General features: G+C 42.5%; 3 protein-coding genes across 7 annotated transcripts in view; all 3 read left to right on the top strand.

Moving 5' to 3' along the window:
- Positions 1-8,712, top strand: part of LRRC8C (leucine rich repeat containing 8 VRAC subunit C) — a 22,428-nt gene extending 13,716 nt beyond the window's left edge. Inside the window, exons 2-3 of the mRNA XM_032117939.1 lie at positions 3-144; positions 2,632-8,712. Of these exons, the coding sequence (XP_031973830.1) occupies positions 7-144; positions 2,632-4,902 (2,409 nt within the window). The 5' untranslated portion in view covers positions 3-6 and the 3' untranslated portion in view covers positions 4,903-8,712. The remainder of the gene's footprint in view (positions 1-2; positions 145-2,631) is intronic.
- A 34,620-nt stretch (positions 8,713-43,332) lies between these two features.
- Positions 43,333-96,785, top strand: LRRC8D (leucine rich repeat containing 8 VRAC subunit D). Of its 4 annotated transcripts, none has more exons than XM_032117620.1 (3): positions 43,334-43,520; positions 55,020-55,159; positions 91,112-96,785. In XM_032117620.1, exon 3 carries the CDS (start codon positions 91,114-91,116, stop codon positions 93,679-93,681), a length of 2,568 nt encoding a protein of 855 aa, XP_031973511.1. In that variant the 5' UTR covers positions 43,334-43,520; positions 55,020-55,159; positions 91,112-91,113; the 3' UTR covers positions 93,682-96,785. The 4 variants fall into 4 exon arrangements, with proteins under 4 accessions (XP_031973514.1, XP_031973511.1, XP_031973512.1 ...); XM_032117621.1 differs by lacking the exon at positions 43,334-43,520 and adding an exon at positions 52,980-53,193; XM_032117623.1 differs by lacking the exon at positions 55,020-55,159 and having other exon boundaries at positions 43,333-43,520.
- A 19,624-nt stretch (positions 96,786-116,409) lies between these two features.
- On the top strand, positions 116,410-140,511 carry ZNF326 (zinc finger protein 326). Of its 2 annotated transcripts, XM_032117997.1 has the most exons (13): positions 116,410-116,529; positions 117,026-117,100; positions 122,867-122,993; positions 125,045-125,450; positions 128,150-128,348; positions 130,092-130,126; positions 131,012-131,099; positions 133,349-133,463; positions 134,496-134,643; positions 134,964-135,063; positions 136,271-136,401; positions 137,328-137,423; positions 139,795-140,511. In XM_032117997.1, exons 1-13 carry the CDS (start codon positions 116,514-116,516, stop codon positions 139,954-139,956), a joined length of 1,698 nt encoding a protein of 565 aa, XP_031973888.1. In that variant the 5' UTR covers positions 116,410-116,513; the 3' UTR covers positions 139,957-140,511. The 2 variants fall into 2 exon arrangements, with proteins under 2 accessions (XP_031973888.1, XP_031973889.1); XM_032117998.1 differs by lacking the exon at positions 117,026-117,100.
- The last annotated feature ends 2,853 nt before the right edge of the window (positions 140,512-143,364 follow it).

Genomic DNA, 143,364 nt, shown 5'->3' with positions numbered 1-143,364 from the left:
AGGACGATGATTCCTGTGACCGAGTTCCGGCAGTTCTCAGAGCAGCAGCCGGCGTTCCGGGTGCTGAAGCCCTGGTGGGATGTGTTCACGGACTATCTCTCGGTGGCCATGCTGATGATCGGAGTGTTTGGGTGCACGTTACAGGTAAATCAAAGGGACAGAGGTGTGGCGGGTGCTCTCGGGGCTGCTGAAAGAAACACCACAAATGAGGAAGGGCCTTGGAAAGACGGTGTCCCAATTTGATTTATCTCTTGGGCTCACCATGAACAAAGCAAAAATGTGCTGGTCCCAGGATTAAAGCTGTTTAAGTAGCAACATCAAATAACACAGACCAGACTTTTAGCAGCTGTGAATCAGCAGAGTTGCACTAGAGTCAATGGAGCTGTGCCAGCTAAGATAAGAGCTGTTGGTTTGGCCGGTGTCTGGATCGCTGTTTTCACCTCACTTTGGTGTAACAGAACAGATTGTCAGCTTCAGTTCTTATTTGTTACCATTTTGCTGTTTGAAAGTTTAAAAAATGTAATTTTGTAATTCCTGTTTTTCTTTATTTTGCAAATGTTAATATTTCTGTCATTATGCTTTAAAGGGATTTGAAATTATTGTGCTGATTTTATTAACACCACCCACAGCTAATATTATATCTCTTCCATTCCAAAACATCTCTGAGGATGCTTACACATAAACAATTGACATTACTGTCAGTCACTGTTAGTTACATTTTGCTAAAGAGCCGAAAGCAGAAAAGAAATGAAAAATACTGTTTGGGATGACTCCACAAAAATATAGTACTGGCTCAAACATGAATCTCACGTTTCTTGGCATGACTTTGAAATGGACTTAAAGGGACACATTGACAGAGCTCTTATTTCAGAGGAATTTGCTTACTTACATGGCCTAGGATTTAGATGTACTGTCTCTCAAATTTCACATGAAATCAACTGTAGTTTTGCCTGTATTCTCCATTCTCAAGTATTTTCAGTTGATACAACATTCATGTTTAAAAATCTCTTTATATAGAGCTGAATTTTGCATTAGTAGATAAGTATTTGCTTAACCACACAAAGTAAATCATCTGTTATATCTGTTAGCTGTTTTAAGTTTGCCCACTTGATTGGAGGAAGCACAGTGGAAAATGATGTGTGGAAAGACTGAAATAATAGACAAATTTTTTTTTTCCAACTTACTGTGAGATACATAAATCCAGGATATAAGTAAGGGTGTATATCACAGTAGCATTTACAGACATAGATTAACTACAGAAGTTTTTGATGTGCCAACAGTTATGGCACTGATGTTGTTCAAAACACATGTGGTCTTATCTCAGCCTCTCCCTACACCAGGGTGGATCATCAAGGATCATCTGATTTTGGTAGCTCTTGTTGCATACCTTATATTTATTGCTTGCAATAGCCATGATATCAAAGAGTATATCTACACTACACCCACGTTCTTAGTTTGGGCTAATCCCAGTTAGTCATTCAGGGCAAGTAAGAGAGTTCCTTGGTTTATCATGCAGATTAGCATTTTAAATTCTGACTTATAGGGAGCCTTGCATTGAACTCAGAACTGTTATCCCAAATTAAACCAAAGGTGATTGGTCTCTAAGGCACTCTGAACTCCATCTGTCAACATGGATGACCACCCCAAATTAAGAAAATTGCTTTTTTTTTTTAATTGTAGACAGCCTCAGGAACAGAGCTACGTTTTTTCCCTGAGGTATATATTCCATCCTACAGAAGCTCCCCATAGAGAGGGACTTTTGACAAGGGCGTGTAATGATAGAACAAGGGGAAAGGGCTTTTAGCTGAAAGAGGGTAGGTTTAGATTAGATATAGGAAGAAATTCTTCACTGTGAGGATGATGAGGCACTGAAACAGGTTGAAGTTGTGGATGCCCCATCCCTGGGAGTGTCTGAGGCCAGGCTGGATGAGGCTCTGAGCAACCTGGTCTAGTGGAAGGTGTCCCTGCCCATGGCAGGATGTTTGAAGTTGATGATCTTTAAGGTCCCTTCCAACCCAGATCATTCTATGATTTTATAACGACTCTATGTACATGTGTGAGAAACTAAATAAAATTTGTCTATGCACACACAAATGCCTTTAAAGGACTGTCCTTATCTGTCTTTATGAAGACTGAAGATTATTAATGTCCCAGGCCAGATATGCTCACATTAGCCCTTTGTCAGCCATTTTTGGTGTGATAAGACATCACAGTGTGAGAGTACAGCCACATGAATGCAGTTGTGCTGCTTTCAAGCCTAAGCTATCTCTGAACATTTTGTAGCCAGGGTCCATACACCTGGCAGTAACAGTCTGTCTCTGGGGAGAGCAGTGCAGAAGATCCCTGGTCTTTTCTGGAAGCATTCCCTACATTTCTCCTTTTTCTGGATTGTCTCAGTGCCCTCTTATTCAAATTATGGAAGGCTAACCATAGATAGAAAGGGGGGGCCTAGTTCTTGGCATATAGAACAAGTGTCTTGTTGAGAATAATACTAGCACAGCCTGTGGGGCCAAGTAGCAGGCTGTGGGGAGGAATGCCTGGCAGCTGGAGGAACTCCAAGGACAGGTACCCATTGATGCTGCTACCATTGTTTGTACATCAGTTCAAAAGATACCTTTTTGTGTGTTCCAGGTCATGCAAGACAAGATAATATGCCTTCCAAAGCGCGTCCAGCCTTGCCAGAACCAATCTAATAGTTCAAATGCGTTTAACACAATCCCTGATACCACTCCCCTTCCACCACCGAAGCCATCCACCCCTCCAGCTACAGTTGAAATGAAAGGACTCAAGACTGATTTGGACCTTCAGCAATACAGCTTTATAAATCAGGTGTGCTATGAACGGGCCCTGCACTGGTATGCCAAGTACTTCCCTTACCTTGTCCTTATACACACACTGGTCTTCATGCTGTGTAGTAACTTTTGGTTCAAATTCCCTGGATCAAGCTCCAAAATTGAACACTTCATTTCAATACTTGGCAAATGTTTTGATTCTCCCTGGACAACAAGAGCTTTATCTGAAGTATCAGGGGAAGACTCTGAAGAGAAGGATAACAGGAAGAACAACATCAGCAAGTCTAATACTAGTCAGCCAAGCACTGAAGGCACTTTGGTCAAGACGCAGTCTTTAAAATCAATCCCTGAGAAGTTAGTTGTGGATAAGGGAACACCTGGGGCATTAGATAAAAAAGAAGGTGAACAGGCCAAAGCACTGTTTGAAAAGGTGAAGAAATTTCGACTGCATGTTGAGGAGGGTGATATACTCTATGTCATGTATGTTCGCCAGACTGTGCTTAAGGTAATTAAATTCCTTATTATTATTGCTTACAACACAGCACTTGTCTCAGAAGTTAATTTTACAGTAGTCTGTAACGTTGATATTGAAGACATGACAGGATACAAGAATTTTTGCTGTAATCACACAATGGCACATCTGTTCTCTAAGCTTTCTTACTGCTACCTGTGCTTTGTAAGCATCTATGGCCTGACTTGCCTTTATACACTGTACTGGTTGTTCTACCGTTCACTGAAAGAATATTCTTTTGAGTATGTTCGGCAAGAGACAGGAATTGATGATATCCCAGATGTCAAGAATGACTTTGCTTTTATGCTTCATATGATTGATCAGTATGATCCTCTCTACTCCAAGCGCTTTGCTGTTTTTCTGTCTGAAGTCAGTGAAAATAAGCTGAAACAGCTGAACCTAAACAATGAGTGGACTGCAGATAAACTGCGACAGAGGCTACAGACAAACTCCCACAGCCATTTGGAGCTACAGCTTTTCATGCTTTCTGGACTACCAGATACAGTATTTGAAATTACTGAGCTGCAGTCTTTAAAACTTGAAATAATTAATAATGTAATGATACCAGCAACCATTGCACAGTTGGATAATCTCCAGGAGCTCTCATTGCACCAGTGCTCTGTGAAGATCCACGGTGCCGCCTTGGCTTTTCTGAAGGAGAATCTCAAGATCTTGAGCGTCAAGTTTGATGACATCAGAGAACTTCCACACTGGATGTATGGCCTCAGAAATTTGGAAGAGCTTTATTTAATTGGCTCCCTAAGTCACGATATTTCTAAAAACATTACACTGGAGTCTTTTAGGGAGCTTAAAAGCCTGAAAGTTCTTCACATAAAAAGTAATTTGTCCAAAATCCCACAATCTGCAGTCGATGTTTCAAGTCACCTGCAAAAACTGTGTATCCATAATGATGGCACTAAGTTAGTGATGCTCAACAACCTGAAGAAGATGGTCAACCTGACACAGCTGGAATTGGTTCATTGTGATTTAGAGCGCATACCTCATGCAGTCTTCAGCCTTCTCAGTCTTCAGGAATTGGATCTAAAGGAAAATAACCTCAAATCCATTGAAGAAATAGTAAGTTTTCAACATCTGCGAAAATTGACAATTCTAAAGCTGTGGTACAACAGTATAACCTACATCCCAGAGCATATAAAGAAACTCACCAGTCTAGAGCGGCTTTCCTTCAGCCATAACAAAATAGAGGTTCTTCCGTCCCACCTATTCCTATGCAACAAAATCAGATACTTGGATTTGTCTTACAATGACATTCGCTTTATCCCGCCTGAAATCGGAGTTCTGCAGAGTTTACAATACTTTTCCATTACTTGCAACAAAGTCGAGAGCGTGCCAGATGAACTATACTTTTGCAAAAAACTTAAGACTCTGAAAATTGGGAAAAATAACTTGTCAGTCCTTTCACCTAAAATTGGTAATTTGACATTGCTCTCCTACTTGGATATTAAAGGCAATCATTTTGAAATCCTTCCACCTGAGCTCGGTGAGTGTAGAGCTCTGAAGAGGACTGGTTTTACTGTAGAGGACAACTTGTTTGAAACTTTGCCTTCTGATGTCAGGGAGCAAATGAAAGCTGAATAACTTCTTGCTCAGTTTTACAGAAATAACACTTCTACCAAAAACACTCTAGAGAATGCATACTCTGAATATGCATTTAATTTGTCATTATTTTTTTCTTTTTCAAATCCTTTCTGTACAAACAAATTTGGAGTAAGGACTACATATATTTTTAAATAAAATTTTCTCATATTTTTTCACTGTTTTAAGATATTTTTAAGTTTGTTTTGCCCTGAGAACAAGGGCATCTCTAACTTAATTTTTACTGGTAAAAGTAAATGATTTTGTCTGCTGGTTTTTCTTTCAATTTCCTAATCCCACCAGGGAAACTGTGTTTAAGATGTATGCTTTGGGTTGCATAGTTTGTAACAGATGATTATATTGTCTTCCTGGTTATTGTTAATCCCTTAGGACATGGTTTTCAACAGGTGGTGCTGCAGTTGTTGAATGCCTTGTTTCCTCTTTTCTTCAGTGGCAGTAGAAGGTGTTCAACATCTAACAAGAACAAATATAGGCTGACAATCCCTTTTTACTTTCAACAGGGTTTTCTCAGATGGTCAAAGCAAGTAGAAAAGGTTCTTCATATGTTTTAACAGGTGAGAGGGGGCATGCAGAACTCCTTCAGGGCCTTTTGGCAATTCAGTCTGGCTGCCCATTCACACACTGCACTGAGCAGGAGGCACTCACTGCAATTTCCTCTCGGGTCCAGGAAGAGTAAAGTCACAGTTCACAGTGGAATCGGGACCAAAGTGACTCACATTGAAGGTTTTCCAAGCAGTGCAACGGGATGTGACTGCCCATTTCCTACTAACTTGAGTGGAAGGGGAGCAATGAACTCACCCTATTGGAAATGTCAACTCAGCAAGATGAAATGCTGTCTTGAAAAACCCCATCCTCCCCTAAACACCCTGTGCTGCAAGAGAGAAAGTGCCCTCTGCCCCCTCAGCCCACTTCCCCACCAAATTGTTTGGCACCTTCTAGGAATGGGATCCAGAAACAGCGCAATTGTGCTTAGTTTGTAAAGCTTCTGGCAAGGAAATAGCCTCTGATGTGCTCCTTAATTGATCTTGGGTAGCATAAAACCAAGCTTAGCACAGGAATATTTGCAGATTTGCAAAAATGAGATTAAATGAATACATTAATTTCTCACAAGTCTCAGCCTACCCAGCCTACCCAAGGACAGTGATGAAGGCTATGTTTTCATCTCCCAGAGAGTAATTAAATTGGAAATCATGCAGTTGGAAGTCTGCTCTTTAAAATAATGTAATCTCCAATGATTGTGCATCAGGTAGGGATCTTGACTCTCTGAAGCCATGTTCAGCACATTTATTTAATCCAGCCATTTGATTTCTTTTAGTCAGGTTTGAAAGGGATGTGCTGCTCACAAGCTAATTTAAGATAATCAAAGTAGTAAAATATTTTGCTGACACATATTTGAGTCAGATGCAGGCACTGGATAAATGTTTCACAAGAATATCTAGGAATAAGTATTTCTGTAGGAGGCAATGCTGTTCATAAATTGCAGAGGTTGAGTTGCTGATTGTTTAAATTTATGTAAAATATTTGACAGTTGTCAGATTGGTTGCTCTTAAATGTTTTCTAACTGCCATTGTGTGTCTTGAGCTACAGTTAATCTGAGTTCTTGAGCTTGATGCAAAAGCATACAGCTGGTTTAAGAGTATGACTTATAAAGGTGGGGAGACAAACTACAATGAGAACTTCCTCATTAATCTGGGGTGTGCTATTCAGTCTGGTGTGTGGGCTTGCCACAGTACCAGTTCAGACTTCTTTTTTGTGTTTGGCTGTGTTCTGGAGAAGATCCATGTGATTAATGGGTCAGGCACGAAGGAATCAAATCAATTTTTGAAGAGGTTTGATTCAGTTCTATTGAAGACCTATAACTGATGTCGCTGTTGCAAAAGCTACCCTTACTCATGTGTGGAATGCACTTACTGGAACAGCTTGGCAGTATATATATTCTAAATGTATTTCACTTTGATGTTACGTGAGGAAGAGAAACATTTCATTGCTCATATTAACCTAATTATATAAACCAAAGTGCTGTTGTCCCTGATGAATGTAAACTGTTTGAAATGTCCAAGTAATTGGTGGAGCTGTATAGTTCTCTTATTTAGATTTTAAATATGGGATTACAGTTAAAGTTTTTTAAAAGGTCTTTATATTCCTAGATGTAGCATTTTAAATCCCTAATTTATTTTGTGTCTAATGTTGTTTCATGTGTAGTTTGTGGTCTGGTTTCTGAATGGAAGTTGTGCACACCTCATAACTGAAGGTTGGAGGCTTGTTCTATGCCATATTTGTAAATACATCACTTAGGGGATGTGGAGGTTTTGTTTGTTACTGATTATATTTATACCAGTGCAACCCCTCATGTGGACACAGTTACATGAGTATAAAGTGCCTTGTGCTGGCATATCTTTATTCACTTTGCTAGGAATAAACTATACCGGTCTAAGCACTTTCACACTAATAACTGTATCTTCTCCAAGGGTTTGGTTAGCTGAGACAGCTTCATCAGTCTGACAGCTCACTGTCACCAAAAAGGGGCAGCTCCTTCTTCCTCCCATGCTCCCTATTCCTGCCACCATGTTCCAGCTGCTTCTCATGTACCTTTACAGGTCTGGTGCTGGTCTGATCCCTCCACAGGACAAATCAACTTTTTAAGCCAGCAGAAAACTATGCCAGTCTAAAAAAGGTACTAATTTTCTGCTGGATCAGCTCTCTAAAGGATTGGATGGATGCTAGGATGGGAGTAACAAGGGGACAGGACTCTGCAGTGAGGGTCTGTACAAGGAGAAGGTGGGTCAAGTCCCTTTGGAGGTGCTAGGTCAGTTCCTCGTCTTGCCGAGCCACGTGCTTGGAGAACTGTGCTGTTTTGTGTAGAGCAGGGTTAGGCAGCTTGGCTTTTGTGAGCAGACAACCCTCAGGCTCACAGTGGATGATAAAATATCACATTACTGTTAATTTCTTAATGAAACAAACTCAGGTAGCTGCACTGTTGACTTTTCTAAACTTCTTACTATCTAGTCTGGGGTGTATTTTCCAAACCCATATTACAATAACTTAGAAATGAGTCAGCTGAGGGAAGATTGTTTCCTAATTCTCTATGACATCCAGGAAAATATGTAAAAGTGCCATATTTGCTCAGTGAATCATGTACTGCTCATATGTATATTCACATGCAATTCATACTAGACTTTTCTGTGACCAATAGTATTTGACTTAGAATGGATGGACATTTTGTGGACAATACTTTAGCGTGGTTTGTATATATACAAAGAGTTTGTATAACTACTTATATTAATCAGGTGCCTAAAAAGTATGACAGCTCCAGAATTTAAGCAAGGCATTTTTTCATTATTGCTCAAAAATAGTAAAAATCTTACTTGGTAATGGAATTAGAGATGACAAAGATTGTATCAAAAGTAAGAAGACAACCTTCCTAGTACATTGACCCTGACAAGCAAATCTACTTGTGATCAGAATCTGGAGATGTGCATCTTCCCCTTGGTCAAAATTAGAATGGATGTTTGTGCTGACCTCGTGCATCCAGCCAGCCCAACAACTTTTGCAAATTCTGATTGAAGAGCTCCAAGTCTTATAACCCTTTTCTGGCACTTCAGTAATTCATGTGCTTAAGTGGTGACAAGTCCTGTAGGAATGCCAAGAAAAAACTCTGAAATTTGACCAAATGGACAAACTTAATTCTGTAGCAAGAATCTTAATATGATAATAGACCTGCATAGTGTTACATTGCAATATAGTACACCCAGAAAAAACCAGAAATAAAACGCTCTTTTGTAATAATGACCATTATCAGACTGCAATGTGATTATTTGTTTGGGAAACACTTTGTTTCTGGGTTACCTAAAAATCAAATAGAACCATCTTTTGGGTTTGGTCCCTTGGGAGGGTAATCAAGAAAATATGCTTAAAAAAACATCGTTACACTTGACAGGCTTTACAGCTGCATGGTCTCGCTTCCTGTGCACCTCCTTCCATTCCCTGACTCCAACAGCCAGCAAAATGGCCAGGAAAAAAGCCATTCCTGCTGGAGCAGCTCCCCCGCTCTGGTTCCTGTGCTCTGCCAAGGCTTGGGGGGATTCTGGGAGCCCTGCCAGCCTGCAGCAAGGGGTGTGAGGGTTCCTTCCTCCCCCCTGTCATGTGCCTGCACTGCCAGGGAAATGGTGCTGTTAGTCCTCGCATCTGACATACCCCCCTATAAATCTCCTGAAGAGATTTGGAGAGTGTTCCAAAGGCAGTTGGGCTGCCTGCATTTGGTGTGGGATGTTTTCCTCATATCTGTTTCTTTTAAGTTGTAAGGGATAATGTGTTTCAGTTTTGGTGTTTCATACCAAGAAGCACTGTCCTGCCAAGATGGAGCAGGAATTACTTCTCTCTGGTGCTTGTGGTCCCAGTGGAGGGAGGAGAGTGGTAAGCACAGCAGCCTGAGTCAGCTTTGCCTTTGGATAAGGCCTGGCAGGGAGCTGGTACGGGGACATGCTGCCTCTGGGGCATGGTGGGCCTCACAGAAGAATTGAAGAAGCTTTGCAGACAGTGCAGGCTTTTACCTCCATGCTGTTCTTCTTGAAAATGTGGAGGGCTGGGAAAGCTGGTCCATTCCTCACAGCGCTGCTCCTTCCCACAGCCCACCAGATACCATCTCAGGGCCACATCCAGTGGGATGGGAACCATGACACAGGTGTAACCACCACAAGGATCCCTGTGGCAGTGTCAGCTGCTGGAGCAGATGTCACACTGCTTATTGAAAGTGCTGGTAGTAGGAGAACTTCATGACCTGAGGTAGCTGAGCCCTGAAAACCTCTTCTTTCAGTTTCCTGAACATGTATGCATGGGAGTGGGATTTAACTGGAGCAGGTACTGTGCTCAGGAGACTGCCAGGGCACAACCCCACCAGCAGCTAGGTCCTCTCTGTGCCACCAGGCAGCAGTGCTAGGGCCAGTGTGTCCTTCACTTCATGCCAAATAGCTACTGGAGAGTCCCTGTAGCCATGACTGTTTGTTTGTATGTCTTCATAAATTGCATTTGAGAAATGCATCATATGCTTTGGTAAAAGAATTGTATGTCTGTCCTCTTTTCTCCTTTGGGGCGTACATGAAGCCCTGAAGAATCAGATGAAAAAACAGTTTCTGGTTTTATTTTTCCTCTGTGATTGCCTCAGAGGTACCCCTCATACCAACGGTGTAGGTCTCCCCCCTGCTGCCTCCTTCTCCATGAGGAGCAGGGAGCAATGGCCCACAGGCAAAGGCTGGGAACACTGCAGGAGCATGGAGGCAGGAAGGGGTCTGACAAGAGGATGAGGATGAGCCCTTCAGCCTTTTCCCTACTGCCTTAGTGGCAGGGCAGGGGCATGCAGGCAGTGTCCCACTGGCAGGGCAGCTCAGCACAGCAGCTCTCTGCAGGTCCACCTCCACCCACAGGTGCCTGGCGCAGCAGGCTCAGCTCCCGATTTCCATCACATGGGCTGCCCATCATCATGCTCATCTGTAACACTGGGTGCAGAGGACGCGAGGGACAAATCTGGGCTGGACCTGCCCTGTTCCCACTAGGATTGAGAAGGCTGGTGTGTCATGGGGGAACATGAGGTTGGCAGACATGCAGTGGATGGCAGTGGCCCCAGAGCTTCCGCATAAGGAAGCCCAGACCAGCATGAGGACCTCGCTCCAGTCCTCTGGCTCCAGGCACACGTTTGAAGGAGCTTGTGCTGGCAGAGAAGTTGTTTTCAAAAATACAATACCCTCAAGGAGTGAATTAATCATGGGCAGTGGGCTTTGGTGGCTTTTGTGAGGGCCAGATTCCCAGGTACCACCATGGGCAGCACTGGCAAGGTGTATGATCCCAGGGGTGTGGAGTAAAACACCTACATTGCAGGCAAGCTTGAACCATTCTACTGTCAAGAATGATTTTATCAGTCCATCCTCTCCCCTGCTGCCAAGCTTATGAAGATGCACCTAAAGCAGTGGGTATGGGGACCACATCCAGCAATGTCCTTCTTGTGACAAGGTGGCAGTGGCATGGACATCGAGAATGGTAGTGACAAGATGGTGCTTCCTTCCACACCTCTCTCAAAGGGCCAAATGGGACATGTGTGACCATGTCCCTTTACAGTGCCACAATTACACAAAAGGCAGACCTGAGCTACTTCAGACAACTGTAAGGTCCCCCAGGAACCAGACAGAGGTGGCAAGGGAATTTAGGACTTACAGATGCACCAAGAGCCCCAGAGTACACAGAGATTTCAGCAAGGAGTCGCTTACTAGGGCATGTGTTGCTGCCAGCCTGGTATGATACTCTGGAGCATAGGCTGACTTGATTTATTGTGCTTTTACATTGCTGGAGTTAGAGGGCTACTAAACTGTCTGTCAGAGGAATTTTGTCACATGAATTTTATGAACTGTGGTAAATAAGTGTTGATGTTTTTCTGAATTAAAATTGAATTTAAGTGTAACCCTTGTCTCTTGCCAGCTGGGGTCATGTGGCACTGTTGGACTGGCTTGTGGAGACTGCCTGCAGTTCTATTTATTTAGTAAAATATTTTAGCAAAGCTCTGGCATCCTGTTTCCTTGCTGTGAGCAGAGAGAAGAAAGTAGTTTAAGTAGCACAAAACTTGAGTACAGTCACAAGGTTACCCTGAGGATCAAGTTGTTGGCTACAGCTAGGAGCTAGATGAGATTTTTACAAGTTCAGAACAAGTTGCAAACAAAACCACAGAGCAATACTCTCAGCAAAGAGTAACTTTGGGAAGCTGGAGTGGAGGAGCAAATACAGGCAGGATTAGTGCTTGGGAGACTTGTGATCTCATTTACCAATTTGTCCCTCTCCCAAGGCACGTGATCCTCTGCAATGCAGGGGTGCAGAGTGAGAGGAGCAGCCTTACTGTGGTTGGATGCAAGTCAGCTGGAAGTAGCAGAGCACTTCTCGCCTGTGTTTTGAAGGTGATGCTACCCATAAGGCAGTTTATTAGCCCACTTGACTGCAGCATCTCTGTGCTAGATGTGCTGAGGAGGACTGACAGCCTCAAAAGGATAGAATTTATTATTTTCTTTAAATATAAGAAATCTATTGCTACATCCTCACTGCAAGGTCTCAGTGTGCCACCTGTGTCATTTTGGAAACACTGACCCTTCTCACTGTTGCCAGCAGCACGTCACAACCCACACGTGGACTCTGGGTGGGGTAAGACATGGTAAGTGAATCCCATCACAGTTGTGCCCCTAGATGGTGGCTACAATGCTCCTCGGAAACACAGCCTAACCTTTGGGGGGGATTTTACCCCTATGGCTTCAATGAGCTGAAAGCTTCTACAAAGCCAAGGGCCTGGACAGTTTTTTCAAACTGGAGAGCTTATCAGGGGCATGAATCAGTAGAATAGACAAGAAAACTATCTGAGCTGATGGAAATGGCTTTGCAAGGCCTGGCACTTGCACAGTGGAAGAGCAACCAAGTGGTCCTGCCAGTTCAGGGCTGGATTGGCCAAGCAGGTAGTGCTGGTTCCTCCTGCCCAAGCGGCCCCTCCCAGGAGCTCGGCATGGATACCCTGATGAACTGCCAGAGGAACTGCTGAGCACCTGCTTTGCCTTTTCCAGCAAGTATTTCTGCAGAGGTTGTGAAAGTGGGAAGGTGCTGCTTCCAAACTGCTGATAGCATCCATTATCAGAAACCAACAGCACAAGGGGCTCATCCCTGCTAGCACCAGCATCCAGGCACCTTGAGCGTCAATGATCCAGCTCTTCCACAGTACCTGTGCTGTTCACAGCTCCTCCAGAGCTCTGGGACTCTTTCCTTAGCGCCATAACCTACACTCTCCTGTGAGCACCCAATTACTTATAGTTGTTTTCTTCAGAGAAGTGAGGCTGGGACTTGGTGAGTGACCAACTTGTGCATTAACAGGAGCTTGAGCTTGTACCTGCTGCAAGTGGAGCTTTGGCATAAATCTCGCAAAGCAAAAGATTTTTTGGTGGGAAACCTGTGAAAAGGACCTGAAAAGATAATTCGGTGCTTATCAACCCTCTAAGGGGGGCAAATAAAATCTTGCAGGCCTGGAAAAAAGTGAGATGATGAGGCAGGGGGGTGCTGCATCCTGTGATACCCAGGGTGGGGAGGGGTGCTGGAGTTCTGCTGGCCCTGATGCTCCGATGGCTATGGGGTTACAGTGCTTTTTCAAAAAGAGGGCTGCAGCAGCAAGGCAAACTCTTTGTAAGAGAATGTTCTGTCCATGACAGAGTAAAGGCTTTTACAGTCATTGAAGAGAGGGCTCTGGCCTGGGCAGCGAGGGACCGGTGAAAGGGTGTTTTGTTGGGACTTGGATTTCTCTTGGGCTTGTGTTGACGCCAGAAGGGCTGGGGCTTTCCCTTGGCAGGAATGGGGAAATGGAGGAAACAGATGTGTTGCCATGGCAATGCAGGGAGCAGCTGCCATGGGCACAAGCCTCCTGTTCTGCCACCTTCCAGCCCACATTGAGAGCCCACATCAGAGAGTCAGCCCCGCAGGCCCACAGCCACCCTCTGACCCCACTGACCCCAAACAACGGGGTGGGATGGGGTGACTGCAGCACCCACACCACCAGCTAGGCTCCCCTTGCCCTCCACCAGCACCAGGTTTGCCAGTGGGACAGTTGGGGCTTTCATTAAAAATGAAAAAGCCTTTGTTTACTTAAATGTCTTTTTTCCCCTCAGCTTCATCGCTCCAATTCCCATTAGGTAGGCTTCAAGAGTCCTCATTCACAAGGGGGCAAGAGGTAAGTCAGACTCTTTGGGGGAAGTTACACCTAAATATGAAAAACATATCTGCTCAAAACTTGCAGATTCCAAACTTTATTGTCTCTGTGTCCCAGGTCTTGCAAAATATTTATTGATTTTTTTTCCAGAAAAAAAAATTAGTGGGTCAGTAGATGACTGAAGTGGTGACTTTCCCAAAAGTGGTCTTCCCCTTGTTCTCCTTGGACACCAAGGCTGGAGCACAGAGCACCAAGGGCCCTATGCATCATCTCACCAGAGAGGGCAACAAGCTCTAAAACACCAGGAATGAGGACGTGTGGCAGAGGGCACGTGAGGCCAACTGAGGTGCTCCCTGTGTCACTGACAGCTCTCCTCTCCATGCTGCAGGTGTGCTCAGTCCTGACAGGAACAGGTCCCATCTGTCTTAGTATTTGGCCCAGGATATTTTAAACAGGGATTAGAGGAAAAGGAATAATCAGTGGTTGAACTAATCAGTAGGCTCCAGGGGTAGGATGTTCAGTGGTACAATTAGGTCACTCTGCCTCAGATTCCTCATGTGGCACAGGCTGCTTCCTCCTTCTTCAGCTCCTTGCTGCATCCTTTGGCTGGAGTTGGAAGGTGAACAGTTACAACTCTGTGATGCTCAACCCCAAGGGGCTAAAAGTAGGTGAGAAGTTCCCTACCCAAATGACTTACAGCAGATACCACCATCCCTGGGTGTTCAGGAGTGCTTGATCCCAGCAGCTGAGTGTAACCCTAAGTGTAACAGCACAGGCCAGCTGAAAAATTTTTGCCAGGATTTTGGTATGTGCTGAGACACAATCCAAACAAAAGTGAGCAATGTCTCCCCAAGTCAATCATTTATAATGTGTGTGTGGATGTTTTCCCTTGACAGCAACACATTTCAGCCTTAGCCTTATCTAAATCTCATTTAACCAGCTATCCAAGAAAGGTTTAAGAAGTGGCTGGAAACTGCATCTAAATCCATCCATTTGAGCTGTAGTTTCATCCAGTACTTGTTTAGAAGAAGGCATGCCTGAGAGATCTGCCTAATGTATGAGGGTGTTTTCCTTACACATTGCCTGCATTGACATTTTTCCATTGGAAATCACTCAGCTGTTGGGGGATCTGTGATAATGATGATTTAGAAACAAGGCCAGCAAGGAATTCAGACAGAGTACAAACAAATGGCCCAAAGCTGCCTCCACACCAAACGTATTTCCATTTTTCACACCCTTTTTCTCTACAGCATGGAAGGCCCATAACACTCTGTAAGTACACATTTACAGTCACTTCAGGCCTCCAAGGGCATCCCACATGAAAACAGCTCTCATTATATAAGAAATGTTTCCAGTTTAGGAGCCTTTAAAGTGAATTCCATTAATGTCATGCCTCTACAATTCCTTCAGCTCTCTCAGTAGCTTTTGATCCCATCTTTACATGTGCCTTGGATGCTTCGGTTGCCTTCCAAGATATCAAAACTGATTCCCTGTTTTTTAGTTACATGGTGTCCCCAAACACTTTGGTTTCAGATCTTTAATGTATTATTTGCCATGGATGCACAGATAGTGCAATAGATGCCAGATTTATTATGTCTTACGGAGATTCTGTGAATTTTTTTCCCCTTGCAATCTTCGTGAAGAAGTTTGTTTATTCTGCAAAACTTCAAAGCATTCAAATTTAAACATTTTGATTTCCCTTTTATGGCTGTGAAAAATGAGGTGAGACCTCAGAATGTGAGCCTCTTCCACAGTGTCACTGACAGGCAGCAGATACTACAGAGTCATGGGGAAACTGGGAACACACCAAACAACATCTTACAAGGGTGAAGGGCAGGGTCTGAGGTGAGTAGCTCACTGAGCAGTGCTGCTGGTGGAGGTAGCAGGAGCTGAGTGGTCTCAGGCCTCACAGTGTTGGCTTGTGCAACAGGGGACAGGTGATGTTCCCTCTCTGGATTATGCCCCTTTTTGTGGTGAAAAAAGTGGAATTCACTAGAGTTGCTGCTGGGGACAGGCTTGGGGAAGTTTCTCTCTTTCCTTTGCTAATTAACTTGCTAAGCACACACTGATCATGATGCCAGCTATTGCTCCAGGAGAGGGGCTGTGTCTGGCCCCAAGCAGGGGCACGCATGCCAGGAGGGTTACCCCAGAATGTTCCTGCCAGGGCTCAAGCTATGTATGGAAGTTAGAGCCTGGCACCCAGCATCTCACTTGCTGCCCTAAAACAGCCACTCTGTGTCTCTCTGGCATCTCCATCCCCACCTTTGGCATGGGGAGAGCATTTAAAGGAGTTTGTCAAGCTGACAAGAGGTGATATAAAATACTCTGAGATCCTCAGGTGAAATCCACTGATAAAATAACCTGTTATTGTTGTGCATCTCATCAGACTTCCCTGAAAATCATTCTGACAGTTCTATGTGAGTAATGCAGGGGTGTATGCAGACAGCAGTGTTGGTAAGGGGGTTTTCCACTTTCCAGGTGAAATAGATGCTGATTTGATCCTGGTGACAGTTACACATACATCAAACAGTAATTATTCTGTGTCTCTCCTGGGGGTTTACAGCTGAGTGAAGCTCCTGATCACTAAAGTAAGTAAAGCCAGGAGGTGACACCACACTGCAGGAGCTCTTGGCAGTGTAGATGCACCCTTTGTCAGCATTACACCAGTTTGATTTGCTTTCCTTTGTACTTGCTTCCTCTCCCCTCAGCCTCTGCTGTTGAAATCCTGCCTGTGTCCGGCTCTTCACTGCTCCATGGAGCTGAGGGGCTGTGGCTGGATCCTAAGGGGTAGGATGGCAGCAGCTGGTGGGGTCAGGGAAAGCAGAGCACAGCACTGAATGGGTTCCAAGGCAACAGGGCTATGTGGTTTTCTGGGAGCAGGGAGCCCAGGTCCTACCACTTAGGGTGTCACAGCAACCCCAGCCCTGGGGTGTGCACCAGGAAGGGCTACAGGGACCCAGCTGCAAATGGCAGTGCTGAAAGCCTGGGTAGAAGAGGAAGGAAGTTTTCCAGCTGTCTTGGTTTCTGTTCTTTCTTCAGAATTAAATCTGATGAGTATCTAGGGGAAGGTTTTATCCTTGGTATTGGTCCTCTTAAATCCTTCTCTTTTCCCCCTGCATTTGCTCTGAAAGATTTTTTGTTCCCTTGCCTGTTTCCCAAAGTTTTCCTTTTCCCTGTTTCCCTATCACTTAGGGGGGGGAGGGAAGTTCCTAAACCCAAACCACCAACAACAAATTAAATAAATAACTCAGACTTACAGGAAAAGCTTGTCTATTTTTGAACTTCCTCTGCCTAACTTTATTTCTGACTCCTTCAGTGCCCAATGTCTCCTGCCACCCACCTCTGGGCTTGGGCACGTTCACAGGCAAAGCCGGAGGGGTGCGGAGTGGGAGCCCGCTGGGACCCTCCTGGGGCACACTGACCTTGCTGCCTCCTTGAGAGGTCAAGGTTCTTCCCCGAGGGAGTGGGGAAAAGGAGGGTTTTTAAAAGCAAAGGAATTACCTTAGCTAGCCAGGAAATTCTTATACAAGGAGGGTACATAAGCAGTAGCTCAAATTCTCACCAAATCAGAGTACCCAAAAAACTATGCCATAAAAGCAGCCTGATACCACTTACCCTAATGGGAGTGCTGTATTCCCAGGCTGATAACACAAAAATGAGCAACCAACATGTAAAATAAGGAAATACTGTATTTCTCTGACTGTTTCTAACTGCTTACCTACACAGTTCTTTTTGCTGCTTTTGGCTTCTATTTTCTACAAAACCAGTTTTTTAGGCAGGATTATCATGGCTCATTCAGTGAATGCCTCACTCCAGTTTGCTTTCTGCAGCTTTTTTGCACTTGGATCCTCTGTTAATAAACAGCCTCTACTGTTTACCTCCCTGGGGGACTATGAGAGAGCCTGCAGTCAAAGGGGATTGAAAACATCATCTTTCCTCTGCCATTGAGCTGGAAAGAAAAGCCTCCTGAAAAGCCTGCAGGACATAGTGTTTATAGGAATCTCAGCTCAGATGAGGCCAGGAATAGCACAGGGATGAAATGATACGTAGGGGGACCAGGGACATAGGTGGCTGCTGGAGGAGGGGTTGCCCAGGGGGGTGGCTTCTCCTCCAAAAGCTGCTGAAGACATATCATGCAACTCCTCCTTCATGCACAGAGAGGGAGAAATCTCTCTCAGCTGCCGCAAGTGACTCATGTAGAAGGAAGAAGGTGGATCTAAAGACCAAAGTACAAATCAGGACTAAAGGGTTGTACCTACCTCCTCCATTACTATGCAGAAGAACATCAGAATTGAAAGGCAGATTACTTTTTGTGAAACAAATTGCAAACAACTGGAGGGCTTCAAGTGCCTGATCTATTTATAATAAAACCAGTGGGAGGTTTGATTTGCTTATTTTCCTAACACTTAATAAAATATCTGGCAAACAGAAGTGATAAAACCACTTATGTTAAAAATTTTGTGTTTTCACTTCTTCAACAAGCCTTTAACTGTAGGCTCTGCTCACCCTGGGAGACCGTCAAGGGAGACTGGAAATTTGGAGAGTTGAAAAATAAACACACAAGCTAAAACTCTGTGAACAAATATTTCATTACTTATTTCTTGGTATTAAAAGCCAATACCCCCAGTTCTTCTAAGATAACTTCACATTACTTTGACAAAGATTCAAAGAAATAAAGAAAGGGAGAGGTCTTTAAAAGTGTAAATCCTCTTCCACTGCAGTCAATTAAGCTGCTGCCAGTGGAGCCATTCACTGTGGAAATTTCTATGAGGAAGCCCTGAAACAAGCTGAAACTGCTTGGTGAAGGTGACATTTTTGATGAATATCTACACTCACAGAAGCCTAAAAATCATTTCACAGGGCTTTTGAACAAGGCTGGGAAGAGGAGGATGCAGAGAAGGTGTGGGTGGTATGTTCCTCTTTACATTTATTCTCCAAGTCCTTCCCTAATAAAATAAAAATGCAGTTGGGGGTATCTGAGAGGTGCAGGAAGGCTGGTGGCCCAGCAGTGCAGGACAGGGGTTTGGTTTGGAGGCAGCAGTTGGGCAGTGGGATGGCTGCCATGACTTGCCTGGCTTTGGCAGCCCCGGATTCCCCTCCAGGCAGCACAAGGGCAACACTAAAGGCAGCTGTGCCCACCCGAGTGCTTGCTGCAGTTCTCAGCTCAGGGAAAGTGACACCTGGGAGAAAAATACATTCATTTATTTATTTGTGTATATTTTAAATGTATGCAGGACCTTAAGCCCTAGAAGCAAGAAAGAGGGTGAGAAGAATTTAAAGAGCTGTGTTTCTATCATGCTTGTGAGTTGTGCACATATTTTCCTTCCCATATACTTTACAATAAGGCTATAAAGAGTAAGTGACTTTGCACTAAAGGTGCTGAGGGTCATGGTGTTGCTTACTGGAGGGGGCTGTAGGACCAGCTGTGTTGGTGCGGGTTAAACCAGAAAGCCAAACTGGCAGGTGTAGGACATTGGGCTAGGATCAGTGCTGTGCTTCCCTGGAGCTGGGTACAGCTCTCTGCCCTGCGTGGCATACACAGCCCATGCAAGTAGGACCCTTCGTGCCTGGTGAGTGCTTTTGTGGAGGATGTATATGTGCTCTCAGGATAGGCTCTGGGTCCCCATCCTGTTCTAGAGTCATGTGTTCTATATTCCTGCTGCTGGGCACTCTCCTCCCCCACCTGTGGATCCCACCTCCCACTCACAGGCTCCTTCCTTGCAGTACTCCCTGCAGCTCCTGAGTCTGGGCTGCTGGCTACCTTCAATGTCAGGGCTTTGGCTTTCTTTAGGAAGCTAGAGCAGAAAATGGAGGATGTAGTAATAAGCTTGTGGTGCTGCTGATGGGGAGAGTTGATGTGTCCTGGGCAATGAGTGCTCTGTGTGTGAATGCTGCAGTGCTGGTGGGCACTGACTAAAATAAAGGTGCATGTAACTGGGAATGAGCAGTCTCAAGGATGGGCAGGGTATCCTACTGAGGAGGTGAAAGGAGACTGACTGTGTGTCTGGGTTTTTGGTTATTTTTTTCTGTTGTTGTTCATGTGCTGTGCTCCCTTAGGATGGTCTTTTCTGCTGAACTCTTTCAACCATTGGTTCCCACAGTATTCAACATCTTTCTAATGTAAATTAGCTCCTTCTCAATGTGTCCCTTGAATTGCACAATACTTGGGAAATTCAGAGAAACACCGATGCCCTGAGGGCAGGGAATTTTCGAAATCTCTATGTAAGTAGCTGATGATCAAATCCGTGCAAGTTATTTGTCTATATCCTCGTTTTTCTCATTTACCTGACATTTACCCACACTCTCTATTGGTGTGGCAGCTGCTGGAAGAGGCATCTGGTCTGTGTCAGCTTTTATCTTCTTTTTTTATTCCTACTGTGCCTCATTATGTATGCTCACTAATTCAATTCATATCTGAAGGAAATACATGAGAAATTAACTGGCAAGACATCAGCAGCTGCAGGAACTCCATGGGAGAAGAAATCTATGAGCTAATGGACTTAGTGGCAATGTAAAACCTAGACATGACTGCAAATTACTTCAGCACATGTGAGTCTGAAAACAGAGAGAGGATCCAAGAAAATGGAAAGCAGTCAGAAGTAAAATATCTGTGAAGTGGAATTTTTCTTGCTCCTCTGAAGGCTGTAGATGTACTCAGAACACAGTAAGGCACTTGCAGATCAGGCACAGGCAGGACAACACAGCAGGTAAAATCCTCAGCAGTGCAGTGGCAGAGTACATCGCATTTGCTCGCGGTGCCGTGGGAGCTGCCACCAGCACTCAGGGCATGGGGCCAGCAGTGTCCCACATCCCTGGGAGCACCTGAGGCTGCATTCTGGGTGCCTGCATTCCCCAAGTGCCTGTCCTGTGGGGCAGGAATATGGCTGTGAGGAGTTTGCCATGGCTGTCCTTTGCTTGGCACCTGTGGGATGGTTGGGTCTGAGTAATTACACATTTTCAGCAGCCTTACTACAGATATAGAGACAGCTCCAAAAAAGCACTCTGCCTAATTACACATTTCAGTGGCTGATGTCAGGATTGAAACAGAGACACCTCCCCAAGAAGATCTATGATGGCCCCAGTTTCTAAAAGTCCACCCCAGCCCTGGGGCACTGTGGGGCTGGGGACACTGCACATGCTGTGTTGCAGCTGAGGGGTCCCACTGCCTTTCTTCTTTTTTGTTTTTGGTGGGGTTTTTTTTTGCTTTGTTTTTGAGTCAAGTGACATAAATATTCCCTAGCACTGGGGAGCCACATTTATTTTTATAAGACTGAACTTCTCTCACCTCAATGTTTAGGGCAGTTTCCTAAGAGAACTGTGCTCACACAGACTTCCTGCCTCTTGCTGGTAGCTGGTTCTACCAGCTGGGACTCCCAGCCTGCCCTCAAGACAGAAGATGGACTGAGAAAATGCCACAGAGGGATAGTAGGCACAGCCCAAGTGACAACAGCCAGCACATAGAAAGCCAGTTTAAGGTCACAGGTTCTGTGCTGCAGCTCTGCCCAAAATGAGAAGAATGTTTTCAGCTGTGAGAAATGCTGCTCTCTTCAACCAGAGTTTGCATTTGGACAGAATGGAAAAAACAGGTACCCACAGGCTATAGCGATGTGGTTCCACTGCCCAGAACCACCATACAAAGTGCTATCAGGATGAGGTAAAGCCACTCCTTAAATAACTTGGCTGAAATTAGCCCTAGATCAGCAATTCTTACAGTAGCCCTGTGCTGTAAGGCCACTATGAATTGTTCTTTTTATCTTGCTGATTATAATAGCAACAGCAAAGTTTTTCTTGGTGTGTTGTGTTTTTCTTTCTTAGGAAATAAAAAAAAAAGATGGGCCAATGTTCTGCAGGCACCGTGGAGATAACTGTGTGTTCTTGTCCACAAAATGAAATCTCTTCTGGTTTTTTTTCTAGTCTCTTTTCCTGGGGTGCTTGCCCAGCTCAGCTGGTGAAGTCCAGCATGATGAATTCCAATCCTATGTGATAGATTTGCCAGGAGGTGAGGCAGTGGGGGCTAAGGATAGGGAAAGTTCTTTCCTGAGCAAGTCTTCCTGACTGATGTACTGAAACAGGAGTCCTGACATGGAAGCCATGGTGGCATGAGGATTGCAGCTCCTGGAAACCAGCTGGCTTCCAGAGCTGGGGTGTAGAGCCACCATCCCCACAGCCCACAGGGCATTCCCGTGGTGTCAGCATGGTCCAGGACAGCCCTGCTATTCCCTCCTCTCCCTGCAGGTTTGGGACAAGTGCCAGGGGGCAATGGTAAGCACAGAGGTAGCTGGGGCTCAGCCACAGGCTGTTTAATTGACCCAAGTGTCCCAGGCAGACCCAGAACACACCAGTTGCTCTGTCTTGCACTGGGAACCAGAATGCAGAAAGCTACAGAGGTTTTTAGACATCTACCACCATCCTCACCTTTCCAGTCACCCCTTGTACTGGGTTTGCTCATGGTACAGCAAAGGGGTTGCCAGCACTGCCAGCACTGTGCAGTTACCTACAGCTATAAAAATAGGTCAAATGCTTTGAATGTGATTACAGAACAGAGGTCAGGCCCATCTTACAGTGACTTTGGACTAGCCAGAGAGAGGGATACTTGGATTCCAGTCATCGATATGGGGATACAGATAGCACAGCAGGAGCAGAAGAGATGTCTGTGAGTCTTTAAAGACTAGAAAAAGGAATTTGAAACAGACTCCTTGGAATGTAACTTGAAAAATAGGCAAGTAGAAAAAAACCAGATGCAAATAATTTCAGGTTTCCAGTTCTTTAAAAATGATAATGGTTCAGGTATGTGATGAGCAGCTACTTTCTCTGAAAGCAGGCTAAATATTAAAGAAAAAGGAGAATGTGTGTACATATGTATGCACCTTGAAAGCTTCCTGTTGAATTATGAATACCTTCAAATCATAAAATATAGAGCCTGTCAGTGGTTTCCACAGAAGTTTGAACATGCAGTTCCACTTGTTCACAGTGCAGTCTGTGTGTGTTATCATGTTAAAACCAGAGAGAAGCAAGAAACACACTGAAACATCTTGTAGGTAAAAAAAAAAAACCAAAACCCCCCCCAACCTGATTGAAAGACTGAGTAATTATTAATGGGAAATTCACAGTGGAGAGGCATGAGGAACAGACTTCTCTAGGAATTGGCTTTTATCACACAACAGTCAATAGATGAATTGCAAGAGGTGAGGTTCTTCCTTCCCCTGGAAAAGTGGGGAGATTAAAAATGCGAAGGTTCACCTGGAGCTGCCCCGGTGCAGCAGAGATGCTGCAGTGGGACACTGCTCTTGTGCTGACAGCAGCAGGAGCTTGCACAGCCCTCCCTGGGCACTGCCAGTGTGAGGACTACTGGGAATACTCAAAGCTGTCATGGTGTGGAGGGCATGACCCTGAGGAACAGTGTATTAGGGACTGACAAATCACCCATAAGATGTGGGTTTGGCAGTAGGCAGCCCTTCCAGTGCTTCCTCCACGTCATGTACCCAGGATACTCTTGTAGCTGGAGAAAGGATGTGCCGGGATGGGCTGTCACAGCTGTGGAACTAGGGAGATGTATGGAATGAAAGATACAGGCCTTGCAAGCAGCTATGGAGCCAAAGGCAGGAGGGCAAGCAGGGCTGAAGATGTCATGATACTGGCAGAGTACAGCCAGGCTGGCAACAGGCACGGGGCTCTTGGCAGCAGCAGGCTCTGCCCATCCTGGGCAGTCAGTCCTTGCCCCAGGCCAGCAAGATGGGACCAGCAGGGGACAAGCCTGGATGTGGCACCTGCAGTGGCAGGTGTTACTTTAGGGGTGCAGGAAGGGTGTTGAGGTTGCCGAAGACTTCCTCCCATGGTGGAGGATGCAGGATGGGGGGTGGTCCCACTGGTCTACAAAGCCTCCACTTAACAGTCACAGTGCCCAGCTGTGGGCTGATGTCCTGGCCCAGTCCCATTCCCAAGAAGGTGCCTGATGACCGGGACTAGGGCTGTCCCTGGTGCTTTCTGGCCTGCACTGCTCCCTGGCTGGGATGATGGGACAGGTCCTGCTTGCTGGGTCCTGCTCTGCTGCTTCAGGGAGCCTACATGGCTCCCACCTCCCAGACAGCCCAGGATCCCAATTACCTAGAGGGCCATGGAAAATACAGTCTTATGAACTGCAGGCAGCAAAGAAAAATTTCCAGCAAGAGTTGTATGACTGAACCTCAGGTCAAGTCTGTTGTTGTTAATTCAGGGAGGAAAACCATGACAGGAGCTGGAGACAGGGTGCCCAGAGCAGGAGGGAGGTACTGCATCTGCAGACACAGCCTGAGGAGCACAGGGGTCTGCCCAAGAAGGAAGAGCTGTGAGCAGCTCAGTGAAGAAGGAGGAAGCAGTTCTGATGGAAACAGTGACCTGGATTCTCAGATCACTGAATTGCAGGAAGGCTTGGAGTCTAATTGAGCAGCCAGAAAAAAAACAAACCCAAAACAACAACAACAACAACAAAACCCCTGAGTAGAAACTCAAATTAGAGGCTGAGGAGAAATTGGAATCCTTCATACAACACCAGAGCTTTCTGGAAGGAGAAAAAGGATGGCCACTGTCTGAGAAAGCAACTTTGAGGTCAAGATGGGCAACAGCTGAGGCTTTCCAAAGCACTGGGAAAATAATTCAGTTGAACAAGCAGAAAGTTTCTCAGCTGGACAATACACAGAAACAGACCCAGAAGGCAAACCTCAACATGTGGCCAAGGCAGGTGGAGACACTTACATTGCTCTGGAAATCATAGAATGATTTGGATTGTAGGGGACCTTAAGATCAGCTGTGCCCTAACTCTATGGACAGCTGTGTGCAGCCTCAGTAAGTGGGAACTGGGTCATTCAGTAATTATATGTCATTTTTACATGTAATCATATCATATGGGCATCTTTTATTGATTTTTCTTTGCTGCTAGAAAGGAAGTAGTTTGAAATGAAACCATTAATATAGGGAGATATATGGATTTCTAGCAACAATGTGTGGAGATTTGAATAGAGTTCTACAAAGGAAAAACCTTGCTCCTTTGGAGAGTGTGTGTTCATGATGCCCAGAAAGGCCTTAAGGCATCTGAATGTCTGGAAGGCACAGGCTGCAGCACACCAGCAGAACTCTACTGATGCAAACCCTCCTGTGGATGCCCTTGCACTAGAGTGACTAGAGAGATTTCTGTCTAGTTTGTGTTTATGGGTATAAAGAGCAAGTTAAACTTGGTTATTATTATCTGGATTCAATACACATCAGAGTCAGCTGGTTTAAAGCAGAACCCTGAGGCCAGATCTCTTGTGATGTTCAGAACAAAGCCCTTTCATGTAGCCATGCTGCCACCAGTCCCTCTGCCGCTTAACCTGCAAGCTGCCTTCTTTCCACCACCCTCATTTCTGGCAGGGAGGTAATTCCTGTTACCCATCCTGCTGAGGGCAGAGTGTGCTTGCAAATTGTAGCCTGCCCAGCACCACCTGTGTGTGATGGGCACCTTCCTGGCCCATCCTTGCTCAGCATGGTCCCTTTCACACCAGCCTATGCACAGCTGACAAGCTGATGGGAACTGGCGGTGGAGAGCTCATTTCCCCAGGCTGGGTGCCAGAGAAGCAGGCAGCAGTGCTGGGGAAGGGTGAAGAGGGCTTTTGGTTATGTGTGTCCAGAGGAGGCTGCTCTTGCTGTTCCCTTGGCAGAAAGCATTAGGAGATAGTGAAGCTGGAGCCTTGTGTGACCCCCAAGGAAGATGCCAGAAGTACTGAGCAATCCACCAGCTGTCATCAGGAGAAAGACAGACATAGCTGAGGTTGGTGACAGCATAGGCAGAATAATGCGCTCACAGAGACCTGACCAGCAGCAGAGAGTCCTGTTGGCAAGACAGTACTGGCTATCACTAAAAAGACATAGGTAGGCATCACTTCATGATGAAATGCTCTGGCTAAGCAGGTAAGTGCTGTCTGAGATCCCTCACACAGCACTAGAGGGGGTAATGCTGCTCTGTTCAGTCACAGCAAATCTGCCTTTGATAGAACAGAGTAGAACCCAGATTACATCTGTCACTTTGCAAGTACGAAGAGGTTCTAAAGAGAGAAAACAGAGAATCCAGAGAATCACAGCACTAGCTCATGCTTTTTTCTTTTCCTTCCTGGTGGACCTCTGAATTTACCCTCTCTTGTTCTCTATTCCCATCTCTAAGACTGAAGGTTTCTGGTACATCCTTACATGCCCCTCTGCACTCTGGCTGCTGCTTCTGCATGGACTGGTCTCGTGAGGCTCCATGCTGTGTCTGGAAGCTCTGTCCAGTCTAGGTACCTTGGGGTGCTGGGTGGGCAACTGCTTATCTACCCTACTGACAGTACCTCCTCCATTTCCTGTGGGCCCTTCCTGTCTTCCTCTTTGGCTTCCATCCTGGCCTCAGAGACATACCAAGAAGTTGAAAATAATCTCCAAAATTTGAAGCATTTTGCTAGAGTTGTGACTGCTGAGAGTTCATGTTAAAGCCCCAGCTACTGTAACAGTGAAGCAAGCAGAGAGGGCTGATGGTGCTGGATCTGAGAACTGCAAAGCTCACTAGGACACTGAGAGAGCATTTTCTTCCTCTCCTTGAAAGGAAAGAGCTGGAAGGAAAATGATCAACTAGAAAAGTATGTTTGTGAGAGAAGGAATTTAATGTGTTTGTGGGTTCAGATGCCTGGCACAAGCAATTTTCATTAGCCTTGGCAGGTAGGGGCACAGCATAGTGTCACTTCTTTGATTCCACTGATTATCCAGCCCCATCAGGTGAGTGAGGCCAAGGGTCTAAACAGGGTAGGTCCAGTAGAGGACCTCCCACGAGGGAAGGACTTCTATGAGCTGAGAAGTCCTTGCAACTTCTTTAATCTCTAATTTTGTTCTTTGTTTTTTGTTGGGTTTGGTTTTGTTTTGGTGGGGTTTTTCCCCCCTGTGCTTTTGCTTTTCCTTCTCTTTCTGCTAGTCTCTTTAAATATTCCAGTGTGTAATGCTTTCCTGACCAAAAATGTCAGTCAGAAAGGAAACAGAAGTTAAAAGCCTGCCACCATTCCGAAGTTCATTCACGGCGTGGGTGTAACCAGACCCAGCTTTAACAACATGGCACACTTTCTCCCGTGGCTGCCTCTCTTACTGGTCATGGAAACAGGAGAATATTGGCTTTTTCCAGAGCGTCATCATGAATCCTTTTGAGTAGCAATGACGGTCCCGGAGTGCAGTGCCAAGGTGATCTTTAAAGGTGTAAAGCCTTGCGTGCCCGCGGAGAAAGGAGCTGCATTCCGACCTGCGAGGACAGCAGGGACCAAGGCGGTGCCCGGGGTGTGCACGGCCCGGCCGGGCCCTGTGCGGGCTCTCCGTCCCCCGCCCTGGGGGCGGCCCTGGCGCAGCACGGCCGTGCCCGCGGGCTGTGAGCGGGGCGGGATGGCCGGGGGCTGCCGGGGGGGGCCGAGAGGCAGCACTGCCCTGTCCCCGTATCGCTGCCCTCGCACGGCACCCGGGTGCCTCCTGCCGACGGGCCGCTCCCGGGCCCGACCGCGGGCTGCAGCCCCGCGCCCAAGCTGCTGGCGCGGCCTCCCGGCGCCCGCACGGGTCATTCCCCGCAGTCCGGCCCGGGGTGTGCGGGGCCCGGGGTGTGCGGGGCCCGGGGTGTGCGGGGCTGAGGTGCGGGCCCGCAGTGGCACCTGCTGTCGGGGCCGGGCAGCGCCGGGGTCTGAGCGCCGTTTGCCCAGGATACGGCACCGTTTAGCGCGCTCTACCCATCCCACCCGACGGGATTTCGGCTGGATTGCGAACCCTTCCAGCGGGAGTTCTGCCTGCCTGAGCACCTTGGCCCATTAACCAAAAGGACAAATTTCTGCAGAGACACCTTCCCAGAGGCTCAGCAGACGGCTGTGCAGCACTCACTGGGGTGGTCTCCTTGGAGCCCTCATTCAGGTCCGAGAACAGCTGTAGCTTGAGGAGAGTTTACTTCCCAAGCCTGACCATCTTCAAAGTATCTTTGCAGTAATAGAAAGGAAACGTTTCTCCTTTGCAGTTTTTTACTTATTCTACTCATGTTGCAAGAGTGACCTTGTGAAAAAAAGAGTGTTTCTCAGTGCTAGATATAGCACTCATTTTATAACAAGTACTGGAAGATACCAGTAAACAGGCTGCAGTCATCTCTGATGGATTTTGGAGCATGACCGAAAGTCTGTTACTGGTTCCCTTTGTTCTTCCAGATAAGTTATTCATAAGCAGGGCTCCCACAGCAGGTCCTGAGCCCACTTAGGCCAGACTGCTCCCTGTGGCAGGGGCCAGCCCCAGTTGTTGTGTTACTTTGAGGCTATGACTGCACTGTTTAATAATTTTGCTTTTGTCTTCCTTTGCAGAACTGTTAAAACCAGCAGACATTCAAAGTAGACCAAGACTGGGAATGCTAAATGTTGCACACTCAAAACCATATGAGCAAAGCGTTTGTTTGCCCTCAAACCTAGGGAACAGCCTACTAACACAGGTGATGGATGATGAAGGATGGGGTGCAGGAACTGGAGCTTGCTGGGAGTCTGGGAAGGACCAAGGGTCTCTGTGTGATGAGTTCTTTGCCTCTTGGGTGCTGCAGGGGGTGGCCTCCCTTCTTCCCCATTTCATGCAAGGGAGGGTGGGATGCTGGGTAAGGATGTAAGAGGGGATAAGGAACATGTTAATGGGCATCTTCCAAAGACAGATTTCATTTGCTTTGAAGATCTGTGCTTTCTTTTCTGTTAAGACATATGGAAATTGAGTGCATTGTGGCCTACAATCATGTGGATGTTGGTTTTTCTGTTATGACTAAGGATTCAATACTGTGTAGCACCCTGTAATGTGTAATAGGGAATCTTCAGTTTGCCACTGTAGACAAGTTTCTTTGATTACTTTGTGACTAGTGCAATTGGAAACATATTCCAAACACAATGATGGGAAGAAAGGGAGGCCTGTATTTCCCTTAAGTGCTCTCCATGTGATCTGTCTGGATCATGTACCCATGCAGTTTTCTGTGGTTCTTTTGCATACAGCTGCCCCAAGTGAAGTAAAAGACTCTCAGCTTTCTTGACCTAAAAAGAGTTATTCTTTCAAAGCATGGGGTTTTCCAGGTTTGTAATAAAAGTATTGTTGTGTTCCTTAAAGGTAGAGCTTCTGCAAGTGCAGTTCATAAACAACAGTGTCATGGGATGTTTTCAGAGCAGCTCAAGGTCTGCTCTACCTCCACAGAGATCATGAAAGTCTTGCTATTGACGATATCCTACTTCACCTCCAGAAGAGAGGTCTCTCAGGGTTCTATGTCACATCTGCAAGCCCTTCTGGCTGCTAACCCATGTCCTTTGTGAAGCTGTGCCAGGCACTGATTTACCAGAGGTGCAGTAAAATGCTGCAATCTACCTTCAAATTCCTAGAGACAGAAAATTAATTCATAAGCTTTGGTCTGCAGGTGTCAATGCACAGTCCTGTCTGTCCAGGTGGGAGAGTTCAGTCCTCTCCTTCGGTTGCATTCAGGGGTTCAAAGACCTGAATCAGCATTTTTCAAGCCTGTACACACTTGAATTGGAACAGTAAGAAAACAACCACAAAACTCGAGTGAATGTACTGGGGAAAAATCTTGAAAGAGCAAAGTGGAGATCCAGCAACTCTGTGTGTCTGATCAATTTTTGCTTTTCCATGTTCTACTGATACCATGTTCTAAAAATTTTTGTAGCACATTGAGCAAAGACACAGCTGCAGTGTCCAAACCAGGTGAGATCTGGCAGGTTGGCTTCCCAGAGGTGCACATACCACTCCACTGTAATGCCTACTGCACGTCAAAGGCAGATTTTGTATTAGCTTTGAGACAAACTGCAAACTCTAATCCAGCCATGGATTTGCTACAGAGAACACAACAAGCTTGTCAATGGGTATAGTGACTTGCCTCTTTTCCAGCTCTGGGAAAGGAAAATATAACAGTCTAGCACTAATGTGAGCTCAATGATTTAGGAATTTTGCTGTACTTAGTGGCTCTGCTAATTGAGTGGAAAGACCATCTCCTCTCTGCTTCTGCTCCTCCTGTTCTTTCCAAGCCCAAAAGGAGGGTGTAAGAACACAGCCTACCTCCTGTGTGCAGACAAGCAAAAGGGGAGGACAGCATCCTCCTTTGCTTGTCTCCAACAGCCTGCATACCAGCAGTATGGAGCTTACCTTGTCCTTCCCCCTGGCAAACCAAGCAAACCAGCCACTATTTCTGAGACACATTCTGCTCACCTAGATTTAGGGAATCCAGACAGGACTAAGTAACACAAAAGGAGTGAAATGGGTCTTAATTTAAGGGATCTTCAGCTACACTCAGCCCCAGTTTATCAAGCTGGGACTTCATCCCCATCTTCATGACATGCTGTCATAGGTTAGCAAGCATAGTCCCGGAAGGGATGTCCTTGCTAAGGGGTGCTTACAGTTTCCTCTGGGAACTGATAGAACCTATCAGCAGCCAGTTTGAATATGGACAATTCTCTAAGCCACTTAAAGTTGTGACCACCTCTGCGATCCACATTTAAGAATAGGCAAACTCCCCCTCCAAGCTCTCTCTCGTTTCCGGCGCTGGGACAGGTGGCTGCGGGGCCCGTGTGGGGGCCAGCGGGCCCGGCCAGACCCTGCTTGGGCCAGGCCGGGCCGGGCCACGGCCATCCTGGAGCCGATGGACCTGTTCCAGCCATGGAACCCCCCCCCTGCCTTGCCGTGGGCAGCCGGAGCGGCTCGGCTCTCCCCCCTCTCCACTGTGATAAGAAAAATTCAACATTCCAGCTGCAAAGCTGCAAGGCCGAGGTGAGATTAACCCTTTTACTGCTGTGAAGAGCTGAAAACCCTAGGGAAGAGAGAGAGGAGATGCTTAAAGCTGAAATTCTGTTGTGAAGCTATGATACATCAGAGTATCCCGTTGTAATTCCATGAAGATATGGGGGGTGGAGTGTTCAGCTCGTAAGCAAAAGCACCTGCGCTGAGATAGGCAGATGCTGACGCAGCTGTAATTTCATGAGAAGTTTGGACAGGGAGAGATGAACCAGATGAGGACTTTTGCTCCAAATGGGAAAGGAGAAAACCTCAGTCCCTAGAGATGCTCCCAGAGGTAGTCCTAACGATGAAGATGATGAAGACCCTTTGCTCCCAGGGAAGGAGAAGGGCCTCTGTTTTTGTTTCTGAACGGCTCAACCTTAAAATTGTACCCCAAAAAACTTCAAGAGTGGACCCTTGAACGTGGGAAAACCAATTGCTATCTGTGTGTGACCTTGAACAAGCTGCAAGTCGGGGGAAGGGACTCACATGCAGGCAGAGAGACTCCTCTTCCTAAATGGACTGAACAATATTTGGAAGTGGGCGGCTGTCTCGTTGTGATACTGTTTTCATAGCATGAGCAAGAAGAGAATTCTCTTTCTAAATGGACTAAACAAGGTTATTATGGTAGTGGTAAACAGACTGAACATCTTATGGGTTGTCTTTTCACATTGTCAGTGGGAGAAGGGAGGAAGGTGGGGGGAGGAGGAGAGTTCTGAAGGTGGTATAAATTTTTTTCCCTTCTTTTACGTCTGTTAATAAACTTCTTTATATTCTTTCAAGTTTGGTGCCTGCTTTGCATTTCTCCTAATTCTTATCTCACAGCAGATAAACAGTAATGAGTATTTTGGACCAAACCACTACACATGCTTAAAGCAGAGATCAGCTCTTCCTTCCTGTTAATGCAGCTCTGGGAAAACTGGTTGTACTTTGTTCAGAAAAGAATAAACAGCAACACAGTCAGCTAATTTCTGCCATCATCACTGGTCTTGATCTGTCAACTGCTTTTGCTGCTTATTTGCTGGCAGAGAAACTCAAACCAAAGGTCCTTTGGGAGATACAAAGACAATAGAAGAAAACATTTGCCTGATGTCTGATGTTACCACAGAGAGCTGGCCAGTACACATAGAAATATTGGACTTAGGATGGAAAATTTATGGGGAAATTGCAGGAATAGAACCTGTGCTTCGAAGGGCTTATCTGTTCCCTAACATAAGCTACCAATTCATCAGCCTTTTCCGGCACACTCCTCCCCCTGGAGGAGGGTACCAGTCACAGCATCTCCCCTAGTCATTCCCTGTTTTCTATTCCCAATCCCAATTTCCAAACTTCCAAAATTAGACAGCGTTTAAAGTCTGAGTAGTCTTGATGTGGACTACAATTTAAACACAAGAAACTGACTGTCCGATCCTTCCTGGAGTTCTTCCTTAGGTGCATTTTGGCTCTTCCCTCTTCCACCAGAAACGTCCTAGTTCACTCACAAGCTGTCACTGCTCTGTGCAGCTGCTGCTTGTTATCAAGAGGTCCTGATTATGTGTGAAACAAAATATAGTTATAAAAGAAGGGAAAAAAATGTGGGTTCCCTGGGGTTGGGCATGAGGCTGTGGGACTGTCTTAAACCCCTGGAGATTAATTTCTGGTTCTGCAAACAAGCTCTGAGTGAAAAACATTGCCTGCTGAGCCAGCTACTCCCACCACAATTAATGTGTAGGAACTCGATGTATGTGAAGGTTGTGTCTCTGGAGGTATTGTGATGGACCACTGTCACTGCAGGAAACCTAGAAAAAGTGGCATAGGAAGTGGGCTTAAATTGGAAAAGTTAGGCTGTTTTCTGTGGATTTAGTAACATTTAATTGTTATTTTATAAATACTCAGATTTACTGATTAGCCGTCCAAGCAAAGTGGTTTGCAATGGAAGCAACTGCAGATCAGGAGGACAATGTATGTGAGTACCAGCAGAGCTCATCCCACAGCACCATCAAGCATAGGGTTGTGTAATTTGAAAGTCTGGGTACTCATCCCTCACCCTCTGTTACACTAACCTGAACTTGTTTTGCAGTGGAACTCATACAGGAAAGATATGAATGGCTGGTTTTGAAGTGGAAAGACAAAAGAACTTATTGATAGCAAAAGGCACAAACAGGAGGTGCAAGAAGTGTTTAAAGACACGTTCAGCAACTGATATTCAGATGTGAAGAAGAAATTCTGCAGTAAGCACAGGTAAGACAAGCTGTTCTATGCAGGGGAAAAAAAAAAAAGGTAGTTGAGGGCTAACATCACAGTCAGTCTCTTTTTTCCCAGAGGTTTGGAACTAAAGTATAGAAATTTCATATAGGGAAAACCAGGAACATAGAGCTGCCAGTCTCCTCCAGGCCGGAATTGCCACAAAATGGTATTTAGAAACTAGATAGAGATTAGAAGCTTTCTCAAATACTGGGAAGCAGGAAAGAGATGGTCACAAAGCTAACTTCAAGTGTATCCAGGATGCTGTTCAAATGGACAGGGGGTGTACAGAGCTGGAAATTTGGAGTCCAAATATATAGATAACAGGACAACACAGTGTGCAAAAAGCACCTAAAAGAACACTGCAAACAGGCCTAAAAAAGACTTGGTAATGTACTGATCTCGGGTTCCAGAGGTGTCATTACAAAATAATGAACTGTCACCTCACTTTTCCTGACTTGAGAACACATATGCAAATTACTCCAGGCTGCATGAACAAGCACATGTGGACCTGAGACTACAGAAATATGTAACACATGCCAAGCCAGCAGCCAAATGTGGGTTCAAGAGTCATCGAGGGTGGGGAAGACTCTGGGTCACATTAAACTATGAGACCTTCTTGTTGTTAAAAGATGAGCAAAATTGGGAAGCGCAAGAAAACTGTTCACGTTTTGCTGAGCTTTTAGATCTGAGTCTGCTAAATTAATGTTTTAAGTAAAATAGCACAATTTCATGTTTCCAACTAGTCATTTAACAGCTTTCCACAGACGGTCTGAAGTATGTATGAAAATATAATACAAGTGGAAAATTCCTTGCCTTTAGAGCATCCTTATGTGCTTTCTCATATGCACACCTCCTGGATGTCCTGCAGCAACAGTTTAAATATTACGATTTTGTGATCACTGGTGGTTTTGTGGTGGTGAAATGAGGCTGGAGAAGTGGAAGCAAGAGAAACAGAGCAAGAAAGAGTGATGTTCTTAGTAGGAAAACAGAGTGCAAATACAAGGGACTTGCAAGGAAAAGTAAAGGAATCAGAGAAGGTGGTATTAGCAGCACTCAGTTTAACTGGGAAAGGATAGGGGTTGGCTGAGATGCAAGGGGGAGAGACACCCATCAGGAGTGGGCACCACTAGAGCTGTAGGTGTTAGCTGAAGCCCTGCAGGCAGATGAGGTGGTCTCCAGAAGGTCCCCCAGGAGACATTTGTGTCCTTCACATGAGAGAAAGGAGTAGACAGGGTTGCTGGAGACTCCCATGTGGAGAGGGCAGGGAACAGATGGTAGCAAGGAAGGATGAATAATGTGCCTGGGGTGGGAATAGAAGGCGGACACTGGGGTCCTGGTCCAAGGGTCTGTGTGGAAAGAAAGAAGGCATCAGAGAAGAAAAGCAATTCCATAAGACAGGAAGGAATACAGCTTCAAAGGGAATTTGCAATTAATGGTGTCAGAAGCAGCAACACAGCCAGAGGGATGGGGATAGAGATGGAGGAGTGAGAGGCTGTGAAACTTAATGGTGCAAGCACTGGCATAAAGGTATAGATCAGGGTTTTTAGGCTGAGGGTAGAGTTGTCTGTGGTGCTGGCTGGATTCTCCCATTCAGAGGACGAGGAAGAAGAAAAAGTGTGTAAGGGTGGGGTTTAGGGACAAGGGGAAATTATAAGGTGCTTGCCTTGGAGAGCTTGATAAAGGAGCCTGGAGGAAAGTGAGGATCTGGAGCAGTGAAGGATTGAGTAAGGCTACAGAAGGTGGTAGAAGATACAGTTTCTGGGGTATCTTGATAAACAGGAGCAGCGAATGGGAAATGCTGTTGACTGTATAAGAGCCAGGGAGAGTACAGGAGAGGAACAAGCCTGGCTCAGACCTGGGAGAAGCTGGTAGTACTGTGCACAGGGTAGAAGAAAGAGAAGACTTGTGTGAAGCAGTAGCCTGAGGTGGTGGGCAGGGGGTCTAAAGTGAAGGAAACTGTAGGAGGACTGGGAGAGAGGATGGAGGAAGAGGTGCTAGGAGAGAGCACAGAAGATGTGAGTAGTAGGGAGGTAAAAAGGAAGGAAAGGGTACAGCAGTATAGCAAAGCTGTGTGTGGCTGAGGAGTGCAAGAGAAATGGGGATGGGAGTCAGCAGAGATAGTGTGAAGGTGGAAAGGATGGAGAGATGGAATTATTCCAAGGTGGGAGGGAAGGGGAGAGACAAATGAATAGGCAAATTATAACTAATGCAATAATTAACTGCTACAGCAGTAATCTGATTGTCACCCAAAAAAAGGGGATGAGGCAGGGAGTTCGTGAGTGAGGGGGAGGCATGCTGGGGCTGGCAGAGGAGCAGAGGTGTGCTGAGCCCAGTGGGATGCAGAGGCAGCATGGCAGGGAGCAGCAGGAGCAGATGCTGGTGCTACAGTTCCTATGGCAACACACAAAGGAAAATGCAACAAGTGTGCCAACGTGGCAGCGTTAGCAGGGGACAGCTCTGTGCATTTCTGTGTCACACTCCTCAGAGTGGGAGTGGAGCCATGCACCATCCCTGGGCACCAGGGCAGCAGGGCTCTGCCCCTGCAGAAACCAGCACAAATTACTGGCAGGTTTTGAGGCCCGGCCCCCTCACTGCTGCTAAATGCATGTCTTGTGCTCTCTTTCTCCAGTCCTAGGCATCCCAAAGCCCAGCAGAGCAAGAGCTGTTGAGCATCTTGCCAGCAGTGAGGTGTCTGTGTACCACATGGCGAGCGGACAGCTCTGCAGAGAGCAATGGGACAGTGAGCATTCCCCTTCCTGTCCCTCATGCCCATGTGCCATGGGGCTGGGGGCTTAAATCTCCCATGTCTTGGCTCAGCATGGCCTGCTGCAGCTGGCACATACCTCCAGGTACCTGCAGTGTGTAGGTGCCCTCCAACAGGGCTGTCAGTGTGAGGCCTGTCTGCCTACAGTAGGCAGAAAAAGCACATGTTTGTCACAAGCTGAGGCCTTATTTTTCACTCATTAATTTTTGGCAGTTTCCCCTTCCTTTCTTGTAGTATCTCTTGTAATTAATCAGTAGTTTGGGTCTGCAGCTACTCCACACCATTGTGCTCATGCCTTACGCTAAACAGCTGGAGACAAAACACAAAGGCCAATTTTCTTAATGCTCTGACACTTGGACAGAAGGAACATCTCTGCAGAGTGTCCAGCAAGGATGCTGCTCCTTTTGCCTTTACGAGGAGGTAGCTGGCAGGAGGAGGCTGACCCTGACAGGCCATGCTATCCGTTCTGCTCTCATCCCGGGAGCTGCCTGCCCCCGCCGGAGATCCATCCTGCCCCCGCCGGAGATCCATCCTGCCCCGCCGGAGATCCATCCTGCCCCCGCCGGAGATCCATCCTGCCCCGCCGGAGATCCATCCTGCCCCCGCCGGAGATCCATCCTGCCCCCGCCGGAGATCCATCCTGCCCCCGCCGGAGATCCATCCTGCCTCGCCGGAGATCCATCCTGCCCCGCCGGAGATCCATCCTGCCCCCGCCGGAGATCCATCCTGCCCCGCAGCAGCGCTCGGGCTTTCCGCGCGCTCGCAGCTGCATCCAACAGCAGAGGGAGCTCCGGGAGAGGAAAATGAGCAGGCGAAGCCCGGCAGGAGCAGCCCCAGGAAGGAGGGAGGCGGGCAGGGGTTCGACAGAGGTAACTGCAGGCTGCTCTGCCGCACCAGGTAGGGAGCTTTTAAAAGCATAAAGGGATGAGGGGAAGAGGGGCCTGAGAACGGGAGTAATTGAAAAGCAGCCACCATGGAAACAAAATGCCAGGAGAACTTTAGGTATAAAAAGACAAGAACGAGACAAGCAAAAGATGTGTCTGGGTGCACTTTCTAAGATTTAAGACTTAGGCTAACTTCAGGATATCCTGTGCTAAATAGCTGTGAGGAGGAGGGGGGTATCTTAGTTACTTGGAGAGTGTTCTCTGTGTATTTCAGTGCTAAAAGGTCTGGCTGCAATTTTTTTCCGAGGAGAATGCCCCGTGTTGAACACTGTTCTCATGTCAAATTAATTTCAGACAGTCTCAGTGACATTTTGGGAAACTCTAGTGCCATGGGTTCACACCAGGATCAAAGGAAAGCAGTGAATATGCCTTTGTGGCAGTGGAAATGCACCCACTGGAAGTTGATGGCCATTTTCTGCCACACTTGGGATGACAGCAATACCAGCCAGCCACATCACAGCCCCTACAAAGCCAGGTCGTGGCTATGGCTCTTGAGCCACAGAGATCTGAGCAAGGAAATAAGTATGTTGGTCTTTCCATCCCTTGTTCTCTGTGGTCCCGGGTGCAGCACAAGAGCAGGCATGATTCATTCTACAGTCTCTGGGCAACCCAAGGGAAAATCGCCTGCTAATTTCAGTTTCTGATGTCAGAACATATAATTAACCTGACAAAGCGAAACGTTATTTTGGGTTAAGGCGTGATCAGACCTTCCTTCTCCCTCTACCTATTTCCAAATGGTAATAAGTTGAAGGTGTTTGGGGCTGGGGGAGGTGTATGTTTTGTGGTGGCTATACAGCATTGGCAGTGAATTTGCTGCTCTGCATGCCCTTTAATATATAAAAATATTACCAGTGCTTTCTCCAGTTAATTTATATTCAAGTTAAATGCAGAGAAAACAAATTATTTGGACATTACAGTAACCTTCTTCGCTGTCATTGCATGTGTGTGCAACACTCCTGCTTTGTATCAGTGCTTGGAATAGGAGATGAAGCAGGTTTTAAAATTAGCATGCCATGGTGGCTGTGCATAGGAATCACAGGAATATTTGGAATCTTTAAGGTGTGTAATGTTAGAGTGGATAGTGTGATGCTAGACTGACAGTGGATATTTAATTGTAGAATTTTTAGTGACTAGAATACTTCAGTTTACTGTCATTGTATTTGAAAAAGTATTGGGAAGAGGATTTCAGAGGTGAATTTATATCATGTTTTTGCTATGTTTTCCCTTGGGTAGAATTGCTAGAATGGAGAATTGATTTTGTTTGACCTATAATATGTACACATAACTAGCAGAATGTGCTGCATTTAAAGTAAAAAGATTAATATAGCCCATTTCAAGCAAAATCAACTTCTTTTAGTGCTGTGTTGGCAAGTCTGGGTTCCCAGGCTCCCAGGCACAAAAAAAGAGCAGCCCTTTTGCAGTTCTTGATGTGGAAAACAAGCTCCAAGTACCTCTGGGCCCCTGATTAAGGAGCTCCATTTTAAAATACGAGTTCCATACTCTCCTTCTACAGAATGACTGGTGGTTTCTTTGCTCTGTGGTAAAATAGGAAGGCAGAAGAGAAAATGCAGCATGTAAGAAAGAAATGATATATTATTCCTTTATCCCTTTTTTCCCCTCCTGTTTTTGCCTGATATTCCTCAAATTTTGGTGGTTTTTTGGTGGTTGGGGTTTTTTGTTGTTTTTTTGGTGGTGGTGGGCGGGGGTTTCAGTTTTGGGTTTGTTTTGGGATTTTTTTTTTTTGGGGGGGGGGGGTTGTTTGTCTGAGGTTTTTTTTTCCTGATCTAGCTGGGTGAGTCCTTAATCTTCAGCCATGTGAATGACTGGAGATCAGTCATCTGCAGGCTCAGAGCATTTTGGTCCCACATATGTTCTTTCTTTTTCCTCCCGCTGCTCAGAAAGCTTTGCCCAGCTGTGCACCTCATTATGCCCTTGTGGCTAGGCTATTTTAAGGAAACTTCTTCTAAAGAAGTAACAAAATCAGCAAGCTCTAACTATTGTACCTGTGTGATTGGGGAAGTAAAGGTTAAGTGCTACCACAGGTATAGCTCAGCACTCTGAAGATAACTGGCTTGCCATTTCTTTAAAGGCCACCATTGTCCTAGATCCAGGTAGGGCACTTATGTTTTGTATCACTCCATCTGCACATGGAGCCACAGCCATTTCACTGAGAAAGCCAATCGAGATCTGAATGGGAAAGAGGGGCTCTCAGGCATGATTTGAAGGAAGAAATGACAGACTGAAATGTCCCAGGAAAAGCAGGGAGATTGTTCCAGAGAGCAGGGCTGGACAAAGTGTGACAGCTGAAAACTTCTTTTAGTCTTATCCTGCTAATTCTGATTATGACAGGTTTTTAATTTTTATTTCCGAGTCAGTCTCCATGCTTAGCATTTCATGCTTGTGGAAATGGTGGTGAGCAGAAGAGGCAGAGATCATAGAAGCAGTAAAGCGCAAAATTAAGAAAATAGGAAGAGCTAAAAAGATTAAGTGGACTAGCAAAGACTAACCCCTGCTCCCAGCCCGCCGGCTTTAAAGATCTGAAGGTACTCAACATCTCAGCAGTGATTCCTACCTGGTGCTCTGCTGAGCTGGGCTCTGAGTATACAGATCCACATTACCAGCCATTTCATTTGACTGACACAAGGCTCTACCTTCAGCTGGCCAAGTAATGCACAACCTTATTCTTGTTTCTGCTAAAATAAAGCCCTGCCCAGGAAAGCTGCCAGGTGAAGGGCAGGTTTGCCTGCAGTTCAGTTTATGGCCTTCCTACCATCTCATATGATGCTCTGTATTTTGACTTTATAGTCCTTTATTGATAAGTAGAGAGTGAACCAGATTGGCCATCTGTTTGTATATCCACTGGATGATATTTGAGTACTCATGAAAACTAGGTCTTCTGTGTAATCAGAAGACGCCAGCATGTGTTGTTCCTGCCATTACTTGAAAAACTTTGCTGAGCTGCAGTGTGATAACACACGCTGCTTACAATGCACACCATCATGGCTGCTGCTCTTGTTTCAAAATACAAAGGTACTTGCTAAGAATGAGGCTTCATCCCCCAAATTTTTAGAAATGGAACTGCACATTGGGTGACTGACGTATTATCATAAATGAAATAAAAGAACTGGTGAGCACATCGTGGAGTTCTGGATGTAATTAGAAACTGCTGGTTATCTAGAACAGTCATTCCCTCCTTTTTTCAGCACAAAGACAAGGTAAGGAGTGACTTTTCTCCAGCCAAGAAGTTCAGAAGTTGGGAGAATCCCAGCCAGAATAGGCTGGCTTGCAAGGCCTCCAGGAGTCACTGTGCTTTTAATACAGAGGCTGCTGTGCCAGGTGTTTGAAGACAAGCATAATAGTGAAGTGTCTTCAGAAAAAGTGGTAGTATGTGTCTGGATAATTGTTTATAATAGAGTTATATAGTGGCAAAGGAATTTTTTAAAAAGCAGGAATTTTTTAAAAAATAGATGGAATTACAAATGAACCTAGTAGGGACAGAGTTTTGCAATGCTTTTTATATTGGAAAAACATGCTTTTTTTCTTCAATATCTTTGGGATTGTCAGTAGAAATGTATCTAAAGGAGGATTGTCTGATAATTTGGTTAGATTTTCTGAAAGCTTTGACAATTTGTCCTGGTGATGGGGCTGCAGACTGAACTGCAGCAGTCTGGTAGTGCAGGATCACAGCCCTCGGGTGACAGGCTTCCCTCTCCTCTCTGCAAGTGCAGAGCCTCTGAGTCCCACAGCCCATGGCTGGCTCTCCACAGCCAGCTGTGGGCATATGCAGAGCAGGCCCTTGCCAACATCTGCCTGCAGGACAATAAACCAGCTGCCAACACATAGCCCAGTTTTGCCTGGAAAGTCAGCCTCACCGCTGCTCCGGTGGGCACACGGCACAGGGGTGGCACTAAGGGGCATGGGGGGTGGCAATGGCAGATCGGGGCTGACAAGCCTGACTGCATCCCCAGCTCCATCTTCCTGCCCATGTGTCCTGGGTGAACACCACAGGCTGAACTGTTCAGCACTTAAAAACACTCTTGAAAACCAGTGGCTAGTAGCCAAGAGAAGTGACTCATATGCACCCTTCTCTGTATTTAAACTGGAGTTTTCCCCTTCATGCTTTGCCCATTTCATGAAGCCAAATGGCCCTGTTTCTGGACAAGGGAAAGCCAATTCCCTGCCTGTCTCTCTCTTTTATGTAGCCATCCACACTTCTTCCCAAGTAACTACCTCATCTGCTTCTTAATCATAGAATCATAGCATAGTTTGGGTTGGAAGGCACCTCTAAAGGTTATCTTGTCCAATCCACAAGATCAAAATTCCCCTTCATCTTAAATTTGCTTAGGAGAAAAATTTGTCAGCCCGCTCAAGGGACGGAAGTATTTCCTAGTGTGGAATCTTCTCACTGTTTTCTGACGAACCACTGGCGCACTCTATTTTTGACACCATCTCTTTCTTATGTTCACCTTCTGCTGGTGTTCCTTTTGCACCTGGCTCCCTTGGACTGAACTTGGACACCTGCTGGACAATGTCACACAGGCATATATGAGATGCACAATACGGCTGTTTGAGTGAAAGAGGGAAAGTACTGGAAATCATCTCAGAATAAATGGTCATCTTTCAACCTGGCCAAAACCATGACTGTATTGGAGGGCTGATATTTTCTAAAAATTTTTAATGATATGAGAATAAGGATAACAATAAGGTTGAAAAATATTACATATTTGGCTACGCCAGGTTATGGAATTTGAAAAATTGAAACTAAAATGCAGTTGTAAAACCAAACAGGATTGGTTTATCCTGTGAGGCATATGGCTGCATTGCTATTGCTTGTTAATGTAATCACTAATTCAGTTCTCTGAGCCACAAATCAAAATAACAATATTAGTTTATTTAATTGTAAAGGGCCAACGTCAAAACTCTGCAAGTGGAAAAAAACCATTTTCCCCCCACAGCCTCTGTTTTCTGGCATCTCTTTTATCACATGGAGTAACTTGGAATTGGTTGACTTGTGCTTCTGCCTATCGGTTATAGTAGGATAACAGAACAACTGGGATTTGTATTTGCCCCAAACTGAGCTCTTTTACACTTATAATTCCCCTCCTCTCTTTTCTGTCCCGCCTCAGCATATCCTAGGCGGTCAGAGCCAGAAACACCAATCTAGAAAGAGCTGCCCAAAACACTCAGACTTGAGCCTGGGGAAGACCAAACCTGAAACAGTGGGAGAGGTCTCTACTAGAGAAGCTTGAAAGAGAAGGTGTAGAGAGGTTTAAATTAAAACCCATTTGCGTTACCTTTAAACACATATCAAAACAAGTGAAGAAAAAGAACAAAACAAAAACCAAACAAGCAACCCAGCATATGTTCTGTAGGAGGTAAGTCCTTCATACTTGTGTTTGCCCTGTCAAAAAGGGAATCTTAATCGCATCTGGATCTGCCCAGTTCCAGGTGTCTTCTCTCTCAGGTCCCCAGAGCCATTTGTTTGTTTTGCTGGTGTGCCTCAGCTTGGCAAAGTATCTTGATTGCTAAGTGAATGTGGATTCAGCCAGCTCTGACCAGCTCTGGCATTTGAAAATATCCTTTTTTCTTCTGCCTGAATTTCTCTGCCAGCTGCCTTCGGGTCAGGATTTCCCAGACAGCAGCTCCTGTTATTATCTGTTTTCACTTACCTTTATGTTTACCAGATTGGGCTGCTTTTATCTCTATTAACTCTCCCACACCGTGGAGCCCCAGTATTACACCCCCTATGTGCCTTGGCCAGTGGGTCAGAGCAGAAGTAAGTAAAGAGATAATAAAATCACCTTATTAAGGAAACAGTGAGGTCTAAAATGCTGGCCAAAAATAACACAAGTGATGATCTCAGGGAAGAAAATAACTAAAAGGCCAAATGAAGGTATTAAAAATCAAAGCTTAAAATAATTGACAGCTCATTAGACTAAATCTGAGCTCTGCTAAAATTCCCCACCAAATGAAAACTCTGGTATGAAAATAGTGCTGAACAGGTGAGAGCAGGACAAGCTGGCCTGATTTTTTCTGGTTTCAGAAGTGACTTGTTGCTAAGAAGTGCTTTCATTTGTAACCTGAGATACATTGTACAGTCATTTAGACCAGAAGGTCTGATTAAAAATGCATTTAAAAATATAAAGGGGAAATTCTCAATCTTTAAAGGGCCATAAAGCTATTCTGAACAAGCACCAAAAGATCACTTCCCATCTCCTCCAGTTCTTGAAGACATGGGGAGGAAATAAAATACGGGAAAGATGAGCTCGTATATCTCTCTCTCTTTTTTTTTTAAATTCCATTCTTGATTAAGACCAATATACTTTCAAAGGTAAGAGATTACATCTAGTTCTAGTTAAAAAAACCCGCAGGTCTAGTCACTTGTCGGCTCAGTGTTCAAGAATTATTTAAGGATATCGGTGGCTTTTCAGTTAAAGGAGAAAAAAAAATTCTAATGGATTTCGGAGTGAGGATCAGGGTCAGTTCGCCTTCTTCCTCAGTGTGCTGCGTTCAGCCTCTAGAGCCGCCGTGGAGGAATCCGTCCCTGCGATCCCAGCGGTGTTGCCCAAGCTAAAGCTGCTTTCGACTTCTTGGTTCCCTCAAGGGCTCAAGATAGACAAATAATGTAACTTTCCTCCTTCCCCAATATGGTGCTTTAATAATTAAGCCACGCAATTTGAACTTGTCGCTGTTTTACTTGGCTCTCGCACTACGTTCCTTTTACCTGCGCACCGAGAACGCCGCACGGGCTTTACCGCCCGGCGCTTCGCTCCCGCCGCGCCGCTCGGCCCCGTCCCAGCGCTACCGCGCAGCCCCGGCGGCTCCGGCCCGCGGGCACCTGAGCGCGGCGGCTGCGCGGGGGGCGAGCGGGCGGAGCCGGCCCAGCCCGGCCCTCACATGCGCGGCGCCGCGGGAGCTATTGGCCGCCGCCCCGCCGGCCCCGCCGCCGCCGGCAGCCGGTGCTGTCCGCACGCCGAGCCATGCGGGTGCGCGCTGCAGGGCGCTGCTAGGAGCCGAGCCCGCCCCGCCTCTGCCCGCCCGCATGGCAGCGCCGCGGGACTGACCGCCGCGGAGAAGCTCTGCGCCCCCGCCGCACGCACGGCTCGGCTCGGCCGGGCGGCTCTCGGGGTCCGCAGCCCGCAGAGCCGTCCCTGAGGTGAGGCGAGCGCGGGGCCGGCGGGAGGCGGTCGGGCAGGCGGCGGAGGGGCCGCGGGGAGGGGGCGGCATCTTCACCGGCACTTCTGCCGCTCCCTCCCCGCGCTTTCCGTCGCGCTTCTCTTTATCTTTTTCTCCGTGCAGACCGGCCTGGGCCGGTTCGCTGGTGCTGCCGCCAGCGCCGGTGTGCCTCGGGGACGCAGCTGCCGGCGGGACCCGGGGGCGTCTGCGCTCGTCGCGGTGTTCTCCCGCGGGATGCGCATCCACGCAGGACGTGCCCGCATGGGCGGGGGGCCAGCGGCCAGAGCGGGGCCGGCCCCGCGGCGGGTCTGGGAGTACAGCGTGGTGCTGGGGAATGCGGCTGGAACTGCGAGCCCCTTTCGAGGCCAGTGGGGTTAGATCCGGCCCCTGTGGGGGCCGCCAGCTGTGTGGCTTTTGTGTGGGGTCAGCTGTGCTTCGTGTTGCAGCACACGCAGATTAAAGGGGGCCCAGCCAGTCAATAAAGCACATCTTCAGGGCAGAACTAGCCCTTGTCAGATAATAATCTGTTTTTTCGAGGCGCGTCTCCTCCCTTCCCCCTGCTCCCCAGTACGTGGCAATACCGATTCCTGCTCCTTTAGGATCCCTGAGCTTGGCACAGCAGCTCTTGTCTTGTAACCTCCATTTCCCCCCGTCACAAGTGCTGCCACTGCTCTTAAACAAACACGAATTCAGACGCAGAAGGCTTGTGACTTGCTCAGCATCCTTTAGGGGAGCTGGTCTGCGGTCACTGGGGGGGATTCAGGCTCTGCGTTTACAGCACGCCTGCAGCCCATGACACTTTCTCCTGTGGACGCTCCCAGTGTGTAAAAGCCATGAGGTAGGTTACTCAGACTTGAAAATGGAGGACGGTAGTGGTGGTGGTGTTGTTTGGTGGCGAAGTCTTAGCAGTACTTCCTGTAATGGTGGTGCTGAAAGTGATGTTTTACTTGACTCAGCTGCTGGTGCAGGGAGCACTTTGGGGTACCTGCCACTCGTAAGCATTGGCCAATTACAGCTTTAAAAAAACCCCAAACACTATAGGGAAGTATTTTGGTTTTTTTCAGCACTATGTCTGTCACCATGAAAGGAAAGGGTAATATTTTCTGCCTCTAAAACTGAAGTGGGGGAATGGCTATGCCCCCTTGTTTGGAAGAGAGGGTTTTAGGATGTGAGAAATTTGCATGAACAGGGCTGAGATTTTAAACCCATAGCTCTGAGCTATCAAAAAAGCACTCTCATGCCAGATGGGGTAGCTAAGTCCCTTTCTCTGTGTTGTTTTTATTTCTTTTATTTCTGTTTTGTTTGTTGGTTTTGGTGGTGGTGTTTTGTTTTGTTTTTTCCCCTCACTTCTTCCTGGAGGCAAAGGAAACCCCTTTTCTTCAAACTTAGGGTAGGGTTAGTGTTATGTTATTTGCTCTTGATTGCCATCTTAAATTAATTTACCAAGCCTTACTTGGGGCCAGGATCCTATTCGTTCTTTGTGCCTTACAAATGCCCTATAAACCTTTTATTGTTAGTTGAAACTGATTTATGAGGTCCTGACCTAGGAATATGCTTCTGTGGCTGTATCTTCTTTACACAATTTTTTCCTGTGTCTCTAGGCAGGCATTGCCTTTATAGTAAACTCATTTGGTGCTTTGCCTGTATATTGCTTAGTGTCAAAACCACTTGTCTGTTTGCTGTGTCTGTTTTCTTGCACATAATAGCAGGGAATATTAAATAGATGCTGTTATTTGTGATTACTTCAGCACAAAAGATTGAAAGTTTACAATGGCTATGTGAGGTTGTGCGGGGAAGGGAGCAGCATTAAGCTGTCATTTGTTTTGTAAGATCCAGGTATGAGCAACAGATATCTCTACCAGTCCTGACATCCTTGAGGGGATGGTAATCTGTCTGGTGTGTTGAGATCTGGAAAAGCATTTCTAAGCAGCAGTACCAGCAATGGAGAAAGTCTGTGTGCTGCAGTCAGTGGAAGGTAATTATTAATAGGAACCAACCCCTATAATAACAACGCAGAGGGAGTGAAAGCACTTGGGTGCTTGCCCTGGAAAGATTAACTAGTGAACATTGTACTAACACATAGCTGTACACCTGAAATACAGTTCTTGTATTCCAGTTCTTTCTTAGCCCTTTGTGCCTGTTGCCTCCTCTTGTGTAGCAGTACATAGGTGGTGGTACAGAGATACCACAGCTCTGCCTCCTGTTTATGGACAGTTTTCTTGACTGCGTGCCTGGACAGGGAGGAAAAAAGCTAATGGTGTTTGTGCTGGGATTGCAGTAAGTCCTGCCAGTGACAGGAGGATAAGAGAATAAAAGGCAGTGGAGAAAAGGGTATGTCCATCCCTGTGGTCAAAGGCACTTGCAGCTACGTGTGTTGTGGCTTGGCGCAGTTTTATAAGAAGGGACTGTACTGAAGTTTGCTGCATTGAAGTTGATTCTTTTAAATTCTCTAGGTCTTCCCATTCCTTCTGTGTATTGAGGTCCCATTCAAAGTCTGTTAAAGCTGGTGGGAGTAAGTGGAATTTGAATCAGGCCCTGTGCTTCTGGCTGAGTTTGTTACCTGCTGTGTGTTCTCTGATGGCACCAGCGGCTGTCTCAGGTCCTGCTTCTGCAGCATACTTGAGGGTTGGCCGGGGATGCCGTGCAGGCAGAGTGCTGACTCGGCACCGCAGCCCAGGGTCTCCCTTTGCTTTCTCCCGCACACCGAAGAGCCAGAGGGGAGTTTTGATACAGGTACATGGACACTCTGATCACTGAATTAGTGTCCTGAGGCTTAAAGCACCTAGTCTGTGTCGGGCTGCTGACAGCTGTTTTGCTGAGAAGTAGCTTGAGTCACAAATGGGGGAACATGAGGGAACTCAGTAAACAAGTTTCTCAACTGGGTGCCAAAAAAAAAAAAAAAAAAAAGGGGAGTTCCAGAGTTAGTATTTCACAAAATAATGAACTCAGAAGGTCTTCATTTCCTTTCAAAAAGCAATGTTTATCTTCAAATTAATTCATGAAGTTGCTGTAGATCCCTAAGTATCATAAAACACAATTAGCAATATTTGTTATGCTCAGATATTACATATAATAGCACAGTAACATTAAGTGGAAAGAACAAAACCTGTTATTTCAGTTTCTATTTGCTATTTAAATTTTTCCATTTCTTGCTAGTATTGAAATAGGGCTGCACAGTTCTCCTTTTGTGGTGTTTTGTTTTTTTTTTTTTCTTTCCTGCTTTTATTTATTTATTGTCTCTTGGTGGTGGGATGATTATATCCTAACCAACATAAAAAGAAAAAGCTATTGCTCTGTTAAGAAAAGTGGAAACATTTTTCCGCAGAAACCTTACATTTAGATAAAGACTTGTCTGTGCTTTTTCATAACTGACATTTTAAGCATGTTTTTTTTAACAAACAATGAAAAGTCGGTGGACTTCACCATGCAAAGACTTGTGTCCATGACTGATTTTCCATGTATGTATAGTTCCATGAGTCCACATGCATGCATGAGGCTCTCTGGGGTCACGCTAGTGGTGCTTGATCTTGGAAGTGTTTATTCTTGGCTGTGATGATGAGGTGCTGTGGGTCTACACAGGGCTGAAATACGAAGAAATATGTTTGTGAAATGCAGTTTTCTAGCAGCTACTAGCATTATAGTTTGTGAAAGCAATTGTAATCACTGTTTCAAGGCTATCCTGTGCCTCTCACCTTGAGAGCACTTTGAGCTATGTTTTTTAAAAGTGTGACTTGCTTGCATTGGGGATGGGTTTGGCTCAAGATCTTTTGGTCTGAGCAAATTGAGTGCAATTTTCTTTTAAGCATATAACAAAGAATAGGTACCAATTGCTTGCCAGACAATTTCTCTCCTCAGAGATTACAAACAAATTTAGGAAAGAACAAAGCCAGGATTTCTAGTGTTTAACTTCTTGAGCATCGTCTTAGGTTTGGCACGTTAAAAAGAAAAAGTGCGTCACAAGTCAAGTTGGCACCTAGTACTGTCAGTAGTACTAATTTCCACATCATTAATTTTAACTGACAGTGCTTCAATCTTTCTCTCACCACAAATTTATTTAATTAAAAGAATTGAAGCTCTTTTCATTTATTCCTATATTCTCTTCAGCCGTAGCAAGAACAGGTTCTTGTCCCCCTTCAGGAAATGGAGAGGAAGAGAAGTGAAAAGACATTCACGTAGCAGCTGCCAGAATGTTCAGGGAGATATCCTTGGAAGGAGAAAACTTGTTTTCTTGAAATCAAGCCAGCAAAATGCCACTTTTGCCCAACACTTGGAGGCAAGCAGTAGTATGGGAAGAAAATATGGCTGCGCCAAGGACTTGTGTGTTAGAACTGTTTTAAAAGAAAAACCTTCGTTTTCCTTCTTCCTTTTCAAGTATAAATCAGGATACAAAACCACATTGTTCATGTAGCCTCAAAACTAATTTTCCTTCTTTCCACTTGAGTTCTTTCCTCAGAAGTGATTTGTTCCGAGACTGAAGTAGTTGCGACATTCAAGACTTGAGCAGCAATCGTGGTGTAAAATACAGCCACCCTTAGGGGAGGAGGAAGGATAGTTGTTGCTCAGATATTTTTTCTTTTCCGAGGCCCTTTTTTTTGAAGGTAACTATGATTAAGCAGCAGAAAGAAATATGCAGGCTGAAAGCATGTGACATCCAGCAGTGGGTGAGGCTAGCATTTGTGTTTATTCATCGTGGTCTTGCATTTTGTATTGTGTGATCAATAGAAGAAGGAATAGTCTGGTTCTTGAGATCTGCCTTGCTCCTTGTTAGTGTTAAAAAAAAAAGAACCCTTTGTATGTGGTCTTTTTGTCAGTTAGGCATCTCTCCTTTGAAGACCAGAAAATTGCAGTGGAACATTTCTCAGAGCTAAGGGGTGGGTGCTACAAATAGTTAAATGCTGTTGTTACCTTTTCCTGTCAAATACCTCTCCAAACTGTTTGCTGTTCATATAAATTTGAAAAAAAAAAAATTGCACAATTCTCAAACTGGAGTTTCAAAATCTCTCTGTTAATTTGCTCAGGATTTTTCTGTCTGAATCATAACTCCTGTTGATTTCCCCTGCATGGGATTTCCCCTGCATGGGATGGACCATGGATGAGGCAGACCGAAGTGTCTGTTGCTGTTTTAGATGTCTCACCTGTGACACTCGCATGGAGCTGGTAAATATGATGAGACCATCTGCTGGAGACCAGTGATGCTCAGGATGAACCTCCTCCCTGCATTCCGTATGTAAAGATACACAGAGAAAGGAAAAAAAAACCCAACATGAAGGCCCTTCGTAGTCCTTCTGATGAAGCAGTGAGTCAGGCTCCTCCCTGTCCTCATGCAACCTCATGGCTACAAAGTCACAGCCAAGGTATAGATAGGTTTGTCTTTTTTTCCTCTCTTGAACTTTATTCTTTAGGAGTCAGCATTGAGATAAGTTTCTTTATAAAAGGTATTCATTATTGCTCTTGGGTCCTACAGAAGCCAGGGTTGCCACACCTCTAGTGTTTTCAAGTCTGGCCAGTGGCACAGATACCAGCATGCCTGTTAAAAATGAGGATTTTTTGTGTGGAAAAAATTTTGAAGAACTTTACTTTCACTGCAGTGATTGTCCAACCTGGGATTATTGCACTAAGGAGAAAACAAGTGCATGGGATGAGTATATGAATATGATGTCTGAATATCTACCTGTTCTTCATCTGTTGGAAGGAAAGGAAGCTTACATGGTTTCAGCTGGTATGAGAACTTGTATAAAAAATGCTGATGCCTGCAATTACCTCAGTGTGCAGTCTTGCTGAATCTTTATGTGCTAGGAACAGATGTATTTTGATGTGTGCACATAGAAAGTTCATTTTTTTTTCATGTTGTGCCAATAAAAGGTATGGTTTGTTGTCTGTCTCATATACACTGATTAAATAACTAAGCTTATACAACACTGATTTGTTAATCATTGAAAATAACCTTTCGGTTCAAGAGCTTCCTCTGTGAAAATTAATATTTTATACAGAAGTGTTATGTAATAGACATTTTGTTGCCTTTGCAGTCCTGGATGGAGGAACACAGTGTTAAGTTGATGTTGTTTGGATTGTTTGGTATAAATTTGTCCCCTAAGCCGATGCAAATATCAGTGAATAATGGCAAAAAAAAGTCTGCATTGCATATTTGTAAATGGTGGTTTGTGTACAGATCATGGAAAGGCAGGATAGCAGTGGCAGTCTCTGCATTAAACTTGAGTGAGCAGTGTTAGAGGTAGTGCACTGGCTTGCTTTGTTTCCAAGCACCACTGTGGTTACACACACTTTCCGCATGCATTAGCAATTGCCTTCATCAAAGATGCACGGAGGAACCAGCCTTCACAGTTAATCTGACTGGTGTTTAAAAATACAAACTGAGAAGTCCACATACAGGGTTCGTCTCAGTGGCTGCCATCCAGAAACTTATGTACTTTCTGACTAATTAAATTAAGAAACAAAGCCTAACCTACCTAGCTTAGCAGAGGAACTGACACAAGGGAAATAAAACTTTTCATGTGCTTGAGTTTTTTAGAATAATGTTTGCTGGTTTATAACCCATACTAGATTTCTTCATAGTTTTCCCTTATTGGCACTGTTAGCAGAGAGAAAGGGAAAACTGGCTTGATAGATTTGCTCCTCTCCTTTTCAGATCTGTTGGTTCTGGAAACAAGGAACTGAAGAAATGCAGATACATAAATGCTTGTTGGTGCTGCAGAAATTGTGAGTTTAACCAGTGCTGGTGTCCCAATGAAAAGTGGGTAGGAAAGTGTCTTAACAGAAGAATAATAGAAGAAAAGTGTTCTTGAAAAAAGGAGTAGACTGAAACAAAATCGTGCTAATAATAAATCAGGAAATGAAAAATGCACAGGTTTGGACAAGATTCTATTTCTAGTGTTTGAAACTTGTATTTATGCTATGTTTATTTTTAGTGAAAGTTAATTAGGGATGTACCTAGATTGAGAAGTGAATTTAAGAATGTCTTTATAAGCATTGATCAGTTTAGTCCAAACAAATTTTAAAGAAAGAAACCACTGAGGCCAGAGTTACAGGAGAGCAAAGACAGTAACTCCTGAAAATAAAAACATGAGAAACATGCAAAAATACAAAAGAAAATAGTAAAAGTGAGGCAAAGAAAAGAAGATAACAAAGCTGTGGAGAGAAGTGTGAGTAAATATAAAATCATAAAGCATGAGGTTATATATTCTGTTCTACAAGTGGAAAGTGTATGAATTCTGTTTGTTTGAGTCTGCCTCATTCCAGAAACAAGATTTTCAAGCTCACAGTGGAATGGCCAAGTTTTTCCTGTTTGGAGTCAGCTTTGAAAGCAAATTATTTGAAAAAATTCACTGCAGGAAGTGTAATGGGTACCTGAACCTTACAGGTTGAATTGGTACAAGCCTGGTTTTGACTAATGGTTTTGCACGTGCCTCGTTTGTATTTTAAGGCTGTAGTCTGTCCATGTGCACAGTGGCCTGGAGCAGCCTGGAAACAACCAGTGTGCAGCTGGTCAGTATGAGGAGCAGAGTGCCCCTTCTCTGCTGTTTCTTTTATATATGAAGAGGATGATGGCCCTCCACACTCTGACAGCTGCTGCTTTCTGTCACCTCATCCATGTTAAGACTTCTTCAGTGTCTGATTATTTACCTGTTTGCTGTCTGAACTTGTAAAATCTTAGATCTGGCTTGCTTATCTGCTAGAGAGTGTAATACCAGAGCTACCAGCAGCAGCCCCCTCTCTTACTGCCTGTGGGTCGAACAATGAGTTAGCTGTAGCAGTGAGAAGTTTTGCCTGCTTGACCAGCAAGGTTTGATTTGTTGATGTCTTGGTTATATTCCTGCTTTCTGCAGCAGAGGAGAGGAAGTGGGGAGAAGTTTGCACACAGCCTCTGGCTCATGGATGGGGGAAGAGGAGGTGGCCACCAAGAGAAGGGAGGAATTACAGTGAGCTTGCCAATTAAGGGGGGTGTTGGGTGTTGGGTGTTATGTGAAAATCTGCAGCAAGGCCCTGGAATGGACAATGAACTCTGCAGGGAGCAGCAGTGGGATCCTGTAGGCTCCCATGTAGCAGGAGCAATGCCTAAGGTGCTTTCCGAGGGCAGTGTGGTTTCAAGACCAGCTGGAGCAAATTTGAGCTTGCACTGCTGTTGAAAGGGGAAGTCCTGCCTCCCAGCCCACCCTGTACTTCGGGCAAGATGCCTCTCCCAGGCACACACCATGGAGAGAGCAGGAATGTTAAGTAGCAGGGTAGCCACAAATCGGCTTCAGCTGATTGCAAAACTTGACTCAGAGATAGCAGCAACATCAGGTATTTATCCAGTTAGATTACATCCTACTTTTGACAGTATTTCTACAGTAGGTATCTGTGCTGGGGTTTTTCTTCTCTCTTGATGGCATGACACTTTTCCTGTCTGGTGGTTTGTTGTTTTTCTTATGCAGCAGTAAGGGAGGAAGATGGCATTTTAACTGAAGAGATTGTCAAATGTCTGCTGTTGTCTGGGTACTTGGAGATATATGTAGAACTGAGAATTATTCAGTTCTGCTGAAATTAAACCCCTAATGATGGGAACTTCTTCACTTATTTAATTAGCTGAAGTTGTTGGTGGGGTTTTTTCCAAAATCTCTACTTCTTCCCATTTCTTCCCCAAAATACTTTGACTTCCTTCCTTTTCCTTTCTTTACAGAGTTCATTATGATTTGTTCTGAGTGCATTGTTGGGTTTTCTTTCACTCTGTCAACAATGATTATTTCCCTGTTAAAAGCATCAGAAGTATTGTTCTCCTTAATGGAAAAGATGTTTGATCAAGTGACTGTACAAATGGAGGCAGCCACATGTAGGCTACTGTATATAGGACGTGGCATTTGGAGGTTGCACGTGTTATGCCTGAAGTGCCAAGTGCCTGGCTGTGATTCAGATTAAATTGGCACTGGTTGATGCCAACACGCCAGTGTAAATTTGGTGTCTTTCCCTATGCTGTAGGGCCCTGAAAGAAAAGTACTGAAGTGAGTGAGTGCCAGAGGTGACTAGGTTAAAAGAGAGGTGGTGCCTGTGCTCCTTATTTAATCTCCTTCATAGCCACAGTCCCACATACTGACTACATCAGTGGGTGTGTATTCTTGTATCAAAGCAGATGTTTCTGTAAGAAAGATGCTGCTTTGTTTTAATAAATTGAGGTTGTCACTTCAAAAGTGGGAGAGGGAGGTGAAGGAAGTAGCATAAATCAAATGGGATTTGGAACAAAATGCATGAGAGTTTTTGTGGTAAGAACTGCAGGGAAGAACCCTTCACTGGTCTTGCCACTGCCCAAACATCTACTTATGCACTGCTGTGATTGCTTTTTCTGCTTTTAGATTGATTTTTGGTTTGGTTTTTGTTTTCTTTTGTTTGTTTTAAATGAAAATTTTTTAAGTGTTTTGTTATTTGTTTCCCTTTACATCTCCTCCAGGTATGATCCAATCCATGTGCTCAGCCTGTTGTGGGAAGGGGAGGGTGGTGGTGATGGACCTCAGCAGTCTTTCAGATTGTGATTCAGCGCTTGAAGACAAGCTCTCCTGTTCTTCATGCCTTACCAAGTGTGGTGGTGGTGCTGTTCAGCTCTCCTGGCCCCTTTCCTTAAATGCTGATACATTCTCAAAAAACACAGTGCTTCTACTTTGAAGGTGGGAACTGCCTTTGCCTGCTGTTTTCAGAAATGGTTTGTTGCCTTTGGAGTGGCTGCTGAGGAGGGATTGGAGGGCATGAGCTCTGTTTAGGCCCTTCTTACGTGTCTCTCTGAACTCATAAAAAAAAAGGTTACAGAAGCAGCCAAGGTGAATGGCCCCGTGGCTATGAGAACATTTTCTGTTAGACCTCAAGTATGATCCAAAGGTCTGTTCTGAACCTGCGTGCAATAGACCTTGGAAAGTATCTAGTTGCAGGTTTTTGCCTCCATGTATTTAAAAACAAGAGTCTCTGAAAAATCTAGTTCTGCTTAAAGAGACTTACTTCTCCTGAGACCACTTGACCACCCTGAGCCCTTTGAAGAAGGAAAGTCTAGGAGGCATATTTTATTTGAGGATTTGACAGAGTTTTCCACATCTCCTTATCCTGAGTCTCTGCCGCTATGAAGAAACCTGGAATAGCAGGTTCCTGCTGACCTTTAAAATGATCTCAGTGGAAAGCCTGACACAGGGCTGTTCTTGTGTGCTTCTGAGTGCCAGTGGGTGCCAACCCTGAAAAAGGCTTGGAAAAAAATTAGGGGGAGACATGGCGGGGGCTTGGATTGTGGTTTTTTTTGCAGTGGTTTGGGAGCAGCTGAAGTGAGTGATCTGCACTGCCCTTGGTGCTGGGTGCAGACCCTTGTGGCAGAGCATCTCTGCTGTGGCCACTGCTGGGATGGAGGCAATGGGCTGGGGTCTGAAGCAGGGGATGCAGCTGGTTGTCCCTTGATGTGGAGCATTTTCTGCTCTGGAGGGCTGCTCCTGTACCTGTACCATGTACCTGGGGTTTGCTATCCTTGCAGTGAGTGCCTGCTGCCCTGGTGTTGGCACCCTGGCACAGTGTGCTGTGGTTGGCAGTGCTAGGAACGCCTTGGGCACACAGTGGTGCTGCTTGGGGTGCAGCCCCAGGGGCAGAGAAGGGCAGGGAGGCAGTGGCAGCCAGCCGGCTGTGCACCCAGAGTCCTGTAGAATCCTGCCTGTTGCTACGGCACTCATTTTGGATATGGAACGGCATTGGTTTACATAGCAGCTTTCCCTGTGTTTGTTGATTGGAGGCAATTACTGTAAAATACTTGATTTATAACAAGGCATACTTAATAAGCAGCAAACTAAAATAAATATTCATGAATTACCTGCTGGAGTCTTTTTGCTGGGTTGTTGCTTTCCATCTGTGTGCTCTGCACAGCCCTGGAGCCTCTGCGTCTCTGGAGGTGAAGGCAGCCATGCTGGGTCTTGGCTGGTGGAAGTTTTGGGCTGACGAAGGAGAGGGACAATCCCACTTCTCTATTTTGTTTATCCGAGAGGATAGAGGTGTTTTCCTGGGATTTTCCAAGTAGTTCATTTGACTCAAGGTGGTCTGCTTGCCTGGCATGTGGCCGTAATGCAGCAGTTGAAGTGTCATCAAAGTGTCTGTGTGGAGCACATGCACTGTGCAGCTGCCATGTCACTAGGGTCTGGTCTGGCTTTTGTGGTGTTGTAGGGAGGTGATGATGTAGAAATAGCAGTGCTCTTGGTTAAGTTAGGATGAGCCAATATGTTCAAGAATGTGGGAAATGACAAATTGCTCATTTGAGATCTGCGCTCTTCAAGAATAGGACAAGTCATTTAAAGTAGTTCCAAAGTCATTAAAACAAGGATCTGCTCAGTCTTCCCCAGAGATGAAGCACTGTCAGCAAAAGGATGAGTAACCTTTGTCTTCTGTGTTGTAGAGTGGCATTCCTCTGACCCCCGCTACCATGACTGCTTTATCTGGCCAGTTTCATTCACAGCAGTTTGTTTTTATATAGGAGGAGTCTGTGGCGCTTGTCAAAATGAGAAAGTGATCATCAGAATCTGGCTTGGTATTCCTGCTGCTGGAGCCTTCAGGAGCCAGCGCTCAGCCCAGCTGAAGCCAGAGGAGGAAGGTGGAGAAGCACAGCCTGATCAGGTACCGAGCCAGTCATGGGAAATGTTGTCTGATGCAGAGTTAAGTTATGGATGACCATTAGTTCTAGAAGTTACGTTCTTTAGAAGGTCTTGTTAACATGTGTGATGCAATGGAGGTCCAGTAAGGACAGCCACATCTGTGGGCCTGGCATGGGTGCATGTTATATATCTGAGTTCTGTAACCGATCTGAGGTGAACATAAACAAATGCAACGTTTCCTGGGGTATTTGATTTGCACATCTAATGTGCAGTACAGCTCAGTACATGTTTGCACAACCATTTTCAGGCTCCACGTAAGTTGTAAAGAATGGGCTAGGAGTACTCTTAACAAATGTTTGAATATTGAAGAGCAGTTTGATGTCTTGAGGGAAGGTTTTTCCTCAGCTTTATTCTTTGTTCTAGTGGGGAGACTTAAGTGCTAGCTTTCGATGAGCACTATGTTCTGTGGGAACCATAGAGCACAGAGAGGTAGCAGACTGATGGGTTTTAAGACAAAACCAACTGTTAGCTTGCTAGCTGTGTTTTTATTTGCCAAGATGTCCATAACCATTCCTGGAAACTGGTATTTATTCTTGCATTCATATCTTTCAGATTGTCATACTTGAGAAGATTTAGTTAGGTTCATCTTGTATGAAGACAGAAGTTCAAGGTTTTGATTTATTGTATTCAGTTTGGGGTTTTTGTCTTACATAACTGTACCTTCTAGTTTATTTGGAACTCCTGCTCTGAGGACCATGTTTTGAAAAGACTTCACATATTTTAATGCAAAGTACCTTTAGAGATCCCTTAAGAACAGGGCTGCTACTTTTGTGGGCTTGTACAACGTTTGGGATGGCAATGGCATGCAATTCACTTTTAGAGGGAGCATTTTTTGAAGAGGCACAATGTTTTTTCACCTCAAGGGATGCTTCCTCTCCAGAAATACCAGTATCTGTTGCTTCGACTATCTGAATTTATTAGTTACATTTTTGTTATCTTTTTATTTATTGACCTAGGTGGAAGCAGTGAGGGTTTGTTTAAAATCTATTAAGAAAATTATTCCTAATCTTGTAGAGGTAATTTCTAGCTCTGATTATATCTTTCCTGGTGTGGTTTTTTTTGTTTGTTTGCTTTTTGGGTTTTTTTGTGTGTGTGGTTTTGTTTTGGTTTTTTTTTTGTCTTGTGAAATAAGAATCAGCATTATTTGATTCAACAACCAGCTTCCTGCTTCCCAAGGAAGAGATAGTGGCTCATTCGCCTGCAAACATCCCTCCTGTGGAGAGTCTTTGTTGGGGAGTTAGAGGAAAGCTAGCAGTTCCTAGTGAAATAGCTGCATAGCAGGATGAAGAGGGATTACTGAAGCATTACTAGGAAATTCATGGCTGTGTGGAAGACCTTATGTACTCCACAGACAAGCTGACCTAAATTCTGCAGCCAGGCCTTGCTGGTTTCTGTGTTGATGTGATGTGGCAGGCTGGATAACCTGCAGCAGATCTGGGGGTTAAAAAAAAAAAAAAAAAAGCAGGGGAAGTACAGAGAAGATTTATATTTGCGTGGAAACACAGACAGGCAAGTCCTTAAAAGTGTGTTGAATCTGTCCTAAATTTTTTTTTTATTTTCTAACCCACACTTCTCTATTCTTAGTATTGAGTATTTTTTACATAGCCAGGATGAGTCTGTATTACAAGGATGCTCATTAGGAGGAGTGGAAAAGTTGTTTACTCCTGGATGGGGAATACGTGGATGGTTTTGCTCATAAGAGGCTTTTACAGATGGCTTGGAGTTCTGAGATAGGTTTTAGCAAAGAAGTTGTGCTAAGTATCTTATCAGTAGTGAAACAGTTAACACAACTGACACTTGAACTCTTGGGGGGAATAGGATTAGTGTCCACTTGACATAAATGGAATGGCTTATGCTTAAGTTTCTAGGTAATATTTGTTTCTCAAGATTATACATTACACAAAACATGACACAAAAATCCAGATAAAAGACAAAATGCCAGGTCTGTCAAAGTCAAGTTGGTCAGTCTGACCTGCATGCAGTGTTTTCCTGGTGTTACTTCTTGTAGTAGTGTTGTGAACTTGCAGTTTAGTTTCTGCTGGCACAAAGTGGTGTGAGGGCAGTTACTGCTTCCTGCCTTTTTCTGTACACATAAGCTGGACTGATGCAATGCTCTCCTTTGCTTTCACCCTTCCCACTTGCACACTTTTGTTACCTGGTCTCACCACTTTTTTCTCAGGTTCCTCTACTCATGTGGAAGGAATTTTTTTTGCTAATACTGCATACACCATGTCCTGTGAAAGGAATGGTTTATGCAGGCAGAAGAATTTTGCAATCACTAGAAGGGCTTTTGCAGTAAGGTTTTTGCTGGCACAGTTGGGAAGCAAGGAAAAAAATACTGGCTGATACAGTTAAATGAACAAAATGTTGAAGTGTGGCTAGGGCCTTTTCTGTGCAAATGTTCTGGTCTGGTTACTGTGATGGAGTGTGTGTGTATATTTATAATACATTTGTGTCTGGAAACCTCTTTTTGTGGGAGCATAAACTTTTAAGTCTTGAATTGTTTTAGAGGAATATCTGCAGCTGCAGCATCCTGAAGTGCCAGGGGAAATAGCGATATTCTGAAACATTGCTGGCTTATTTTAGATCGCATTTCACTTGATGTGCTTTTGGTTTGTTTTAAGAACAACTTATCTGTATAAGCTATTTGTTTACTATACACACATAATAAGCAGCAATGCCGACCTTCAACTGGAAGCCAGGATGACTGCTGGTCCTGTTGCCCCACTGCCAGGAGCAGGTATGGTGAGGGGATTGGAGAGCAAGGGCTGTTTTCCTTGTGTGTTTCAATACCAGAAGCAGTAATTAGAAGCTTATTAACTGACAAATGAATTAAATTCATTGAAATTCCCTCCAAAATGATTAACTGGCTTTTGCTTGCAACAATGTTATTGCCAAGGCTACCTCAAGGCAGAAGCAATGTTTTCTTTAGTGTAGATAGAGATGTCATTTTGAGTACTTCTTTGCAATGAAAAGAACTTCTGTGTATCTAGCTCCATTGTTACAATTTTTGTGTTGGTTTATCTTTTCTTTTTTCCTGTCCTCCCAGCAGAATTTTCAATGTTATCGGTAGAGACAGAAACTAAAAAATAACTGGAAAATAGCTGGAAAATAGCCCTACTTTGGTGGGTTTTTCACTGTTTTTGCTCTCCTATTTCTTTGCCTAGACAGGAGACTTGTCCACTACTGATAGCAAAAGCCAGTCCCCACAGCCACGGGTCAGTGAGCTGAGCTGCTTCTAGCCTGCTTGTCCTTCTGGAGCCTGAACCCAGCCCGCCCGCGGGCGGTGGCACCGACACAGCACGGGGGAGGAAGGAGATAGCACTGGCGGGGTTTGTCGCCACCTTGCTATAGCAGAGAAAAATCTGAGCAGGGTCAAAATGCAGCACTGCTGTCTTCAAACCTTCCCTGGAGTAATGTCTTGTTGCATGGTTTTGTGTGCATAGACCTGTTTCCTACTGGACATGTATCAAATTCAGTAGGCTGCAGTGTTCTTAGCTGTGTGTTTCAACATATTACAATGTTGTTTTGAAATACCTACCTGCTCTCACTTCATGACTGGAATCTCTGGAGGTGCCTTTTGGATAGATGGGAAGTGATTCTCAATGTGTTGCTCCCTCAAGCTTTGTCTGTTGTCTCTGGTAGCTGATGCTGTTTTGAAGAAGGTAGCACCATCACAGAGTGCTTGTTCTCTCAGAGGCTGAGCAAACAGTGGAGCACTAAATCAGTGTAGTGAGGTGCAGCATCAAAGAGTAAGGTCTGCCTTTCCTTGTCCATACCCAGTTTGGTTTCAGGAGAGGTGGAACACTTCCAGCAACTGAGAAACCACAGGAGAGATTGGACTGGAGAAAAGCTGGTCTTTCCAGCACCAGGTTTTCCTTGTGTAGATGGGCCTAACACGTCTCAGAATGCTGTATTTGCACATGATGGTGAAAAGGACATACCATAAGATGTTGGTGACATTATTGCCTTGCACCTCAGATAGTAAAGATGGGGGGAAGAGGGAGATTTGCAAGGGAAAAATGAATAAACAGCTCTTTGTTGCTCAATTATTTTAGTGCTGCTGTGGTTTAGCTGTTATATTGTGTTACTCTGTCCACAGCTTTTTATGGGCCTCTTTTAGAAAAATTTTAAATTTACATAAATAATACGTTTCTCTAGTTTTATTTATTATTTCAAGTGCTAGAATGTGCTTACAATTATAACATTCCAGTGCCTCCAGTAATTGGATATATAAAATTCTGGCCTTTGTTACTGAGCAATGGGCTCCCACTTTCTGCTTATCTGACGGCATTTCATGAAGTAGCTTTTGCTCAGTGTATTACTGGAAACATGGAAAAGTCTTCTATGTGTAATTAGAATTGTTTTGATCATTAAAGCATCAATCTCTTTTCCATTCCATTAACTCTTATATTCTGCAGGAGCTGGGCAAAAAAAGCAATTTTTTTTTTTCTGCTCATAAACTGAATCTGCTAACTTTTGAGGTAAAATGTTTTTCCAGGCAGACTTCAAAACAATTTTCATGGGCAGTTCAAATAATTATTTAAGGAATGTAATGATTGTTAGTATTAGTATTACTGATACTTGAAGCATTGGGGAAAAAACAGTTCTATGAAAATAAATTTTTTAAGAAAGTAAAGCCCCCCATACAGCCCCTTCCCCTGGCCCCATCATGTGCTATTTTGAAGTTCTGTGGTAAAGGGGAGCACTGCCCAGGTTTGGGTTTGGTTTGTTTTTTCCAATCTTTACTATGAAGGAAGCATTGTAGTTTGGGGCTTTAGAGGCAGAGCTCAAATGCTACCCTATTATTTCCCCCCCAAAAATCCTACCAGATTGTTGCTTGCACCAGAGCTGCACTCTGGCATCTGGCTGTCTGGTTTGGCAGTCCCACATGCTTTGACCATGCTTTAGCAGGTCGTGTGTTTTGGTGACTTGCTGCGTCCCATGACACCAGGCTGAGATGCTGGTAGTGCTGCCAAAGGCTGGAAGCAGCAGACATTCCTCTGCCATGGGTGGGATGGGGAGGACTGTGGTGCTGCATGGGTTTTTCTTTAGATGCAAGAAGCAGTGGGCTGTGGTAGAACCAGACAATCACCTGTCAAGTCACCACCTTTTGGCTGATAAGCAATGGCTGTGTTTTCCTTAGTCCGTGTGCTCCCTAATCCTTGGGCAGTCACTGGTTGGTGGTAACTTGCAGTCAAGTCCACAGCAATACCAGCTTTTCCTTTTAAGTTCAGGAAACTGGATGGGGAGCTGCAGGTAACCTCTGCAGGATCTGGGTGAGTATTTGTGAAGACAGAGGTGGGTGATGATGGAGCAGGGAGATATCAGAAGGGAGAACATGGAATGTAAAGCACTGCTGATCTTGCAGGAGTGTATTGGCCCTCTCCTCTGGATAGTGCTGTCCTGGTATGTGTATTTAAACTGAGACAATTTGGAATAACTGGCTGTCAACTTGTTAAAATCATCAGGTTGCCAAGAACTCTATCATTTTGTTAAGCTTAATTTCAGATTTATTGCATATTTTTTCGCCTTTAAGGGAACTAATTCAGGGGATGCAAACATGAGGCTTAGCACTCACATTCTACTCCCTGCAGTTCATTTAAATTTTCTTTTAATTTGCCTTTGCACCCCTGCTCTGTCTCAACCAGGGTTCAATCTGAAGGCAGCAACTGAGAAACTCTTCCCTTCACTGAAAGAGTATGTCTAGGTTGTAGGAGATGGGAAAATGAGAATTGGAGCTCTCATCCAGAAACATTTACCAAAGCTTATTTCAACAGCCTCTTCTGTCTTTGTTAGAATAGTTGGAGGTATGCCAACCTAAAAAGCCCCAAACCTGCTCGGATTTGACTTTCACCTAGATCTTTATGTATAATATCCTAATGAGGGGCAGGGCTGCTTCTGTTTTCTTTGTATGTTGGATAGCACTTTCATACGTTGGTGTTGGAACTTGGGTGGGTTTTTTGCAGTGTCATTGAGTTTCTTTTTCTTGTGTAGGTTGTTCAAATAGCTGCGCTAGTGGGAAGGCAAACACTTGAAATGGAAAAATATGATGAGGCAGGGGCTGTCAAGTATTATGCATCAATTTTGTACTTTGCATGCTGAGGTCCTGACCTACTTGAGGTCTCTAGGTACTTCTGCAGTGTAAGTGTTTAGCAAAGATAAACTGCAGTGTCTGGCAGAGGGATCCAATGTGCAAGGACACCTGGAAAAACAACCTTTAATCCTTTGAGCTGGTTTCAAGGTTTCTGTTTTTTTCAGAGAGGTTGGACAGGGTGCTTCCATTCAGTGTGTGCTGGCATGATATTCAGTGGTCAGCACCTTGTTTTAATAGCTGTCAACAAAATAATATTGATAGACCTGATAGACTTTTTTCCCCTGCATGTGTGCTGGATTAATTCTTTGAATGTATTTTTTTTCTCAGAAATAATCAATATACCAAGAAAAGCCCCATTCACCCATAACATCTAGAAAACAGCAAAATGAGCAGAAGACCAGAAAACCCCCAGATATCCCTAAACAGCACCAACAAAATGAGCTATAATGTGGTCAAGGAGAGAGCTGCCTGTAGACAAGGGCACTTGCTAAGAGGGAGACACTTATGAAAACCCACCATTTACCTTTGATTTTTGGATGAGGGCAAATGTAGTTGTGTTCTCTAAATAAATGCTTGGAGTAGTTATGTTACTTAGTGTTCCTTATGATATTGAATGGCTTGTTAATATTAATAGTTTCACAGCATGTCACAAAAGGCCTTGGAGTTTATTCTTGGTTTTCTAGGTAGTCTGATTACAGATGATGGAACTAGACAGGCTAAAGGGTCATGGCGTTTTAGAAAGAGACTCTCTAAAGAATATCTCAAGGACTTTTTAGAGTTAGAGGTGTCCCCAAGATATGCTGTTACTGGTTGATCGAGGCCAGGGATACGAATGTTTCTTGCTTATTAAATGCCTCAAACATGAATAGATGAGTGCATGGTTAAAAGGCTCTGTGGATCAGCACTGGCTGAAAATGTTTTCTGAGGTTTGTATGGGTTAAAGGATGTTACTGATGTTTCTTGACGCCTTTTCTGCAATGTCATCTGCCCTATTAACAGCCTGTTTAGGGGATGGGCTTGTTTTCATTCTGTACAATTGGAGTGCACATAAGGAATGTGCATCTTGTTTTCATAGCAGTCATAGACCAGTCCTCAGGAGCTGACTCACTGCTATTTTGTAAGCAGGGTTTGCCTTCCTTTTATGCGGTTCTGCATTTTTCCATTCCACAGTCCATGGTAATTTAGATCTTAAGTGTGCTGGTGTTAAAAAGCCTGCTTCCTGGAGTAATCTTATCCCCAAGTATGTGGTGTATACTTGGCCTAATTTGATACTAACAAAAATAATTTTTGATTATTTCACTTTTTTTAGTTGGGCCTTACATTATGTTACAAAGGCACTTTCCCTGCAGCTACCATGGTCATTAAAAAACAAGTATTAATGATTTGGGGGGACTTGTATTTGGTCTGTTAGTTATTGTTACACTGTCGCACTTGTACGGGCTTGTTTTCAAATTTTCCTGCACAATATGTGACTTTCTTGAGTTTCAGATTAATTGTCTTGTTCTATTTGCATTTTAACTGAGCTTTGCTATTGGGATGTCATGGTAGGGTGGGACTGCTGAAAATGGGCCGCTGTAAAGATACAGAAGGAAGGCCATGGCTCCCTATAACTCGAGCATTCAAATCAGAATTTCTAGTGTGTAGCATACCTTGAATAACACTGGGTTCCATTACTGACTTCCAAAATCACTTAAACTCACTTTCACACTTTAGTAACACTTTATTCATGGCAGGTCAGATATTTTCCTGTGACTTTTTATTACTTGCTTTTACTTGGCTCAATTAAATTTTTTTTTTTTTCCACACTGGCATCTTTGGAGGAAGTAAAGTGCCAAAAATCTTCAGTGCTGTCATAATTTTTATTTTTTAATGAAAAGCTTTTCTGAAAAGATCTGTGCACCAATGCATAAATTAAACTTTTTCCAAAGTTCTGCTACCTCTGTAATTTTTTTTATAGCTTTCCTAGGTAAAAGTTGGAAGATCAGATTGTTTTAATTGATGTTTTTGCAAAACTTGTGTGGCTGGAAAACTGACAGGAGTCATGTGAATTTCGTATTACTTCTGCCTGATTAAAATCAACAGCAGGACTCTGGGCTGCTACTAGAAATATTTCCAGAAAAACCATACGGGAGAGACTAGGGGAGATAACTCAGCAGAGACTTTTTTTTCCTATTCCTTGTATTCTGTGGTAGCTCCAAGGCTGAGCATAGTAAAGGGAAAAGATGTAAATCATTCGTATGGAAAAAGGGTGGAGCGATACTGGTTTTCCTGGTAGTAGCCTGGAGGCCGTGGAGAGGGGAGAAACAGTAGGAAGCTTTTGGTTTCCTGGGTGGAGCTTCACATCTGCCACTGGTAAGTGGGAGCCTGATGGGAAGGCATCGGGCTGGTAGAAAGGCAGCACCTTCCCTGGCAGCTGCTGGACTTCAGCCTGGGTGTTCCTGCAGGAAACTCCACCTTCTCGTTCTGTCTCTGGTACGTTTTCTAAGCCTTGATGTCATCTTGTTACTGCTGGCAAAAAGTTACATGTGTGGGAGATATGCAAATGTGTTGTAATGTTCTGATATAATTTTAGCAGAGGAAAAGAGCAAGCTCTGTACATAGGTATCACCAACTGAGCTCAAGTCTTGCAGCTTGGTTTATTTAGTAGAGCTGTCAAACTTAGAAAAGAGATTTTCATGGATGTGGGGTATAGGATCAAGTTCATAATTTCATAAACTTAAAAAGTAGCTTCTATCAATCCACAGTTCTCTAAATTCCTTTACAGACAGTAGAAACTGTCTGAATGAGTGTCGAAGAATTGTATCATTCAATGACATGATAATTGAGAACTTCTGATGATGTGAATTCTTTTATTATTTACAGTGTATACTGTCACTGGAAGAATACTGGCTTTGCAATGAATAACTGAGATAGACTTAATCTCTTGTTTCTCTCAATGTAAAATTCTAAATACTGTTCTGCCTTTTTTTTTTTTCTTTTTTTTTTGCAATTTTTCTTTCCAGGTGTAATGAGGACTTGATGATCTTGTGGAAGAGAAATTAATCTACTAAAATCCTTTCTCGTATATAGGGTTAAGTATTGCAGTCAGGAGGATAATGTTCCAGTGGAATTGCAGTCTTCCCATAACAGTTTAGACTTTGGTAAAGCAAGTGGATGAGTCATTGCAGGGGTTTGATGGCTGAAAAGATTGATTAATAATTAATTTAAAAACAAGATGCCCTTTCCTCTGTGTCCTAGCTTTCAGGCATTCAAAAGATCATCAGATTCCCACATGTAGTTTAACATTTGAGTACTAGGAACGTGTTTGTTTTGATGTCTTTCCCTGAACTGCAAATGTTGCTTTGTCTTTGCTTTTGCTCACACATTATTTAAAGAGATATAAATGTCAGATTTGATTCAAGTGTTTTGATGAGGTTACAGCACTTTGAAGGAGCCAAATGTTCTCATTTGGTGTGTTAGGGTTATGCTTACCTCATGACCTTTTTGAAGTGCACTGGTATACCAGGTGCTGCATGGCTAATGGCATTCCTGATTTTCAGGAATTCTCACATACAGGTTGTTTACGTTCCTTCAATAGACATTTGTCAGTCAAGGATTTGTATTTCTACAGGTTTGCATTTGAGCTGGGTGTCTAATGGGAAACCCTGGGCCCAGGGTGCTTTCTGCCTTTATGCTGGGATAGTGGTAAAAGTGAAGAATGCTGCTGACTGCAGTGTGACCCTGAAGGGATGACTCAAAATGAGCCCTCTGAATTCAGTTAAATTAACATAAATAATGTCTGTTTTAAGGGGGGTTCAATTGTAGTAGGTCAAAGATTCGAGGTCAATCAAAACCAATCCATGAAAGACATGGAAGCTTCAGCAACCTTTTGGAATCCTTTAAGAGGTTAATTGATACCCTCTTGAGTGTTCCTGTCTGGGGCAGACCTTTGATACAAGATAGGTCTTGTGACTCTGATGTTAGAAGAGGTAATAAGCTGTGTTTTGTCTTTCTGGTAAATTAAAAGCACGCTATGTGCAATCCTGGGCAATTTTGGTACTGAATCGTGAATGTTTAGTGCATGGTGAACATCCATTTAGGCATTTGTTTGCTGACAGTGTACAAAAAGCCACTGCCCAACCTTTCATTTTTATTTATTTATAAGAGTGAAAGGTGAATGAAAATGTGTAATAATCTTAACTTGAGCTATTGCTATCATTCATAATTTAAACTTGAAATGCTTCACATTTTCAGTACAGTGGTTCCCTTAATCATTAAATTCTGAACTATGGCTTGGCTGTAGTCTTCTAATCAGGCTTCTGTAAAAAGAGAAAGGCTGCCAGGTATTTGGCACTATGGTGTAGCTATGACCTTCCGGTGTTGGTGTTCGTGACATTGCATGTTGTCAGGTATGTAGGGTACAGCAGCTGACCCTTGCACTTTGCAAAGCCTCAGTCTTTGAAGATTTGTCTAAAATTTCCAGCCTGCAGATAATGAAATACTTTGGCTTCCTTTAGCTGTGACCATTATTTTGCTGTAGTCAAAAGTTAAGATTTAGTTGTACTGCTTTATAAATGCTGTATAACAGCATTTATTGCATACTGCAGAGTTACTATGAGTGCGGATTTAGCCTTTGCAAGGGTAGCATTAGAGTTAGGCTTTAGTAAGTTTTTTAAAAAGAGGTTGTTTGACCTTTGTAGTAAAACTGCCATTTGCCTGGGCACAGACTATGGAAGGAGAAAGCTCTTCCTCCCCCCGCCTCTTTAATTTGTGTTAAAAGCACTGAAAGTGGGAAATGTGGAGATGAGATTTTAGCTGCAGGGAAGAATATGCAATTTTATTTATAAAACTAGACCTTCCTGAATGCTTGTTTTACTCCAGTAAAACCTCCTTTGGTAAACGTCATATGCAGGATTGAGTGGGTGTTCACCTGCTGGCTTGTAGAGAGAGTAGGACAGGAAAGCAGTTTGCTTTTGAGGGGTGCTGGGAAGAAGTGGATGATTTCACAGCTTGAAGTAGATAAAACTTGCTCTGGTGTCAGTATGGGCAGTGGAATTTGACAAGAAGTGGGAGGGGAGAAGGATGTGTGTGACTAGGGTGATACTTTGCATTGTGGAAGGAAGAAGCAGGGACTGGAATTCATAGTTTGACATTTTTGAATGTGAGAAAGAAGCCAAAGGAAGCTAGTGGGTGTTGGGACATGACTGATTTGCTCCAGTTTACAAAGTAGGTGTGGACAGCAGAAATCAGAAGGACAGCAAGAAATCACCAGGTTTTGTTTTAACTGAAGGGGCAAAAAACTGCAAATGGAATGGTCACCCAAGGCACCCTGGCCTGCTCTAAGTCCTGATGTTGCAGCCTGGCAGTGCAGCTGTTTTCAGTTCACAGCTTGAGCACCACTTCGCTCTGGCTTCCTGACATTGGAAACCTCCTAAGGCGGAGAAGTCCCTAAAGAGAAGTAGTTGCAGTTACATTAGCTTTTCCTGGGACCACTGCAGAACCCCTGGATGAATGAGACAGGGGTCAGAGATGGATTGGTGTTTCCTCCAGACCTTACCAGATTTGCCTGCGGAGAGAGATTTGTGAGTTGAGTAATGGTGCTGTAAGAGGATTCCATGGCAGAGCGGGTGAATCTGGCTATTGGAACTTGCCCTAAGGAACCAGACTCACCAGGGCAGCTCCCCTGAGTGTCTTGGTCCAGAGCCTGTGAAGTGGGAGTTAACATACACAAAATATGTGGCTGGGCAATCCTTTTGCATTAACTTTGGTAACTTTTGTAAGGTATTGCTTGTTAATTACCTCACTGTTGAATAGGTGAAAAGTAAGATTGGGGTTTTTTTCTTTTTATTAAGCTGAACTGGAAATAGTCCCTATGGGTTTTGAGGCTTGGCCACAAGAACATTACTTATCATGTGGTGTCACATCAGCTGAAATCCTCAGACAGTAAGGCTGCTGGATTTCCCGACTCTTGCCTTTCTCCTAGTCTGTCACAATTCTTCCACCATTCAGACTGGTGTTTCTTGTATGTTTGGGTTACGGGGGTAACAAAGCTTGTGAAACATGACAGTCTGTGAAAAATCAGTCTGTAATGTTCCTTCAGCTTTTCCAATGGGATAATTTTTCACATGTACATTTGCATTAATAGCAGTTGGCTTCTAGTTAATAAATACAGTGCCCCGTGAAATTAATGGGTTATTAGGGTTGGATGAGATCCTATGGTGCCCTTAGTGCTGCAGCTTTCACTAGCTAGCTCTGCCTTTGCTTGTGTGCACAGCAGAGTTGTTTACATGTTAGGAATATGCTAGAGGCAAGGAGAAAGGAACAGCTTTAATGTGATGCAGCTTAGATGCTCTGTGGGGGAGGCCTCAGAATTGTTCATAACAGGATCAAATGTCAATCAATGTTTCAAGAAGAATAAAGTTACTGTTTATGAGAAAATTAAAGAATCGTATATTACATGCTTTTCCTCCATCTATTTTTGATCCTGTCTAGGAAAATGTCCCTCTCCTGTGGCTCTTTTGAACCCTGTAAGAGTATCAGTGGTGCCTAGGAGAGGCATCTATGCAGACCTCTCCTTTTGGCTCCAGCCACTTCTCTGGGCTGCCTCTGGTAAGGAAACAAGTAATATGCCAGCCAGCTTCTTTCAGCTCTTCCATGAAAAGCCTGGTAGTCGTGTTGCTGAGGATGCTGCTGGAACATTGTGGCTACTGTTAAATTTCTTTTACAGGCACATCTGGGGATTTACTGCTCCATAGAGTAAGAAAACAGTTACTTCTGACATCAAGCCATGAACATGAGAAAATGGCTCCTCCCTCATTGCAAGGGAGGAGAGAGAGAACTGGAGAAGAAAACAGCTGAAAACCTCCTCCTCTCTCTCCAGAGCTATTTTTTGTCAGTGACAGAGAATGGTGGGATGCGCAATGCTGATCTATATCTGCAGGAGGCTGTGGCTCTGATGTGAAGATTTATCCCCAGGAAAAAACAATGAGAGCCTAGCTGTGGGGGAGGGAGCATCCAAAGTCAAAGCACTTCTCTGCTGGTTCTGCACCTGCAGTTTCTGTTCCAAGCTGCTTTGCATGGTAGGCAGGTGATGCTTAAAATCTGTCAAGAAGGGGCTGTCACATTCTGTCTTATATTGTGCCCCATGTGTCAGCTGTCAGGACAACAGGCTGGGGTTTGGGAGAGCAGCTGGGGAATGCAGTTTGTGGAGAAAGGGAAGGGAAGGAATGGAGAAGAATCATGGATAATTGTCAGAATAAGAGCCTTTTCAAGCTAAGGCTAGGCGCCTGCTGGAAATGCTTCTCTAAAACCTGGCAAATACACAGCCAGAAATTTAATTTACCAGAATTCAAGCTTTTCTGATTGTGTGGCTTCTTGCATTCTTCTTAGAATGGTTTGGTGTTGAACCAGTGTCCTGATGTGTTGTGTTGTCTGGGCCTGTCTCCCAAGGGAGATATTTTGGACAGTTACTCCTGAGTAAATTCTGTGTGTCATTCTGGAGTTAAGTCTTGTCTTCACATGCCATTAAGAAATTATTCAAGTCAGCTGAAGGTGTGAATTTAAAGTGAATTGCTTCAACTGTCCTACATCTTTGAGGCAGAATAATTGAGAGTCACTCTGATTCTGAAAAAGAACATCTGAAGAAGGTCTCAAGCAGTTCAATCAATCAGTTTTTTAATTTGCATGGTTTTTGTTTTAAGAATTAATCCTAAGTGCCTTATGCAGACAAAGCCTCAAAGTGGATTATATTATATAGGAAGGCTGTTCTTAAGGATTTGGGAAGCTTTATATGGATGCAGATGTATTACTAGTCAGGAATAGCACTTGTATTTAAAGTCACCCTGTACTTTCATCTGAATTCATTATTCAAGCTTCTGACTCTGCTAACCTTAAGCAGAAATTATGAGAGGATGTGAACTGACTTTAGTCCTTGCAATAGACCTTTGGAATGCTGCTAATGGCATCCTTTAAAGCTGTCACTAACCGTGTAATGACTGAAAATTTCAGTAGAAACTTCTAGTTCACATATTGAATCTTTTATGGTGAATGGAGTGCACTTAAGTGGGTAAAGCTGCTGATGTCTTCTGAGATTTTTCTAAGCTGATGGGAGGAGGGTGAAGGAAGTTAGAGGAGTACAAGCCCTCCAAGCAAATCTTGGACTTCCACCCCAAACTGAAATTCTTCCCATCCCATACAAAGTTTTTTCAGGTGTGTGTACGAAGCAGGGAACATTTGCAAAATCTGGGTAGTAGGAAGAGGCTGAATGTTCTGTTATCTGAGGCTTTTGGCAACCTGCATAGTTATGTTTGCTTCAAGCCTGAGAGAAAGGGACAGAGGAATCTGGCACAGGGATTGTGCACTTTAGACTAAACTGTTTGTGCAGATTGGTAGTTTTGCACATTTGCTGCCTAATTCAGGGAGAATTTGTTGGAAAAGTTATGGGCAGAGCTCTCCATTTTGCATTTTAATGCACTGCTACAGTCTTTTTTTTCTCCTTTTCTTCCTATTTTAATAAAAAGAGGAATGTTTGAACCACTGTAGGTATTCTTCCTTAGTCATTTTCAGTTCTGCAAAATAAGTTGCTGTGGCTGATGTACAGGAAGAACACAGGTTATTTCCTTTTCAGTTACTGAATTTAGGCTTGTGAAACATCGTAAGGAATTTCTAATTTAACTGAATTCATGCAAGTATGTGTTTCAGCAGCCATGTGCGATTAGGTGGAAGTTCCATCGTGTATGTTGAACTGCAGAATTCTATCTGTAGACTGCTACTGCCATGCTTCTAGAACACATAACAGATCACTGTGTATGAATACTTAGAATATTATTTAAATAAAGTTGTGAAAATGGCAGGTTCTGAATGTTTTTCTTACTGCTGAGGCAGTTAAAATGTCAAATGTTGTAGTTTTCTTGCTGAATACTTTGTTCTATTGCCCTGTGAAAGGCTTGGTCCTAGAGGCTAAGGACTGATTCTGTACTAAAGTTTAATTGACTGGATGGGCAAATCCAAGTAGAGCACAGATGCCTCTCACCTTGAGCAGATGTGGGATATTTTGTCTACACTCTTGAGTGCATGTGCTTTGCACTGCCTTTCTTGACTGAGGAGCAGTGCAGTTTCTGTGGCAGTGTCCCACTGGGATCAGACTGAGGTCGGTTCGTTTTGTCTTGTTCATCAAACAAGCAGCAGATGGCTGGGCTGTGCAGAAGCTGTTACCTGGAGTGAGGGTCAGGCTGATGGAGAGGAGTCAAAATATGGATATTGTCCAGTCTGGTTGACTTACCAAGTTGCTTACTTGGTAAATACCTCATCTTTACACTCAAGAAGTAGATTTTGAAGGGCTTTTTAGAGGTGTCTGAAATGGCTGATCAGCAAATGTACAGGTTTGTTTCCCTTTGTACACTCTGTTTAGTTTTGTTTTGGTTGCTTCCAGAGTGCTGAACATCCTATTGGCATCATGGAAACATGCTCAGTGCCATGGAAATTTAGGCCACTGCAGGTCAATTCTTGTTTCAGGTCTTCAGCTGAGAAAGCTACTGTGGACTTTGGTATCACACAGCTAAAAGTTGGTGGTTGCCATGGGACCACTGAGTGTGACCCATTAATGTAAAGGATAGACAAACAGAGAACAGCCCCAAAGAAATTATACTTAATGCTTCAAAAGAGCATATTTGTCATCACAGAGAATTTGATGTTATTGTAGGAAAAAAAAAGGTGAATGGAAAACAGGTCTCTGTAAGAAGATACTAAATAGTCCACAAGCTGAAATTCTGGTTTAAAGAAAGAAGACATCTCTACTAATAGCCCTCGGGTTTCAGGACACATCTAGAAATTTCAAAGAAAAAACAGTAATTAAGGGGAAAATGGATACATGGGAATGCAAGTTAGAAGTTAAGAAGTAAGAGAATTAACTGAATATTTTCTACAGCTGAGCTGTGTTAGAAATAATTCCAGTTACTAGACAGAGATAATAAAGTAGCTCATGCAAAAAAGTAGAAAGATTTGTTAATACTCTTCCATATTTGGGAAGGTATAGAATGTGATACTATCAATGCAATTCCAACAGAGAAGTAAGTCTGATTTAATAAATTAAGATTCCTTCTAGGGATGCACATGTGTAAATCAGCAGCACTGTGGCTTGATTGTTTTAAAGACCTTGGTGAAAAGTCTTTAGGCCTGCAGACAGTTTTTAGTAACTGTTGGTTTTGAGTGTCTTAAAACCAACTGTGCCAGAATAGACAGGGAAAGAGTGGGAGATTGACTTAATCATCTTCCAGCTAGCTTGACATTAAGAGTCACCAAAATACTGGAAAAGTTAAAGCAACCAGGACTCTGTGAGATTGGTAAAGCTGTGTCTTCAAAGTCATCTCATGTAAGGGGGAGGGAGCCAGTTCAACCCATGTGGTCCTCTGCTGCTCCCTAGCTCCTTCCAAGTCCTGTCTCTTGTTCCCTTTCTCAGCAGCAGCAGAGGTAGTCAGTGAGGACTGCTGTGCCCCTTGGGGACTTGTGTCCTGACATGTTATGGCTCTGGGATATTGCAAAAGTAAACGAATTAAGAACTGACTAACTGATGTTTAAAAGTTAGTCACTTGTGGTGAATCATTATCAAATGGGAATGCTTCTAGAAGTCTTGTTTTAAGGATTGAGGTGAGGCCAGATTCCATTGAACCTTTTCATCAAGTAGCTGGAGACAAGGATAGGGTCTGTACTGATAAAATTGGCAGGCCATATCACACTAGGCAGTGTGGTAAACAAGGACAAGGCAGCTTGTACACAGGAATTTGCATAGCCTGGTGAACTGTATCAATCAAAAGTGCATTTTAATATAGTCTGCAATATCATGGGGCCTGCAGGTGTTGTACTTCAATGTAGTGACAGAATAGGAGCTTGGGGAGAAGACTGCTTGAGGTTACAGTGAGTCGACGACTGAACATGACTGCTGTCTTACAGGGCAGCAAAGGGCTATAACTTTGGGTGCAGGAGGGGCAATGGGCAAAGGAAGGTGAATCGTGTAGAATTCTGAGGTCACGAACAGCCTGTTGAAAATGGAGTGAGTTCACATAAGTCAGAGGAGATATTTGAAGGCTGACTGATGCTCTACAAGGAGAGCCTGAAAGGCTCATTCTGTTGCTGGGTTTGTTGTTTCTTAATAGATGAATGGAGGAACTTGATAACTGGTGAGAAGCACCTTCTGAGGGAGAGCATATTGGAGGCTAAAACGCAAACAGAAACAGGCATGACACAGAACTGATGTCTGGGAGCTGCAGTCAGGCAATTGGAAATAAGTGCATTTGTAATGGCAAGAGAGCATAAGTGCTAGAACAAATAAATAACAGAGGAAAGGGGTGGATTCCACCCAAAATGTTCCCAGGGCCTGAAAGATTTTCTGAAAGTGTCCTTCCTGCTAAATACAGGAACTACTGAGTGTAGTGATTATGTGGTGTCCCACTGACTGCAGTAAGTCATAGATGGGACTATACAAACCTGCAAACCAAAATGTTCTTCATGTGTGCTGTGTAGTTGAGCATCAGCTTGCGTCTCTGCTAGAAATTGTATCTATATATAGCGTGGATGTGTGTGTGTGTATGTATGCTACATGAGGCATATACGTGGGTGGTGCCTCTTGGCCTGAGATACATAGCTCCTTTGTTAAATATTTCAAGAGCAACTGAAGAAACTGGAATCCACAATTGGTGACCAAGAGTTTCCTAGCCATGCATGTGGTGCCTCATGGACTCAAACTGGCAGACATGAGTGCGTTTCCACGCTGCGTATGCTAGGAAGTAATCATTCTCTGCAGGGTGGACTAACTTGTGTGTAATGCTGTCTGAACTCTTCTCTCTCTGGAACTGACCTTTTTTGCATATAATCAGTTTTGAAATCTTTGTGCTGCTCTTGTCTTGCAAAGCAGCAGCTTAGATCTTTCTGTTCCTCCTCTTGAAGGTGCATCTAAAGAAAGGTTGAGAAAAGGTAGAATGGAATGGAGTAAGCACTGCAGCAGGCTCACAAGCAATGAGTTTGAGTAATATTTTTGAAGGGGTTTTGGGTGTGGTTTTTTTTTCTTTTTTATAGTGGACAGTTAATTTCTGAAACTCACTGCTGCATGATACCATAACAGGTAAGAATTGATGTGATTCTAGGAAGGATTAGACATGCAGGAAATGAAATTATTTTGTTTATATAAATGTATATAATCTCTTCTCCTGGGCTTATAAAACAGTTGGTAACAGTGGGGTCTAATGCGGTGGACTGATTATTCTATAGCTGTTTACTAGAAAACTTCTTTTGCTGTATCTGTTTCTAGCTACTTTCACAACAGGAACTGGTGATTCAGAGTTCTGTTTCTAAATTTAATATTAGAAGCAGTGTAATTCGGGCTGAAGGAACACTGAGGGTGTGTGTATGAAGGGGAGATGGCGATAAAGGGAGAACGCACCCTGTGTGCTAAAATGTGTCATTGTGCCTCTGATTGCAGGGCATACATGCTGATCTACAAATAGAATATACATGGATCAGAGTTAGCAGGCTGGCTTTGAGCACTCAGCTTTTCAGTGATGATAATTGTACAGTATTTCTCTGTTGTATTAAATTAATTGATCTGCAGGGAAAATGAAGCATTGTTGAGGATTGATACCATCAAGAGGAGAGAGAAATAGAACAGAGCAAGGAGATTTAAGTTACAGAAAGAAGGTTTAGCTGTGGTTTTTTTCTCAGGCAAAAGTCTTCAGTTTCCTTTGTAGTTACCTCTTGACAGTTGTTTTGGAGAAAGCTTCTCTGTTGTTAAATAGAGAGTTACAAATGTTATAAGTTTCATTACTTTTTTCCCTTTTTTTCCTTCTCAAGGTTACATGTAGGTGAAACAGGCACACCCACAACTTTATTTGGTGTCACAATTGCATTTGGTAAATACAAGTGGACAGAAAATGTTGATGGGGAGATGCAGGTACAGGGATAATGACTGTGAGGGTTGTTTCACTGCTGCTTCCCTTTCATGGTCTCCAAGCCCTGGGATAGCTGCTCAGCATTGTTAGCAGTGTATACCTCAGTGTGCTCCTGAGATGTTATGTGAAGAGCAGAGAGCTCCTCTATGTTTGTCAGTGTGTCCATGAGGAAGCACATGGACATGCTCAAAGAAAACCAGTCAGCTCGGGATGGGTCTTGCAACCCACGTCTGTTCAGCGCCCGAGTCTTGGTGGAAAGCAATCTGCAGGATTATAAAGAGAGAGAAGTCTTAGAACAAGAATATGAGAAAAAGGGCGATGCAGTAAAAGTTTTAAAACTTGAGCAGCTAGGAAAGATGAAGCATTTTAGCATCGCTGTCCTTGTAGGTGGGAATGATTATTTTGTTGTCAGGCCATTGTGGCCCAAAGATGGGGACCAGTGAGCAGACTTCCTTTGAAGTTCTTTGCAAGCATAAAAGGAACACATCAGCCCTACCTCCACAGGCCGCCTTTCTAGCTTAATATATCGCTAATCTGGCAAAGAAGCAAATAAGGACACTGGGGTGTAAACAGAAGAAAATACGATGTTGAAGTCATAGACGCTATGAATTGGCTCTTAAGAGCTGCATCAAGAAGCACAGTAAATTGTGATATTTTGTGGCTTTTGTATGACTGCCATATTTTTCCCTGCATGCAGTCATTCCAACACAAGTTAAATTCTTTGTTGTAGAAAAAGCTAAATATTTTTTAATGCTGAGTCTGAAACACAGATGATATACTGCAGCAAAAGACTCTCATGGGATTTTTTTACGAGATGGCTTTTATTTGTTAAATGAGTTTTCAGTAGTTCTTCAGTACATGCTATTGTATTGTTTGTGTGATGTCTTACAGTGTCACTGGTCTGATCTGGACTGTGATGACTGAATAAATTGCATCATTTGCTGACTGTGGAAAGATGGCTTGATCTGTAAGACACATTTGTGTATATGTGCATTTTGTAATGTAATTGTAACCATAAATTAAAGATGTTCAGTTAATGCCAAATACGAGCTGTATTTATAACTCTTGCTGTTCTTGTCTGCCCACAGGAGTTCCAAGAGTCAGAGGGGATCATAGAGGAAACTGAAGCTACTTTTGTACTTTGAGGAGGGGAAAGTAATGAAATAAGTTATGTAGTTTAAGACATCTTGAAAATGGAGACTTTTAAGTGGTCTTTGGGCTTCTACCAGGGAACATGCTGCTGGCATTTAGGTTTTGTGCATTAGAGGAAATAAAACACTAAGAATCCCTTGGCTTTCATCTACAGAGAAATAGCTACACTTTGCGGCTGTGTTTTGGCCATGGTTGGGTTTTGGCATGGTTATGGTAATTTATAATTTTATGTCCTGTGGCTTTTCAGTGACTTAAAATTACTGAGAAGATATAGTTTACCCTGAAGTGGTTGGTGAGATGGTGTTACAGTTGGCAAGGAGATCTTCTCTAGGAGTTGGAGGGTCAGACCCTGTAGTCTCTTGTGGCTTTGACAGTGACAGATGTCACAGAGGAGGACTGGAGAAAACTATAGTAGCTGGCTGTGGTGATACAATGTGGTTGATTGTTCCTTGCTGATCCTTGCCTTGGATCATAGAGGTGTAGACCTTGTAATTAAAAAGCTTAAGTGCAAGTCTCACTGGGAAAAGTTGAATATTTTATGTTAATATGATTATGCTTTTGCTCATTGCTAAAAAACTTCAATTTTGAGTCTGTGTTACAGTGAGGGAGATTTATTGAGATCTCTGTTCAAATTGCAGCTATTCACAAACAGCAACTCAGAGGCAAGAAATCATTTTATGTAACTTAATTTCAAGCATGCCATTGTCACATTATTTTTTTTGTTAACTGAGGGCAATGAAGATTCTGTAATAAATGAGTCATAATAGCATTATTGCTCTTATATAAATAATTTGAGGTCTTGCAGTCTAATCCTGTTGGCCTTTACCTCCATGACTGTTTTAATTTTTGATGGGGATTTTGTTTCTGTTTTAAACCACTTCATGATTATTCATTTCATACAGTCAATTGTTTCTTTCTCCTTTAGGGGCGGAAACAAAGCTTTATTTACAACTTGCTTCTTGTAATTTGACAAAGCAAGTATCAGTGAATATGGCCAGCTTCAGCAAGTAAGTCTATGCAGAACACTTAAGAAGCACTATACCCAGATTAACTATGTGGAAAACTTAGCTCCACTTCCAAAGGAAGAGTTTCAGAGACTGGAGAGAAATGGTTTTATTTGTGAATTGTAAACTGCATTGAAATACCAAAATTTCCTGCTGCCTTGTGTCTTTCAATGATGCATTTGTTAAATCACTTTTCATAGTAGAGTTGCATAGTAGAGAATAATTCCAACACACTGCCAATACTTGAAAACTTTTTTTAGGATGTCTTTACTTTGTGATTACTGCTGAAGTCAAAGTGTTGTTAATGTAGAAAATAAAAGATTTATTCCAATTTCTAGCCCATGGTAGAAACTTAAAGTTTCTTCCTTTTCATAACTGGTCAGTCTTGAAACTCTGCCTTCCTCAAACTCTCTGTTGTATTATATAGTAGGAAATCTGATGCAATTCAACTGAATTTTTGGGCCATAAGCCTTTTGAAACAGGATGACGCACTGTATAATGCAGTAAGGCTTTGATATAGATTAGGGAATTGAACCTTTTATGCAATATAAATATCAAGTGCTAGCAGAGTCTTTGTCCAAAAATCACTTTTTTTTTTCTTGTTTATTTCAATTTGAAGAAACTGATCAGGACACAAGAGATGGAAACGCAAGGTGCCTGGAACATACAATTCAAGTATTGTGAACGGTAGTGAGTGGCATCTGACGCGTGGCATGATGAGGCAGAGACAGTGTGCCCCTGCTGAGCCAGGAGCAGGATTGTCGTCGTGGTCTGTCTCATACAGAATGTTTTAACCCAACGGGAGCTCTGCCTCTCAGAACAGAGCAAGCAGCATAATAAGCTATCAGCCATATTTCAGGACTAGGCTGCAACAACAGTGCCTGCTTATGTGTGGTGAGCAAGGATCCAGCTTTGGTATTGTGATCCAGGGCTTCTTCACAGTGAACATGGACATGGCTATGCCCATATGCAAGAATTTAGAGCTCACAGTCATAGCATCATCACCTGCCTTCTTAAAGTCACACTTTTGGGCCTTACCTGCTAGGTCAGTTGGTGCTGTGTGTGGATGTCCCAAGCTTTGTGAAGGGGGTAGAGAACAGTACTTCACTTTGGCTTCCCAGAGCAAATCTGTTCTTGGGAAATTGAAACCAGTGAATAATTTACTTAAATTCTCATTAATCCAAAGGTGCTTGGTTGTTTTATATGTAAGAGAAAGAGTTTTTCTTTTAGCCTTTGAGGAACTTGAAACTGAGATTAGAATTTCTGTTTAGTCTAAAAGGGAACAAAAACTATCATAGAGTTCTGGGCCTTGATAAAATTTTTCATGTTTAAAAAAAATGTACTTCAGGCATGATTTGGCAGGCAGAACTCCTGGTCAAAGACAGGCTGTTACAAAACTTTATCTTAAATTAAATGGGTGGTTTCGTTTGTGTTTTGGTCTGGCCATGACAAATCCTAAAGTCTTGACTGATGGGTATGTAGTCATATGTATATTATTGCTGTACACCCACACACACAGGCAGTCGTCCAAGTGTGCAATGAGATAACAGGAAAATGTAAATAAAGTGGATGGCTAGTTGTCCTAATGTTCTTGAGTAGATCCTTGTGAAAATAATGCCAGACAGACTTAAAAATAGGTCTGTATCGAAGATGACTTGCATTCAGCTATGACGTGATACAGGTCACTGTGTGGGAAATTGTGGCCATTTTGTGTTTTATTTTGTGTTGAGTCAACAACTTGAAATGCAAACCAAGAGCTCAAATAATGCCTGCTGTCTCTGGTAGTTGCAGGATGCCTCCAGGCTACCCTGTTCTGAGAGGGGTGTTTGCAGGCTCATGGGGCCATGCTACCTGATCACTGTGAGTGCCTGGAGGTCTCTGCCTGCCTGGGCGGGGGAACACTGTAGTTGTTCAGTCTCTCACCACCACCACTGCTCCAGAACTGGTGTTTTCTGGTGGTGTTACATTCCAGTTTGACTAAATTTAGAAATATATGCTCTGAGAGAAGGCAGGTCACAACCACCCCTCCCCCACAAGGTTCGGGTAAAAATAAATTTTCCTCGAAGGAAAGTGAAAGAGAGAAAAACAATTTATTTAATAAACACACAGGAAAAGGAATAATGATGCTAAATAATAAAACCTCTCACTCTGCTGAGAGGAACCTGGGAAAATTTCAGAGTCTTTCTGTAGATCTCTCTGTCCCCCTCCTTGGATCTGGGACGGGGTGGTGGGCCCACCTCCAGGGCCAAGGCCTCAGTGGAAGGTCCTCCCAATGTATTCTGATGTTGAAACCGTGCAGCAGAGAGAAAAGGGAAAAAACGAAGTCCCAGGAAAACAAAAGTTCAACTCTCCAGAGGAAAAGGAGCTGAGGGACAAAACCTACTGAAAGCTGGCTGGAAAGAAAAGCAAGCCGGGTGCTTCCCTTCCCTCTTGCTCTCCTGCTGCAGCTGAAAAAAAGTCTCTGTGTGACCTTGAACAAGCTGCAAACTGCTTTGAAAAAATTTTGCTCAGTTTTTCCTTCCCTCTCTCAGGCTCAGTTTAAAGGCATAGAAAGGCACAAAAATTAATTTCTGGGCATAGGGCAGCGATATGGGATACACATCATAAAGTCACCCCAAGACACGTTACAAGATAAAAACATCAGTTGCTCCATCCTGCTTTGAGTAGGTGATGCCTAGTGCATCACACATGCCTGTAGAAATACTGCTGGATGTGATGTTAAGAATTTGCCTTAGGACAAGTCCTTGTTCTGCTCAGGACACCAGGGCAGCAAGGGGGGCTGGATTGCACCTCTTTCTGAAAGCCTTGCATTATGCTAGATGGAAGTCACAGTGAGAGCCAGAATGCTGAAATCACTGATGTACTTGCGCAAGCTCAGACTTTACATTTCCCCTTTTTTTCTGAAATCTTGGCATGTTGGTGGAAGGACTGGAAGGTGATTTAGAAGGTAAGGACCCTTCTTCTGCCAGGTCAGTATGATGCTGTGCTGTGTCCTGAACTTGCCCTGCTGCTTATCCATGCTTGCACAGAATCTCCTGGGATCTCCTGGGGACCTGACTGGGGTCTGCTGAAGGATGTGAAAATTACTTACAATGGCAACATCAAAACCTGTTTTGTTTTCCTCCAGTCAGAGGGCACTCAGCTTTTATTTTTGGAGCAGCTATTGTGCTACCCTTAAGTGATGTGAAACTTGCTAAAACAAGTTCAAATGGCAAGTACCTAGGATAAGGGGAAGCTGCCTGCAGAATAAAAAAGCTGCTTCTGCACGGATTTTCTGATTTGGCCATCCAGGCAGGTGTTGGCTGTAAAAGACAGACAGTGACATGATACATGGATGCATGTCTGTGAAGGTGGCTGCCAAAAATTTTAGTGCAAGTGTGTGTGTAAGCCTGTAGTAATTATGAAAAAGTCCTAAGTGCTGGAGCAGGAGTGGTATCTGTAGATGGGATTGAATAAAGTGTCTCCTTTCTGTATTTTTATTTTGCTCGAGTTGAAGTATAAACTCAGCTTCATTATCTGTTTTAAAACAGATTTGACTGGAAAGGAAAGCTTCATTGTCCATTTCACTGGAAAGGCAGGTTGCAAGAGTTGTTACTTTTAGTACCTTATTTTTGAGATAGCATCATACTCAAACCAGTGGGAAGGAGTATGGCTAAGTATATAGGAATGCTGTAATTGTAAAGGGATTTATTTGGACATAATGTTAAGCCTTCTCAAAGATGGCAGTGCATTAAAACATTAAATTTGATTATACTTTAATCATGCTGTTATCTCACTTTTTTATCTTTTTCTGGAAGCCTGAGGGAGTTTGGTTTTTGGCTTTGAATGTTACAGCCACAAACATGCTTATCATTGCCTAACAAATAATCACTTTTAGATTGTGAGCCTTCAGGGGCAAGGGTTGTCTGCCCCACTCCCTGCTGGAGGGCCCTCAGTGCAGAGGTTACAATTCCAGCTGGAGCATTTGAGTCAAATAATCATATAAATTTAGCAATAGTAAATATTTGAACTGGAGGTTGTAGGGATCTGCTGGTGCTGGTGAATGGCATCAAGCAGCACAATGGAACCTTACTGAACCTTTTTGCAGAGCTGAAAGCTTGCTTGTTAGAGCAGGAGTGCTGCAATCTCTGGGAGGACAGCAAGTCTTAGAACATTCTTTCTGTTCTTAAGGCAGTGTTTTGAATGGGGTTTTGAGAAAATAAAGCATAAAAAGGAAGGAGGTGATCTGAACTCATGAGCAAAATTTCAAAAGAGCCCCCAAAATACATGTTGCAGCACAATTTCTTTTTATGCTTAAGTACTGTAGTACACACCCTGAACCAAACAATTATGGGACTAGATGGACTAAGCAAATAGCTTATCTCTTACAGAAAGCAGCTTAAGTTTAGAAGAGGAAAAAGAATTATAGTAAACTTAAATAAATCCGTTTGAGGATAAATGCTTCAGCTGCAGGCATTTTTCCGGGCATGAAACCACTGGAGGTTCAGCTATTAAAAGCTTGGCAGGAATGTGGTAACCATTAATAACCCATCCTTCATCTGCTGATCAGAGTTTTATGTGAGAAGTCATAGTTGTTACCCATCTGGCAGGATGTCTGAGGTGTAGAAGATCTCTCTGCTTGATAAAGAGCAGGTAGTGTTGGCAGCAGGCTATCAGTTTTGTAGTTTCTGCCCTGGTTTGGGGGAGACAGGATGCTGGGGGGTGTCAGGGGCTGCTTGGCTGTTATGTTGAGTAGTTTCTGTGACATGGCTTTACAGCTGGACCTTGGCTTGAGTGAGGAAGTATCCCCTTCTCCCTGGGGATAAAAGAAGCTGTGTGACATTTAAATAGGAACAAAGTTAGACTGTTGTCCCATAAGGAGTCGGAGAGACTGTGTATTTTAAAATTGAGGGTACAGCCTATTTACTGAGCTGTAAACTAGCATTTTAATTTTTTTATCAAAGCAGCAGAGTGGGTAAAAGGAAAGGTGGACTTCAAGCGTGTTTTTTCATATCCTGATTCTCAGCTGCACTTAATGCACCTTCCTACTGCTCTTGCCACAGAAAAGATCTTGGCAGAAATAGAGGAAATCTGATTGTGAGTAGGAGGCTTGTGTTTACATGTAGCTGCCTGTGTCACTGGGCACTTTTTTGTGGGTATGCACATGCTTAATTTGTGTTCGTTGTTTTAAGTTTTTAATTTAAGTGTGGCCTTTCCTAGATTGCTTTTAAGTAATGGGTATAATGAAAGTGTCACTGCAGATATTTGAAAATACAGTAGCTTATATGTGTGCAAATCTTTATGAAACTTCTGTTCAGCATGTAACCCAGTGAGAGTCACTGTGTTTGTAGGCTGAAGAGATGAACCTGCTCAGATAGGGAATAATGGAGCCTGTTCTTTAGTGAAAGTTTTGTCTGTTCTTGGCTGTAGATCTCCATGAGGTTGCTGTTAATGTTCCAGTGCAAGGTTGCTTACATGTCCATTAAAAATAAAAGGAAGGAGAAAGTATTCATTGAAAATAGTTTACTGTAGTTACTTGGTAAACCTGCTTCCATATGGATGGGAATGCAGTTTAGAAATTAAGTAAAACAAGACTTCAGTACCATGAGTTAAGGTGGAGAGGTCATTTTGCCCTGAAGAGGCGCTATTAAAATCTCCAGCAACACATTCCTTTCTCTTTGGTAGGCACTCCTTCTTATTTCGGTACATTTAGGGTGTGTAGTTAGAGCTACTAATATGTTCTGTAAATTATTTGTATCTTTACATTCTGTGGCTTAAAACCACCAAACTATCAGCTCCGATGTATGCCAGGTTAAATTTCTTACCACTTTGAAGTTGCCACAGTTCCAAGTGAATTCGGAAGGAGAGACAGACTCTGGCAGTGTGTGTGGCTGTGCATGAGAAAGGAGTATTTTTCAGAGGAATTGCATGAGTTGCTGAGTGCTATCTGTATCTGAGATCAAGCAATTTCATGTAACAAACTTTGTAGCCATGTGGACTTATCTATGTAAAAGCAAATTTAAACAACTTGGGTCTAAACCATTTTTAACTGTTCTATTTTTCAGATTTCTAAACTAAAAAAGAAATAAAAGTTTGTTTTATTGTTTTACTTTTTTTCGTCTTCCAATCCTTTTAATTTATTTTTAATTGTATTGCTGGGTTGTTTTTAGTGATAAAAAGCAGCCTCTAGGGACAAGAGCTACCAGATGTGCTTTTATTTTGTTGCAGCTTGCTTTTGCAACTTGATAAATTCCCAAAGTGCTCTGGTTAGTAGAAGTGACAGATGTTTACTGTGTGTTCCTCTACTTCTGATAGTGGTCATGAAAACACTGCAGAAACCTCACGGCCTAAAAGACAGGGGAACAACAGATTTAGAAATGGCAAAAGGATTAAATATTTATACTTGAGCGCAAGCAGCTGTTAGTTTAGTGTACATTGTACATCCATGCCAGCACAGGTTAAATCAACTTCAGTAGTTTTCAGTTGAGTTTGCACTTGAGTAAAAGTGCTTGGTGTTAAACTGGGAGCACTGCACGTACAAGTTAGGCTGTCTTTTCAAGATTACTGTCTGGCTGTTTTGGGAATTCTGTGAAATGAGATACAAAGTGTCTGCTCACTATTTTTGCTCTCTGGTTGGGTGAAATAGAAAATGCTGTTGGAAATTTGGTTGCTCAGCCTTGGTGGTGCGAGTTTGATCACTGGGGATGTGCTGCCTCAGATAAAAGAAGGATGAATTGGCATTGTGTAAATAAGAGTGTTTGTAGCAGCAGTGTAAGGGCGGGAGTGCATGTGCCGGGGTATATCCAAGGCGTGTTCTTTGCCTTTATGTGCCAGGTCCTTGCCACTCTGCTGGAGGATTTCTGTTCTGGCAGCTGTGCCCATGAAATGCCTATGCATTCATGGACTGTTGCTTACAGCTATGAAAAGCATCTGAAGTTCAGTATTTACCCTACTGGTAAATGTCTCATTAACCATCTCTTTTGGTTTCTTGCATGTTGCCTTGCTAGGTAGTTTGTTTTGTAACTGTAAAATCACATGTGGTTAACTGACTTCAACTGGAACATATCTAATCCTGAGCTGTTTACCAGATATATAGACCAATGAAGAGGGGTGCTCAAGGACCACTCTCTCCAGTCTTGTTTGCTTCTCCCATCTCTTCTCTCCTGCCCTTCATGGTCTCTGACCCTGCTAACCTGTGAGAAGTAAGGATGGAGCAGTGTTGCTGAACATCCAGCTTTTAGGGTCTCCCCGAGCTTTCTGAAGTATAGTGGGCACCTGCTCTGCACTCTGAAGCCTGGGGTTAAATGTCAATAAAAACTGAAGCTTGCACTTTTGGCCAAAGCAGCTCTTTTATAAGAGCATGCTCAGGAGTACTGCAGTAGGCAAAGTGGGAAGTTGTTCATTTTCTGTGCTCTGTAGACACAGAATTTGCATGCAGCAAATACAGAGTTAATTGTGCTAATAATTTGGGGGTTTTTTTGGGAGCTCTAATTGTGTTAATAATCTTTGGGTACTTTGGGGAGCTACTCAGAAATATAACAATGGGCTCCTGTTTTGAAAGTCATCTTTAAACAGACCTCTCCGGTCATTTACAGTAAGGCAAGAATGAGGTAAGATTTGACAGTTTATTGTTAGGGAAATAATGGCTGCTAATACTGCTTTCTAAATATCACATTGATTTCAAAACCATCTGTGTAGGAGTGGTGTATGGCACTAGACCTTCAAAGAACTGGTAAACAAGGAAGATTCAGTGTAAACACTTAAATAGCAGCATCCAAAAGTAGGTTAGAGTGTTACACAACCTGAAAAAGCCCAGCTTTGAAGGGCAGCATTTTTTAAGATTTTAAAAAAGAAAAAAGTGGTTTTTTATAGATTTCATTTTTGTAAATGGTACTAATTTGATATTGATTATGTAAAGAATCTTATTTTTGTCTCCAGCTTACTGAAGCCTAATATTTCTTTATGCCGTCTAAGAGAAATTAGATTTTGATAATTTTTTTTGCAAGTTACTGTCAGTGAAGTTCATGTTGTTCATAAAGGTGATGCTTCCTTAGTTGGAGAATGTATTTGCAGACTATATCGGAGATTATATGTATTATGTATATAAATATATAGAGATATATATATAGAAAGAGAGGGGGAGATTATATATCCCCTTTAAGGGAAAGTCCAAAATTATAGCTGTGCAGTTTGGACAGTGGGATGTGGGAACTGGGGAGATGGGTTAGATTTGGGGGGTTTTGTTTGGTTTTGGTTTTCAAATAATGAGTGTATGAGTCGTGCTAATTATTCCTCCTTGATCATTTAAGTGTGTTATCAAATAAGAGCATCATATGTTTCTATATATATTTATCTAATGTGAGTTCATGAAAAGCTATTGTGGATCTCTTGTTCCTTAGTTGAAATGTTTTTCTCTCTAGGAAATAACCTTTCAGCTTTATTTTCATTGCTTTTTCATTATTATTTTCATTGCTTTTCCTTATCCAGTCATGATCCATTACAGAGTAGCAAACAAAAATAAACCAAACTAGATCTTGCAGATTGATTTAAAATGGGTAGATTTGATTGCTGTCAGATGTTTAGGGAAGAAACAGTAAGTGGGAATTCTTGTCATTCTAATTGGGTGGAAAGAAATAATGGAAATCTTTTTCTATGCAACTTTTTATGTTAAATCTTTTTCTGATTTTCTAGAGATAAAAGCACTGATCAGGAAGTATCTGATAACATAAGCCCCATCCTGGTGTTAATGTTCTGCAATGCCTTCCATCACTAAAGTAGCAGCAAAACATTTCCTATAGTAGAGGAACACTATAAAAATGCCCATGTTGTATTTTCCTGTGAAATATTTCCTGGACTTTTCAGGCAGTACAAGACAGTGCTCAAATCCATGTTTGGCTGAATTTTAGGGGTCAATTTGCAGGATGGTTGAGAGGAGGGGCTGTAGTTGCAGTTGTACTTACAGCTGGTTTTGTAGCTTGAGTGGGCTCAGGTAGAGTAAAGCACAATAATCCCGTGTGAAATAAAGCAGCAGAGAGCTAAGTCCTCTTAGCCAACATACTAGGAGCTGCAAACCAGGCTAGGGATAGTTGGAATATTCCCACTTACTTTAGCAGGGCAATTTCCCTCTTTTACTTGATCCCAAAGCCTAGTGGTGATTAAACCTTCAGTTTGTTTTAAGCTTCTCATCTCAGAAACTGAATAACCAGTGCAGGTATGGGATGTGTCTGTATGCTCAGAATGCCTAAACTCGTCATGATTCAGAGACTTTCCTGTATGTCTTTGTGCATTATTTCACAAGGGTTCTGGGCCTCCTTATACTTGCTTCTGTGGAGAAGAAAAGGACGAAAAAGAAAAGGATAATGCCATCTTCTTGACCTTTGCAGATTTTCCATGGAACAATTGATACTGGCAGGGTCCTGGCTAACAGGAATCTCATAATGCATTCTTATCACATTAAGATCTAGTAGTCTGCTTTAGTAAGATATTGCAGAAGTAGAAATGGTTGGTGGAAAGTGACAGCAAAATATACAGTGGAAATAAATTTAAACTTATGGTCACTTGATCAAAAACAAGCTAGCAAAGCCTTGGGAAAACTTTTCTTCTCCTTAATTTCCTGTGGGAAGGGAGAAAACAATATCGTTCATGGTTGCACTTTTTCTTTTCAGCTAGAAATGTTGAGGTTTTTTAGGGAATTCTTTACCAGATGCAGTGACAATGCAAATTGAGGAATTTTTTTGTTTCCTGAAACAAAGTGGACTTGTTTGGAGTCTTGGGAACCTGGGAGTAAAGGAGTATATCATGTGCTACAATTCTCGGTATATTTGTTTGTTCTGACTTTGAATTTGCTTTAACTTTAAATATGCTTTTAAGATAGGAGGGCCAGTAAGCTACAGGACAGACAGCTTTTATCTGTAAGTACAGGAAGAAGTAGGATGTAAATAAACATTAGTGACATACCAGTCTGCTGCTTCCTTTTCCGCTAACTTCTGTATTTCAGCTAGAACAGTTTCTTAGGAAATATCCCAAATATGTCCATTTTGTATTTCAGCATTTATAGTCTGAAATGGGTCAGAAATTCACCAGGCGAATCACATTCCGACCTCTTTCTATTACACCTTTTCTTTAAGACTAATGAAATTATTGTAATTGTTAAAAAGAATGATTTATTAAATTAGTTGCTACCCTTGCTGATTTAATGTGGGCCTATAGCAATTGTATTGTCATTGTTAATTTTTTTCTCTTTATATTCCATTTTCACTGTAACTTGTATAACTGCAAAATAAACAAAGTAAGTTTAATTCTAGAGCTCCAAATCATGCTACTGCAGTACTTTCAGAACTTCAAGGTTTTCCACCTAAAATCTTAGAAGGTAGCAAGAAACAGCTGTGCTTAGAACAGTTGCATTTATTTAGGCTAAAGATTTTGGTTTTGTTTCAGGAGAAAGAATACACCCAGTAGATAGCTGGAAGTGATAGGTGGAAGTGAAAGAAGTTAATGTTATCCTGGAATGTCATCCATGTTACAGAGCTGGAGACAGGGTTTGAGAGGAAAAAAGGTTATTTGTTAAAATAGAAGTCTTAATGTAACTGTGCAGCCCTAAGGATCATACTGCAATAGGCCTGGATTAAAATATATTATTAAAACTAAACAGAAATGTGCTATTTGAAAAAGGAGTCTGTCCTAAAATTCCTTACTGGGAATTAAAAAACATTTCTCTTCAAGAACCTCACTTTCCTAGTGTGGGTCTCTTTGGATTTTGGGTGTGTCAAAACCCCATGTTCTGCTGAGCCTCAAGGTCCGTTTGGTGCCTTGTAAACCCTGAAAAGAGCTGAAAGAAGTGTGTGTTTTCACCATGAGAAATCAGGTATTTTAACATTTCAGCTGCACAGGACTTTGTTCTTCAGTTTCAGCTATCTGCTCACAGATGTTTTCTGCATTGGGGTTGTGAGTAGAGCATGCCCTGACTGGTCTTGAGGGGAGACCACCTATGGCAGGCTGGTGCAGGCTCTGGCTGCCAGACACAGACTGGCATTTGGGTCTTTTTTTTTTTTTTTCTTTCTTTCTTTCTTTCTTTTTTTCCTTACTTCTGTGTTATCACTGTAGCTTATAATGAAACCCAAAGCCCAATTTGGCACTCTTAAAAGGAGTTGAAAATTAGTGATGAAAATACTATCCACCTACTCCAAGGAGTATTTCAAACAGTAGGTTTTAAAAGCTTTGAATAGTTTAAATTCAACTGCGGAATAAAGACATCCAAACCCATTACAGTACTGTACAGCCCTGTTGTTCTGAGTGCCTCTTAATAGTTTGATTTCTAAGTGTGTGCAGAAATATAATAAAAGCTAACTTCTGTGGTTATTAGTTTAGTAAAATCAAACACCAATACATGTTGTGATGGATTTAAGAGAGAAAAGATCAAATTTATTTGCAGGGTGTCAGAATGTGTCTTATACTGTGTGTAGGTTCATAGTTTTTCATTTTGGTTTTTAAGACTCAGAACGTTAAAAATTTTGGACATGTAAGGAGGCAAACCTGTTTTCAGCTCTCGGAATTGATTTTTGCTAGCTGGAAAAAGGTCTGACTGTCTTTTATGAGACAGTGTTAGTAATGCCACAGAGGAGTGTTTTGTGTTTTGTAACTGCTAATCTCTGCCAGAACAACAGCTCTTCTCTGAGTATCAGTAACGTGAAAGAAAAGATGTGTTCAGAACACTGAATGTGCTACTTCTTGGTGTAAAGCTCCTGTTACACCATGCTGCCTACAGCTCCACAAAGAGGATTACTCAGGCTCTGTTGTGTCTCCTAACCTTTTTGGAAATGATGTTGTGTGTGCAAGACGGAGGTCTGGTAGAGGCGATCTTTAGCTTTTGCTGTTTTTTCTAAGTCTTTAGCTGGAGCCACTTTGTGCTCTGTCATTTCTTTTCCATTATTTCAGTTGTTTAGAGCAGTTACGTCTGCAGTACTTGGGTTTCAGTGCTTAATCCACATGTTCTCATGGCAGAAGCAAAAAAAATCACCTTCTTTCTGTGAAAGGCATTCTGGAGGCCATGCCCCAAACTGCAGTGAAGTAACTTCCCACGTAATTAGCTAGTGCAAAGTTGAGGAAAAGGTTAGCCCCAGAGGAACAAGCAGTAGCAGCTACCTGTGTTTGTTCCAGCAGTGATCTCGTTCCTCCTTCCCACCCCACTTGCCCTGCTCTCCCTGCACCGTGCATGGCTGCACGAGCTGGGGCACGGCTGCCGGGTCCCCGCAGGACTTGGCCTTGCTCCACCTTTGGCTTTGTGCTCTCCTGCTGAACTCACCTGGTGGGCAAGAAGTTCTTGTGGCAGCCAAGGTAGGTGAGACCACAGTGAAAACAGTGTGGAGATCGAGAGTATCCCTTCCAAAGAGTTTCCTGGGAAGAAAAAAATCCATTCAGGGGGAAAAATCACCTCTACTGCTGCTCTGTGGTTTTCCTGTTCTGGGCAGGTGACACAGTTGAGCCTGAGGAGTTAGGAGGGTCATTTTATATCAATCTGTTCACTTTAGCACAAATGGCTAATGCTGTTCATTTGCACACTGTTGTTATTTAAATGTCCAAGGTAGCAATTCTAGGGCAAGCAGTCACGCTGTGACTCGGTGTAGGTAAAGCACTGGGAGACATTAAAGGTAGGAGTTTGTAGCTAACTTCCAGGTAAGGCACTTCGAGGCTTTGATAGCTGGGGTGTGTTACTGCTTGGTGTCCTTCAGCACTTTCTACAGCAGCTGTAGCCCTTGGGAGGTGGGTGCGGACAGGCTCAGGAACCCTGCTGCTGGAAGGAGGTCCTTGTGCTGCTGGGAGGCCTGAGACATCAAAAACTTCTGATGAGGGAGAGTATTTGACATTCATTTTCCCACTGGAAAATAAAACGAGAACTGGAAGCTCCTTCTGCTGGTTCCCTGAGAAACTGAGCCATAACTTCTAAGTTTTGGCAACTGTGCCAAGAGCACTGAGATGAGTGCTGCAGTGAGATAAAGTCCTCTCCTCTCTGGCTGCCTCTGCCACATCTCGGGCTTGGTATGCAAGACTGGTAAAAGCTTCTGGGAGGAGTGAGTGGGAGGCCAGGGACTGGATATCTCCCTGTGTTGGAGGAGAGACTTTGATCATGAGCTCTGTGGTAGTAAAGACAAGTGCTGGCCTTTCCCACAGACTGAGATGTGGGAGCTGCTTGCACTGGTGTGGGGAAGGAGGGGTGCTAGTGCATGACTTTGACCATATAGGCAATTGCTGGTATTTGAGTTCTGTGTGTAGAAAATGCCTTTTATCTAGAACTAACTGAATCATCACATTGTATTTATGTTGCCTGTGACACTGTGCTTTAGGGTGTGTAAGGTACAGGTCTGTCCGATCTGTTATGCTACAAGTTAAAAATAATAAATCGAATGCATCTTGTTACTGCTTGCTTTGATCTCCTTGTGCTCTGCTAAGCTGTTTATCTCCCAAGCAAAGGGAGACAGACTCTGTGGGATAAAGTGCCTACTATCTCCTTCCCTGCTGCATGTGTGCACACGAGCTAGATATTTTTCTTTAGAAATGGCAAATTTGGGTCACACATTCAGCAGTTAATATGATGATTTTACCACATCCTGCTTGCGCAGGAAGCTTATTTTTTTTAGAGCTGGTAAGTTGAGTCCTCCATATTTTGTCAAAACAAAAAGCAAAGTGAGTTATTTAAAGCTGTAGAGAGGTTTTGGATTCTCATGTGGTCAGTTTGCTGCTTTGTCTCACCATGCATATGTTTAAGATAAAATGAAAGCTGTGCAGTCAGCTCCTGTGCTACATGCACTAACCAGCTTCCTGTGATCACTAGGCTGTGATGATAATCTGAAAAAATGTTTTCCCCATTATATTAAGAAAGAGTTGTGGGATTTGTTCTTGGTTAGCTGGCTTGAATCAGTTGGGGAAAAATATGTATACAATACCAATATTTGGTCCAGTCATAGAATAAACATTTTGGGTTGGAAGGAACCTAAAAATACCATCTAGTTCCAACACTTCTGCCATGGGCAGGGATACCACTCACTAGATAGGTTACTTAAGGCCCCATCCAACTGTTTTTTACTTTCAAACAGCTAAGTATGTTAAAAAATACGTTCCAAATGTTGACATAGTAACTGCAAGGCTTTCATTTGTGCAGTGGTACTTAAAGGGGAAGGGAGCCCATCAATCTGATAAGACACGTGGATGATACTGTGTTGTGCTAGATGGAAAGAAATGAGAGGCCTTGCTGACAACATAACAAGACCCAAAATGTGCTGTCCAAGTCATGAGCAGAGTGCAAAGCATTTAGAAAAATGCTATTTTTTTAAAATGCAAGGTACCACAAAATACTGTTAGTACTGGATTTTATATGCTGAGACTCAAGCAATCATTTTTACAGAACTGGATTTTGTGCTGTGTAGTCTATTGTTGTTCTTCTTTTTATTAATACATATCAGCTACAGCATTTTACCTTTCAGATATTTCACTTGCACAGAGCAGGCTTTGGTGCTGTGAAGTGGCAAAGATAGATAAACATGATCTAGCTTGAAGTGAGAAGCCTTCTGTTTTGCTAAAGTAATGTATTGTTTTGGTCATATCCTTTGAGAAAACTGTTGAGCAGAACGATGGACAATGTGTGACAGGCAACGAAAAATAAGGAAAAGTGAAACCTTCCGAGGATCTGTATGTCATGCTGGGATTGTTTTTAAATGGTAAAATTAATGTCCCCAGTCAACAATACTGATTTTGTCTTTGTTCTCTTGTAGGAATGTTCACCCTTGCAGAAGTTGCATCACTCAGTGACATCCAGCCAACTTACCGTATCTTGAAACCATGGTGGGATGTATTTATGGATTATCTCGCTGTTGTTATGTTAATGGTTGCCATTTTTGCTGGAACCATGCAGCTGACAAAAGACCAGGTGGTCTGCTTGCCAGTTCTGCACTCTACTGTAAATTCAAAAGTGCAGCCTGATACATCAGGGAAGGCCGACTTTACCACTGTTGAAACAACCACTGGTCAAGAAGAATCATCAGCGAGAACTGTTTCCTTGGGAAGTGCCCCTACTGTAACACCTGACATTCTTCTGAGCAGAGCTACCTCTTCTCAGTATCAACCCACTGAATCAGGCCAGGAGCTGAAGAAGGAGCAGAAAGATTCCTCGGGCCGTAAAACAAATTTGGATTTTCAGCAGTACGTATTTATTAACCAGATGTGCTATCATTTGGCTCTTCCTTGGTACTCCAAGTATTTTCCCTATCTTGTTCTCATCCATACTATCATTTTAATAGTCAGTAGTAATTTTTGGTTCAAGTATCCCAAGACTTGCTCAAAAATTGAGCATTTCGTGTCTATATTGGGGAAGTGCTTTGAGTCTCCTTGGACTACAAAAGCATTGTCTGAAACGGCATGTGAGGACTCAGAGGAGAACAAACAGAGGTTAACTGGTGCCCAGTCCCTGCCCAAGTATGTTTCCACTAGCAGTGATGAAGGAAGCCCGAGTGCTAGCACTCCCATGATAACCAAATCTGGCTTCAAATTTTCAGCTGACAAGCCGATGATTGAGATTCCCAGTGTCACAATTTTAGATAAGAAAGATGGAGAACAAGCCAAAGCACTGTTTGAGAAAGTCCGTAAGTTCCGGGCTCACGTGGAAGACAGTGATCTGATTTATAAGCTCTATGTTGGCCAGACTGTCATCAAGACTGTCAAGTTCATATTTATTCTCTGCTATACTGCAAACTTTGTCAACACCATCAGTTTTGAACACATCTGCAGCCCAAAAGTGGAACACCTGATTGGCTACACACGGTTTGAATGTACACACAATATGGCTTATATGTTGAAGAAGCTGCTTATCAGCTACATTTCCCTCATTTGTGTCTATGGTTTTATCTGTCTCTACACGCTGTTCTGGCTGTTCCGAATACCTTTAAAAGAATACTCTTTTGAAAAGGTCCGAGAAGAGAGTAGCTTCAGCGATATCCCCGATGTCAAAAATGATTTTGCGTTTCTCTTGCACATGGTAGATCAGTATGACCAGCTGTATTCTAAGCGATTTGGTGTCTTTTTGTCAGAGGTAAGCGAGAACAAACTGCGCGGAATTAGTTTAAACCATGAGTGGACTTACGAGAAGCTTCGGCAGCACGTCTCCCGCAATGCCCAGGACAAGCAAGAGTTGCATCTCTTCATGCTGTCAGGGGTTCCTGATGCAGTGTTTGATTTGACAGATCTGGATGTGTTGAAACTGGAGCTCATTCCTGAAGCGAAAATTACAGCCAAAATTTCCCAGATGACGAATCTTCAGGAGCTTCATCTGTACCACTGCCCTGCGAAGGTCGAGCAGACTGCCTTTAGCTTCCTCCGAGACCACTTGAGATGCCTTCATGTGAAATTCACAGATGTTGCAGAAATTCCTGCGTGGGTGTATTTGCTCAAAACCCTCCGTGAATTGTATTTGATAGGCAACTTGAACTCTGAAAATAATAAAATGATAGGGCTTGAATCTCTTAGAGAGTTGAGACACCTTAAAATTCTCCACGTGAAGAGCAATTTGACCAAAATTCCCCCCAATATCACAGATGTAGCACCACATCTAACAAAACTAGTCATTCATAATGATGGCACTAAGCTTGTGGTACTCAATAGCCTTAAGAAAATGACTAATGTTGCGGAGTTGGAACTGCAGAACTGTGAACTGGAGAGAATTCCCCATGCCATCTTCAGTCTCTCTAACTTACAGGAACTGGATTTAAAGTCAAATAGTATACGCACAATTGAAGAAATCATCAGTTTCCAGCATTTAAAAAGACTGACTTGTTTAAAGCTGTGGCACAATAAAATAGTCAGCATTCCTTCATCCATTACCCACATAAAAAATTTGGAGTCTCTTTATCTCTCCAATAACAAACTTGAAACCTTACCTGCCGCAGTGTTCAGTTTACAGAAACTTAGGTGTTTAGATGTAAGCTACAACTCAATTGCGGTGATTCCAGTGGAAATTGGTTTGCTTCAAAATCTTCAGCATTTTCACATCACAGGAAACAAAGTCGACGTTTTGCCAAAACAGTTGTTTAAATGTGTTAAATTGAGGACTTTGAGTCTGGGACAAAACTGCATTACCTCAATCCCAGATAAAGTAAGTCAGCTGTTGCAGCTGACTTACCTGGAACTGAAGGGAAACTGCTTGGACCGTCTGCCAGCTATGCTGGGGCAGTGTCAGCTTCTCAGGAAAAGTGGGCTCATAGTGGAAGATCACCTCTTTGACACTTTACCCTCAGAAGTTAAAGAGGTGTTGAATCAAGACACAAGCATTCCCTTTGCTAATGGGATTTAGACTGAAATGCTCTGGTAGCTGGCTTCCAAACAGCAAATGCTAGATAAAAATACGGCAATTGTGAGATCATGGTTTTAAAAAGCAGAATTCCTTGGAAGGCAGAATTACTAGCAGCATTAGAAGAAGTGCAACTGAGTGTTCAATGTTTGCAGTGTTTTAAAAGTTCATTTCCAAAATTTTTGAGAGGATAAAAACCTTAATAATCTCAATTCTTTTTTCCTTAAATTGTTTGTAACTTGGATGCTGCCGCTTTTGAATGTTTACAAATTTGCTTGTCTGCTTAAAGTAAATGATTAAATTGATGACCTTTTCTTACTATGCAAGTTATTCCTTAAGGTCTGGTTTTACTTTAGTGCGTTATGGGGAGGCAAACCAAGGCTAAATGTTGTATGTGATATGGGCCTAACAGCACATGAAACACATGTTGAATTGTGTTGTTAGTGTTTAGCTATCCTTGGCAAATGAAACCAGTTTGGGTGTGATTTGAACTGCACCAGAACCACCATTTTCCTGCATTAAGGTATGTGGTTTCATAGAATCATGGAATTGTTTGGGGTGGCAAAGACCTGTAAGATCATCAAGTCCAATCATTAACCTAACACTGCCAGGTCCACCATGTCCCTAATCACCATGTCTGCGCTTTTTTTGAATGCCTCTGGCAATGGTGGTTCCACCACTTCCCTGGGCAGCCTATTCCAATATTTGACCACCCTTTCAGTGAAAAAATTTTTCCTAATAATCTAAACCTTTCCTAGCACAGCTTGTGTCTTCTTGTGCTATTGCTTGTTACCTGGGAGAAAAGACTGACCCCCACCTCACTGCACCATCCTTTCAAGTAGTTGTAGGGAGCAATAAGGGTCCTTCCTGAGCCTCATTTTCTCCGGGCTTAACACCCCCAGCTCCCTCAGCCAGTCCTCACATGACTTACGTTCCAGACCCTTCACCAGCTCCACTGACCTTCTCTGGACCCTCTCCAGTACTTCAAGTACACTCTCCAGGCCAGGTTGTGTTTGCCTTCATTCTTCTCCTCAAGGCCTCATGTTTCTGGGTGAGATTCCTTCTGTGGTCCAGTGTGCTAGTCCTTCACACTGGCAAAGGCCCGTCACCTTCCTGCAGCTGGTCTCCCCCTCAGCCTCCATAATGCTCCTCTGCTCCATGCAGCAGTGGTAGCACTGGGAGAATGCTGCCATGTGGCTTTCAAGTTGGAGATAGTTTTGATGTTTGGACTCTTTAGGAACATGACTTTGAAAGCCATTAAACACCAAGTGACTTTACTGCTCATGTTTTGCTCTTCTGAGTTTTTATCTGGAATACTCAAGGCATTTTTTGAGTTGGTGATTGTTTTGTTTCACAGCCCTTGCTTAGGCTGTGGGGCATCATCTCCATTTACTAGACTAATAACAGACATACAATCTGCTTTTTCACTCAACTGTGATTAAGCTTTATCATCTGTTGTGGTGTCTTCCGCACCTGGACTTTACCGTACCCCAGCCCAACTAATCTGATGTCTCTGAACACTTACTCACTGTTAGAAAACCCTGTGTCAGATAAGTCATACAGTAAAGAAAAAAGCAGACAGCAGTGAGCTTGGGATTTTTTTGTTGTTGTTGGTCTTCTTGGTGGTGTTTTTTTTAACTGAATTTGCATTGCCAGAACCATTAGAGAAATATAATCCATTAAATCTGCAAAATCATCAGTTGTAAATCTCAGTCATTTACATTCCATGTGTGCAGAAAAGAAGTACTATGCTGGGAGATGATTGCATGATTACTCATGGTTTAAACACAATTCCCTATTGTAGTGTGGTCAGGACTGAACTAGTCTGTAGTTCAAGGGACTGTTCTTCTCACACAGAAATCCTCATGCACAGTGATTTCTACTGTAACTTCACCAGAGCTGCCCTGACTTACACCACTATTAACAAGCAGATAGTTTAGGCCTAGAGGCACTGGGCAGGCAGGAACTTTTCAAATACTGCTCTTAGAAGTCTTGCACATTTTATTGTTAATAATTTACTGTTAGTCATGCTGGGAGGACTGTTCTTAGCTGTAGGCAGCGGTCTCTTGAGTACATACCTGCACCATATATTTATGTATATCAGAAGACCAGTTTATGAGTAGTGGTTTTCCTACTTCTCATGGGGATACAGTCTGTTTTCCACTTGCCAGCTGGTAGTAAGCTTGGGCTGTTGACAGTTTCGCAATACGAAGTCACAGGTTAGGCAGAGTACTTGGAGTTACTGATCTGTCCTCCACTAGGAAACTTAGTGCTAATCCTGAGATTCTTTTTTTTAAGTAGAAGTTAAGGCTGCAGCAGATTTTTTTTTTTTTTAACTCTTTCATTTGTTTATTTTTTGCACATAGATCACTTTAAAATTGCTGGACTATTGACTCTTTAGAAAAAACTGTGGAATATACTTTTGGTGTATGCTTTGTATTTGCTGTTGAGTGTCATTTCAGTTTCCAAGAAATTTTGTGTAGGAGGGAGGAAGAGTTGGAGGATCAGAAAATGATTAAAATATTTAGAAAAACAGTTCTATTTTTCATCTTTTTCCCCCCTTTTTAATAGCAGAGTCGCACAGAATGTGGCTGTGTATTGATCTAGTTTTTAAAAGGTGCTTTTGGTGTTTCTGATTCTCCTGCTGGCCCTACTGATGTTCAAAAAATAAATCCATGTCTATTTCACCCAGCTATGGTATACTCAAAAAATAAACCCATGTCCACTTAATGAGTATGGTACACATAACTTAGACCACTTTTTTGACTAGTTAGTAGCCAACTGTACTTCTTCAGACAATTTTCTCCAAAATAAATGTATGTTAAAGTTAATTTCTGGCTTCTAATGCTTGCTTAGCATAAGCTCCATTCTTGTTTTTAGGAGATCTTTCTCAGTGTGGGGAGGAACTGCCCAGCATCCCCATGTCACCTCCCCCAAGTCCTTCCTCCTCTTTGTGACTGTTTATAATGTTCCTATTTCCTGCGTGTCAACTGACACAGTTTTGCTTTAAAGTCTTGGAAGTTCATCTCTTTTCCATGTAAGGCATGTGAAATATATTTTGCATTTCTATTTGATTTAATAAATAAGATGTTTATATCTTCCTCTAATCTATTTTTTTAATGGGTGAAAAGTGTGTTTGCATAGTAAAAACTCTGATTTCAAGTACCTTATGCTGAACTTGTTCTGTGGTGCCTGTACTCTTAAGAAGGAAGAGGTATGAGTTGCTGCTCCCAGTAAATTCTGTAGGTATGGTTTCTATCTAGAACACTAGAATACAGTACTTCAGAATAATTTTTCTTTTTTTTTTTTCATGTACACAATCTAAATGACCTACCACTGTTTTTATTTGGCTAATCAAATTCTGCAGAACACTTGTATGGCCCTGGAAGAAAAACCTGTGTTTGTTAAAATGAGAGGAAGTAGGAAATTGCCCATTCTGTTTGCTGCTGCCACTGTAACTCATTTTGGTAAAGATCCTTTAGTTTTCCAATAAATTGACCTTTTGGAAACTGCTTCCACTGACACATACAGAACTATGGCATTCCTGGGCAGGTATCAAGCCTCTTAGTATAAGGGAGGGTGCTGGCACTTGTGAAAGGCTCTCTGCTGCTATGTAAATGGCTTTGCAGTCCTGAGCTGCCCTCTCCGGTAGCAAAGCAGGATGCCCAGGCACTGTACACCATGTCTGAGTATGGGGGTTCTGCTTTGTGGACTGCATTTTTAATAAAAATCTTACAGAAATAGCTGTTCTGTAGATCATGTTTCCATGGCTGTGCAGAGAAATTTGTGGTGTATGGTTACATGAAGGCAGTAGGTTAGATTTTGATGCCTTTACTTAAAGTCACATTAAACAAAGCAGGTGCTTCTACAGCTGTAGTGTTGACTGTCGTTCTCATTTCTTGCAGAAGATCTTGGCTTTCAGACTTCTCAGTTCTCAAGACAGGGAGTTGAGCATGAAACCTGACAGTCCCAAGTGTAACTTCTGCAGCTTGTTGAGAACAAGAAAAATGGGCTTCTGTTGAGTCTTTGGGTTGTGATCCTAAACATCAGAACAAAAGTCTTGGATTTGCTGAGGGATCTCAGTACTGGTAGCAGAGCCATAGGGCACAGTGACAGTGGGCTGAGGGGAGTTTATCTGGGCAGTGTCACCCAGTGTGATGGGATCGCTGTCTATGCAACAACCGGCCTCACAGCCACTATGGAGCATGGCACTGCTTTTCAGTCCAAAGCAAGGAAGGAGGCTAAACCTGTGACTTGAGACCTACTTTAAGGTTTGGTACAGCCTTCTCGTCACCTGGGGTAAAGGATATTGAAAACAGTTATATTTCCTATCTATAAGCTGTGGATTCTTTAAGGGAGGTAGAATGCCTGAATGATTGTGAAAAACGCAAATCATGCAGAAATTATATCATGTAGAAAGATTAAAGAGGCGGAGGCAGTCTCATCATTAGCTGCATGGCAGAGCCCTGTCAATGCGTTTCTAATGTGTGATCCCAGCACAATTTGATTTAGACAGCAAATCATCATCAGTCTGGGCAGGACTAGAAGATACCTCAACCCGTCTTTAAGCCTGTCACCCTGCCTCATGCAGAAATAAGGTTCCCTAAACTCATTCCTGCCAGATGTTTGTTAATATTAGAATGGGTTAGACAGTGATGGAAGTTCAGCCTCTCTAGGCAAGCTGTTTACTTAGTCATCTCCACACTGAAGAAACACAGCAAGACAACTGCTGATGCTCCGTTTAAGCCAAACCAAATGATTAGAAATACATCGACCTATTTGCTTGCAGAAGTACAGACAAACAGACTGCTATGTGGATATGTTGCATCCTGAGCAGCTTGGGAGGACTGAATTTTTGGATTCCTGTAAAAAAGGCCCTGAGGAACAGCTTGCCTCAGTTCAGTTACAGATACAGCACGAACAGTTGCGTTCTCCAGTGACAGCAGGGCCAACCACCGTGCAATGCATCCATGACTGGTCTGCCTTGTTTTAGGCTGGAGTCTGACATCTATGCCCTTACAAAGCCTGGGTGTTTTGTTTCTTCAGAAAGACATTTTATGAAGGCATTTAAATAAAAAGATTCTTGAGCAAGCTTGCTGTAGGAACATGCAAGTTGATCCTTAAGATTACCAAAATTGAAAGAACTGAGAGAAATTCTGTAGTGATTTTGACCCTGGCATTAATCCCTTGCCTCCCTCTGTGAATTGATAAAATTACTGCACAAACTATGATTAGCTTACAGCATTACCCAAATGGTTGGCATTTCAGCACTGCAGAAGAGTTCCCAGCTCAGGCTGTCCACTTGTGCTTATACAGTTCAGCACTTAAACCAAAGGCATCAAACACTGAGGTTGCAAAACCCTGTGGGTTTATGCTGTGACCAGTTTCCCAGGACAGCAAATCATTCCCCATGCTGCTGAAGGGAGGGTACACTGTGTCACTGAGTACAGTTGTTTCTGTAGCAAAGATGGAGCTGTAGGATTAAGCTCAGAAACAGATTTTCCAAGCTGATTACTAACATGCACTCATTCCACGATAAAAGTCATGAGAGATGTAGTTTCTGGCTGAGATGCTGAAAATAGTTCCTGTAACTCAGCCAGGCATGGGTACAGAAGTGGCAGCTCTGTAATGCTGCACATCAACACAATACAACTCAAGTGAGGATCTTTAAAACCGCACACCCTGGAGTTTGGCCAGGCTGCATCTCTCTCCCTTCTCTGAAGAGAACAGTCCCCTAAGCCCTTCTGCAATTACTATTGCTGGGACCTTTGTTCTGTCTTGCCTCCAACAGCACATTGCCCCTTGATGCTGGAGGTAACACAGGGTTATTGGTTTAATGATGACTGTTTGGGAAGAAAGCCATCTTCTAAATTAACACCACAGTTGCTTGCAGGAAGTTGTCCAGCACAGAGCAGGTCTGTTCCCATAAAATGAACATGCTGTGCCCATAAACAATAAAATTTCAAGTTAGGACTGGGTTGTGTAGACCATTAGGAATAAATGCACGAACATGTTGCTGTTCTGCTAACCAGTTCTGGGTATTTTTGCTGCTTCACGTGGTTTGTAAAAATGGATTTTAAGACCCTTTTCCCTAACATGCTGCAGCAACTCTGGAGCCAGTGTTGCTGGCCTGGGGCAGGCTGGCTTACCCCAGAGGGTGTTGCTGGAGCTGCTCTGGCAGAGCTGAGGTGGGAGAAGGTCTGGGTGTGGTGGTTGTTGCCAGTACGCCATAGAGGGTGTCCTCTTCTGGGGAAGCCAGATTTACTTCACTCCTCCTGAGGAAATGCCATACAAGAAAGAGTGTGCCCTTGAACACCAAATAAAGGTGATACTGTTGAATGGAACATGGAATGTTTCTGAAAGATGAGGATCATGATTATAGGAGGAAATGCAGAATGAGTGTGAAAAAAAGGGACTAAATGGTCCTGAGAGGAGGTAGAGCCCCCACTTGCAGCTGGAAATTTCAGAAGCTTTAGAAAGATAGTGTAAAATCTGGAATGCAAGTTACAGGTGCTCCTGCCTATAGCCAAGTTCAAATTCTCAGGGCACTGTATGACTTTGCCTTTTTCTTTTTTTTTCTATTTTCTTTCTTGACATCTGTCTGCTCTGCATCTCAGAACAGGGCCTTAGGTTACCTGTGCAGCTGGCTGCTTACATGCTGTCCTTCCCCTCCTGCTCCCGTGCAAGTATCTGTGATAAGCTCATCTTGGCACTCATCCCAGCAGGGCCCTACCAGGAGCTGCACGCCTGCCCTGCCTCGTGCTTGGCAGCGCCCTGTAGGGAAACCCTGGCACTATCAAGGGCCAGAGTCTAATCTGGGAGCTGCAGCTTCCCCCTGTGAAGGGGTTGTCCCTCTGGCTGGCAGGCAATTCCTGGGGGGGGTGGAGCTCTGCCAGCATAGTGGGGCTTGAAGCTCCCTCCCAGCTCCAGCCTCCCTCTCCAGGGCTGCTGCATGGAAGTGCTGGGGCAGGAGGGGTCCTGTCCACTTCAGCTCACACAGCTGGCAGGAACCATGTTCTTGCCGCAGCCCTCTAAGGAAAGGGTTGCCATAACATCCTGAAGCTGTGATTTCCATAGGCATCCCCATGGCTCCTGCAGTTGTGTGTCTGAAGAGCCTCCCATATCTTTGTTGGAAATTGGGTTGTGTGTTTCTAACCCTGTTCAAAGAGGATGCAGAGAACACCTGATGATTGTCATAGGCTCTTCTGCAGTGAGTGCTTCTCCTCCACCTTGCCTCTTTTTCTCTGCCCTGGGTTAAACCTCTTCCTTCAGCCTTTCTTTCTTGTTTGGGTGTGGTTTGTAACTCCTGTTTTTCTCCTCTCAATCCTCTCAGTTTACCAAGTTTGATAAAAGTAGTGATGTCTGTAATGGGATGTTGGATGTGGGACGTGGGCTGAGGCCTCCCAGTGTAGAGCCCTGACCCTGAGGACACACAGCCATAGGGAGACTCCCCAGGAGCAACAGTGTCGTGACTTCCTGGAGCCCTCCACAGAAAGGGAATTCAGAGGCCATTTTGCAAGGTGCCTTTGGTCTGATGGTGGGTCAGGGCAGTGGCAGGATGTTGCACAGGGGCAGGTGACTCTGCTGCCCTTGTTTGCTGTTTGGCTTCTCTGAGGTCCAGGGGATACATCTGAAGGCAGTGGTTGGTGTCCAAGCCCTCCAGGCTCTTACCTATCATGAGAGTTTAGTTGTGGAGTTCTTCCCGCACTGTAGCTGCAAGAATGTCCTATGGATGTAAAATGATGGCAAATGGAGACTCTTGAGTATGTACCCAGGTCTGTAGGGGTGTAATGCACAACAGAGCTGGAAACCAGGTGCCTTTCAGGGACTCGGGTTTTAAGCTATTGAAATTGTGAAATGTGCTTAACAAAAGGCAAAGGCCAGCTGGATTGTAAATTGCTCACTGTCAGTATCAGTTTGTGTATTTGAGACCTGAGAAAATGCCAGCATGATCTGACCCAGGAGAATGAGACAGGTTTCTAGCTACCTTTGTACTAAAATCTAGTTAAGTAAATTGGTGAGTGTGTGTGCGGTGGTGCTGGCCCTGTGAGTCGGCACTCGTGTGGATCAATAATAGTACTTGGGAATGTTCCTCAAACCTTCAGAGCTATTTATGGCTGAGTGCATGTTCCTCTTACCACATATTCCAGCCTGCACCCAGAGCATGGATGTTTGCCCCAGGTGCTGCTGATCTGAAACCCCAGTGATTCAGTGTCAGGTCTGCAAAACAGAGGTCAGCTCCAGGAGTCCACACAGGCATTGCACAAAGGAGTTTTAGCATGTCCTCTCTCAGGGACCTCCTCTTCTTTCAGTTTAGGACCAGTAAAGCTGATGGGCTGCAGTTTTGAACTAGAACTCTGCAGAAGAGGCCTTAATTAAATCATTTTTCTGAAGTAATTAAAAGACTGTAAAATAATCATGTAGACAGCAGCTACACCATGGTTGGAAACCTGCCTTTCTCCTCCCTGCCAGGAAGTCAGGTGAATCTTGGCCATGTCTATCCCAGAACAGCAGGTATGCTCCCAGCCAGGGTGTCTCTGAAGGAGTTGCCCGACAGAAGAATTACACCTGCTGTGAAAGGTAATTTCAGAGAAAGGCAGGCAGGGTTACTGCCCTATCTACAGGTCCTTGTGCCTGTGGAGCTTTGTTTATGTTTGTTCTTGGCACTGATCATCCTTAGCAACATCTTTAACTCTGAACGTATTTGTTTAATTAAACACTTTTGACATTCTTTACAGGGCTTCTAATTGCTGAGTGCCCCAGAGGAGCTTGCAGCAGACAGCATGGGTTGTGAAACACTGAACAGCCTGCTTGGGGCTCAGAGGGTCCAAAAATGAGCGGTTTAGCTTTACATTCTGCTGCTCCCTCCTCACCAGACTGAGAAAGGGCTGGTAGTGGAGGAGACCTCAGAGACGTAGCATTGCTGTGGTTTTGTTAGGTGGCAATCAGTGCTCCTGACAGCCTGAAGGGCTGCTGCTATTATTAGCAAAATGTTGGTGGTGTGATTAGCTCTGTGCAAGACTTGAATTCAAAGAAGATTAAAGGATGAACGGACAGATGCAAACTGGACTAGGCACTGGATATTATAAAACTAGGTCAGTCCTATGTGATGTGGGAAAAGGTGTGTAGATGCTGGTTCTCCACTTGTTATCCTGTTGGCCACAGCATTTCCAGTACTTAACAGCTAACAGGCCTCAGTGTGAGCTGCTGCTCCTCAGTGTATGAGAGTGGAGCAGGTGGGGTGCCCAGGATGGATTCCCCATGTTGGGATGTGTAGTGGGGCTGGGCAGTTTACAAGGACTTAGGTTAAAAATGCCCTGAGTCCCAAGATCATTGGCCCTCAGCAGCCCCACTGCCTGCAGGGGTATCTCTGTTCCTGTCAGTAACTGTGAATGACACATTTTGGGGAAGAAAAACAGCTCTAAACACTCATTTTAGTACAGAATTATTTTACTGTGGTGCTGTTTAGGAGGTTTACTGCTGTGAAACTCCTTGTTACATGATATTTGGGATGATATGAGTTTTCTTAGTCTCAAGAGGACGCAAAGGAAGTTCATGGGAGAGAACTCCAGGGAAGATTAGCAAATATATGGAAACTACCTCTGCTGTGGCATGGCCCTGGCTTTTGCCCTGATTTTCCTATGATCTGCAGCACCTCCTTTGGCTGCTGTCAGGAAGGGAGGTTCTCCCACAACACACGCTGGTGGAGAGCAAACACTGCTTCCTTCCATCAGGAGGCACCACAACTACAACGTGCTCACACCGCAGAGCACACCACACAGCTGCCAGCCTCGGGCATGGCTTCAATTGGCATCATGACACCTTTATTACAGGCTGCTTGGGATAACTTTCTGTGACAGAAAAGCTAAATTCCCTGTCCTTCTCTGTCTCGTTTTTGTCCATCCTCCGCAGCACATACTTACTTTGCTTTTTCCAGACCAGCCAGTGGTGTTGTCTGGGCACACAGGCACCATCTGCTCAGAGGGGAGAGAGAGGCTTTACTCCTTGGTGTAAGCCACAGCCTTTGATAGATACTTTTTGACTGTGTTACACAAACAGATCCAAATGATGGTATGTGCTCCCTATTTGGGGGCTCCTCCCTGGCAGGACCCCTCTCCTCCCTGCTGCTTGCAGGATGCTCCATCATTTGTTGTGAGTTCCCGAGTGATCTGAGCTTGTATGGCCTTCTGGGACTGGCTCCAGCGTGGGCTCCTGTGCAGGAGACAAGGATGGGACTTCAGGCACTGCTGGCAGAGGATACTTGAGTCCTACTCCTGCTCACAGAGGGGGAGGAGGGACTGCCAGATACCCCCATCCTCCCTTTGTACTAAAGATGGGCATGTACCTCTGGTCTGATACATGGAGAGGAAGGGATGGATGGCTGGTGCCTGGCTTTTGCTGATTTTGTGTCTCTCCAGAGCACTGTCCACAAGAGGACCCAGATGGGGCTCCTCCACCTCACCTGCATGCTGGGGGCTGCTCAGGAGTGTGCTGATTTTGGGGCAGAATGAGCCAAGCATTTTGGAGCTCTTTGGAGCTGACTTAAAAATGCAAAGGTTTTTTCAGACTGAGCAGACAGAGACTCTTACTGTCTCCCAGAGCAGTCACCACATTTGGAGATGCAGCTCTTGTTTCCTTCTATGAGGTTTTGTACAAAGGCAGTGGCTAAGTGGCTGTCAGAGGCCAGGGGGATGGAAATTTCCTGTTTCTAATGTTGCAGGGTTGAAGTGAGGCACAGCTTGTGAGATTAATGCAATGATTATGAGGAGTTTGGAACTAGTCCTAACACATCACAGAAAGCAAAGAAATCCTGTGGTTCAGTGTGCTGACTGTTCACAGGGCTGCTCTGCCTCTACACAGCTCACCTCCTGAAGCTGTCATACAAAGCATATGGTTAAATAAGCTCCAGTGAAACAATCTTCTAAAAAATTGGGGTTGCTTCTCAGAGCTCGATCACTAACTGGGGTAGAGGTGAACTGTCCCTACACTAACCCCTCTTAAAGGACTTTTTTGTTTTACTAAAATGTTTGTTCTGAAGTCCTTTGGCTTCCCATTCAAAATGAATTGAAACTTGTTTTTTTCCAGATGCCTCTTTTGAAAACTTCACACTTGAGCCATTGTGCATGGCAGCTCTGATTTCAACCTGCTAAAAGTTTGACAACAATATCTGCAGTCTTTATTTTCTCTTCCCTGTGGGTTGGGTTTTGTTTTGTTTCTTCTTTCTTGCTGCCAATTTGGAACAGGAGAAGTTCTGGCTAAATCCTTCCTCCCTAATAAAATCTACTGCAAAACTTCTGAAGGAACCATTCTAGTGCATCACCCTGTTAGTATGTGGGGACCATTTTCTTCCCGCAAGGATGTTACTGTACATTTATGCTAACTTTATCAGGAAAAAACCTACTCTCTAAAATTCAGGGCCGTTTTGGAGATGCTGCCATCCTTCGTTAACTAATTTGCTGTTTTATTGAAACCACAGAATTGTGGGGAACATTTCTGTGCCAGGCCTTCTCAATGGGCTGGTTGTGCTCAGGTAAGTGCTCAGTGCTGCAAGGGTTGCACAACCCCATCCTTCAGCTTCTGTAAGTATCTTTTTACAAGCTCTAGGATCAGGATTCGTGCCTGCAATATTTTTACTTTGGTGCAGTTCTCTTTAGCAGTAAAGCACTGTGTATGGGATGTTTATTGGGCAAACACCATGGCTTCAAACTCCTGCAAGTGAAACTGCCTTTATTTTATTGATTTTCACTGTTCCAGGCATACCAAGAGAAAATACAAACACCATATAGAATGTGGATCTTCAGATGCCATTTGGGGATAAATATTTACAAAGACGTGAGTTACAGACAAAGACATGAGTTACAGGCAAAGAAACATGCTCGGGCCTGAAAAAATATCCAATCTTTATGTTGTCCCCCTGTCTTTGCTGATCTGGCTCAGCCAGGGAAATAGCAGTGAGCACTTGGCTGGTCAGCCCTGCCCTGGCACCTGAATCCAGAACTACACAGAGGGCTGAGAAGGCAGGTCACTCCTTTGCTCTGCTCTGTGTGCTTTGCTGAAGAGGAGAGCCAGATGGTGATATTCATTCCGGTGGCACGGAGCAGCGGACAGTGGCCTGTTGGGAAAAGATCCAAGACCATCAATTCATTTTCATTGCCCATGAATGGTGAGCATATCGATTTAATCCAAGAGCTAGAATAGACAATGCCATATCCACGGTTGCTGATATACAGCTTTGCTTTTCTTGTGACTTAGAGCATCCAGGAAGTAGCTTTAAACAAACAGCTTGTATGTCTTCTTTCAGGAGGGAACTGGTGAAAGTTTGTGGAGAGACAGTCACTCTGGCACAGCCCTCATTAGGCTGGAGGAATCCTGGGCAGATGGGAACTACATTAGTTGTTGTGGTCAGCTTACAAACTTCTTTAATTTGCTGAAGGAAACAGACCTGACAGGGCTATAGGACTTTATAAACAACTTTTTTTTTTTTTTTTTTACCTATTCTTACTCAGATCCTCAGGCAAAGAAGACACAAAGTTTTAATTCAAAACCCCATTGATGTCCTAGGTGTCCCACATTTAACAGCAGGCCTATTTGGTTTCTGTGTTTTAAAAAAATTCATGGAGATCTCTGACCTTTTCACTAGAGCTAAACTTGCAAGGTAAGGCAGGGTATGATCACAGCACAGTTCAGTAAGTAATGCTGCCTTTGACTGGTTTGACCAGCAGTGGCATGGATGTCAGCAAAGGGTCTTGAGACTCTCTACTTCAAATGTCTGTAAAAATACCTCTCCTTCTGTTGCTGGCACAGCCCTGACTGTGCACACAGGAACCCCACCTTCACTGGCTAGTAGGTGGCTCTGATTTCTCATGCTTCTGGTGCCAATAAATTTTGCAATTTTTTGTGTGTAACTTGGATGGAAAACGATATTTTGGGGTTTTTTTTCTGTTATTGCTGCTTTTGCTCTCCTTCCCCTGGTATATATCTTGGAGAGTTTATACATCTTAATGAAATTATGCAAATGGAAGGTGGTGCCCAGAGGAAAGGAGAAAGTGGAAAAAATTATATAAGCGTCCAGAAATAACAGAGAAACCAATTTGTTTTCTGTAATACGGAAAGCCTGTTCTAGAGTAAGTTAGAAGTGTTTGTTAGTGTCAGCTAGGAATGCCCACCGCAACAGGATTCCACCTCTACAAGCACTGCCACCAGAGAATTTTGCTGGTGCAGCCAGGGGTTTTCCAGGGGACAGACACTGGGATGGCCCCTTTCAAATGCCATCTGATGAATCACACTTTTCTGAGGTGGTTGTGGAACAGTCTTTGGCTCTGCATACAAATTCCACTGAACAAGCTCAATGCAGGACAAATTCCTTGTACATAAAACGGGGATAAAGCTACAGCCAGTCTAGCCCCCATCAGCTCCTGGGGCAGCCAACTCCCACATGGACTCTGACCCACATGGAGTCTGAGCCAGCCTTTGCTTGTGGGTGTGAGCTGGGCAGCCAGACTGCTGGGGGCCAGTGTGAGGCTTTGCCCACGGTATATACATTTCCAAAGCCTGGTATTTTGTGTACAGGCATGCTGCAGGAGGCAAGGCAAGCCCATTGCTTTGTGGAACGCTAATCCTGGTGTCCTGGATCTCTGGGCCTAACATTATGTTAGATGTGTATGTTTACATTTGATTATTGCCTCTCATAGAAAAATACATAGGCAGATATCCCTCACACTGTAGCTCTCTGTTAGTTTGCGTATAGTTGCTGGAGTCATAACTGCAAAGGGAGAAGCAAAAAGGAAGAGAGGTGTATCTCAGCCACAGGTTACACCTGGTGCAGAGACCACAACAAAACCAGTTCACCAGTGCCCATGGCTGGGTGGGAATTTGTTAACAGGAGGGGGGAGTGTATGTATTTCTTTTTTGGTTTAATCCTGATTTGACCTTTCTGTCACAGAATGCTTAACATACACCACTTAGAAGGTTAAAATACAAATCTTCACAGTTCCCTCCCAGAGCTATCTAAAATACTTCTGGGATTTGCACAGGGGGATCTCAGCAGTGAAGGGCAGGAATCCATTAACTTAGCAGAAGTTGAGGGTACATGTCCCTTGGTAGCAAAAACAGGTGAGAAAAACTGCCTTTGAATCCCCCCATCACCACAATACTCACTCCTTCCCTCTCTCAGTAATTCCCTTCAGGAGTGCTGATTCAGCTATTTGTGTGACTGCACATGAACTGGATGAAAGAATGAGATTTTTAAAAGCCCTCAAAAAGGGGGAAGTTGTGCACCTGTGCAGGAAAACCATGTTCTGCATCCACATTAAGACCTACAGTTGTGGTTAGATGAGGTATCTGCACTTGAAGTGTTTCTGGATTGGGACCACAGATTATGAGTCTCGCTGGAACCACGTGTCCAATAAATATATGACCCTGGAGCACAGAGCTGAGTGAAATCCATGTTTCACAAGGATTTTTGAGAGGCAGCCAGTACTGTTTTCAAAGTGCTTTCAAATATTGTGGAGGAAATGTTGACAGATAACTGCAATACTCATACTGATGAATATGCTCAGGCTGTGTGGAGCATCTCTACATTCATGCCAGGACTTGAGACCCAGAGTAACAAGTGCAGTGCAAGAGGAGGAGGAAGGAAAAGCTGCTAATGAGCAGATGCTTTCTATCATTTTCTGGATGAGCTGCTTTGGCCTCAGAAGAAGCAGTCTCCTGGCAGGCAGAGCTGCACTGCAGAGCAGAGCAGGCAGAGTTACCAGGGCACAAGTCATTTGCAGACCATAAAGAGAAGTTTCTTTCCCAGGGAAGAGCTGGGGGATGCAAGACCTCCATCAGTGCCAAGGCACTCATATCCCTGACACCCTGAGAGCTGCTGCACTGGCTGCTGACTTGTGGAGAGTGGCACAGAAGCCACCTTTTGCAGTGAATAAACCTGTCCTGTCTCCAGACCAAGGCTCCAAAGTGAGTTTACCAGCACGATTATTGAGCTAACAGAGTGTGTATTCATCAGACATTTCAGAGAAACCGCAATGTTTGTATGTGAGGCTCCTCATTGCAGATGAATTTAAAGCAAAACAAATGGGAAGCACAGAGAATCATTATTTTCAGCATTAAATTTTCATGTTGCACTACATGCAAAAATCTGATTCAGAAACATGTGCAGCATACGTAAGTTTTATGAGCCTTGAACAGTAACGGGTTTGCTGCTGAAACTTCTGTCATCCTTGAAGTGCATGAGAAGTAACCATGAATGCAGTGTGAGAAAGAAGCTGCAGCTGTTTTCTTCTCTTACACTTTTTAAAGGGCTTTGCATATGTACCTTGTTTTCATAAAACTATACTGCAATTCCCTAGTAAATGTCAGCAACCTGGAAATAAACTCTTACATGAAAGTCTGACTGTGTTCCATGATGTACACACAGTATCATAAACCCAGCAAAAACACAGGGCAATTTTCCTTTCTTGCACTATGGGAAAAATCCTTCTAGGTCCTTCAGTAATACTCACCAACATAACATAATTTAAGGAAAAAAATGCTGAGCACTCTCATAGCAGGATGTATTGGGCCACGTGGAAATTGTTCCTGGCATGAACTACTTTGGAAACACAGAAAAAAAAAATATGTGAAATTTTATGTCAAATCATATGCTGACATTCTGGTGATTCTATCACAAGTCTTGTAACAGTGTTTGCTGTACATCTCTGCAGTCTGACTCAAGAGAGCATGAAAACTTGAGTTTTAAGTAACAATAAAAACTATAAATTAAAAATGAGAAAAAATATTGTTCAGTCACACTGAAATGTGCAAGAATAAAGCTCAAGAGCAAAGGCTGAGAAAGTGGTCTGCAAATGCAAATATATATATATACACTCAACCTTTTTTTGTTTTCCCCCTCTCTTTTTTAACGTATTTTTAAAGTCTGTGTGACTTCACAGCAATTTTGAGGAAGGAAGCACAGGAGCATGGGCAGTCTTGTACCTCTGAGAACAGTTCCTGTAGGAAACCCACATCCAAGCCTACTGCAGCATGAAAGAAAAGGATACATGCCCTTTTCCACCCATTTCCCTACAAAAGCTGTAGCAAGTATGTTACCATGTCCCACTAATTATACAGAGAGAGGAGGACAGATGTCAGAGTGGACACGGCAGCCTGTTGTGTGTTTTCTTCTGCTCCTATGGCAGGGGTGAGTTTTCTGTTTCTGAAGAACCCCCTTCATGGGGGATTGCCTGGAGCAGGTCCCTTCCCATCTGAGGTGCTCCCCTTCAGACTTCTCTTTTTCTTTCTGTAGCAAGCCCAAGGACTTGTCTATACAAACCACAGCCACAAGGAGGACTAGAGACCGAGATCTCTGCCCTTAGAATCGCACAATCGTTAGGGTTGGAAGGGACCTCTGGAGATCAGCTAGTCCAACCCTGCTGCCTGCCTAGAGCAGGTTACATAGGAATGTGTCCAAGTGGGTTTGGAATGTCTTCAGAAAGGGAGACTCCACAACCTCTCTGGGCAGCCTGTTCCAGTTCTCTGCCACCCTCAATGTAGAGAAGTTCTTCCTCAGGTTGAGGTGGAACTTCGTAAGTCCTCAGCCACCTGAGCTGTATGAAAAAAAAAAACCCACCCACTTATTTATTTTTTCCCTAGAAGGTGACATGCTTTTTCATTTCCCTCTTGTTTGGCACTCTTGTCTTCAGTCAGAGTAACAGCATCCTAGTTAATAGTGGCTTTTACTTTAAAGGGACAGGTGTATAAGCATGCCTTTATATTCTGAGAAAAGTTGTCTGAGTACTACTGTGTGCTACATGTGTTACTTATCTTCATGTTTTTTATCTTGGAACCTCACAGTTCTGTTTTTATCTAAAAAGTGTTTCAAATGTATATGCACTGGCTAAACTTTACTGCAAAACTGTGTGAATAAACCCTTGCTTTGAATGGCACATTGCTATTTCAGCTACTCCGTGTGAGCGAGAGAGAGGGCAGGTGTATAAAATCTACTTAAATGCAAAGTTTCTTATGAGGGAACTGGGTTTGTGCTCTTTCTGATACAGAATTACCTATACAGAAGGGTTGAAAAATACTGGAAATGAATACGTATGTTTGTGTTAGTTTGTTGTCTTGTTAGGCTTTTTTTTTTTTTTTAAAGAAAGAGAAAGTGTATGGCACATGCATCTCTAGCATGGGAGCAAATGGGCATGGATTAAGCAACTGAAAGAAGCACTCCAGGGTATAAGTGGGCTGACAGAGAGGGAAAGAGGGAAAGAGCAATGGCAACTCCAGTTCTGTCTCTGCTTAGGGAACCTAAGCAGCTCTGACTCGCCCAGTGTGGAGGCTGTAGGGCAAACAGCCCGACCAGAGTCCCACACACCTCTTGCAGCACTTTTCTGCGTGATTAGATAATAACTAGAGCTGGCCTCCAAGGAGTGTAAAGTAAAAGCAATTTGTAAATATAAAAAGCAATAAGCATAATTGCTTATTTTTTTGTATTTGCATTCAAGAAAAGTAAAGCACTCCACCGATAATTTCACAATTACTAGAAAGTTGCTCTGCAAAGATCCTTTCTCCTCTAGGGCTGTGTCATAATGAAGGTGATATCCTCTCTCTATTCCCAAGTAACCAGCTGTTGGAAATCATGCCAAAAACCAAACCAAAACCTGAAATGGCTTCTGTTATCCTCACTTCAGTGTTCTACTGTGGCCCAAGAGTTACAGCAATGACTGTCTCTGACAAGCACCCGCTGCTGCCTGTGGGATGCTGATGAGGCTCCAGCAGGGCCATCCAGCATGCAAGCTCCAGCAGGTCTGTGCAATGGCACATTTGAAGGCTTCTAGTCTTTCCTGTAAAGGAGCTACTAAAGAAGTTTGTTAAGTTTGGTTGATTTTTAATCTATATTGTAAGTGTTTTTTTTCCCCTGTAGGAAAGGATAACATGATTAATTTCTGCATAAGGATGTTTCTACTCCCTTCTGCTGAATTTTAGAGCATCTTTTGTGCTTGTGTTCTCAATATACACATACAGAGGCCATATCTGAGCTTTGGAAATCTCGTATTATGGCTCTAATTTATGCTGTGATGACAGACATAAGAGCCCTGAAATCAGTGTGGCTCTGGATGGTTACCATGGTTCTTCTGTGAAGCTGGGATGGAAGGATCTGCTTCTATGTTAATATCTAAGAAGAAACAAAGGGGATTAGATTTCATGTTCTAGAAAGAATCAATATAATTTTCATGTTCCTACCCTACTCCCCATCATCCTAAAATGCAAAGAAGGCTACTTCCTGAAAATGTCAAGTGTCAGTGGAGATGCATGTTAAATATAGATAGATAGATAGATACAGCCCTGCTGTGAACGCTGTTTTAATGGCACCAGAGAGAGGTGCTGTTGGAGAGATGCTCCTGTAGGTTTGAACATTATGTCAGTCACACCTGTTCTGAACAGGGTTAAGAGACAGAGAGCTTTCATCAAAGGCCAGAAGAACCCCCTCCCTTATTTTCAGTGGGATTTAAATCAACTCCACTGCAATTAAACAATGTTAGTGTTAGGCCTCCACAATTGTTGGTACCTGGTTGCTAACCACTGTTAACAGCAATTGATAGTTATTTTACAGAATTTCTTCAGGTTTTAGACAATGCTTTAAAATAAAGGGTAGAGGAAAACACAACATTTGGAAAGAGGAGGAGAGGGTGTGGGTAGTTATAGTACTGAACTGCAGAACTGTATTTCACAGTAACCATGCTGCTGTTTGTTCTTAGAAAAAAATCACTTATTGTTCTCTTATCCCTGTACTGCTCTGAAGAATCTACAAAAAAAAAAACAAACCCTGAGAAAATAAACCCAAGGAAGCAGTAGAACATGAATTCAAGAGCAGAATGTGATTGCACAGGGAGATTCTACACTGAACTGAAACATTCATGTTTTGATCATTGAGAACAAATGAAGTACAATGCTGGTCTGTTCCCTTTCTCTTCTTATGTCTCCATTTTGTTTTACTTTGCTTAGCTTAGATTTTTTTCCTTTTTGGAGTCCTGCAGGGAGGAAAGAAGGAGCCTTTGTTTTAAAAAGTCTGAAACCAACAGTGGCCCATTGATCACAATTAAGTCTAAAATAATACGCTTTTGCTGACCTGCTTGTATTGAATCCAAAAAAATTGTATGTTATACCTGCTGTAGTCTTGATCTGCCCCCAGATCCAGTTTCTGTTCCTTGACCTTCTGGTTCTGGGACAGTAAGCCCAAATCAACCAGTGTGTTTTCAGGGCTACACTTCCTCTTCTGTACAAAATCAGATTTTTCATAATCAGATGTTCTCTTTGTCACATACCCTCATTGCTTTGACAGATAGCTGTCCCCATAACAACCACCTCTGTTGTCAATAACTTCTTCAGACCATGAAAGGACACACAGGACAGCAGGATTTGTATGCAACTCCCCAGGAACATTGGGGAGTTTGCATACAAATATTAAGTAAACCTTGACATGGGCCCAATTCAGAGCTTCCTGAAGTGCATATGAAACTGCTGATTTCAACGATCACTCATCTCTTCAGGACTGCTTCCGACCTTTTGAATCCAGATTTTTAACATGACAGACTATAGAGGCTTAACCCTGTGACTCTTGGTAGTTCAGCGTACTCTAATGAGTAAATTTCCTGATGGATTAGTCACAGAACAGATGTGCTTTAGGAGAATAGCGGAAAGATTCACAAAAGATAAGTATTTTGGCATAATTTTCCTGTGAAAGAGGAGTGTTAGATGCCTTGGACCTGCTTCTGCCCATTCTCAGTCTGGGTCTTTGCAGAGACCCACAACATGAATGCCGGCAGCGTGCATAGCCTGATCCTGCTTCTAAGGATGTGCGCATAGGAAAAAACCTTTTAGGGTCTCCCAGTACTTGTCTCCCAGACTGCTCACGTGACTCACCAAGCCGAATGGCTTGGCGTTCATTATCAGATCATATGCATGGGCACAGAGCAGAGAACACAACCCATCATATGAAAAATAAATAGAAACAGAATTTGAGAAGAAGATAGGACAGACAGTGGCAATTAGCCATGGGGCTCAGTCACACAAACATTCTGATCAGCAGCCTGCTTCCCTGCAAATAGTCCTTTTTATTCCACCTTTCCAACACTCCTCAATCTTTTTAGCTCTTCCCCGGTGTACTATTGGTTGTCCCTTCCTTGTCTTTGGGCTTTTGCCTAAACACCTCATAGTAATGCTTATCATTTTAATAGTCTCCTGTTCAGAGTTTCCCTCTCAAACACTTCAGTATAAATCCTGCTCTCCTTTATGCAACAGTCCCCTTAGGTTGTGATAGGGAAGATGTGTGCTAATGTTTTTACAAACAATTCTATGGGTGAAGGTATGGGTGTTAACGTCTTTGAAATGGGTCTTAATGTCTCTATTGACTTCAAGCGGCAGGTTTGCTACAGAGCCCAGACGGCTTGAGTCCTGAAACAGACAAGTGGACCTGCACAAACCGCAGTTTCTGAACTTCGGTGTAAAACAACAGGTTCAAGGGGGGATATGGGGTAGGCGGTTCGGGAAGGCTGTACCTTCCTACTACCTCAGCCAATGGGGAAAGGAAGAGGGCAACATGCGGCGGGGAGTTTAGGATAAAAGGAGGCTGCACCTTCCGAAAGCTTGAGAGAGAAAACACTCCGTGGGCTTGTGCCTTGGTGGACTCTCTCCCGTTATTCGAATAAAGTTGCAGGACTCCTCTGTCTCCTTTATGGACACTGGCTTTTCATAGCATGATTTTCCATACAGTTGCATAGGCAAGCTCAGAGTTTCAGTTGTTGAGTCTCTCGATAGGTTTTGTGCCAGGGAAACAGCTAAAACATTCACTTTTGATAGACTTAGGGGCAATTGATTGAGATGAATCAGGTTTCCTGAATTTTTGTGTTTATTTTGAATAACGATTAGCTGCACTGATGACAAATCTATCTATTCTGCATGGTTTCTTCCCTTCAGAGCTTTAGGGCAGCTGGATGCTGGTCCTTGTGCCTGTTCACAGGCATGAGTCTGCAGATCAGGCTGTGCACTGCTGGACCATTATTGCACAAAAGCCTGCAGAAAAGAGGCTGCTATGTTGCAAACATGAGATGTACAGCCCCGGACATTCAGGAAAATGTCTCTGTATGAATCTCAAGTTCAGTGCAAGAAACTTTGTCTGGTCTGCATGTGTAGAGGGATGGGGCACAGACAGGTCTGTTTGAGGGGTATTTGGACCGTGGAATCATCACTCTGCCCAAGCATATGGTATCTTTGGATAAGAAGTCGGAGGTAAAGCCGAAGGAAGGGTTCCCCTTGGCGGGGATAACCAAGCACGTGTTCCCGGTGCCGCCCACCAGCGCTTTCCCGGCGCGGGCCGCATCCACTCGCCTCTGCTGCCCTCCAGAGCCCGGCGAGCGGAACTGTGCCCTGCCCGGCTCAGGCTCGAGATTAACCTCATCTTGGACTCTGCACCTCGGTGACTCAATACACCCTTGCCTGCAATGGAGGTTTTATTGGTTTGCGGATGGCGAGAAACTGTTACAGCCATCCAAGACTGAAGGAAGCCCTGATTTCCCCGGCATAATCAAACCCCAGGCGAAAGTGGCTTTGCCCACTCATACAGCCTGAAAGTTCACCCACAGCCTGTCCTCAGAGACGTTTTCCCAGGTTCTCTGTACCAGATCTGCTCATAACCATATTTTTTTTTCCTTCTTATTTTTTCTTTTTTTCTCCCCCTCTCTTTTTGTTTCTTTCAGGATTGTATAAAACATTAATAAACTCTAAGGAATTACATACTCCTCATGTGATCTTCACACAGGTCACTGAGGATTTTTTGCATGATCGTATGTCTGGGCAGAGTCTGTTTCTTCAAATCTTTTGGCTGCATAGAGGAGCACAGTGTTACCTTACAACTAACCTCAAATGAAGTCTGTGTTTAACATCAGCCATTTTGAGTGTTTCAGTGCAGCCTGTTACGAACACAAAATAGTTTGTCTGGGGAGTGATGCATCACAGAATCGCTGAATCATAGAATGTTAAGGGTTTGGAAGGGATCTTAAAGATCATCTAGTCCCAACCCTACCCCCCCAACAGGGGCAGGAGAGCCTCCCACTAGACTAGGTTGCTCAAGGCCTTATCCAGCCTGGCCTTGAACAGTGCCAGGGATGGGGCATCCACAGCTTCTTTGGGCAACCTATTCCAGTCTCTCATAACCCATGCAGTAAATTTCTTCCTTAGTTAAAGTGGTGTTGTTAGGTTCATCAAAGGGGGCATCACAGGGGGCATTTCTTAAAACAAACGGTTTATTTTGCAAAGCCATTTGGTTTGTGTAACACAACAGCAGCCCACACTGGGAACTGCTAGGACCCAGGGACAGAGCACCTCATGGCCAAGGCTGTGCAGCTGCAAGGGATGCCAGTGAGGGCTCAGTCCCGCCAGACACTGCCTGACTTCAGGGGACCGTATTCTGAGCCACTTCATGAGGACCCGCCGGGAGCGTGTGGGAGGGTTAAGGTGTGGATGTCTCGCCACTCCTCGTCCTGCAAGCGGCTTCAAGCATGACAGGGCCCGACGCCAGAACACAAAATGGCGGCTGCCAGGGCTCAAAATGGCCGCCGCGCAGCCTCCCTCGTGACCCAGCCGACCCAGGCCCCGTGCGCGGCGCTTGGCGCGGCGGGCCCGAGCCCGCGCTCCCTGCAGGCCGGCTCGGTCACGTGACGCCAGGGCCGAGCCAATCGCCGCGCGCCGTGGCAGTGCGTGCAGCGCGCGGGTCCCGCCTCGCCTCGTTGTGGTGGAAGGCGCCATTGGGAGCCGCCGGAGCCACCGCCACTCTCCCGCCAGCAGCGCCCGCCGCCGCCATGGACTACGGGGAAGGTGAGGGCGCGCCCCCGCTGCAAGGGCAGGGCCCGGCCGCCGCCACCGCTGCCGCCGTGGGGCCCGGCCGTGTCTCAAAATGGCAGCGGCCGCTTTGTTACGCGCAGGACGGAGTCCCCCTCACCCACGTCCTCGTCCTCCTCCCCGCCGCCACTGCCGGGCTGGGGGAGCTGCGGCGGCGGCCGGCGGCGGGAGGGCTGCGCGGGAGGAGGGCCCTCCCGGGGGGCGGCGCGGGCGGGCGGGGGGCGCGGGCGGGGGCGGCGCTCCGCGGGGCGAGGCGCCCTGGGGGCGCGGGGTGAGCGGGGGGCGAGGGGGCGGCGGCGGGCGGGGGGTGCGGGCAGAGCCGGGGGGAGCTCGGGGCGAGCTCTGTGAGGGGGTCGTGTCAGGAGCCTGGAGATCCGACAGGAGAGAGAGCCGCCTCTTGTTGCGGCTCCCTGTCTCTCCCCTCCAGCTCTTGCTAAGCACTAAGTCATTCTCACTGACCCATCCTCTCCAGCTGAAGACAGAGATTGGAGATTCCCAGATACCCCCATGCATTGTGGTGTGAACATGCCCAGTGGGTCAGTCTCAGGTATGAGCTATAAATACGTCTAACCTGTAAAAAGAGTTGGGGCTGAACAATCAGTGTTGACAAAAACAAAAAAGCAAACGGGTTGTTAAAAAGTGCGTAACATGGTTTGAGTGCACATGTTGTTTTCTGGAGGAGTTGTAACTGTCTGGGAGTGAGACTTGATTTTCATCTTGGGCATGTCAACATGAACTCCTGCACGTTCCAAATGAAAAACTGTGAGATAAAGGAGTGGGAATGGGGGTGGGGTAGAAATACAGACTTTTCTTAAGATGATGCTTTTTTACATAAACCAGTATATTCTTGCAGAGTAGTGTATTTGATTCTTACTACTTCTGTTGAAAAGAAAGGATATTTTCCTTTTTTATAAAAACCAGAACCTGTTACTGCTTGGGTTTCATTTACTTCCCCCCCCTAAAGTTTACTTTAACTAACAGTTTGGGAAGGAGTATACAGAACATACAAAGTCAACACCAAAAGCTACCTCTTGTTTTTACGCTGTCAAAAGTACCATGTAGATAAAACAAAAAGGAATGCATGTATTTTGGTAAGATGATTGAGGTTATGAGTTTAGAAAAGACTCAAGAAATGTTTTGACATCTCTTGCCAGCATGCAAGCAAGTATTAAAAGGATCTTAATATAAAAGCTTTCCTGAAACTGTATCCAAGCCTCATTTACAGATCCTGTCAAATAAGTGCTTGCTGTTGGATCTCTTAATAGTCTTGCTGGCTGTTATATGGAAATAACACATTGGATGACAGATGTATCTTTGATTGCAATATAATAATTTTTGTACCACATTTCTTGAGTCTTAGCTTTTTTTTTGCCAATTATATTATTTTGCATTTATCTTTCCTCATAGTAAAATAAATAAAGATATTGCTTTGTTTTTTCATCTTTTGTATTGATTCCTAATTGAATGTCTATTTGATTTTTAGAATGAAAGGTTATTCTTAAGTAGTAGCTTAAGTATTTTATTGGAGTATTCACTGTAACTGTTTTTCTGAGATCTGATGACACTAGTATTTAAGTGAAGCCAGGCTCATCCTAGGGGAAGTAACTAATCAAATGTGTATTGTACAAGTAAAGTGTTCCTTTCATGTGCTTCTGTAATAATACTTTTCATTGTGTTAATTAAGCTTTCTATTATATGTAATTATTAAAAAAGTTTAAATACGATGTATGCAACTTGAAACTTTTACCATAACTGTTTATAGATTGTATGTACATGAGCAAGGCATGCATAAAAATTGTTTTACCCAGGTTCTGTAGAGGAGGCTGAAGGTGGTTTTCTGGGGGTTCAGAAGATGAGCAGTAGAGGGTGGATGTTGGGAGTTCTCATCTTTGCCTAGTTTTCATTTGAGCTCTTGGCAAGGTTCTTCCTGTTGGAAACTTTTAGCCGGTGGGAAGCACTTTCAGTTTTATGTCTGATGACTCCTGTAATTACACCATTGTCTCTTCCTGATGGTTCAGTTTGAGTCAGAGTTGGCCTTCAGAATAAATTATGTTAGTATTATTAGCAGAAATGTTATTAAATATTCATGTTAATATTTTAGTTACTGCAACTATTGTCCTTTTAATCTGGAAGAGGAAATGGCCTATGGACAAGGTTGTGATCTTAGCGACCAGACATGGTGTTATGAAAAAGTAATGTGCCTGGAAAAATACTGCTTCCTATTGCACAATGGATCCTTAAGCTTTTTGTAATCAAAATTTAGCTTTTTTGTCATTTATTACTGCAAGATCTTTCTCATTTCTCATTTTCTTAGCCTTTTCATATGCTTCACATGGAGCACACTGTTTAAAATGATTTCTTGTCTTTGTACTCTGAATATGATTTCAATGTTCTCTGGTCTAAAGCTTTTTCTTTTAAATGGAGTAATTTGTACCAAGAGATTCTGAGTCTTATCTATTACTTCTTTAACTTTGTAGTTCTTTTCCTTCAGAAAATTTGATTTTTTTTTTCGGACTATTGAGATCTATTTTGCAGCTGATTTAAATGTTCTCTCCACCAAATATGGTGTCTTTTTTTTTTTAATTCATCTGAAAAAATAGATACACATCAACATTTTAATTTGTAAATTAAGCTTTTATTTTAGTATCCCATTATCCCATTCTTTTTTATTTTAGTGGTAATGGTTTTTTTTCTACCTTTGACGTAGCTCTTCTCCCGTCTTTACTATACCGGTAAACAAGTATGATCTAGAAATTAAAAACCAGCTAGTTCTTTGAAAGTTCTTCTATTTCTATACTTTAGTTCAATGGCTCGTTCATTCACAGGGTATTTATGCAAGAAGCTGCAGATGCCAAAACCTGATTTATTCCCTTAATAAATTCTTTGTTTTGGAAGCTTTGATAGTGCCATCATCTCAGAGATACACTCTTTCATTTTTAAGCTTTAAGAGCAAATATGGACCACTGTTTTTTAATTTCTTTTTAATTCTGTAGTTTTCATAGATACACAGATACAGTATTTCTTCAAAGTTTTTTCTAATAAGCAGTTATTATTTAAACTTAAATGAGCTACAAGTCTCTTGACTTTTTGGTTTGAGACACTGGAATACAGTTCCTGGTGTTTTTTTCTCTAGTGCTTAAACACGTTCTCTTAGCACATGAAACAATTTCACATTTAGTCTGCACAGACAGGCAACTTCTGTATATCTCTACTGGTGGTGACAGTGATTATGAAATCCTTCTTATTTTTGTTTATCTAAATGAATATTGACTGTTGTTGTGTATGTTTCCCCTTTTTTAGGATAAAGCCTATCTGGAGAACATACTTTCAGAGTAAAGAAAAGTTTAATACCTGAAGAAATACTGTACTTGTTAATTTGAATGCAGTATCTTTGTTGAGCTCTGGACATGAAGTATAAAATGTAGGAATCTTTGGTAAAGTTTGCAGCTGATGACTGAACCAGGAGGGCAGTGATTGGAGTGATAGGTTAACTGCTCAGCTGTGTGGAACAGTTAATTATATAGCTGTAAGGAGATCCTAAGGTCACCTTCAGTAGATCAGGTCAAAGGTGTTTGTCCCACCTCACCAGTATCCTGTATGTCACTGTCTGTTTGGAGGCATGGAACAAGTAGTATAAGTACTCCTTTGGTATATTTATATGGCTTTACTGGTCTGCAGCTTGATGACTTTCCCAGCCAGAGACACAGTCTATGTTTGACATACTTTGAATTTCTTGTCTGCTGATTTATCCAATTTCTGTCTTAAATCCGTGTAAATTTTAAGTAACTTATTGCTTGTGACTCAGTTCCAGGACTCACATGTCTGTTTTGTGAAAAGTGAATTGGATCCTTCCTTAGCTTGTTCTGTGTAAACTTCATTTGCAACTTCCAGTTTCTTGCAGTAAATCATTCGAGTGGTCATCCCTCTCATGTCTTTGTACCTTTTGTATCCCCATTTTTAAATGTTAGTATGTTATAATGTAGGTAGATGCAGGGCAGTGAGTCTGGAAAGGGATGAGTAAGTTGTTCACTGTTAGGGAGGAGATGGTGCTAATGTCCTAAAGACCAGGATTTGAGGACTTACGGACTGGCATAGCTCTACAGCAAGACTGTTGATGTTACATAACATGAACTGAATAAGGAGTGTTGAGCAAGTGTGGATGTCCAAAGTTATCCTGTGATTGTAAATTGTATTTTCGCGTTTGCTTTCATGCTAAAAGTTTTAGACTAAAACTTTATTTCAAAATGACGCTTCAAACCATTTTTTGGAAGAGTTCTTTGCACGTGAATGTTTTTGTGTTTTTCCAATACTGAACTTCCAGCATATGGATAACACTGGTCTCTACTTCCTATGCTGTAGTAGAATTGTGTTTCAGTGGCAGGGATCTTGACAGTATGTTGTGTTCTTCCTTGCTGGATGATTTAATTCGGTTCTCGACTCTTAACCTCACTGATTTTGTGCCATTGTAGGGCCTGCAGATAATAGGAGCAGGTGAAACTAAGGTAAATTATTGTGTGCTTTCAGGTTAGGTATGTCAGTTTTCAGAATGTCATTGTCTTTTGATTGTGTATACTGTATTAAAAAACGTAACAACCTGGATCTGAGATTAGATGATCCCATGTTCAGTCTTAATTTCTGTGAAACTGAGTTATTTTCTTGACTGTCTTCTCTTTTTGCTCATCTGCATCTTTATGTATACAGTCTTGAGGGTATTGTACTGGATTAGGTGGCAGATCATTCAGAACACTAGAGAGGAACATTAGATGCTTTTATTGGAAGCCTCAGCCATTTCTTCTTTGCAGTAACTCTTTGCAATTTAAATTGATGATGGGTGGTGCTACATGATCAGTATTTTGAAAAGGTTTTTTGTGCTTTCATTTTTGAATCTTTATTGTATGTTCAGAATATGAAAAGGTGCAGTGTGACTTCTATGTTTGAAGGTTTTTATTTTTCCCAGAAGTATCATCTTTAATTTTTTAGAAAGTGCCTGTGATCATCAGAGTACAAATAAAATCAGCAGTAGGGCTTTATTTGTTGGAGTCCCTGTTCAGGCATGCTGAGAATATCTGTATAAAAGTGATATAGTCAGCTTAATATCATTTGCAGAATTCTTGATGTTGACAGATAGAAGAAAGTAAATTACAGTGACTTGGTGTTAACAAGAACCAGGTACAAATGGGATATGATTTATATATGTGTTTTCAGCACTGCAGTGATTTTCATGAAATTATATGCACAGAGAGTTACTGTATTTCTTTAAATAGGACAGTTTCTTATGGCTTCAAGAGAGCTAATTGTCCTGGAAAAGTCAGTGGTGAACATGTGGAGATACTGAAATGTATAAAATACTCTCTCTTGTCAGAGTAAACAAGTACTTGGTTTTATTTTTATCCTTCCTATGTTCATTGTGTGTTCCTTCTCTGTTACCTTTTCTGTGAGTTTTGACTTGCCAGGTTTTCTTGGTATTACCCAAAACTTAGTATTGGTTGGTGCTGGGATCAGTTGGTCTCCAGAATGCCAGTGAAGTGCAGGTTTTGTGCGTTACAGGAAGACAGTGGATCATACTCGTTATGCAGATCTGCAGCATTGTTTTAGTGCTATGAATTTGAGTGATTATTTACCCAGAATTTTTACTAAGACCCTCCAGTGCTGAGGAGGAAGTTGGTTCTTTTGCCAGACTTCATTACAAGATACTGAGATGTCACCAAGTGACATCAGTTCAGTGAAATACCAGCATCTTAGTGCAGTTAGTGAGCTGCAGCTCAGTGCTGATTTGGGTGGATTTTAGTTTGTGCTAGATGGCAGAAAATTCTTTTGTTTGATGTAGCCTAGGTACAGAGCCTGCACTGACGAATGACAGCTTGTAACCTTGACACGGGGTCTCAATGTGAGTGAAGGTTTCTTGGGGCATTGGATAGAGAGAGCAGATGCCTGTGAGCTCATAGTATTATTAAAGGATTGGAAGTGGTCTTAATTCTGTACAAAGTTCTGACATATCCTGCATCAGGTGTCTTCGTTTAATTCTCTTAGTATAACTTACATTGATTCCAGCTGATGGAACAATAATCCTGAGTTACCTACTACTGGAAAAAGTTACGAACGTGAACTTCCAGTCAGGAGGTGCTCAGATGATGACAAAGACACATGGCTTATCTAAGCACAGTGTCAGAATTGGTTTGCAGCTGTCAGTTTTATATTTTGTTTGTAAGCACCGTGGCAAAGAGTAAACCTTTTATTTAAGAATTTAAACTAGATTACTTAATAAGACTTCTCACTTGCTTTCTTTATAAACATTTTTCTGCTCTTTTTTTAGACATGGACCGTGATTATGGGCATGGAGGCTATGGTGGCCCACGATCCATGGACTCTTACCTTAACCAATCCTATGGGATGGAGAGTCATGGAGGTGGAGGCGGAGGAGGTGGTGGTGGTGGTAACAGGTAAAATAATCCTTCAGTTGTCCCAAGAATTGATCAAATCCAATTTAAGTTTAAATCATTCTTCTAACTTAAGTGTTCCTGAGGCATGTTGTTATGATTTTGTATGAACACTTTTGTTCTGAGTCTTCATGTTTGATGAATACTGGCAAATACTAAACTGTAAGTGCTAGATTCTTGTAATAAAATCAGCATTTTTGTGGAAAAGTTCGACAGCGAAACAGTGCGTCTGAATGAAAATAGCAAAAGTTTTGTTTTTAGTATTGTCTAGCAATTTGTAGCTGATTGGCCTGACATACCATTTCTGACATAGCAGACTAGACCTAATTGGTTTAGTGTCTTAGACTGAATCTATCAACATTCCGTTTTCAAGGAACATTTAGGGTATGTGTTCTTTGGTTTGAATGTGCAGTGCTCAAGTGATCTTGGTATTGAATCTGAAAGTCATGTCCAGATTATTTCATTGGAAGGTACTGATTACACTTGAAACTGTGTGCATGTTCTGGGCTACTTTGTAAGATGGATTAGTCTAAAACTAAAAATTCTGATGCAGTGGTCTTAAAGTTGCGTATTTAATGCTAGGATACTGTTACTTTGCTCTTTCAGGTAAAAACAACAGGGAGCAGCTGATTTGATTTAGGTCTTAATATTGTATTCAAAGAAGCATGCTTTTCAGAGTAGTGATTCTATCTTGGAGGAGATAAAATGTGAAGAAAACTTAGATAACCTGATGGTTTTCTTGTGTGCGCCCTTGAATTTTTGTCTGGCTGTAGCCAGATTACTGTATGGTTCCTGTCTGTAGTCACTGTGGTGCCACTGGGGGAGGACAGCACTAAACAGGGAGGCTGGAGAAGTGTTGTGTCTTGCTGCTCGGTTCTATTAAGCATTTTAGTTAAGTATAACTTGTTTAATAATGAACATTAATACTGATTTAAGAGTCTGAGCAGAGATTCAGGAATGAGCTGTACCTACCATATAGTAATCTGCATATGATGGAGGTTGAATGACTACTTGAACACCAAAATGTCTCTTGCTATGTAACCTTAATATTATGCATGGGCTTTTCTAGTGTCATTTTCTGTGTATCTTTGAGTCTTCTGAGATGAACATATTTTAAAATTAAGGCATTCAGTTTACTGTAGATAAGTTAGTAAGTTGAGTCTCTTCTAGGTTATATTGTATCAGTTAAGGGATTGTCTTTCCCAGCTTCTCAATCACTCTATTATATCCCTGCAGGGATATTAATGTGTTCCCCTTCCAAGTAGTTACAAATGTTGATTTCTAGCCTGACACTGCCCCCACCCCAGCCAAAGCAAATTCTTGATAAATAGCTAAAGGTTTTAGCTCCTTGTTACTTTACTCTGAAATTCCAAGAACTGTTTTTGTGCCCACTGTGCATGCATTGGGGAGACTTTCAAAATCTTGAGTTGCTAGACCTAATGGTCTGCAAGTGAAAGCTGGATACACTGAAGACCATTAACTCTTTTGATTGTGAGACTGAATTTTACAGGGAACAAATTTTCCAGAAAGTACAAATATGAACGAAGAGCATTTGTATTTTTCCTTTAAAATGAGAACTGTGAGGTACTTAAAACTCACAACTGTACCACGAAAAACCAAACCATTTTTTTTTCTCAATTCAGGACTAAGCCGCCTCTTAACTGCTGTTTATCTGTTAGACTGTGAGGGTATGATTTTGAAGAAAGGGGAGTTTGACTAGGCTTTGAATGTCTGCAGGTGATTATTTTTGTGAGACTAGGGCTGGGCTCTAATAATATTTTAGTAAATAAATGTTGCTGAAAATTTTAAGTAAACAAAGTTCAGGTATACTGAACTTTAGAATTGTTTGTAGCAAAAATGGCTCAGATAGCTTTCTATCTGGTCATAGTATGAATTGCCCAGCCCTAATCAAGATTAACCAATAACACAACTGTACAGACCAGTATAGTAATAAATTGATTTTAGTTGATAAATGTCAACTGATAACTTGTCTTTTGAAATGTATAACATTAGTAAGCTTACTTTTTTTTCTCCTCACTGTGCAACTTTTCCAGGTTTGGACCTTATGAGTCTTACGACTCCGGGTCTTCTCTGGGTGGGCGAGATCTGTACAGATCTGGCTATGGTTATAATGAACCCGAACAAAGCCGCTTCGGAGGTAGTTATGGTGGTCGATTTGACAACTCCTACCGGAATAGCCTTGACTCTTTCGGAGGTAGAAACCAGGGCGGGTCTAGCTGGGAAGCACCTTACTCCCGTTCAAAATTGAGGCCTGGGTTTATGGAGGACAGAGGAAGAGAGAGTTACTCTTCCTACAGCAGTTTTTCTTCACCCCATATGAAGCCTGCACCTGTAGGCTCTCGGGGGAGAGGAACGCCTGCTTATCCTGAAAGTGGATTTGGAAGCAGAAACTATGATGCTTTTGGAGGACCATCAACAGGCAGAGGCCGAGGCCGAGGAGTAAGTACAGAATCTTTTCGGATTCTTTTCACTAGACACTCTTTTAAACCCTTTCAAGACCACTGCTTTAAAATGAATGCACTGTTCAGTACAGTGTGGGGGTTTTGTCCAAGCAAACTATCATGGTTGACAATGTTGTTTATCCCCTTGAAGCTGTCTTCAAGTAGAACCCAGTCCCTCTTTCTGCTGAAAGTAATGAGTAATAGACTAGTTGATAAGGTTTGTTAAATCTCTCCTTTTGTTTTAAAGGTGAAGATAAAAGTAGTAGGTTTGGTCTAAAAGGGATTAAAAGGACTTTCATTTTTCCTTGTAAACACTAGCATCTCTGCTGCTGGTGGGGAAATTTTTGAATATTGTAAAAGTTGAATTCAAAGTCTTTTGAAGTTTTGAGTAGGTTAAAGGTGCAATGTATAAGCAAAAAATAAAACCCAGGTTGTGAATGCTAGAGCAGTTTTTGGTTCCTGTAAAGGGAAAAGTTCAGCTAATTCTTTAGTATGTTGAATACATGTTTTATCAAACATCAACTCTTCTTCTAAACTTAATTCTTATTCTGACTTGTTTACTGGAAGGGTGATGGGGAGGAAATGGGAAAGGTGAGTGATTAGCAGTTACAGTGATTCTTTCTCAGAATTAAAGCATGGTTAAAGGGGCATCATCAACTTGAAATCGGGTCCTTTCACAGAGTTGAAATTAATTTCCACATAGTCCTCTTACTTGTATTAGTTTTGAAGGCTTAAGTTCTAAGTGCTTTTCAGTGGATTCCTTTCCAGTATAGGGTTTAAAAAGTATATGTCCAAGAAACAGCATGATTAACTGTATGCAAAATAGTGGATTCCAGTTTGAGGAAGTAATGCTTCATGTTGAGTGAGCTAGGGGAAAAAATACAGCAGAAGAGAGTAAAAAACCCCAAACCTGACAGAAGTACTAACTTTAAGTTGATGGTGTCCCTTTGTCTTGGTTTTATAATCCCAGTTTGATGTTTTTAAGCACGAAATATTCAGTGAACACCTTTCTGCCTGTGCCTCTAGGTGTAACTTACCTTTTAAAATTCCTGAACATGCTGTATTTCTTTGGGAAGTGATTCTTTAAACTATACAGCTTGTTGTAGCTTGAAGTGTAGAGGAAGATTATTTTTTACTGGGTCTTTTATGTGCTTAACTTGCGTGGTGGTTTTGTTCCAGAAAGTCTACTTTTGCAGCATTCTCGAGTATTGTAGTTGCCATATTCAACTTTTAGCTAAGATTTGCACATGGCTGTTAGCTAGCATGTAGCATGGTACGAGAAAAAGATTCTAATCTTCATTTCTCTGCTTGTGAAGCTGAAAATGTTACATTCTTAAGCCTTTATGCCATCCTTTCAGAACTCATTTAGATCTGAAAGCTTTGTGCAGTTACAACCGAGTTCTTTTTTACTTTGCTTTAGAAATTTATCCTTTTAGTCTTTTATGTAGTAAAGGAGAATGTAAAGACTAGACTACTTACTATATGTAAAATGCATTGCACCTTTAATAGGTAGATTGCCTTTTAAAAAAAAACAAACTTGAAATTATAAAGTGTGTACTTCATGTCAAATTTGTATGTGTCTGATGTAAATGTACATGCTAGGCAGTCTATAGCTTTCTCAACTAAATAAATTAACATGGAGATCTTGTGCATGGACTTCTGATTATGGAAAGTGCCTGTTTTGGTACATTCTGTCTGTCATTTAAAATGTGCTTTAAAAAAAGTCATACTTTTCCTAAGTGTTTTGAAATTTTTATGTTCTTTTAATTTTGACAGTGTAATATTAATTATCTTCTCATGGAAATACATATATTTCTGCTTATCCAAGTCACTCATCCAGTCTGTGGGCTCTCTTCTGCCCTTTATTAATCAAGTAATTAAGTTAATATTAAGAAGTATGTTAGCGCTTTCGAAAATATTCCAGCTACCTAAATTCCCCTCCTCAGATTACTCATTTATCCTGTGTCCTCAGAGAGGTAGCTTTCATATACAAGTGTCCACAAATGACTACATAATTCTAGAAATAATGGAAAGGTTTAGTCTTTCAATGGAATTTTCATTCCTATCGCTGCATTGTTTTTGTATCACTCTCTCCAAGCCCAACTTAAAAATTCTGATTTTATTGAATTCAGTGGAAAGATAAGTAAAAGAAAGAGGGGGCTTCCTCCAGTTAATCACTGTTCCACACTGGGCAACCTTCTTTACTCAATTTTCAAATCATTACTATATCATTTTGCATAAGATGCAAAGCAAGGAAGCTTTTTTTATCTGGTGGTGGCTTTTTTTTTTTTTTTTTGTGTGTGTGTGGTTTTTTTAATTTTTTTTTTTTTTGTGTTAAAAACTGAGTTGCTAAGCTCTGGTTTTTTTCCCAGATGGAGGTGGAATTCATTATCTAGAGAATCTGAAGAGAGGAGCCAAGATGTTAGGCTGAGATGTTAGGCTGAGATATGTTCGTTGCCTGGACAATGGTTCTGAATAAGCAGAAACACAGTTTATACATAAATATTCCTTCTACTGGACAAACACCCACAAAGCCATTGCACAACAGAACGTCAGACCAGGAGCTTAAGTTTCTCCTGCATTTTGCTCTAGAACACAGATTTTAGTTAAGTTCACAGCCATATTGTACCAAGTAGTTGTTTTATTTAAATTGATTTCATATACTAATACCTTCCTCTTGATTTTGCAAATTTTCAGCATATGGGAGACTTTGGCGGAATGCACAGACCTGGGATTGTCGTTGACTATCATAATAAACCCAGTCCTGCAGCAGTTGCTGCAAGAGGAATAAAAAGAAAAATGATACCACAGCCATATAACAAACCTGGTGGGACATTTATCAAGAAACCCAAAATGACAAAGCCTATTTTGAAGCTGAGCCAGAAAAAATCACCTAGTAAGTAGCAAGTGTCAGAATTTTTAAGTTAAAATTACTGATTTTTTTATTAAATAGAAATTACTTAGTTTTAATATTCAGGAAGAGGGCTCTGTATGCTGTCTTGTAATTCTTCATTTTCTACCTTAGAAGTAGTCCTCAGTGGATTTTATGAATTTACATGTCTAACTTTTCTACTGCAAAGGTAATTTGCTAAATGTTATTGAATATTTTGATGTGTTCAGATATGTATCATTGAAGGCTATCTCACTAAGACTTTATGATGATAGTTCTGTGGAGGAAAATTTTCACCACTAAAAATAATGTCAGAGCTCAGGTTGTCTGAAGAGACAATGCCTGACAAATACTAAAATGTGCTCTTGCATGAGCCTGGGCTCTGCTGTCCAAGTTCTTTGGATATAAAAAGTAGTGCACCAGCTGCAATGCAGTTAAATACAAGGCGTGGGTGAAGAGGAGAGGGAAAAGGAGGGAAACTGCAAAAATGGCAAAAACTGTTACAGAATAATTCATGAGAGGCAGAAAGAGATTGCTCCCACTTGTAAATGAAATGCTGTAATGACAAGAAGAACTGTAAATGTGATGGATAAACTATAAATACAAACTGCAAATTGTAGTGGTGATGCTTGGTTTCTTTAACTTCCATAAAGATATTCTACAACTAATATTAAATTTTTCTATTGCAGTCAAAGTTGGAGAAAAAAAGTCAGTAGTGAGGTTTGAATAAATTACTTGCTTTGAGGGAATGTAAATTTGAGTGATATATATTATGAACAGTGTGTACAGCAGTCAGATTTTAGTTTTTTATGCTTGTCATTTCCTAGTAATTTAGATCAGTGTTTTATGTCATTTGGTTTCAAATCACACCTGATAATTGTTTAAAGTTGCTGTCGCTCATAGCTTGCAAGGTAAATGCACAGACGTGGCAGAAACTTTGACACGTAAATTCTGGTTTTGATTTTGTTGTTCTGGTTACATTACTGTGTATTACATAAGTGTTCCCTTAACTGTATCATCAGGAGTACTGTACAAATCCTGGGAACTGGGTGTATAGAACACACTCCTCTGCCGTTTGTATAGGGAGCTTTATTGGTGATCTCGCCGGCTTTGTTGTGATGGAAAAGGGTCTGTAAAATGCACATCCAAGTTCTTTCAGCACTTTTGTACATTCTCCTTTCTAAACTACGGTCAGACAGAAGGCTTCTAATTTATTATCTGATCCCCCTCACTGATTTCCACAATCCAAAGACCAATGTACTACATAATACTGATGTTACTTTAGGAAGTGGAATAGATGGTGCCTATGAGAATGCAGCCTGTCCTGTGGCTCTGAGATTAGGGAGAAGAAAATGTTGAGTAGTTTAACACAGTTTCTGAAACCTAAACTGAGAGACCTAAGCAGTATCATGTAGTTGAAAACTAAAAAGTGGGTGACAACTAACAGAAATTTTGATGCAGTTGGTATATATCGTATGAATGAAAATATATCTCAAAATTATATTGTCCTTTCAACCTTGAAATTCTTGTTTTGGAGTTAGGTATAGATGAGTGCTTCTAAAAATGTTTTGTTTATATTTATAAGGCTAACTGGTTTTACATTTAATAGTATTACTAAACTATGATAAATGGTCAATGTAGACAATCTTTCCTGCATAAGAAGCTGATTTTTTTTCTAAATATCTTATTGTCTTAAAATGAATTATCAGTGACAGCACTTTTGTATTGTTTCTCATTTTATGTTAATAGACATGAAGACATCTTACCAGGATTCTACCATAGAGGTAAAGATTCCCAGAACTGGAAAATGTTTTGATTCTTTGAGAAGTTTGCATAGTATACGTTAAGACAAATAATTCTTAAGCTAGAGTTATAAAATTGAGCATTAAACTATGTAAGTTTTTCTAAACATGGTTTCAGGTTTTTTTTATTTTATCTAATACTGTCTTATTTTGGTGGCAGTTGATGTTCAGTGAAAGATGTAGCTAGTGCAGATAGCATGGAAAATGAATTTTGAAGTGTATTTGTGGACCCTACGTGTTCTTGTAATGCACAAGAGAGCTCTCATATGATCACTTCTCATGTTGCCACAGGTAGACAGCTTGAACTCATGCACCTATGACCTGCTTGGGTGGGTACAAAGGTACTGAACAGCAGTGAGGAGGAATGGATAACACATAGACATATCAAGGAGAGAGGGTAAATAAAAAAAGAATCAGTGTTAAAAGGTGTTCTCTGATAGGGTAGGAAGATTAGTCCCTGCCCTCAGACAGCTCAGTTGCAACTATGTAAGAATGTTGCTAGTAAGCTAAGCATGTGTGTATATATATCCTGGTTTAATGTTGCAAGACTGGAATGGCACTTCCCTTCTTTTTGAGTGACGGTATTAACACCTTCTCAACTAAGTAAAAGTCTGGATTGGAAGTCAAAATATTTATATAGAAAGCAATTTTGATTGTGAAAATAATTCACTAAGGTTTCAAGGCATTACAGAGAAATGGAGAGCTAGAAGTGTTTGTACACTGAGTTCAGCAAGATACTCAATTCATTTCTTTCATTGTCATATTTAAAAAATAGCAAGTAACAGATTATTGGAAATAATGTAAATTACGCTGCCTTTCTGGATTTAGAATGGCTTTTTTTTTAATTTATGGATTTGACTTTATTAGGAAATTGAAGTTGATACAAGTGGTGCAGTTGTTATATATGAAGACTTTACAAGAGATGCTTATGATCTTGGATATCAGACTTTTGGAGGTAAGTCAGTTTGCTTTGTCAGGTAAGGTATTGTAGGTATTCTGTTTGTGAGACTGAGAGAATAGATTTAGTAATCTTGTATGTATGACCTCTAGTAGTTATCTGGTAGCATGGCTTTGTTTTTGGTTTTTGGTTTTTTTTTTTAAGTTAAAAAATTTAAGCTGTGGAAAAATGGTTGTTTGTAACATCCATCCATTACTTGGTTTGTTTTTTCATGCTTACAGTGTCTCTGCTCTCTGATCATTTCAATATGTTGTTGTTTGCCTTTTTTTTTTTTTTTGTGAAAAAAATTTGTGGTCTTCTATACTTGCTTCCATTCCATTGCTTGAATGTTGTTCATCCCACTGGTTCCTCACCCATATCCTATTATTTATCCCACTAGCTGATCAACCTCACCCTTAAACCCTAGGTGAGTCACTTTTATAAAAGTGGATTCAGTTATCTTGGTGAGCTGTTGTCAGGAATGCGGGGTTTATTTCATGTACAGTCTTAATGAAACAGATTTATTATTAGTTTGCATAAAATCATTTAAAGTGCACATTAACTGTAGTGATTCCAGACGCATAGACAAAGAAATCCAGTGATAAGGCTGAATTTATTTTTAGTCCCCCTTTCCTTGTGTGCTGCCCTATTACATATTGCTTAGACTCATTTGATGGCAAGGAGGGCTTGAAATTTGCAGCCAAATCGGTGTTTCTTTTCTTGAAGTAATAGTAAATATTTTGAGCTTATTTTTAAATTGTGTGGGTTTCTTTTTTTTTAAAAAGTTTGTATAAGTGCACTGAAGAAAGAGGGAGCTTTTAGTTTATATATAGGTTCAGGTCTTCATTCCCCAGATTCTAACAGGACAGGCACTTCGGTTTGTGAGCTTGAGAGTCAAAAAGAGGCCATTTCACTCCACAGAATTACCATACCAGATGATTTTTACAGCAGTAAAGCAAGTGCTCCTTTGCATATTTCCAGGGTTGGTGGTAATGCACTAAATGAAATTTAAATGCTGAGATCAGTATGGGAATTGCCTCTGTGGGTAGGTAGGTGGTTTTTTGTTTTCAATTTGATTTTTTAAAAAAGTAGTCTTATGGACAGGAGTTTTTCTCCTCTCTGGATCACAGTAAATTTTGAAACTCTTTGCTACAAAATGATAAACCTTGGGATAATCAGGAACTGTTGGTCATGGAGAAGTTTTCAGTACTCAGTGACACTTCTCGAGCCACAGAGTGTTTTGCAGTCTTGGTGTTTGTGCATGATGCTGTTGTATGTTCCTTTCTGTTGCTGTTTGGATGGACATAGATTTCCTAGAGGCTGACCTCTCTTCTAAGGTTGAACTGTAGAAGAAAACAAAGTGATCCTCTTTTTTTCTGGTCTAAAACTACCCACTGAATATTCTAATTGTTCTCTTTGTCCATGGACTATTAAAGCAGACATAGGAAAGACAAACATAAGTGCACTTATGCAAAAACGCAGTGTCCTTGGAAGTCTTAAATGTTGTAGAACTACATTCTGTTCATTTATTCATTCACACTTTTACTTACATGCCAGGTGGTAATTTAATCAAGTTCTTCTCTGGAGGTTTGGTTGAGTTTTTTGTTGTGTGGTGAACCTGTCTGTCCTTGTCTCTCTCGCCCCCGCCCCCATTAACTGGCTTATCTTTTTGGCTGAAAATCTTTGGAATATTTTTCTGTGAAATCAGGTGAAGTCTAGTGGGAAAAAATAATAAAGTTGTTGAAGTTCAGATTGGGTACCATACCTTAAAGCAACACTGTCTTGTCTCCTTTATGAGAACTTTTGCTTTTGGTTTTGGAAACTGCCTTCTCAGCAGAAGAGATGGCCTCTAGATAGTTTCTTTTTATGTGAGGGAATTGTAGCAGTGGTGCTCTAAAAACGTATAAACAATGTGTTTTTCCCCATGCATTTCCAGTTACCCTTTTCTGGTCACTTATTTGAAGAGGCCTTTAATTACTAGGCACAACAGTGAAGGATTTGTTTTAACTGTGAATTTCTTTTATGACTGTAAACTAGAGTGTAAACCCTTAGCTACTAAGTTGAAAGCAAGTGTTTAAATTGGTTGTCTTCAGAGGAAGAAAACAAAGCAAAACTTTCAGCATGTTTAAGGAAGCCATTGAACCGTGTTGGTACAGGGTCTTTCTCTGCATTTTGAAGTGTTTGTGGAGGAGACAGGGAAGACAGGTACTTCTGCTGTTGGTTGGTTGTTTTGGATTTGGTTTTTAATCCTTCAATTGTATGTTAAGATGGCAAAGGAGAAGTTAAAAGTGAGGAAGAAGAAAAGCGGCGCATTGAGGCCAGAAGAGAGAAGCAAAGGCGTAGAAGGGAGAAAAACAGTGAAAAATATGGCGATGGATACAGGTTTGTGCTGTAACTTCTGTGTTGTGTACAGTGTTTTTCTTGCCCTTAATGCCTCTCTAAGAACACATCTTTTTTCCTTTGAACTGATTTTAGGAAAATAAAATGCAACAAAGAAATGAGGGAAAAAACCCACCTCCTTCTGCACCCCTCAATTTCCCCCACTTCCCAGCAAAAGCAAAAAGCTAACCCAAATAAAGAAAAAAACTCAAGCCAAAACCTGGCACCCAAATTCGGTGGCTTAGAAGGCTGGATGTTTCATCAGACCACTGTTGTATCAGAAAATGCGCAATTTACTCACCCCTTATCCCCCACAAATGCATCAGTGCACACTTGAGAAGCAGCTTAGAATGGTACTGCTTTTGAACTATATGTTCATGTTGACTTAAAAAGCTGTTAGAAAATGATTTTATTCTGGTTTTATTTGTGTGTGTGTGTGTATATATATATATATATGGTCAACTGTTTTGTAGCAAAAGTAAGTACATAGGTTTGTAACTTTCTTAGTCTTGCCCAGTGGCTGCGCTGTACAGAACTGTTCCGTGTCAGTGCAGTATATGATCGTGGCATTGGTGACTTTTCTTCTTTGTACTGAGGAGGTTATATTTCCTTATAAAGATTATATAGTTTTTGTATGGAAAATGAGCTTTAAATGAATTCTTCTGATTACTTATGGTTAGGAATTTGTGGCCTGGCCAGGCTATGTTTCTGTGCCCACAAGAAGTACTACAAAAGGTGACAGGAAGTAGAGAGCTGCAATAGATTGACTCACAGAATAATGTGGCTTTTAAATGCCTGGCTTCTGATTTCAGCAGTTTGTCTCCTGCATAGATAATTCATTATTCTGACACTGGCCTGATTTATATTTGATTCTTGTAGCACTTATCCTTTATAATGGAAAAACTTGAGATTTTTAAAATTTCTTTTTCACTTAGGCTTCTTTAAAGAATGCTTTTCCTCTTTCTGATTTGGTTTGTCAAGTGTCATAGTTTTTAGGAGTTTTAATAGTAATATTTAATGTATTTCTCTTGATAGAATGGCATTTACTTGCTCATTTTGCAAGTTTCGAACATTTGAAGAAAAAGAAATTGAGTCACATCTGGAGAGTGCAGCTCACCAGGAGACATTGGATCACATCCAGAAGCAAACCAAATTTGACAAAGTAGTGATGGAATTTCTTCATGTAAGACAGCTGGTTTTGATCTGTATAATACTTTTACATGAGAATGTAGTTACAATTTATGATTTATTTTCAAAATATGCTTAACTTACTGTTAATTCTTTTGTAGATGAATTTTGGTGCAGCACATAATACCAAAAGTTGAAGCAAATTCTAAGTCTGTAAAGTACTGTTGCTTTAATAGCTGAAAGTAGTGTTTTAAGAAGTAATAGCAATTATTTACTGTTTGTTGTAGAACTATGTTGAATTTTTAAAATATGGGTTAATATTGGAATATAAACAGTTGTACATCACAGGTATTTACAATTTTTTTCCCTCTGTAGGAGTGTATGGTGAATAAATTCAAGAAGACAGCGATGCGTAAGCAGCAGACAAGTAACCAAACGGAAAATTCCCAAGCTGCTGAGAAAGATATAATGGAAGGTGAGTAATGTGGAGCTCTCCTGGTCTTTTTCTCCTTTCATTCTTCTTTGAATTTGATAAAATGGATTGAAACAGTTAGTTTTCACATGTTTTCTGTACCTGGTTGGGATTCCTTGCTTCATTTCTGATAAAATGTGGAATGTAAGCACAGCAGGAGATAGCAAACCTTGTTTGTTTTCTATCCAGGTAGCCTTGTCACAAGGGGAGATAACGTGCTAGGTACTTGACAAACAATTATGTGGGCTTTGCCACAGTCTCGTTCAGGATAAGGCATGAGGAGTGACAACAGGTGGATGCAGTAGATTGAAAGAGTGTAATAAAGCAGTAAGGTGATAGTGGTCAAATATGATGGCAAGGATTTGGAAAAATGTAAATAGGAGAGTTTCTGTGGTTTGGAGGAAGAGTGACAAAAGGAGGAGTTTGAGCATTTTTTGGTTAGCCAAGATGCATCTCGGCCTGAATTTTTTTCCCCTTGGCTGCCCTACAGGCAGTTTTCTAGAGCATTTCATGTGTCTCTGCATTGCTCTGCCATATCCTCCCATTCTTTGCTTGAGGGACTTCAGAATGGGCTACAGCCAGAGGAGACATCTTTGAGTCCCTTTGTTTTAGGCAATAACTATTTCAGTATTACTTAATTTGAACTTATATGCTAAAAGCTACTTAAAAATGGATATAGGCAACATCTTAACAGTCTCACAAATTCTTTTCTATTTTCCATAAGTACTGGAAGGCCTGTTTTCCTTTGTGCTGAGAATGTTCTGTTATCAAGCTAATATTTAAAATTGCAAGAGGAGTTGGATTCATGTGCTTCTTCCTGATGGTGAGGGAGGGCAAGGAAATAAATTAGTTTTTATAAGGGGTAAAGTAAGTGCAATTACTTTGGTGAAGCTTTGTTTGCTGTATCAAAATGTCTATGTTTAAGGATATTGGCTATTGCTGATCGAAAATAGATGCCATTTTTGTGCATTGCCTGGGTCTCGTGTAGTCTGTGGAGAGGTGGAGTATTGAAAAACTTCCTCTTCCAGTATTGCCCTCAGAGAGCCTAATTTTGATGCCTGAATTTAGGCAAATAATCCTCAGTGGTTCAGTTTGACATGTTCAACAACTGAGAGCTCTTAATTTTTGGGTATAAAACAAACAAGCTGCTTTTCCAGTTGCCTGAAATAACACATTTTGTGTTAATGATTTGTTGTATCTTCCTTGGCAGGGGTTACAGCTGATGACCATATGATGAAAGTTGAGACTGTTCACTGCAGTGCTTGCAGTGTCTATGTTCCTGCATTGCACAGTTCTGTTCAGCAACACTTAAAATCTCCTGATCACACAAAAGGAAAACAAGTAAGAGATGACATACTATTTTTTAAAAAAGGCAAGCATAATGTAATAGTAGGTGAAAAGTGTTACAGTTCTTGGTGCAAGTAATTTCTAAGTTCTTGTTGATGTGTTTTGTTCACTAGAAAGCTGTAATGTCCTTACTACACTTTGTAAGTTTAACACCTCAGGAAGTAGCCAGCACTTAAGCACCCCAGCTAATGAAATGCTGGTATGCTTAATAGCTGCCAGTAGAAAATCATGAGAAAGTTACTAGAAGTGACATGTTTATTTTATGAGATTCGTTTTATGGAGTTTAAGTATTGGAAAAATTTTGTTATTCAGATTGAAAAACAAAACACATGCATTTCTAGCATTTATAGTTACAACATAGTGTCTCCTATCTTGGTGATTATCTTTTTAATTTGAAGACAACTGAGAGCAGTTTAGAATTAGCAGTCATGTTGTATTTGTCCCTGTTACAATTTTTAATAATACTCTCTAAGGCTGGTAGAAGGGTTGAAAGAGTAGTATGAGCATGAGAGTAAGCAAGATTGCCGAAGTTATGTTTTGTTTGTGTATGAGCTTGTGTGACTGTAGAATGTCATAGAATATTTTGGGTTGGAAGGGACCCTGAAACTGAGCAGGATCATCTTCGACAATATGTTAGGCTGTGATGGAAAAGCCTGAATGTTTTCTGTAGGTGAGAACAGATAACTGGTTGTAGTTCATTATATAAGCAAGATACATCTTTTGATCATGCTAAAGCAACATGCTATAAACATTACCAAACCTAATTGAACTTACGTGGTTTGGACTTAAGTACTAAGAACAAGCAGTTCATGCTGTAATATGTTCATTATTTTGTTTACAGAAACTGACCGTGAATTCAAATTTGCGTGACAGTTGTTACATGAACGTGATAATTATTCACTGTCAAATTTGTTTCCTAGGCCTACAGAGAACAAATAAAAAGGGAGAGTGTTCTTACTGCTACCAGCATCTTGAATAATCCTATAGTCAAGGCACGATATGAGCTGTATGTGAAGGTAAGATGCACATGGAAAGAAAATAATTAATGTTTTCCATTTCTCCGTGTTGATAGAGTTCAACCTCAGTGCTCTGTCTTTTAGATAGCTCAGAGATTGAATATACTTTTAATGTATTCTGCCAGTCATAAATCATTGTCTCAGATAAATTAATTTGCAGGAAAAATTACTGCCTTCAGATTCACCAGCTTTTGGTTTTCATTTACAACTTATATCTAGGCAGTTTTTAATTGGATGCTGTTATAAAAAAAAAATCCCAAAACAAACTTCAGGCAAACATCAGCGGTGTCTTTAACTCTGTATGTAATGTTAACTGCAGGGCACAAAACACTTAACAAATTACTCCATCTTTACATTTAGAAGCAAAAGCTCCAGCATGTGGGTTTGTACTGAAGTACAGTGTGCACACTCCTCAGCTACTTTTTATTCCATAGTATTTTTAGGGTTCATGACAGAAACAAAAGTTTACAACAGTAGTTGATGAGATCAGAGAATTTAAAAGGCATGGTAACCTATGTTGTAGATACATGGCCCCAGAAACAAGTGAATCCATTTTAGCAAAATGGAGGTTATTTTTCTGCTGGGCCACTTACTTTGCTAAGTGACTCTGTAATACTGTTGTTAGCTGTTTCTGGATTACTTTTAATTGACTTATGATTTTGCCTGTGCCCTAACAATAGACAGGCAAAATCATAAATCAGTTTTTCAGACAAAGCAATACTGTCTTTTGGAAATATGGTAAGGTATGAGCCAGTGCCCAAGTTAATAGTGATTTAAAATGTCAAATTAGTCATGTCCTGAAAAATTATGTATGGATGGGTGTGTGAATCAGTTTCCGACAACTGTTCTGTATCTGTCAAGTAAAGGTTGCAAATGGCCAGGTGCCAGAGCCTGGAATACCTGCCTGTATTTCCGGCCACCTTTTCCATGTTCCTTATGCCTGGTATGCATTGTCCAATACAGCCCCCTAGCGGGAGACTGGTAGAAGGGAGCATGGAAATTTGCCATTGATCAGTTCAAAAACTGAGCAAAGTAAAACTTGCAAAATTGCCTTCACAAGGAGACCACTGATGTTTTCAGAATGACTAGCACTGGAGTTTTCTGTGGTGGGCTGAAATTAATGCACATTCACTGGGACCTGCTCAGTGAGATGTATGTGGCTTCTGGTTATGCAAATTCCTTTCATCCTTATCCAAATGTATAATGAACTGCAGACTGAAGTAGTTCAGTTTTCATATACAGCATGTGATGGAGCAGAGCACTCATGCATTTGGGGCGTGCAGTCTTTCAAGAGAGTAGGGAATCTTTGTTATAACATGGTCTCAATTCTGCTTTCTTCGGATTTAATCTGAATTTGAATCTGAATTTAGGATTTCTCTCAATTTTTAGCATAATACTGAATCCAAATTTTTGTTTCATGGCATTTGCTGAATATTTTTATAGTCCTCTAATTTTTCAGTAGCCACCTGGAAGATTCTACTTGAGAAATGTAACTGAAGTGGAAAAAAAGGGCAAAAAAGGATAAGGGGCCTAGCATTCAATTTTTCTTCTGTATCTTCTTTTAAATAATACTCTTAAAGTCCTAGTCCTGGTGCAGTTGGTGGTTGGTGTCATGTTCAGATCAGACTTGCTTTATCAGATGTATGAACACGAAACGAGCTTTAGCCAAGAAACTACTAATAGTTCACGTTGTTATTATTCATTGATTGTTCAGAGTTCTTAATTATATGAACAGGGGAAGGCTGAGGTAATGCCATGGTGAACTATTGTATGAAATGGAGAAAATACAAACCCAGAAGGCCAATGTGTTTAAAGTACTAAGAAAACTGTTAATTTTTGTAGGTCAACAATGGAATGAATTTCAGGCTAGTCAATGTAATAAATTCTAGATTTCTTTTTCATTTTTTGAAGAGTTTACCTTTTTTCATAGAATTATTCAGAGTGAATAAAGACTGTAAGTAAGGAAAAGCAGAACAAAACTCTTCTGTTTCAATTTGGTTTTAATTGGGGAGAAAAAGGAAGCAGCTGAAGTTCTCAATTAAAACATGTTGAAAATTAACCATGTCATTTTAATTTCTGAATGTTGTAGTGAAATCTGTATTTAGCATACTTGGCTTTTTCTCAGTGCCATTTCCACTTTCATTGAAAGAGTTTACTGGGATCCCAGTTTCCCATGTCCATAAAGATGTGGTGTTGCTAGTTTTAAATCCAACTTGTTTTGATTTTCTTGCAAAAAACCCACACTATTAAAAAGCTGTATAAAATAATGTAGCATTTCTTAGTGGCTGCTCCTTTCATTCACTGAAATGATGAGTATTATTTTATATTTGAAGTAAATATCAAAGTGTTTGTTTTCAATCTTCTACTTCAGGGTGAAAATCCTTTTGAAATTAATGATCAGGCTCAGGAGCAGCAAACAGAAGAAGAAGACAAAGCTGATGAGCCGGCTGAGGGTGAGGAAGAGGAGGAAGAAGAAGAGGAAGAAACTGAAGAACAAACTGACTTCACTTTAGACCACACTGAAGATAACTAAGTGCAAGAAAATAAAAATACATTAGTGGGGGCAAACCAGCTTTTTATTTCTGCTCTAAAGTGGCTGGGACTTTTTAATAGTCTCAAATGGAGCTGAAGATTCCCCACCATATGCATGCATTCCATTCCATGGAGAACTTGTTTATATAATTCCTCTGTGTTTCTGATTTTGTTTAAAATGAAATTAAGACTATTTTAGTTGGGCTTTTTATAGAAAACTGACTGTTAAAGCTGATCAAACATTGTGTTGTATATTTTTTTAAGCATCCTATTTTTTTGGTGTGTGTATTGAAAGTTGGATATAATAACTTTTGGTCTAATCAATTGAAAAGGAAGGCACATCTATGGAGTAAATACTTTAAAAGCTTTATTATGTAAGCTTATAAATATTTACCTCATAGTACAGAATGAGTAACTTCAAAAATTGTACTGTTGAGTGTGGCTATTTGGGGGACTGCATTGCACTCTGTATAATAGAGTATGTGTTTATAATATGCCTTGTAGCTTTTTGTGATAAAGATGTACCAGTTTGTAGCAATAAAATACTTAAGAAATATTACTGTTTAAAGTGTCTGTAGTTTAAGTATTTCAGAAATTTCCCCATGCTGACTACTAAACTGATTTCAAATTAAATCTTGATTGATACTACCATTGAAATTTTTAGTTGCATCTTAAGTGACCCATGTTATTTATTGCTGGGTTTTGATGTGCTCAGACTCCACCTACCAGGACAGGTAAGTACTTAAGCCTCAGAGCGTGCCTGGGGGAAGCATGCTTTCTGTATTTTTACATGTGGTGTACTCTTGTCTGTCTTAGAAATTACATATGAGTACACCCGTGTTTTTTCTACAGTTCCTGCTAATGTAGTTTTTGACTAATGAGAAATGAAAATGTCTGATTTGACTATTTCTAAGTGCAGCAAAGTAACTCACACCATTTTTCCCTAAATAAGGTAACTTGACACAAGTAACTACAATCTCCTGTGGTGCTTACGGGGAATTTTTTTTTTTCAAAATCTCACCATAAATGTAATGCTGCACATTTCTTTTGGAGAGCCCTTGTGTTAAGTCATCACTGTGTAGAGGTGGTAAATACTTATAATAATTATATATATAAATATTTGTAACCTCACCTGCAAGCCAATTTGCTTTTTCAGTGATCTATTTTTGAATTGTGAAGAGTGTGCAAGTATTATGGAGGAATACTTGATTTAGATATTAGGCCACCTGAAATCCTAATAGCAGTCAACTCTGAAGAGTGCTGGGTATTGCAGTCATTTAGCTGTTGCCTTTTGTGTAGCCTTTTGTGTAGGAGAGTAGAAAATATGACAACATGGCGAGGAAAGAGGGGAAACTTGAGTTTGGTGTCTTGACCTCTTCTTTATGGCTTTACAATTTTATTCTACATTTTAAAAATCAGCATGATGTAAACTAGATTATTGTACCTATAAGTATCAGCTTGGATCCAGAAGTTAGCATGGGTTGGTTGAAAAATGTGTTAAGCCTGCAGCTGTTTGAGCAGTGTCTCTCCTAGCTATGGAAGCTTAACTAGATCTCTAAATACTCCTCCATGTTAAGGCTAGGATCAAGATTCATACTTGCATTGCTTTTAAGGTGTAATCTCCCCTTGTGCCTTACAAGCTGGTCATTCATCTATTTGTTTTCTACTTGTAGGTCTCTTGCCTTACAAAAGAAAGATGCATCTTGTAATCTCTTCCCAGACAATTTAACAGGAACTGTATCAGTGTTCTAGAAACTGGCGAGAGTTTTAGCATGAGACTTTGCTTGCAGTAGTTAAGAAAATTGAGATGCTACCCAAATTTCTGCAAGTGGTGAGTTTTTTTTCTCTTTGTCTATGCCTCCTTTTTTGGAGAGAATTAAGTTGTTTCTACTCAGCTAAGATATAAGCCCTTCCACTTAGGATCTCAATACTTTATTTCCATTGCTGCACTGATTTCATCCAAGATGACTTCAGGATCTTTGAATTTGAAGCATTCATTATTTGACTGATACCTAAAATACATAATTTGCTACTTTATACTAACAGTTCTCAACTGTAAAGTGTGTTAAGTGATACCTTAAAGTTGGATGATGGATTTGAGGGAGTGGGGTGACAACTGTTGATTAGAATGGACAAAATTACTCTATTCCATAGGCTTAGGAGGAACTTCAAATGGAGTGAGTCTTTGGGTCCCCTTTGTAGCTAATGTTTCATCAAATTAATTTTCCTAGATCAGTGAAGTATGGAAATAACTGCAGAGGTTCTGATGGCTGCCCATGCCTGGTGACACACACACACAGACTCATTCCAAACTGAGTGGAGATTGCATTGGTTTGTTTCAGAATCTCAGAAACGAAGACCACGGCTTTAGGCAGTTCTGGAGAAAGATGCCTCCTGATTTACACATCCCTGCTCAGAGACCTTTACATTTCCTTTACATTCACCAGCAGTGTGCTGCCTACTGTTCACAAGTACTTGATTGCAGTAGCGTATGTCTTTCCCTATTTCTAAGAACCTTCTTGAAATGTTGACTGTGGTGATTGATACAGTTTATAAAAAGACAAAAAAATTATCCCTCATCCCTAAAGACAGACCACTTTAAATGAAAGATCAGTGAAAGCCTGGACTTGAAATGTAGTTGATGTTCCACAGTCCAGATGATAACTGGTTACTAATGGTGTTGGAGAGTCAGTTGATTAAGGAAAAGCAGTTGGAGTTTCGGCAGATAAGTCCTGTTCTGAAACTAATATTGAGAAGTTTGAAAAAACTTTGAGGATGGTAAAGTGACATCAGGTGAAAAGTATTCCAGGGTGTTTAAAAACATCTTTTGTGAATAAAGGCTGTTCTACATAATAGGCAAGATCTCTCTCTAATCTTCTTTCAGTGCATGAACTGTATAACTTTTTAGTGTTTTGAGTGGAATCAATAGAGGAGGTTTAGTGCCTCCTTTATGAGTAGTCAAAATGGCATGGAATGTTTCAGGTGATGATTGACATTGCACAAGAGTCGCAAGGTTTTGACTTGCTCAATGATACTAATGCTATTTTTATTTCTGCTGGAAACATCCTGGTGTGTTTTTAATCTTTTATGGGACTGAATGATGTTCTTGGTTTATAGTTGTGCTGAAGAATACATACAACTTCTCTCACATTCTACCTATCTCTGGAGCTAGAACTTAAATCTTTTTGCTCTGAGAAATGTTGACAAATACTATGTGGAGTTTTGTTTGTGTTTTTGTTTTGTTTAGGGTTGAAATTGCCAGGTAGCCAGTAGAGTAGTAAGAAATACTGGTACTAATCCTTCCAGTTTACACACAGGGAATAACTGCCATATATGCACAGTCTTAGGTGTATTGCAGCCCAAATTCACTGGGCTTTTTATATATGATTTTTTTTTGCCACACAGTATA

The sequence above is a fragment of the Corvus moneduloides genome, chromosome 9 (assembly GCF_009650955.1).
Source record: "Corvus moneduloides isolate bCorMon1 chromosome 9, bCorMon1.pri, whole genome shotgun sequence".
Classification (NCBI taxonomy): domain Eukaryota; kingdom Metazoa; phylum Chordata; class Aves; order Passeriformes; family Corvidae; genus Corvus; species Corvus moneduloides.
The sequence above is the reverse complement of the archived record's forward strand: the minus strand, read 5'-3'. Positions and strand labels throughout refer to the sequence as shown.

Bases quoted from the DNA above. Each gene is read 5' to 3' on its own strand.
- LRRC8D (XM_032117623.1), top strand. From the start codon at position 91,114: ATGTTCACCCTTGCAGAAGTTGCATCACTCAGTGACATCCAGCCAACT.
- ZNF326 (XM_032117997.1), top strand. The intron at 122,994-125,044 runs GTAAAATAATCC...CAACTTTTCCAG, and splicing joins GGTGGTGGTGGTGGTAACAG to GTTTGGACCTTATGAGTCTT. The intron at 131,100-133,348 runs GTAAGTCAGTTT...TTGTATGTTAAG, and splicing joins TGGATATCAGACTTTTGGAG to ATGGCAAAGGAGAAGTTAAA.